This window comes from Rhipicephalus microplus, chromosome 6, assembly GCF_043290135.1.
Source record: "Rhipicephalus microplus isolate Deutch F79 chromosome 6, USDA_Rmic, whole genome shotgun sequence".
Taxonomy (NCBI): domain Eukaryota; kingdom Metazoa; phylum Arthropoda; class Arachnida; order Ixodida; family Ixodidae; genus Rhipicephalus; species Rhipicephalus microplus.
The window spans coordinates 173,193,589-173,337,767 of NC_134705.1; the positions used below are offsets into that span (position 1 = coordinate 173,193,589).

The 144,179-nt window shown below is 45.1% G+C and overlaps 4 protein-coding genes and 1 long non-coding RNA gene across 9 annotated transcripts; 1 reads left to right on the forward strand and 4 right to left on the reverse strand.

Moving 5' to 3' along the window:
- Positions 1 to 1,805: 1,805 nt before the first annotated feature.
- Positions 1,806 to 9,883, reverse strand: LOC142765660 (uncharacterized). The gene is made up of 2 exons (XM_075867022.1): positions 8,586 to 9,883; positions 1,806 to 3,707 (listed from the first exon to the last, which is right to left on the reverse strand). Exons 1-2 carry the CDS (start codon positions 8,830 to 8,832, stop codon positions 3,358 to 3,360), a joined length of 597 nt encoding a protein of 198 aa, XP_075723137.1. The 5' UTR covers positions 8,833 to 9,883; the 3' UTR covers positions 1,806 to 3,357.
- Positions 9,884 to 15,242: 5,359 nt separating this feature from the next.
- Positions 15,243 to 38,061, reverse strand: LOC142765661 (uncharacterized). Of its 5 annotated transcripts, XR_012884353.1 has the most exons (5): positions 37,131 to 38,061; positions 32,429 to 34,848; positions 20,322 to 22,592; positions 17,345 to 17,448; positions 15,243 to 15,375 (listed from the first exon to the last, which is right to left on the reverse strand). XR_012884353.1 is itself a non-coding variant. In XM_075867024.1 (3 exons), the coding sequence occupies exons 1-3, from the start codon at positions 32,385 to 32,387 to the stop codon at positions 17,414 to 17,416; spliced, it is 567 nt and encodes a 188-aa protein (XP_075723139.1). In that variant the 5' UTR covers positions 32,388 to 32,405; the 3' UTR covers positions 16,644 to 17,413. The 5 variants fall into 5 exon arrangements, 2 of the variants coding, with proteins under 2 accessions (XP_075723139.1, XP_075723138.1); XR_012884352.1 differs by having other exon boundaries at positions 32,429 to 38,061; XR_012884351.1 differs by lacking the exons at positions 32,429 to 34,848; positions 37,131 to 38,061 and adding an exon at positions 32,082 to 32,405 and having other exon boundaries at positions 20,322 to 20,547.
- A 7,814-nt stretch (positions 38,062 to 45,875) lies between these two features.
- Positions 45,876 to 92,128, reverse strand: Nup133 (nuclear pore complex protein Nup133). Its single transcript, XM_037434126.2, has 31 exons — positions 91,870 to 92,128; positions 91,626 to 91,756; positions 91,410 to 91,516; positions 90,652 to 90,861; positions 89,030 to 89,101; positions 87,726 to 87,836; positions 85,765 to 85,881; positions 83,682 to 83,741; positions 83,357 to 83,418; positions 83,161 to 83,228; positions 81,901 to 81,992; positions 81,220 to 81,322; positions 80,620 to 80,682; positions 79,902 to 79,989; positions 78,341 to 78,395; positions 75,505 to 75,576; positions 71,585 to 71,857; positions 69,806 to 69,912; positions 69,022 to 69,121; positions 68,134 to 68,253; positions 66,944 to 67,066; positions 65,572 to 65,776; positions 65,078 to 65,211; positions 56,040 to 56,079; positions 54,894 to 55,072; positions 52,746 to 52,821; positions 51,735 to 51,796; positions 51,228 to 51,284; positions 50,266 to 50,405; positions 48,364 to 48,449; positions 45,876 to 46,283 (listed from the first exon to the last, which is right to left on the reverse strand). Exons 1-31 carry the CDS (start codon positions 91,992 to 91,994, stop codon positions 46,144 to 46,146), a joined length of 3,378 nt encoding a protein of 1,125 aa, XP_037290023.2. The 5' UTR covers positions 91,995 to 92,128; the 3' UTR covers positions 45,876 to 46,143.
- Positions 92,129 to 92,393: 265 nt separating this feature from the next.
- LOC119184978 (protein ZNRD2) lies at positions 92,394 to 96,944 on the forward strand. The gene is made up of 3 exons (XM_037434127.2): positions 92,394 to 92,882; positions 92,974 to 93,061; positions 96,396 to 96,944. Exons 1-3 carry the CDS (start codon positions 92,733 to 92,735, stop codon positions 96,887 to 96,889), a joined length of 732 nt encoding a protein of 243 aa, XP_037290024.2. The 5' UTR covers positions 92,394 to 92,732; the 3' UTR covers positions 96,890 to 96,944.
- A 2,347-nt stretch (positions 96,945 to 99,291) lies between these two features.
- LOC142765662 (uncharacterized) lies at positions 99,292 to 101,947 on the reverse strand. Its single transcript, XR_012884354.1, has 3 exons — positions 101,816 to 101,947; positions 100,839 to 100,960; positions 99,292 to 99,421 (listed from the first exon to the last, which is right to left on the reverse strand). It is a non-coding gene; the product is annotated as an uncharacterized LOC142765662 (long non-coding RNA).
- Positions 101,948 to 144,179: the final 42,232 nt, after the last annotated feature.

Sequence of the window (144,179 nt, forward strand, 5' to 3'; positions counted from 1 at the left end):
ATACGTGCCCGAACAATCCGCTTCCTCAGGACTTTTTTCAGATATCACAAATTAGTGTTGTGCTGCACATGTACACGTCAAAAGCGAAACACATTTAAGAAGCTTGCAAGGCCAGGTGCTGCCCGAGCACTGTTCATCTAGTGTAGTCACAGATTGAAACGAAACATCAAAACATAGCAAGTTGTATTATAAACGGCTTGAAATAACTACGTGATGTTGCTATAAATCCATCCACCAAAGGTGATCATGGCTCTGATACAAAACTTCAAGAGAATAATACACTGATGTGACCTAAAGTGAAGCAAGTGAAAAGAATAGAACAAGCATTAGATGCAGCTTTAACTGGTGTGCTTTCTCTGGCAAGCACTTTACATCTGTGAAAAAGGAACCATGTCACTTTCACACAATCTGCTCTGTTAAGCACAATATATCTGGTCAGAATCCTTAAAAAAATGGTTAGATTTTCGAGCCTGCCTTTACCATACACTGTCTGCACTACTTACTATGATCACAACGTAAAAATACAAGCCGAACATTGCACCATGCCGCACTAGCAATCCAACTTAATGGATGTTACACACACAAGCTTTTTGTTTAGTGTTTTTGACATTCCCGTCTGTTGGAAGCCATTTAGCCATGTAAAAATTGAACACCACCGATATTGAACGCTTTAAGCAATGTTGAATGTGGTTGATGGATTTAGCTCTGCTTGGAGTGCTTACTTGCATCTTCAGAGCACAGGCTTGTCCAGTGAGAAGGTCCTGTTATGAAGAAAGGCAGCAGATGGTTACCAAGAACATCCGGATGAATAGCACAAGATGGGAAGCATGAAGGGGAAAAGCCAACAGAAAGATTGAGCAGCAAAATTTGAAAGCTACGACAGGGTAGGCAGGAGATCATAGGTCGGAGGCCTTCGTTTTGCAGTGGAAGTAAGCTCGGCTAAAAATTGGGATGTTAACAACTTTATGTTTCATGATTGGCTAGTACAAAAAAATTCACGTGATCACTCATGCATTCACCTAAGATAACCCACAACATTAAGCCCTGCTTCTTCATTTTCTTCTCATTATATTGTATTGATCTCCATTACTCTTCTATGATTGAAAGCCTACTTGTGCACCTACAGTAGTGTTGCATTGCTTGCGGGGTAGGCCCGCTTTAGAACAAGAGGCGATGTCACGTAATATGACAAGATAGCGATGTCAATTTTTTTGCAATATATGACATGATGACGATGTCACATGACATATCATTAGACAACTGTTGATGCCTGTGAAGTGGGAAAAACGTCACCAACCAGAGCATCACAATAGTCAATGCCAACATTGAAGTTAAAAACAAACCGAGAGTGTCCATAAAATTGCTACCACAGTAAAAGATTCGCATCAACCTGTCTGATCACCATGTGGTTCCGTTCGTGGTCCCTCAACACATAAAATGACTGGTCTTGTTTTTCATAAAAGAGGTTTTACACACACTATACCTTCTATTCCTGTAGACAGTTGGGTGCAGTAAACTAAAATTTGAATTATGCTCCATTCTCATCCAGCCACCCAGCTCTGTATTTTCATAGACTGCAACGAACAAACTCGCCCTTGGGCTTCAAGGAAATCGCTCGTAATAACATAAAAAAGGCAATTACGACGAGGATATATTATATAAAAATAAAAAGAAGTCAATTTCATACACACAGTGCCCATGCAAGACGAGTGATGCTGTTCCGCAGCAACACTTTTATCTCGACAAAGCCCATGGTAGGTCAAATGGTGCAGCAGAGATTAAAATATTGTCAAAATGAGTCTCTGTGTGGTCAAATGTTCAGACTTTATTGCTTAAGAACAATTTCTCTCATGGCCCAGCAAAAGCATCATGACCAAAGTGGGGTTAGTCAATGGGGAGAAAGAAAGCTAGCGGCATTACAGTATACCTACAAAAAATTTTAGTACAGGAAATAGGTACAAGAAATCGCAATCTAAGCCAATGAGAAACCATCAAGTATATTAGAGCCACCAGTAATTTCATCAAAATGCTAATGACTTGATTTACTTGGAGTGCAAGCAGTGAAATACAGAAGATGCATAGTAGAAAAAAAGAATTTATTTGGGCTAGGGAAAAATATTACAAAACAAAGTATCAAGCCGATATGCAGGTTCTCAATTCAAACTCTCAAATTCAAAATTCATACATTATGTACACTTACACAGCTGGTGACGTACTTTGTGGTATTGTGGTGCTTTCTCTTCTCTTCTGTTCAAGCGAGTGGTTTAGACAATGCTTTTAGAGCCGACAGTGCACAGTTGTGGTCACTCATAACATTCAATAATAGTTTTTGCTGAGCTTAAAATGTGGAACATTTGACTGGTCAGCAAAGAACACTATACAGACGCACTAAAATATACCGATTCTCAATGCATTTTACTTCACGTATAATGGTGTTCTGGCAACAATATCCTGAAATCTCAAAAAGCACCCCCCTTTTTTCAGGGAGATTCAAAATAAGCTCCAATGAGCAAGAAATCGCTGCCCCTACGCCATTTCACAGCTTCGTTCAGTCTCTTTATTCAAACAATGAGAGTGAAATAAAAACAGTGAATGCATGAATATACAGTAAAGAATTTCGAAAGAGTTGACCGTTGCGAGAGTTGGTGTTATGACATGTGCACCTGTCCTCGTCTCTTTTTTCTTGCGTGTCCTTTCTAGTTGCACTCTCACGATGGTTTCTATAGTAAACTGTTTTATTAGAAACATGAGTGCACATTTTTTTTATTCGGAGCAGGTCTTGCACCACCATCTTGAATTTCGATCCACAACAGAGCAGCCACCTCTCACCCTCTACTAAATCTCGGTCATCTCGCGTTTTAGCGAGGGGGAGGGGCACTTGTTTGGCATTTCGCAGTAACGATGCCCTTGCTTTCGCCGAGAATGTCCATACGATTGTTATCGCCATCAAAGTTTCAAGCATCGTTTTCTCCAAAAAAAGATCCAATGCAATCGCCATGTATCGTAAGCAATCACATATACAAATATAATGCTGAAGATGCCAACGAGTAGCATCACTACAGGCTTCACACCACATCAACTGCTTAAAGAGTGAATGGTTTGAGGCCTTCCACCCAATATGAAGTGCTCAACCATAACTCTTCATCCTGAACATCATTCGCCACAGTAACAAGAAAGTATGCAGCTAGGTAAGTGTACGTAGCACTTTAGAGTTGCCTAGTGGGAGCTCTGCTTTTTACAAAATGTTATGATTTATACTGTAACAAGAACCTTGCAGTAGGTGACCTGAGGGAGTTGTTTACAACAGGTTCTATGAAGAACCCTCGTCTAGCTCATGCTGCGACAGACCTGCATGTGCTACACAGGCCTGGGGTTTTTTCTTCTAGACTTCAATGGTGTTAAAGCATCTGAGCGTATTGAAGAGCTTTGATGTGGCAACTCGTCTCTGTGGACGTGCATGTGCATCTTCAATTCGGACTTTTTGGAGAAGATCTGGGGGCACAGCTGATGCTTATGACCAGTGTGAATCGGCAGGTGATTGTTCAATGTGCCCAGTTGGGAGAAGCTTTTGGAGCAATGGTGACATTTATATGGCCGGTCACCCGTGTGGATGCGCAAATGAGCGGTCAACGCGTTTCTTTGTTTAAAGCTTTGTGAGCAATGGCGGCATTTGAACGGCCGCTCGCCTGTGTGAACCCTGATGTGTTGTGTCAGATCTGAGCGTATATCGGTCTCATAGTTGCAGTAGTTACACTGATGACGGCGTGCCCGATGAGACTTCGTGGCATCTGTAGTTGCTTGGTGGACGACAGACCCCGAGGCTGCACAAAAAAAAAAAAAAAGGAAGTTGCTCAAGTTTCACTTTTCCTTACAAAATAATATGAATTCAGTTCTACAATTTGATGCAGCAATGCCACTCTGAGCATACCGGTCATGCGGAAGCAGAAAAATGTGGATTAATTTAGAACCATGCTAGGTTAAGATCTCCTCCTAAATGCAAGCACACACATGTTTTCACATTTCACTTACACTGCGATCCAACCACGATAGCTATGAAACACTAAAGAAACGAAAGCAAACTAGTGTTGAGTGACACTTCCTCAATAAAGAAAGGTTTGATAAGAACCTCAGAAGCAAGAAATAGCTGGTCAACCTTTTACATTCGTTCGACATCTAAATGCGTTTGCTGAAAGATATGTTAGGGAAGCATAGGTGTACTGTTAATGAGATGATGCATTGGACATAATGACTTGCATCTCGCTGTCTTGCGGCAGCAACTTAATATCGCTTGACATGTTTTCACAGATGTAACTTTGCCTCAAAAGACAGCATATTATTATACACAATACTATGAACATAATGTAGGACAACAAAAAAAGTGCGCCTCCTCCTTCAGCACTAAAGCCGAAAGTGCGGGCATTTATGGCTACAATAAAAAGATGAAAAAGTTACAAAAAGGCAGAATTGAAAAATTATGAACCAGATTTAAAGACCATTTATAAGCGATTGTTTCTTCTTTTGCCATTGCAATAACAAATAATGCTTCTACAAATAAGCTTTAAAGAGCACACAACTCAGTTCATTTGGATCTCTTCACTTAAAAATGCACCAGCAAATGGACAAGATATAACACGTAAGCATAATAGAAACAGACAAAACCACACAGTTTGGAAGAAAAGCACCCAAGGTATAACTTATAAGGATGCAAAATAGCTGCAAGATACAGCCAATAGCAAACACTAAGGTGACATATACGTCAATGAAAGATAGACAGCAGGAGCTCATGTGTGAAGTTCATCATCCTCCGGTGTTCTTAAAGTGCTCCAATATTTGGTGACACAGACCTAAATGAAGAAAAATGAATGAGAACATTGCCAACAGTAAATAATCAACAGAGCTTCTCCGAATATATGATGTACATTTTCAAATTGCATTCCAACCCGAGCTGGCAATGTTGCTTCAACTGGTTTGTGTCTTAACCATGAATATATATATTGCAAGCTTTAACTGTACAAATCTCTGCAAAATAAAATTTTCACCTACATCATACGTGTCCGAACAATCCACTTCCTCAGGACTTTTTGTTCATAAATCACAAATTATTGTTGTGCTGCACATCTACATGAAAGCGAAACACAGGTTAGAAGGCAAGGTGCTGCCTGAGCTTTGTTTATCTACAGTAGTCACAGATTGAAATGAAACAGCAAAACATAGCAAGTTGTATTGGAAACTGCTCGAAATAACCACATGATATTGCTACAAATCCAGCCACCAAAGGTAGTCATGGCTCTGATACAAGACTTCAAGAGAAGAATACATAGATGTGACCTAAATTTAAGCCACTAAAGACAATAGAACAAGCATTAGATGCAGCTTTAACTGGTGTGCTTCCTCTAGCGAGAACTGTACGTCTGTTAAAAAAGGAACCATGTCACTTTCACACAATCTGCTTTGTTAAGCACAATACATCTGGTCAGTATCCTTAAAAATTGGTTCGATTCTCGAACCTGCCTTTACCATACACTGTCTGCACTACTCACTATGCGTTATCACGAGGTAAAAATGCGAGTCCAACGTTGCACCACGCCCCACTAGCAATCTAATTTGACGGATGTGATGCACACACACTTTTTTTTACTGTTTTATGACATTCCCGTCTGTTAGAAGCCATGTAGCCAAGAAAATATTGAGCCCCACCGATGTTGAACACTTTAACCAATGTTGAATGTGCTAGATGGATTTAGATCTGCTTCGATTGCTTACTTGCATCTTCAGAGCACAGGCTTGTCCAGTGGGAAGGTCACGTTATGAGGAAAGACAGAATGGTTACCTAGATCATCCGGATGAATGGCACAAGATGGGAAGCTTGAAGGGGAAAAGGCAACAGAAAGATTGAGCAGCAAAATTAAAAAACTATGACAGGGTAGGCAGGGGATCATAGGTCGGAGGCCTTCGTTCTGCAGTGGAAGTAAGCTCGGCTAAAAATTGGGATGTTAACAACTTTATGTTTCAGGATTGGCTAGTACGAAAACTTCACATGATAACTCAAGCGTTCCCCTAAGATAACTCAAATGTTAAAGCCTAATTCTTCAATTTCTTCTCAATATATTGCATTGATCTCCATTCCTCTTCTATTAATGAAAGCCTACTTGTGCACCTACAGTTGTGTTGCATTGCTTGCAAGGTAGGCCCGCTTTAGAACAAGAGGCGATGTCACGTAATATAACAAGATAGCGACGTCACAACTTTTTCGCAATGTGTGACATGATGACGATGTCACATGACATATCATTAGACAACTGTTGATGCCTGTGAAGTGGGAAAAACGTCACCAACCAGAGCATCACAATAGTCAATGCCAACATTGAAGTTGAAAACACACCGAGAGTTTCCATAAAATTGCTACCACAGTAAAAGATTCGCATCAACCTGTCTGATCACCACGTGTTTCTGTTCGTGGTCTCTCAAGACATAAAATGACTGGTCTTGTTTTTCATAAGAGATTTTACATATACCATACCTTCTATTCCTGTAGACAGTTGGGTGCAGTAAACTCAAATTTGAATTATGCTCCATTCTCATCCAGCCACCCAGCTGTGTATGTTCATAGACTGCAACGAACAAGCTCGCCCTTGAGCTTCAAGGAAATCGCTTGTAATAACATAAAAAAGGCAATTTACGACGAGGATATATTATAAAAAAAAAGAAGTCAATTTCATACACGCAGTGCCCTTGCTACTTCATAAATATGTAAGGCGAGTGATGCTGTGCCGCAGCAACACTTTTACCCCGACAAAGCCCATGGTAGGTCAAATGGTGCAGCAGAGATTAAAATACTGACAAAATGAGTCTCTGTGTGGTCAAATGTTCTGATTTTATTGCTTAAGAACAATTTATCTTATGGCCCAGCAAAAGCATCACGACCAAAGTGGGGTTAATCAATGGGGAGAAACAAAACTAGTGGCATTACAGTATACCTACAACAAAAATTTTTAGTACAGGAAATAGGTACGTGACATCGCTATCTAAGCCAATGACAAACGATCAAGTATATTAAAGCCACCACTAATTTCATTAAAATGCTAATGACTTGATTTACTTGGAGTGCAAGCAGTGAAATACAGAAGATGCATAGCAGAAAAAAGGAATTTATTTGGGCTAGGGAAAAATATTACAAAACAAAGTATCAAGCCCATATGCAGGTTCTCGATTCAAACTCTCAAAATTCATACATGATGTACACTTACACAGCTGGTGATGTACTTTGTGATATTGTAGTGATTTCTCTTCTGTTCAAGCGAGTGGTTTAGACAATGCTTTTAGAGCCGACAGTGCACAGTTGTGGTCACTCATAACATTCAATAATAGTTTTTGCTGAGCTTAAAACGTGGAACATTTCACTGGCCAGCAAAGAACACTATACAGAAGCATAAAAATATACTAATTCTCAATGCATTTTACTTCATGTACAAGGATGTTATGGCAACAATACACTAAAATCCCAAAAAGCACCCCCCTCTTTTCAGGGAGATTCACAATATGCGCCAATGAGCAAGCAAGCACTGCCCCTCCGCCATTTTCACTGCTTCCTTCAGTCTTTTCATACAGACAATGAGGGTGAAATAAAAACAGTGAATGCGTGAATATACAGTACATAATTTTGAAAGAGTTGACCATTGAGAGAGTTGGTGTTTTGACATGTGCGTCTGTCCTCGTCTGTTATTTCTTGTGCGTCCTTTCTAGTTGCACTCTTACGATGGTTTCCACACAGTAAACTGTTTTATTAGAAACATGAGTGCGCATTTTTTTCTCCGGAGCAGCTCTTGCACCACCATCTTGAATTTTGATCCACAACAGAGCAGCCCCCCCTCACCATCTACCAAATCTCGATCATCTCGCGGCTTAGCGAGGGCTGGGGCACTTGTTTGGCATTTCGCAGTAACGATGCCATTGCTTTCACCGAGAATGTCTATACGATTGTTATCGCAATCAAAGTTTCAAGCATCGTTTCCTCCAAAAAAAAGATACAATGCAATCCCCATGTATCGTAAGCAATCACATATACAAATATAATGCTGAAGATGCCGACGAGTAGCATCACTACAGGCTTCACACTACATCAACTGCTTAAAGAGTGAATGGTTTGAGGCCTTCAACCCAATATGAAGGGCTCAGCTGTAATTCTTTATCCTCAACATCATCTGCCACAGGAACAGCAAAGTATGCAGCTATGTAAGTATATGTAGCGCATTAGAGTTGCCTAGTGGGAGCTCTGCTTCTTTACAAAATGTTAAGATTTATTCTGTAACAGGAACCTTGCAGTTGGTGACCTGAGGGAGTTGTTTACAACAGGTTCTATGGAGAACCCTCGTCTAGCTCATGCTGCGATAGACCTGCATGTGCTACACAGACCTGGGGTTTTTTTCTTCTAGACTTCAATGCTGTTAAAGCATCTGAACGTAATGACGAGCTTTGATGTGGCAACTCGTCTCAGTGGACGTGCATGTGCACCTTCAGTTCAGACTTTTTGGGGAAGATCTGAGGGCATAGCTGACACTTATAACCAGTGTGAATAGGCAGGTGATTGTTCAATGTGCCCAGTTGGGAGAAGCTTTTGGAGCAATAACGACACTTATATGGCCGGTCACCCGTGTGGATGCGTAAATGAGCGGTCAACGCGTTTCTTTGTTTAAAGCTTTGTGAGCAATGGCGGCATTTGAACGGTCGCTCGCCCGTGTGAACACGCAGGTGGTCCTTCAACGCGCGCTTTTGTTTAAAGCTCTGAGGGCATAAATAGCACTGAAACGGCCGCTCGTCTGTGTGAACCTTCATGTGTTGTGTAATATCCAAGCATGTATCGGTCTCATAGTTGCAGTAGTTACACTTATAACGGCGTGCCCGATGAGGCTTCCCGGCATCTGTAGATGCTTGGTGGACGATAGACCCCCAAGCTGCACAAAGAAAATAAGTGATGTTGCTCAAGTATCACTTTTCCTTTAAAAAAAAAAAGGAATAGAATTCTACAATTTCATGCAGCAATGCCACTCTGAGCATACAGATCATGCCAAATAGAGAAATGTGGATTAATTTAGAACCATGCTAGGTTCTTTTAGATGTCCTCCTAAATGCAAGCGCACACGTGTTTTCACATTTCACCCACACTGCGATCCAATCACGATAGCTGTAGCTATGAAACACTAAAGAAACGAAATCAATTTAGTGTTGAGTGACACTTCCTCAAGAAAAAAAGGCTTGATAAGAACATCAGAAGCAAGGTACTGCTGGTCAACCTTTTACATATTCGTTCGACATCTAAATGTGATTGCTGAAAGATATGTTAGGGAAGCATAGGCATACTGTTATTGAGATAATGCATTAGACTTAATCACCTGCATTTCACTATCTTGCAGCAGCAACACAATACCGATTGAGTTGTTTTCACAGATGTAATTTTGCCTCAAAAGACAGCATATCATTATGTACAATATTATGAATATAAAGAAGGGCCACAAAAAAAGTGCTTCTCATTCTTTCAGCACTGAAGTCGAAAGTGCGGGCATTTATGGCTACATTAAAAAGATGAAAAAATTACAAAAAGGCAGAATTGAAAAATTATGAACCAGATTCAAAGACCATTTCTTAATGATGGTTTTTTTTTCTTTTAAGCCATTGTAATAACAACAAATAATGCTTCTACACATAAACTTTAATGAGCACAACTCAGTTCATTTGGATACCCTCAATTAAAAATGCACCAGTAAATGGACAAGATATAATACGTAAGCATAACAAAAATAGACAAACCCACACTGCTTGGTAGAAAACCACCAAAGGTATAAGTTATAAAGATGCAAAATAGCTGCAAGATACAGCCAATAGCAAACAGTAAGGTGACATTTATATCAATGAAAGGTAGACAGCAGGACTTCATGTGTGACGTTCTTCATCCCCCAGTGTTCTTAAAGTGCTCCAGTTTTTGGTGACACAGACCTAAATGAAAAAAAAAAACAAAAATGAATGAGAACATTGCCAACAGTAGATAAGCGACACAGGTTCACCGAATATATGAAACACATTTTCAAATTGCATTCCAAGCCCGAGCTGGCAATGTTGCTTCAACTGGTTTGTGTCTTAACCACGAAAATTTATATTGCAAGCTTTTACTGTACAAGCCTCTGAAACATCAAATTTTCACCTATATCATACGTGCCCGAACAATCCGCTTCCTAAGGACTTTATTCAGATATCACAAATTAGTGTTGTGCTGCACATGTACACGTCAAAAGCGAAACACATTTAAGAAGCTTGCAAGGCCAGGTGCTGCCCGAGCACTGTTCATCTAGAGTAGTAACAGATTGAAACGAAACATCAAAACATAGCGAGTTGTATTATAAATGGCTTGAAATAACTGCGTGATGTTGCTATAAATTCATCCACCAAAGGCGATCATGGCTCTGATACAAAACTTCAAGAGAATAATACACTGATGTGACCTAAATTGAAGCAAGTGAAAACAATAGAACAAGCATTAGATGCAGCTTTAACTGGTGTGCTTTCTCCGGCAAGCACTTTACATCTGTAAAGAAGGAACCATGTCACTTTCATATTATGTGCTTTGTTAAGCACAATATATCTGGTCAGAATCCTTAAAAAATGGTTAGATTTTCGAGCCTGCCTTTACCATACACTGTCTGCACTACTCACTATGATCACGACGTAAAAATACGAGCCGAACATTGCACCATGCCGCACTAGCAATCCAACTTGATGGATGTTACACACACACGCTTTTTGTTTAGTGTTTTTGACATTCCCGTCTGTTGGAAGCCATTTAGCCAAGTAAAAATTGAACACCACTGACATTGAACGCTTTAACCAATGCTGAATGTGGTTGATGGATTTAGCTCTGCTTGGAGTGCTTACTTGCATCTTCAAAGCACAGGCTTGTCCAGTGAGAAGGTCCTGTTATGAGGAAAGGCAGCAGATGGTTACCTAGAACATTCGGATGAATAGCACAAGATGGGAAGCATGAAGGGGAAAAGTCAACAGAAAGACTGAGCAGCAAAATTTGAAAACTACGACAGGGTAGGCAGGAGATCATAGGTCGGAGGCCTTTCGTTTTGCAGTGGAAGTAAACTCGGCTAAAAATTGGGATGTTAACAACTTTATGTTTCATGATTGGCTAGTACGAAAAAATTCACATGATCACTCATGCATTCACCTAAGATAACCCACAACATTAAGCCCTGCTTCTTCATTTTCTTCTAATTATATTGTATTGATCTCCATTACCCTTCTATGATTGAAAGCCTACTTGTGCACCTACAGTTGTGTTGCATTGCTTGCGGGGTAGGCCCGCTTTAGAACAAGAGGCGATGTCACGTAATATGACAAGGTAGCGACGTCACAACTTTTTCGCAATATGTGACATGATGACGATGTCACATGACATATCATTAGACAACTGTTGATGCCCGTGAAGTGGGAAAAACGTCACCAACCAGAGCATCACAATAGTCAGTGCCAACATTGAAGTTAAAAACACATCGAGAGTGTCCATAAAATTGCTACCACAGTTAAAGATATTCAATTCAGTTTATTCCGACATCACAGGAGACATTACAAAAGTCACAACAGTGATGCTGTGGGGCGAAAGCAAAAAGCCATTAAGGCTTGACGAAGGCTTTCGCACCATTTGACAACATAGCAACAGCAACAGCAGCATGAGATCATCAGTTATTATACAATATCAAAACATGTACTTCAAGGTCATGCCGATTTGCATTTTATTAACACGTTGAAAAACATTTACAGAACGGAGCAGTATAAATGGTTTATTGTAAGAAACTGTTTAAGGTTAGTGGCAGTAAGTAGCTCATCATCTGGCGACCATAGTTAGTACGTGTGTAAGGAATTTTCCAGTCATCGGTAGCTCGTGTGCTATAGGGGCAGGTATAGGGTGTCAAACGCGCTAAATCAGTAAGAAAAGAGTCGTGATTCTTTAAGGAAGTACGATATCGCTTCATTAAAATTGTATTGTATATCTCAGGCATTGGTTGTAAATTAAGGGCTTCGAAAATGGGTTTGGAATGTTCATCGCGAGGAACACCTGTAATTATGCGCACAGCCTTTTTCTGTAATCTATATATTCGGCCTAAGTTCTTTTCCGATGTGGTGCCCCATACTAGATAGCAATAGCTTAATGTAGATAAAAATAGCGAATTATATAGTAAGAGTTTAATTTTTTGTGGCAAGAGAAAACGTAAGCGCGATAAGATACCTACAGTACGAGAAAGTTTAGCATGGACAAACTCAGCCTGATCCTTCCATAGCATGTTTTCGTGGAAAAAAACTCCCAGAGTTTTCACTATCGGTTCAATCCTTATAGATTCTGAGCCAATCACTAATGATAAATCGCAGTTTACGGGCTTATTTATTGGACGAAAGAGCACAGATTTTGTTTTTGAGGTGTTTATAATTAGCGAATTTCTTATGCTCCAAATGTGCAGCAGTTTCAAGACACTATTTGCTTTGTCAACTAGTTTATGCAAATCGCAGTCTTTAAAAAATAAGCTGGTATCATCTGCATAAATAATAAATGTTGTATTGTTATCGATGTTTGTCAATACGCATCAACCTGTCTGATCACCACGTGTTTCTGTTTGTGGTCTCACAACACATAAAATGACTGGTCTTGTTTTTCATATGAGATTTTACATATACCATACCTTCTATTCCTGTAGACAGTTGGGTGCAGTAAACTAAAATTTGAATTATGCTCCATTCTCATCCAGCCACCCCGCTCTGTATTTTCATAGACTGCAACGAACAAGCTCGCCCTTGTGCTTCAAGGAAATCGCTCGTAATAACATCAAAAAGGCAATTACGACGAGGATATATTATATAAAAATAAAAAGAAGTCAATTTCATACACACAGTGCCCATGCAAGACGAGTGATGCTGTGCCCCAGCAACACTTTTACCCCGACAAAGCCCATGGTAGGTCAAATGGTGCAGCAGAGATTAAAATATTGTCAAAATGAGCCTCTGTGTGGTCAAATGATCAGACTTTATTGCTTAAGAACAATTTCTCTCATGGCCCAGCAAAAGCATCATGACCAAAGTGGGGTTAGTCAATGGGGAGAAAGAAAGCTAGCGGCATTACAGTATACCTACAAAACATTTTAGTACAGGAAATAGGTACAAGAAATCGCAATCTAAGCCAATGAGAAACGATCAAGTATATTAAAGCCACCAGTAATTTCATCAAAATGCTAATGACTTGATTTACTTGGAGTGCAAGCAGTGAAATACAGAAGATTTGATTGATATGTGGGGTTTAACGTCCCAAAACCACTATATGATTATGAGAGACGCCGTAGTGGAGGGCTCCGGAAATTTAGACCACCTGGGGTTTTTTAACGTGCACCCAAATCTGAGCACACGGGCCTACAACATTTCCGCCTCCATCGGAAATGCAGCCGCCGCAGCCGGGATTCGAACCCGCGCCCTGCGGGTCAGCAGCCGAGTATGAAATACAGAAGATGCATAGTAGAAAAAAAAAAAAGAATTTATTTGGGCTAGGGAAAAAATATTACAAAACAAAGTATCAAGCCGATATGCAGGTTCTCAATTCAAACTCAAAATTCACACATTATGTACACTTACACAGCTGGTGACGTACTTTGTGGTATTGTGGTGCTTTCTCTTCTCTTCTGTTCAAGCGAGTTGTTTAGACAATGCTTTTACAGCCGACAGTGCAAAGTTGTGGTCACTCATAACATTCAATATTGGTTTTTGCTGAGCTTAAAACGTGGAACATTTCACTGGTCAGCAAAGAACACTATACAGAAGCACTAAAATATACTGATTCTCAATGCATTTTACTTCATGTACAATGATGTTATGGCAACAATACACTAAAATTCCAAAAAGCACCCCCCTCTTTTCAGGGAGATTCACAATATGCGCCAATGAGCAAGCAAGCACTGCCCCTCCGCCATTTTCACTGCTTCCTTCAGTCTTGTCATTCAAACAATGAGGGTGAAGTTATAACAGTGAATGCGTGAATATACAGTACATAATTTTGAAAGAGTTGACCGCTGTGAGAGTTGGTATTGTGACATGTGCACCTGTCCTCGTCTCTTTTTTCTTGCGTGTCCTTTCTAGTTGCATTCTCACGATGGTTTCTACACAGTAAACTGTTTTATTAGAAACATGAGTGCGCATTTTTTTTATTCGGAGCAGGTCTTGCACCACCATCTTGAATTTTGATCCACAACAGAGCAGCCGCCTCTCACCCTCTACTAAATCTCGATCATCTAGCGGTTTAGCGAGGGGGGGGGCACTTGTTTGGCATTTCGCAGTAACGATGCCCTGGCTTTCGCCGAGAATGTCCAAACGATTGTTATCGCCATCAAAGTTTCAAGCATCGTTTTCTCCAAAAAAAGATCCAATGCAATCGCTATGTATCGTAAGCAATCACATATACAAATATAATGCTGAAGATGCCAACGAGTAGCATCACTACAGGCTTCACACAACAACAACTGCTTAAAGAGTGAATGGTTTGAGGCCTTCAACCCAATATGAAGTGCTCAACCATAACTCTTCATCCTGAACATCATCCGCCACAGCAACAACAAAGTATGCAGGTATATAAGTGTACGTAGCACTTTAGAGTTGCCTAGTGGGAGCTCTGCTTTTTACAAAATGTTATGATTTATTCTGTAGCAGGAACCTTGAAATAAGTGACTTGAGGGAGTTGTTTACAACAGGTTCTATGAAGAACCCTCGTCTAGCTCATGCTGCGACAGACCTGCATGTGCTACACAGGCCTGGGATTTTTTCTTCTAGACTTCAATGATGTTAAAGCATCTGAGCGTAATGAAGAGCTTTGATGTGGCAACTCGTCTCTGTGGACGTGCATGTGCATCTTCAATTCGGACTTTTTGGAGAAGATCTGGGGGCACAGCTGACACTTATGACCAGTGTGAATCGGCAGGTGATTGCTCAATGTGCCCATTTGGGAGAAGCTTTTGGAGCAATGGTGACACTTATATGGCCGGTCACCCGTGTGGATGCGCAAATGAGTGGTCAACGCCTGTCTTTTTTTAAAGCTTTGTGAGCACTGGCGGCATTTGAACGGTCTCTCGCCCGTGTGAACACGCAAGTGATCATTCAACGTGGGCTTTTGTTTGAAGCTCTGAGGGCAGAAATGGCACTTAAACGGCCGCTCGCCTGTGTGAACCCTGATGTGTTGTGTCAGATGCGAGCGTATATCGGTCTCATAGTTGCAGTAGTTACACTGATGACGGCGTGCCCGTTGAGACTTCGCGGCATCTGTAGTTGCTTGGTGGACGACAGACCCCGAAGCTGCACAAAAAAAAAAAAAAAAAAAAAAAAAAAAAAAAAAAAAAGAGAGAAGTTGCTCAAGTATCACTTTTCCTTACAAAATAAAATGAAGTCAGTTCTACAATTTGATGCAGCAATGCCACTCTGAGCATACCGGTCATGCCGAAGCAGAAAAACGTGGATTAATTTAGAACCATGCTAGGTTAAGATCTCCTCCTAAATGCAAGCACACACATGTTTTCACATTTCACTTACACTGCGATCCAACCACGATAGCTATGAAACACTAAAGAAACGAAAGCAAACTAAAGTTGAGTGACATTTCCTCAATAAAGAAAGGCTTGATAAGAATCTCAGAAGCAAGGTATAGCTGGTCAACCTTTACATTCGTTCGACATCTAAATGCGATTGCTGAAAGATATGTTAGGGAAGAATAGGCATACTGTTGCTGAGATGATGCATTAGACATAATCCCTTGCATTTCACTGTCTTCAGGCAGCAACTTAATATCGCTTGACATGTTTTCACAGATGTAATGTTGCCTCAAAAGACAGCATATTATTATGTACAATACTATGAACATAATGTAGGACAACAAAAAAAAGTGCGCCTCGTCCTTCAGCACTAAAGCCGAAAGTGCGGGCATTTATGGCTACAATAAAAAGATGAAAAAATTACAAAAAGGCAGAATTGAAAAATTATGAACCAGATTTAAAGACCATTTATAAACGATTGTTTTTTTCTTTTGCCATTGCAATAACAAATAATGCTTCTACAAATAAGCTTTAAAGAGCACACAACTCAGTTCATTTTGATATCTTCAATTAAATATGCACCACCAAATGGACAAGATATAACACGTAAGCATAACAGAAACCAGACAAAACCACACAGTTTGGAAGAAAAGCACCCAAGGTATAACATATAAAGATGCAAAATAGCTGCAAGATACAGCCAATAGCAAACAGTAAGGTGACATTTATATCAATGAAAGGTAGACAGCAGGAGTTCATGTGTGATGTTCATCATCCTCCGGTGTTTTTAAAGTGCTCCAATATTTGGTGACACAGACCTAAATGAAGAAAAATAAATGAGAACATTGCCAACAGTAAATAATCAACAGAGCTTCTCCGAATATATGACGTACATTTTCAAATTGCATTCCAACCCGAGCTGGCAATGTTGCTTCAACTGGTTTGTGCCTTATCATGAATATATATATTGCAAGCTTTAACTGTACAAATCTCTGCAATATAAAATTTTCACCTACATCATACGTGCCCGAACAATCCACTTCCTCAGGACTTTTTGTTCATAAATCACAAATTATTGTTGTGCTGCATATCTACATGAAAGCGAAACACAGGTTAGAAGGCGAGGTGCTGCCCGAGCACTGTTCACCTACAGTAGTCACAGATTGAATCGAAACATCCAAACATAGCAAGTTGTATTGAAAACTGCTCGAAATAACCACATGATGTTGCTACAAATCCAGCCACCAAAGGTAGTCATGGCTCTGATACAAGACTTCAAGAGAATAATACATAGATGTGACCTAAATTTAAGCCGCTAAAGGCAATAGAACAAGCATTTAATGCAGCTTTAACTGATGTGCTTCCTCCAGCAAGAACTGTACATCTGTTAAAAAAGGAATCATGTCACTTTCACACAATCTGCTTTGTTAAGCACAATACATCTGGTCAGTATCCTTAAAAATTGGTTCGATTCTCGAGCCTGCCTTTACCATACACTGTCTGCACTACTCACTATGCCTTATCACGAGGTAAAAATGCGAGTCGAACGTTGCACCACGCCCCACTAGCAATCTAATTTGACGGATGTGATGCACACACACTTTTTTTTACTGTTTTTTGACATTCCCGTCTGTTAGAGGCCATGTAGCATAGAAATAATTGAGCGCCACCGATGTTGAACACTTTAACCAATGTTGAATGTGCTAGATGGATTGAGCTCTGCTTCGATTGCTTACTTGCATCTTCAGAGCCCAGGCTTGTCCAGTGGGAAGGTCACGTTATGAGGAAAGACAGCAGATGGTTACCTAGATCATCCGGATGAATGGCACAGGATGGGAAGCTTGAAGGGGAAAAGGCAACAGAAAGATTGAGCAGCAAAATTAAAAAACTACGACAGAATAGGCAGGAGGTCATAGGTCGGAGGCCTTCGTTCTGCAGTGGAAGTAAGCTCGGCTAAAAATTGGGATGTTAACAACTTTATGTTTCAGGATTGGCTGGTACGAAAACTTCACACGATAACTCATGCGTTCACCTAAGATAACTCAAATGTTAAAGCCTAATTCTTCAATTTCTTCTCAATATATTGCATTGATCTCCATTCCTCTTCTATTAATGAAAGCCTACTTCTGCACCTACAGTTGTGTTGCATTGCTTGCAAGGTAGGCCCGCTTTAGAACAAGAGGCGATGTCACGTAATATGACAAGATAGCGACGTCACAACTTTTTCCTAATATGTGACATGATGACGATGTCACATGATATGGCATTAGGCAGCTGTTGATGCCTGTGAAGTGGGCAAAAAGTCACCGACCAGAGAACCACAGTAATCAACGCGAACGTTGATTTTAAAAACACATCGAGAGTGTCCATAAAATTGCTACCACAGTAAAAGATTCGCATCAACCTGTCTGATCACCACGTGGTTCCGTTCGTGGTCCCTCAACACATGAAACGACTGGTCTTGTTTTTCATAAAAGAGGTTTTACACATACTATACCTTTTATTCCTGTAGACAATTCGGTGCAGTAAACTCAAATTTGAATTATTCTCAGTTTTCATCTAGCCACCCAGCTCTGTATTTTCATGGACTGCAACGAACAAGCTCGCCCTTGTGCTTCAAAGAAATGGCTCGTAATAACAAAAAGGAAGCCAATTTACGAGGAGAATATATTATAAAAAAAAGAGAGGTCAATTTCATGCACGCAGTGCCCTTGCTAATTTATAAACATGTAAGACGAGTGATGCTGTGCTGCAGCAACACTTTTACCCCGAGAAAGCTTACGGTAGGACAAATGGTGCTGCAGAGATTAAAATGTTGTCTAAATGAGTCTTTGTGTGGTCAAATGTTCACATTTTATTGCTTAAGAACAAGTCCTCTTATGGCCCAGCAAAAGCATCATGACCAAAGCGGTGTTAATCAATGGGGAGAAAGAAAGCTAGCGGCATTACAGTATACCTACAACAAAAATCTTTAGTGCAGGAAATATGTTAGTGAAATTGCAGTCTAAGGGAATAACAAATGATCAAGTATATTAAAGCTACCACTATATTCATTAAAATGCTAATGACTTCATTTACTCGGAGTGCAAGCAGTGAAATACAGAAGATGCATAGTAGAAAAAAAGGAATTTATTTGGACTAGGAAAAAATTATTACAAAACAAAGTATCAAGCCGACTTGCAGGTTCTCGATTCAAACTCTCAAAATTAATACAAAATATACACCTACACAGCTGGTGACGTACTTTGTGGTATTGTGGTGCTTTCTCTTCTCTTCTGTTCAAGCGAGTGGTTTAGACAATGCTTTTAGAGCCGACAGTGCAAAGTTGTGATCACTCATACCATTCAATATTAGTTTTTGCTGAGCTTAAAACGTGGAACATTTCACTGGTCAGCAAAGAACACTATATAGAAGCACTGAAATATACTGAAACATTCTCAATGCATTTTACTTCATGTATAATATGTTCTGGCAACAATATCCTAAAATCCCCAAAAGCGCCCCTCTCTGTTCAGGGTGATTAAAATTATTCGCCAATGAGCAAGCAAGCGCTAAGGCTCCGCCATTTTGACTGCTTCGTTCAGTCTTGTCACTCAAAAAATGAGGGTGAAATTATAACAGTGAATGCGTGAATATACGGTACATAATTTTGAAAGAGTTGACCGCTATGAGAGTTCGTGTTTTGACATGTGCGCCTGTCCTCATCTGTTCTTTCTAGTTGCACTCTCATGATGATTTCTACACAGTGAACTGTTTTATTAGAAGCATGAGTGCGAATTTTTTTATTTGGGGCAGCTCTTACACAACCGTCTTGAATTTTGATCCCCAACCGAGCAGGGCCCCCCTCCCTCTACTCCCTCCTCTACCAAATCTTCTATGAACATCATTCGGCTTAGCGGAGTGCACTTGTTTGGCATTTCACAGTAATGACGCCTTGCTTTTGCCGAGAGTGTGCATATGATTGCTGTCGCAATCAAAGTTTCAAGCATTGTTTTCTACAAAAGAGATCCATTGCAAGAGCAATGTATCGTAGGGAATTGCGTTTACAGATATAATGCTGAAGATGCGAAAAAGTAGCATCACTACAGGCTTCACACCACATCAACTGCTTAAAGAGTGAATGGTTTGAGGCCTTCAACAGAATATAAAGGGCTCAGCCATAATTTTTTATCCTCAACATTATCCACCACAGCAACAGTGTAGTATGTAGCTACGTAAGTGTATGTAGCACTTTAGAGTTGCCTAGTGGGTGCTCTCCTTCTTTACAAAATGTTATGATTTATACTGTAACAGGAACCTTGAAATAGGTGACTTGAGGGAGTTGTTTACAACAGGTTCTATGAAAACCCTCGTCTAGCTCATGCTGCGACAGAGCTGCATGTGCTACACAGGCCTGTGGTTTTTTTCTTCTAGACTTCAACGCTGTTCAAACATCTGGGGGTAATGAAGAGCTTTGATGCGGCAACTCGCCTTCGTGAACGTGCATGTGCATCTTCAGTTCGGACTTTTTGGAGAAGATCTGAGGGCACAACTGACATTTATAACCAGTGTGGATGCGCAGGTGATTGTTCAATGTGCCTATTTGGGAGAAGCTTTGGGAGCAATGGTGACACTTATATGGCCGGTCACCCGTATGGGTGCGCTAGTGAACCGTCAACGCGTGACTTCTTTTGAAGCTTTGGGAGCACTGGTGGCATTTGAATGGCCGCTCACCTGTGTGAACACGCAGGTGATCGTTCAGTGGGGGCTTTTGTTTGAAGCTCTGAGGGCAGAAATGGTACTGAAACGGCCGCTTGACTGTGTGGACCCTGATGTGTTGTGTCAGATGTGAGAACTTGTCACTCGTATAGTCGCAGTAGCTACACTGGTGACGACGTTTCTGTTGAGACTTCTCAGCATCCACAGTTGCTGCACAGACGAGAAACCCCACAGCTGCACACTAACAAAAAAAAAAAACGAGACGAGTTACTTTTCCTTAAAAAAAAAACTAATTAAAATTTATGGTTTCTGGATCAATTTAGAACCATATCAGGTTTTAAAGTTCTCTTCTTAAAGGGACAAGATAAGCAAAAATGTTGAAAAAAATCTTTTTTTCTTTTCATGTTATTTTTGATCTGCAGCTTTTTCTGAATCAGAATAAGTCATTTGTTTGTCTTAGTACAATTTTTTTTCTAAAATTGACATATTTTAAATCTTGTAGGGTGGCTTGCCAGGACCCCATTTTAATGTATCAAGAGATTCCTTGAAGTTCAAGCATCATAGATTTATAGAGAAGTTAATTTGCAAGATGGTGTGCATTTGGCACATTCAGAAAAGAATGGGGCCAGAACTGCAAAAACGAAAGATCACACAGGCATTAAGCTTTTGGTTGGGAAATCTATTTCTGGTTGACGACGTCAGAGTAGTGTCATCATTGTCAAGCACCAAAACTATTATTGTTGGGCCGTTAAAATAGAGCCAGCTTGGAGTACATGCGAAAAGATGTCCGGTTCACATATTTTCACATGGCATCAAAGTATACCAATCAATCCCCCGGCCTTCGCTCAAAAGACACTGAAACTTGGTGTAAATTCAACAAAGCACACTTAAACGGTGAACCATTTGTTCATTAAGAACACCTTCTAGCATCTGTTATTGAGGCTGTTAAGCTAAAATATCTGGAACTAGCTTATTCAGAACTACTTGCTAAATGCCTCCATGGGAAAACTCAAAACCATAATGAGTTGTGATTGTCTTGTAAAAGCACACTAAAAAAAACGTTATTCTAGGGCATTAAGCACTGCAAATATACACTCTTAATGCTGTGTTCACTTGTATTGATGAAAATGTAGTCCGTGTGAATGTTCTGAACTATTTTGAAATTTCGCCAGGGCACTTCACAGTGCAGGGCTTACTCACCCTCTACAATACTGTGCTGACAGCGCTGCATAGCACGCAATCAATGAGGCTCGCCAGGCAAGATGTATCAACACAAAAAGAAAAAATAATATTGGTGACGAGTGTCTGGCTGGTGCCTATTGAACAGGTTTATCAATTTGCTGTTGTCTCGTTGTACTTTTTAAATAATGAAGATTTTCAACTTGAAATGCGATTATCTCAAAACATGCTTTTTTTTGTACTTGTGTTTCTTTTTCTCAGCAACCACAGTATATAGAATAATAAATTTTGGCCAGTATCTAGGTAACATGATAGGGAACAAGCTGAAGCTGAATTATTGTTGTGCGAGGAAGTTCTCATCTGCAACATGACATCTAATAGCGATTATCAAGTGGTAATTAGGTGCACTAATTAAAGAATTATCAAAAACTTAGCATTACAACTTTCAGTGCTAAATCTGCTTCAAAAAGAAGAAGCATGGCTCATGAACACAATGATAGTAAAATAATTACTGTGGCTTTTACGGTCATGGAGAAAAGGTACATAAACTTCGGCCTTAAATGCAAGCACATGCGTGTTTTGTGCTTCACGCCCGTTGTGATGCAGGAACAGTTGCCATAGTTACGGAATACAAAAGAAATAAAATCAGACTAATGTTTACTGACGAAACATCTTGATAAAAAAACTTGATCGTAACTTCTGAAACAGGATACATTGTAAAGCTGGTCAACCTGTTCGGCATACATATGTGTTAGTTAAAGTCGTATAAATTAAATACAGGCATAATGTCAACAAAACTATGCATTTAACATAGTCACTCACATTCTACAGCCTTGCTACAATTTTTTAACTTTTTTCGATACACATATAGACATGCTAAGATGAAAGCTAGTCTTAACAATGTGAAGTAGAACAACAGATGCAGTACACGGGGTTTCTTCGGCACTAAGGTTAAAAATGCAACGTGATGCCTATGTTTCAGGAAATAAAATATGACCAAGTGAAGAATAAAACAAGAAGGCAGTATTTTAAATACAACAAGCTAATAAAAGATTGCTTTCAGTTTTAGATTGCTTGTGATATATGAATTTTCAAGTGAAATCTACTCTTTATTTATTTATTTATAGAATACTGCAGACAAAAAGTCCAAGCAGGGTGAGCATACATGAAACACACTAAATAACAGAATGAAACAAGGTTGCAAAGCGTTTTTTACACGATTTCTTTGCTATAAGACAGAGGGGTTATGGCTTTAAAAAAAAGTAACAGTTGAACAACAAGGTGATAATACCATTCAAGGAAGTCATGGAAGAAGAGTATTTACACAAATGGTCAAGGGCGTTGAGGAAATGCTTCGGTTAGTTTATTCCAATCATCTATTGTTTGTGGGAAGAAGGAGTACCGAAAAGTATCAGTCCTTGCGAAGATTGGCGTTAGGGAATGAGGATAGTGGTGTCGAGTGGGTCTGCTTAACAACGGGGATACGTATACTGCGGTGTCTAAGGGTAGCCTGTGGTTCACTATGTCTGAAAGAAACTGTAGCCGACTTTTTGTTCTTCGAATTTGTAATAGTTCTATACCATTTGCTGTTAGTAATGCAGTGGGGGAGTCGGTTGACATAAATTTACTATATATATATCGTACTGCTTTTCTTTGAATTCTTTCTAGGTTTTGGACGTTAATTTTTGTGTGGGGATCCCAAACTATGGAGGCGTACTCAAGTTTAGGCCTAATTAGGGAAAAGTAAGAGAGGAGTTTAACACTAGGCGGAGCAGTCTTGAGCTTGTGGCGGAGAAGGCATAATTTACGGAAAGCGGCAGAGCAGATGTTATTTATGTGCAAATTCCAGGATAAGGTACTTGTTAACGTTAAGCCTAAGTATTTATAGGAGGCTACTTTAAGTAAAGGTGCTTCAGCTAAATTGTATGTGTAGTTTAATGGGACTTTTTTGCGCGTTATGGGGACATACACACATTTGTTTGCATTAAGAAGCATTCCCCATTGCTCACACCATTTTGATACATTGCATAAGTTAGTATTAAGATCACATTGGTCACTAATGCAGGTTACATCTCTAAACAAAACACAATCATCAGCAAATAAACGAATTTGTACCGGGGTGCTAATTACATTGACAATGTCATTAATGTAGACCAAAAACAGAAGGGGGCCTAGTACACTCCCCTGCGGAACGCCAGAAGTCACAGGAAGGCAGCCTGATTGTTTTTCTCCTACCTGAACATATTGGTTGCGATTGAGTAGATAAGCTGAGATCCAGGAGATAAATAATTCTGGTATACCAACTAACCGAAGCTTTATAATTAGTTTATCGTGTGGAACTGTGTCGAATGCTTTGCTGTAGTCTAAGAATATTACATCAATTTGGCCGTTAGCATCAAGACAAGCTGCAAAGGTATGAACGATAGTAACCAATTGTGTTGTAGTGGAAAATCCTTTTCGAAACCCATGTTGATGATTTGTTAAAAGTGAGCGTTCTTCTAAGAATTCATTTAATTTATGAGCTATTATGTGTTCGATAAGCTTACAGCATGATGATGTTAAGGAGATTGGTCGATAATTTTGCAGTAATAGGCGGTCACCTTTCTTGAATATAGGAACTATTCGTGCCGACTTCCAGTTATCTGGCAATTCCGCTGACAACAGAGAGACTCGAAAAATGACGAGTAAGTATTTTGCAACAGACTCTGCAAAGCGACGCAGAAATATGTTGGGGATATTGTCGGGACCGCAAGAAGTCTTAGTCTTTAGGTTCAACAACATAGCAACGACACCAGAATAAGAAATAAAGTTTACATTCGCAGCATTGTCGGCATTTATGACAGATGGGGAAGCACTAGGAGTAGAAAATACACTATGAAAATACTCATTGAGGTGTTGAGCAATGGCAGCTTGATCAGATACCATTGAACCATTGACAAAAACCTGTGATATGGGTTTCTTTTTTTCGCTAATATAGTTCCAGAACTTCTTTGGATCATTCTTTATGAAGTTTGCGAGTGACGTAGTGAAGTAGTATTCCTTCGAGGTGTGTACAGCATGTGCAAGCTTATCTAGAGCGTCAGCTATAATTTTGGGGTCAGCATGCTTTTTCTTTAATCTTTTAACTTTACGCTTGAGATGAATGATGCTTCTCGTCACCCAGGGCGTATGTTTATGCACCTTTTTACGTTTAGACGGTATAAATTTATCGATACAGTAGAAGCATATGCGTTTAAATTGGTCCCACAATATACAAACATCGGTAGCTACAAAATCTATCAGACAGGTTTCTAGGTGCTCGATAATGCAAGCATCATTGGTATGTGTATAGTCTTTCACACAATGAAAGGACAAGTTGGCAGTTGCCGAAAGCGGTTCAAGAGGGATAGAAACTGACACAAGGTAGTGATCAGACAGCCCTTGCCCAATTACTACGGTATGTGTACTGAAGTCACGGGGAATAAATACCAGATCTAAGATAGACCTAGCAGTACCCTGATAATGCGTTGGTTCATGAACCAGTTGTACCAAATTATGTGCGAGCATGATGTCAAACACTGCATTTACATTGCTGATATTGGCTGTAAAGGTTTCAAAACGCTCCCAATCTACTCCGGGGAGATTGAAATCGCCAATAAAAAGAACTTTGTTGCCATGTATTTAGACATGCGTTCCTTTAGTTTTAATAGATATTCAAGAGTTGAGTCCGGCGGTCTATATAATGCACATACGATGAATGAGTGGTCCAACAAAGTTACTTTAATACAGATACATTCAAGCTCCGGTACATCATCCAACAAGACAGCATCAAATTTTTGTTGGATCAGGACGGCCACATTACCTCCCCTTGCTTGCCTGTCCTTACGAAAAGCCGTATAGGAAGGTGGAAAAATGTCGCCATCATTCACCTGTTCATGTAACCACGTCTCAGTTATAACAGTAATGTGAGGATCGTACTGCAGTAATAGGATTTCGAGGGGTTCGGTTTTATTCATAACACTGCGGGCATTCAAATTAAGTAGACGAAGTTGCTTGTGCGCATGCACATTACGTCAGGTTTTAGACTGTTGGGGTGCGGTGTTCTTGTAGCCGGTCATTTTTACTCGCTTATTTTGCACCTCATCCCAAAAATACATATCCTTATCGATCTTTAGTTTATCGTGTATCAGGTTGATTCTTTTCCCTTGTTCTATCTCGGCCTTTGCGCTGTGCCAGAGCAGACTGCGTTTTTTTAGCGTTGATTTTGAGTAATCATTCTTAACAAAGATATCTGAGCCCTTCAGTTTGCTTGCGTTTTTCATTATCTCTTTCTTTTCTGTAAAGTCTTGCAGATACACTATTACAGGCCGCTTTCCTACGTGCTTACCCAGTCGATGAATACGCCCTACAGATTCAGATTTAACTTGAAGTTTTTCTTGAGAGAGAGAGAGAATAAACTTTATTGAAGAATTAAAATTACGTGACTAATCCCGGGTGGAGCCCTCTTGTAGAGCCCCACTGGCCACAGCGGCTCGCCGGGCCTGGTCTAGGGTCACCAGTTGGCTCCCCAGTGCCAGCTCGGAAAGCCGTGCCTCCCAAGACCACGTTGTGAGTGTTTGTAGTGAGCGCACCAACCTAGATACTGCATTGGCTGGCCGCTCGGTACATTGGTAGGTTATGTGTGTAAGTGTGGCTGTGTGGTTACTACACCATGGGCATACCCCTGTTGTGTATATCTGTGGAAAAATTGCGTGTAGTTTTGATATGTGGGGGTATGTGTTCGTTTGGAGGCGGCGCCAATACCGGGCTTGTTGGCTGCTTAAGTTCGAATGTGGAGGGGCGTGCGTGCGTCTTGTAAGGCGTTGGTTTTCCAATATCTGCCTGCTTGTTACACTTTGCTCTTCATGATGCCCTGTGAGGTGTCCTGAGGAGAGTCCTGCGTCTCGGCCAGTAAGTCCGCGAGCTACGCAGTTTGCCTCCTCGTTCCCCCCCGGGCCGTCATGCCCTGGGCACCAAGTGACGCCATGCGCCTCCATCAACATGGACCCCAAAATATCAGTGACGCACCTTGGAAGTGTGCCTCTAAGGTATAAGCGACATGCAGCTTGTGAGTCTGTCAAAATATACGCTGAGCGCCCCCTTCTTTCGGCTTCTCTGATTGCCAAGGCTATGGCTGCTGCCTCTGTGGTGGCACTTGATCTGGTGCGTAGGGACGCGCAGGCCACGACTTTGCTTTGGTTAGTCACTGCCAATGCATATGCTTGTTTTCTGGAGCCTTGTGGTGGCGCGGGATAAAGACTGACGTCGGTAAAGTAAGCGTCTGGATCGCTACTTCTCTGCAGGAGTTTTCGTGCTCGCGCTTGACGGCGCTTTTTGTTGTAGAGCGGGTGCATGTTTTTTGGAACTGCTTCCATGATTATTTGATCACGTATTTGCTTGGGTACAATGACTGTCTCATCGCCACAATATTGAGGGGTGAGAGGGTATCCCAGCCTCTGTAGCAGTGTTCTTCCCTGGAGCGCAGTAGTGAGTCGTTCTCGCTGTGCGATTAGCGTGGCGGCGGCCAATTCTTCATACGTATTATGCATGCCGAGTCCCATGAGTTTTTCTGTGCTTGTGCTGTTCGGAAGTCGCAATGCTGCTTTGTACGCAATTCTGATGAGTCTGTCAATCTGCTCTATTTCGGGCTTGCGTGTTGATTGAAAGGGAAGAGCGAACGTGACTCGGCTGAGAACGAAGGCATGTACAAGGCGTACCGTGTCGGCCTCTGTCATCCCATCATTACTTCGCGCAATTCTAGCTATAAGGGATGCAATACTCTTTACGGTGTGTTTGAGTTTGCCTATTGCAGTCTTTACACTGTTGTTTTCTTGCACGTGCATGCCTAATATTCGAGCTACTGGGGTCCTGTTGATGATCTGTCCGGCAATTTCTAGCTGCAGCGCGGGTGCACGGTTGGACCGAGTGCGTGGGGGTCTTATTTTCAAATATTCCGATTTGCTAGGTGCGCACGACATGCCTGCAGCAGTGAGGTAGCCTTGAATCATGTCTATAGCGGTTTGCAGTACATCTTGTCGTTCTCCATATTAGCTCTTTGTTGCCCATAGCGTAATATCGTCCGCGTAAAAGGCACAGCCCAGGTTTGGTACAGTCTCCAGCTGGAGGACTAGTTTCCGGAGGCCGATATTGAATAAAAATGGAGACAAGATGGAGCCCTGAGGTGTGCCTTTCAGTGGGAGGTCGTATGGTGATGATTTGGTACCAGCTATGCCAATCTGCGCCTTGCGATTTCCAAGAAAATCAGAGGCATAGTTGAATATGCGTTGTCCGCATCCTATGGCTGCAAGACCGTCTAGTATGGTAGAGTGCGCAATATTATCAAATGCTTTTTCGATGTCGAGTGCAACGAGTAGATTGTTGAGACTACCTGGCGCTGGGTTAAGCATTTCCTCTTTGAGCAGTAAGAAGATATCCTGGGTAGACACTTCTCGCCTAAATCCGTACATAGATGTTGGTAGAAGCCCCCGTTCCTCTGTGTATTGGTCAAGGCGAGTGAGTATAACTTTTTCGAAGAGCTTGCCAATGCATGACGTTAAAGAAATTGGTCGTAGCTGATCAAGGCTTCGCCGTTTGCCTGGTTTAGGTATGAGTACAACCTGTGCCAGTGTCCATTCTGCAGGTATCTTTCCACTCGGTGTCCAGACTTCCTGATTAAAGTGGTCTGTGATGGCTTGTAATGCTTCATCGCTGAGGTTCCGTACCATGGCATTTGTAATGCCATCCAATCCGGGCGCTGTATTTCTTTTGAAGCTTTGAGCCGCTGCATAAACCTCCGCAAAGGTTATGGGGGCGTCGAGCTCAGTGTTGGGTTCTCCATTGTATTCTTGACTGGGTGTTGGGCTAACGTTTCGCTTGCGTTCTCCTGTGTAGCGTTGTTTCAGCTCTTCTATTAACTGATCCGGATCACCTTGAAATTCCCCAGCTAGCCGTTGAAGGGTAGCGTTTGTTTCGGTTCTTGTTGCAGAGGGATCCAAAAGACTCCGTAGGATGTTCCACGTCTTTTTCGTGCTTAATGTGCCTTTTAAGGAATCGCAGAAGGTGCGCCAGTTGTTGTAAAGTTCCTTTGAGTATGCGTTTACTTCCTCCGTGATTTTCGCTATACAGAGTCTGAGTTTCTTATTTAGCTTTTGTTGGCGCCACCGTTTCGTGAGGTCTCGACGAGCTTCCCAAAGATGCGTCAAGTGGGTGTCAATGGCAGGTGCGTCGGTAGTTGTTTGATATATCTTGGTGTTCTTGTCATAGAGACCCTTAATGTACGGTGTCCATTGGGCTATAGTTGTTGGCTTGGGCCCGTCTACTTCCTGTTGCTCTCTATATTTAGTCCAGTTAGTCAGTCTGGCTTTTCCGAGCGGGCGTCGCAGTCGAGCTGTTTCATATGTTATTTGCACAATATTGTGATCGCTGCCCAGATTGTCGTCCAGCACACTCCAGCGCATGGTCGCGGCATTGTTGGTTACGGTAAGGTCGGGAGTGGTGTCCCTGTTGACACTGTTTCCTATACGAGTCGGTATGCCCGGTGTCGTGAGGAGTGTGTAGTCGTAGCGCTGTATCGCTTCTAAAAGTCGCGTACCTTTGGGTCTGTCTGCGCTATAACCCCATGTGGTGTGCCAAGCATTGAAGTCCCCAGTGATGATCAAGCGGTCGCGTGGTTGAAGCTTGTTGTTCAAATAGTGGAAGATATTGCTGAATTCTGCTTTTCTGTCTTGTGGGGGACTGTATATGTTACATATAACCTGCCTCGGGCGTCCTTTCTTCGCTGGCCAGAGCGTTACGATAAGGTGTTGCGTCTCTTCGTTCGGTGCCATTATGCATGTAGCTGCCAATTCTTTCCGGACGAGTGTCGCAATCTTAGGTGTATTTGGATCCATGTACAGTTTGTAGCCAGAAACTGTTTTAAGCCTGGCTCCCACCTCTTGCAAGCAGATTACGTCAGGAGGAACCAGCACCGCCTTTATGTATAGAGTGAGTGTAGCGTGCTTGTTGTGCAGAGAACGACAGTTACAGGACCATATAGTGAGATTCTCGTTTGCTATGCGTCGGTTAATTGCCATGATGCGAGGAGGTGGGTGTGCTTTCAGCGTCCGAGGTAAGCATGCTTTTGGCGTCGGACTCCTGGGACCGCGGTTGGTTCTGCTTACATCGACGCTTCGTTTCTTTGTCGAGGCTTTCATGAACGTATCGCTTCAGGTCATGAAATTCGACAAAGAACTGTTTCATTTGGGCTTCTGTTTGCTGCAGTATGTGCTGTTGCATTAGCTGCAGTTGTTGTTGTAAAGTGAGGTTTGTCGCTGTTTGTTCTGTTCCTATATTGGCTACAGGATCTCGTGGTGGTGTCGATTGCGGTTGGATGTGCCCATTGTCCCGTAGCTTTTCGCTTGGGTGGCTAGTTAGATTTTGAGAGGCCTGGACTGTAGTTTTCGGGGTGGCTCCCATTAATTGGGCAAGCTGTTTTTCGAGCCACATTATTTTGTTCTCGTATTTGTCAAGGCGTTGCTTAAGCTGTTTGTTTTCAGCGATTACTGCTTGATAGTGTACGTTTTGTGTGATGGGGGGAGTACATGCAGACTTGGGAGCCACGGCTTCCGCCCAGCTTACCGGAAGTGATGATGCCTGTTGGGTGCATCCTTGATCCCCGCCGTTGCCTTTGGCTCCCCCTCCTGGAGGACTGCGGTGGAGGTTCTGCGGAGTCGGTGCTGGCGCGCTCTTCTTGGATGGCGAGTGCGGCTTTCTGCCCGGGGACCGTGAATGCGACCGGGAACTGTGCTTGTCATCGGCTGACTTGTAGGCGTTTTCTTCCTCTTCGGAGGAGAACCAGCGGAGATTCTTGGTCCTCGGTGGGTCGTTGCTAGTGCCCTGTTGAAGCTTATCACTGTGGCCTGCTTGTACTTGCGGCTGTTTAGGCTTCGGCGGCTTAAGTCTTTTTTTGCAAGTTGGATCTCCTGTGGGGTGAGCCTCCCCGCACGAGGCGCAACTAATAGAACACGGACCATCCGTTGGATTAGTCAGTCCGCACAGCCGGCAAATGGGGCGATTCGGATGCGGGCAAACGTCCGCGCGGTGTCCTTTTTCTCGGCAGACCTTGCAGACTTGAATCGTAGGTCGGAAGGGGTAGCAGCGGAGTTCACCCCCGTAATAGTAGACGGTACGAGGTAGCGTTGGACCGAAAAATGTAATGGCTGCGCTTTTCGTTGTGCCTATCATTCTGGCAGTGATGATCTCCACACCGTGCGTTCTGACACGTAGGTGCGCCATGAGAGTTTCGGTTGAGGTGTTCATCGGTACGCCGTGAATCACCCCTCTCAGAGTATCGTCTCCATTTGCGGCGTAGGCACGGACAGCGTGAGCCCTGCCGTTAAGCACAAGGGCGCGTATCAGACGCACTTTGTCCGCCACTTCCTCATATTTGGTCGACAGAATCGCTATGTTTGACCCTGGGTTGATTCTAAGGATGAAATGGTCATCTCTGATGCCAGCTTGGCATGCCTCGATGATTGCTTGCGCAAGCGTAGGAGTCAGAATGTTTCTCAGCGGGAGGCCCTGGTTTGGACGAATGACGATCTTGTAATCGTCCTTCGGCAACGGCGGTAGCTTTGGCAATTTCTTGAATGTTGGCGTGCCTGTCTTAACTTGGTCCTGGAGCCCTGCGCTGCCGCGCCTCCGCTCCAGTGCCTCTTGCTTGCGTTTTTTGGTCGATTTCGCTGCCTGCCAGCTAGCGTCCTCTTCTGCATGCGATTGAGCGCCGATAGCGTCTCGGCTCACCGTATCGTGGTCGCCCTGGAGTTGATCCATTTGGTCGTCTGCTGTACCATCCTGGTCTAGGAGGTGGTATTGTTGGTCGGTCGCCGCGTTGAGAGCCATAGCTGGATGAAGCTCCGACGTGGGCGTCCCCAGCGTCGATGCAGCTGCCGGCGGCTCCCCAGGTCAGCGTTTGGTGAGCGTCCTATGGGTGACGAGCTTTCTGAAGTCCTTTAGCACCTCCAAGTGGCAAGAAATCCTCTTGAGTGGTGCCCAGGCGTTCCTCGGAACTTCTTGAAGCTGATAGTAACGTTTTCGAGTCTGAAGTTTTTCTTGAAAGAGACCCTTCACGACCTTGTCCTTTAGTTCCTCTCCTGATTCTGCTGAGGTCTCAGGTATTCCATGAATAATTACATTTGAACGTCTGCTGTGGTCTTCAAGGTCTGTTAGCTTTTTAGTTTGAAAAGACATTTCGTGTTCAAATGATTTCAATGTGACATGCAATTGATGGGTGTTTTCATGCTGTGCTGAGCGCTCAGTCGCTATATTTTCGACAGTACGCCTAAAGTCAAGCATCTGTTCTTTCAGCTCAGAAAATAGTGTTTTAATTTCAAGTAGTTCCTTTCGCATTTCTGTCTGACCGTCAAGTAGTTGCTCGTACAGTTCCTTCTGGGTGGGCCCAGGGTTTTCCTCGACATCACCGCAAATTAGTAGTTTGCAAACGACAAAACAGTCATACGCAATCACAATACAACGCCGTGGGCACGGCAGAACCACTAAGCTTCGACAATCACTACGTATTGAACAAGAACGAGGACTAACCTGCACCAAGCAGAGAAGCGTTCCGTTTAGCGACATGGCAGCTTTGGGTCCACCGTGCCCACAGAAGACGAAATCGTGCCGGTGCTCTTTTATAGCGGCGCCAAATGATGACGTCACGCTGAGATGCTTGAATGGAAAGGCCAGTAGAACTGCGTCGTCGGGTGACGACAGCGTTGAAAACTGGGGGCCTTTGCTGATGAGCTGGCTCGTGTCGTCGCAAGACTCATAAAGTGGCTGCGCGCATTCAAAAGCAACGAAGCCAAGAAAAACCTGCACCAAGCAGAGAAGCGTTCCGTTTAGCGACATGGCAGCTTTGGGTCCACCGTGCCCACCCGAAGAGCACCAACATTCTCTCGAAGAGCACCAACATGGTCAGTGAACATGCTGAGATGCAACATAGAGAGAACAAATACATGGGCACTACAGAAAATGATCATTATATGTGAAACAGAAAGCACACAACAAATCTGTTGAAAAGTTGCAAGGTAATTCAGAAATAGAACAATGCACAAAAAGCAACACAACATATTCGATGAAAAAAAGATAGCGGCAATTCATGACATAATGTTCTCCGTCCAACAGTGTAGTGTCCTCAGAACTCTTTCATACTTGGCGATGTTCACCTAGAGAAAGAAAGTGGGGAACAAAATATGACAAAGCAGTGCTATCAAGATAAAAAAAAATATTGCTATTGTATGAAACTCATTTCTTAATTGATTTTTGCATTCTGAGCTAGCCGTAGCATTAAAATCAGTTTGCAATCTGACCCCTAAGCATCAGCTCTTATATAAACATTCAGTTATGTGCCAATGTGACATGAAAGAAAACTGGAAAAAACAAGTACTTATTTATTTACTTACTTCAACACCTTCCATATCAAAAGGTGTAATAGAAGGGAACAGTAGTTATTACAGTGCGTTTCTGTTAGCGGTTACCTCAAGTGATAATCTAATGCAGAAACCCATTCTTTAGCCGCCTTCGGCATGAAATTGGAAAAAAGTTCGTACAGCAAAAATGAACTTCAAGTTAATGATAGTGATTTGTACAACCGAATAAGATGACTCATTAACAAGTGCATTTTTTAGGTATGGATTATAAAAAGTTTACAAAAAAATTGAAGGACACTCTTTCAATTTCGAAATGTTTTCGGCGATAGGTGGTGCCCATTGAAATGGGGTCGATCAGATGAGAACAATGTGCGAGTGTCTCTTTTCTTGCATGAATGGGTGAATTGCGGCCTGGCCACAAGGGAGATGCCTGCAAGTGTGTGAACCATACGACTAACCCGACTGCTGCAACGAGACGTCGACAAAATTTCTGCTTTGAAATTTGCTCCTACAAAGCAGGTTTAGTCTGCAGCATGAGAACATTCATGAAATGCACCTTTCGTAAGGTGTGTGCGTATAGATGCCTGAAATATATGAATACATGCACAGCTACTGTAAGAATGGGATAGCGAAACTGTTATGAACGACAGTGATAATTCATGTTCGAGTCATTGCTGGCTTATCCACCAGCATAACAGCATTTTTGGAGACAATCCTTGACAGCATAGTGAAGCTGCTAGAACATGCTGGCACATGCTATACTATAATTCAGTTTTGTCTGAAACAATATTGTGGCATAATCTTTAAGTAGACCCTACTACACCAACAAAACTTCTATTTTCTTCAAAGCTCTCTTAAAACACATCTTCTATGGCCTCAAGCCTTGTCTCAAATTTTTATTCTGTATGCAAAAAAAAGTTTTCTTTAAAACTTATGTACTGTACCGCATAAACTGGGCAATGCACTATAAAAAATTGATGGTGCCACATAATATGTTGCAACATATTATGGTGCGACATCTACTGCTACATATGTATTGCACCATACAAACTGTGCAACACACTTTGGAGAATCAATGTATGATGCAACATACTGTGGTGGAACATTCACTGACACTTACTGCAGAGGTGGTTGTTCATCTGTGTCAAAGTGCTTCAACAGTTCAAATCCAGTGCATCAACTGAGTTACTAGGATTTCTTTCTGCCAGCCTGAAAAATGTCTACCTATGCAAAAGGTGGGTATGGGTCCATCAAACCTTCATGCACTTGTGTCTGTGGAGCTGCAAAACATAAAAAACCCACAGTCTGCAGGCACCCGACAAAGTCAGGGTTTGTAAAAAAAAAAAATCGACAGCTTTCAAAGACTTCCAGGGAACCAACAAAGGAGTTTCAGACACACGAAAAAATATTTCAAAATGTAGAAAATGACACCACCATCTTTGACTGTGCACAAACGCATCTGTTACAGCTCACGAACCTAAAGCAGTCAATTTTTCAATATCGATATAATGGAGTAAAACTTTCAGTGGCACTTTCACCTCAAAAGCGGATGCGCACAATCTTGCATGAATGGTTGCACACTTCTGAATGACGTCGTGAGCGGACGGCCACTGAGCTTGCCCTTGAAGAAAGTGCCCGAGTGCTTGTGCGAGACCATTTCTTACGTCACAGCAGTGACCGGTTGCAGTGCTTTGGTCATCGAGGTGGGGCTTCTCCCCAATTTTTTAATTTGCACTCAACTATAAATAAGTATACAAAGTTTTCACAGTACCTTCTCGGCTCTCTTTTTGCTCATTGCAGGCTTCAATGCAGTGCACAGCTCTTCACAGGTGTTAACATCCCTTTTGCTGTCCTGATGTCCTTAACCATTTCACAATGCTGCATTTCATTCTTGCCAGGATATGAACGTATGACTGTAGTTGTTTACTGCAGTGCTGGTTCTGTAGGCACATTGGTGACAGTGCAATGCCCAGCGTGGAAAAGGAAAGAGTTAGAAGGGAGCATTATGCAATGCAATAGAAAGAAAGAAAAGAAAGCACTATGTGAGGCATGCAGAAATGTCGCTTAGCTTGCCCCTGTTTTTCCTGATAGTTAAAAGGCTCTCAAATTTTCCTTTCTCTTGCAGTTCAGTACATTCACCAAGAATAGAAAGGCGCTCAAGCTCACACGCTCATCAAATTACAATTAGTGCACCTAAGTAGTTCTTGAAGTTGGCAAGACACTCGTCAGGCTTGGAGGCTGATTTAGCAACGGTTGAGCGAAGACACGTTTCCAACTAGATGGTCAACAGGTTCTTTCACAAAACTTCCTGCTAATAAGATGCTGTTTGCATTCAATCTTAAAGGCAAATACATGCTTAGCGCTCACATTTTGCAGTGTTGACTAGTCACTCAGCAGCATGTTCAATCACCTCTTCATTCCCAGTGACCCTGTCTGAGGCCTCTGCTTTGAGCAAGCGTACCTCATTTTGAAGCAAATATTTTTTCGCCGTAAACTTCAATTTCTCACATGGAGAAATTCTGTGGCACCCCAAGTGGGGCATCTGTGACACACAGTGTGCGTGTCATTGTTGTATCTAAGCATTTTTTTTTTTCGTCCTTGCAAAGTTTTCTATGGTTTACTTTTATCGGGTTTGTGTGACAGCACCACTGAAGGGTCTCCAGTGAAGTTGTAAACTATTTTTATGCGTAATCTTAGCTGTAAATTACAGTTAATAGCTGTCTAACTTAAATTTATTTAGGAAAAATAATTAAATTTTGCCAATTTTTTTATATTTCATCCAAAATATTTTTTTCCCATTTTCTTGTATGGTCGGGAGCAAAATAAGCTTGAAATAAACTGATGTTGAATTTTCTTTTTGAGACTGATGAGAATAAAACTTTCGCAAAGGGTATATAGTTACCGGGGTCTACTGTTCACTATGAGCAAGCAGACTATTCTTGTGGAAGCTGATGGCACTGAGCCCTTCATGAATCTTGCAAGATTTCTCACAAGATGTCCTAGATCTCTTTAAGAAAAAATGGTTTGTCCAGTTAATATTCCATCACAGACAGCTTCACAATCATTGCGATGCCAAATACAATCTTCACTTTGGCCAACATCAGCGTGCTTTCGCAGAAGTCACAGAGCTGTGTGAATGACACAAGCTTTGGAAAGTTTATCTCATTATTTTTTGCACATTCCACATAGTTTTTCACCCCCCCCCCCCCCCCCACACACAGTGCAGCAACACGTTCAATCGCAGTACAATTGTTGACGTAGAGCAGCAAAGTAGAGAGGAACTGTCATGCAGCTGGTCACAATACAGGGATGCCATTGCCGAACAATTGCTATGTTTTTCAAACTTGCTCATTGGGCATAGGTGCGATGCTCAGCAATGACGAAAATGCCCCAGCGATCTAACTCCAAGAATATTTTCTTAAAGCTATTCCCCAGCATGCGATGACAATTTCTTGGTAGTGTGGTCACCTGTCCGACATTGAAGGCTATCGACCTACGAAAGATAAATGAACCTCGGAAATCTCCCACATTTTATACTTTATTATTACTGAGAATGTGTAGCTGCGAGCTAGCATTCCAAGCTTCCCAAAAAGTAAGCTAGCCGCGTAGCTGATGGTGGTGACTAGTGCTTTTGGCACCATGTGTGTGTGCTCACACCTTTTCCCCCCAATGTGGGTGGTGGGCCCTCACACCGTTTGGGCATGTGTGTGCTGTCAAGTCTAAACCACTGGTTGACAGTGACAGACTGATCAGACCGATCCATTTTAGAGGTGTTGGATTCAACAAGAAATGACCGTATGAAAGAAAATAAACCAACGAGTTTTGAGTGCTTTCCAGGATCTCAATTAGTAATGAGTGAGAACTAAACCAAAGTTGTTTTGCGAGTGTCTATTCTTGGGGTTGCCGAACTTTCTCGCTTTAATAATTTTGTATCATGCCAGTAGACACTACAAAAATAAATAAAATAGCTTCATTTACAACATATATATTTGAACTTCAGCTCGCATCAGTGACTAAGCTTATGCTTGTTAAAGAGATGACAAAGTGTATTGCAAGAGAACACTTCTAGCCAAAAAAAAGTAGGAAATAGAATATTGCTGTTAAATTCCCAGCCCGCTGTGTCAACCCTCCCTCTACACCTCCACTACCTGCCAGCGTGTCCCGAATTTCGCTGGTAGAATGGTCAACGTGATTGTAGGAATAATTAATGGTGCGATGTTACCATTTGCAGGGTCCATCACATCCCCACATCGGCCACAGACTCGCACGGCTTGCACAGCCTCCTCAAACTGATGGAGTTTGCGCGATGCGTTGCTTGTGAGCTCCGCATGGTGCTATGCTTTGTAAGTCGCTGTCACGTCTTCAACGCGGCCCCGCCGCGGTGGTCTAGTGGCCAAGGTACTCGGCTGCTGACCCGCAGGTCGCGGGTTCAAATCCCGGCTGCTGCGGCTGCATTTCCGATGGAGGCGGAAATGTTGTAGGCCCGTGTACGCAGATTTGGGTGCACGTTAGAGAACCCCGGGTGGTCGAAATTTCCGGAGCCCTCCACTACGGCGTCTCTCATAATCATACGGTGGTTTTGGGACGTTAAACCCCAAATATCAACGTCTTCAACGCGTCTTGCGCTGCTCATGCGACTTTTCCCACACGGCGTGCGCCCTGCCCGATGCGAGTTTGACGTTTCCCAGGGGGGGATGCTTGCCTATTCCAGGATAACTCGAGCGTTTCGAGCTGTCGCCACAGAGTGACATAGCATTCCGACGGTAGCGCTTTGCGACAGCGTCGCTGTATCCACCGTGAGCGACGCTAGCGTTAGCAGGTGCTCATTGGAAACTTCCGACGGAGCAGGTGCTGTTCGGAAACTTCCGACAAGAATGGTCGCTTTTCTGCCTGCAGCGTTCTCCCATACTTGTCACAACTATCCACGATCCTGGAAATCCACCGGGTACCCGCGCTGAAGTTCCGGGCAAACCGGCAAACGCGGCTTGGGCTAGTTGAAAGTCTGGAGGCCCTTGGGAGCGCCAGGAAGCAGGTTTCGCAGGTTCGCGCGGAACTCTTTTCTTTCGTTGCGGTGGCCACAATCACTCTTGTACAATCAGCGGCACTCACTCGTCCGTCCGTTAATCAAATCGCGACAAGCCCGCGCACACCTTGTGGACACGAACCAACGCCTCCTAGATTTCCCGTGCCTGCCGGATTATCGACGGTCACTTGGGATGCGGCGGTTGTCGAAACTACGGTAGTGGCGCCACTCAAGTAGGAATGTCTTCAAATAAGTTTTTACGTTTTTAGAGGTTATATACAAAAAAATAACGTAGGAAAGTTTTTAAAAGGCGTAAACTTAATTAAAGTTAACCATACGTAAGTGACGCCGTCATTAAACTAGCAACTATTTAATACAAGGCATCTAAATTAGTAGCAAACGCCAAAATTGCCGACCTTAAAGACCGAGTACAAAGACCCTTATTCCTACGTAGGCAGCGCCGTCATAGACAACCGTCGTTTCGCGTTTATTCGGCAGGCACGGGAGATCTAGGAGGCGTCGCACGAACACGCTTTCGGGGCATGACGATAGTTATAACGCGAGAACGAAACGACAACACAGAGACAAGAAGGACACGAAAGACACGAGCGCTAACTTCCAACTGAGTTTATTGCGCAGAGCACGAAAATATATAGAGGAGACAGTAACCATGTGATAAAACCTTATGGCACAAAGAGCAGAACACGAGTAAGAGAAAAACAAAAACAAACAACACAAAAACAAAAGCACTGAAAAACAGCAAAGAAAAATCTAGAAGAGAACGAAACAGAAAGGTAAAGATAATATAACTGCCTGCCCGCACCGAAACCTTCGAGGAACCTCGTCGAAGGAGGTGTTTAGGAGGTGTTGGTTACTGTCTCCTCCATATATTTTCGTGCTCTGCGCAATAAACTCAGTTGGGAGTTAGCGCTCGTGTCTTTCGTGTCCTTCTTGTCTATGTGTCGCCGTTTTGTTCTTGCGCTATAACTATCGTCATGCCATACCAACTAGCCCAAGCTGCCACACTTCTAAGTTACGCTTTCAGGGATTGCGTATCATGTGACCGCACCAACTGCACGTCACCATAGGTGTTCTGTGACGTCACTTTTTCGCGTGTGTCTCCTTCGGTGCGCGTTAAAACAAACACGGCGCATACAATGGCACTCTGGGCACACTCGATCGTGCTGATACTTTAATGTTCCCCCTTCATCGTCATCATCATCAACAGCCTGACTACGTCCACTGCAGGACAAAGACCTCTCCCATGTTCCGCCAGTTAACTCGGTCCTGTGCTTGCTGCTGCTAATTTATACCCGCAAACTTCGTAATCTCATCTGCCCACCTAACCTACTGTCTCCCCCTAACCTGCTTCCCTTCTCTGGGAATCCAGTTAGTTACCCTTAATGACCAGCGGTTATCCTGTATACGTGCTACATGCCCGGCCCATGTCCATTTGTTCTTCTTTATTTCAGCTATGATATACTTAATCCCCGTTTGTTCCCTAATCCACTCTGCTCTCTTCTTGTCTCTTAAGGTTACACCTACTATTTTTCTTTCCATTGCTCGCTGCGTCGTCCTCAATTTAAGCTGAACCCTCTTTGTAAGTATTCACGTTTCTGCTCCGTAGCCAAGTACCGGCAAGATACAGCTGTTATATACCTTCCTCTTGAGGGATAGTGGCAATCTACCTGTCATAATTTGAGAGTGCTTGCCGAATGTGCTCCACCCCATTCTTATTCTTCTAGTTACTTCAATCTCGTGGTTCGGCTCTGAGGTTAATTACCTGCCATAAGTAGACATATTCTTTTACAACTTCAAGTGCACTATTACCTATCTCGAAGCGCTGCTCCTTTTCGAGGTTGTTGTACATTACTTTCGTTTTCTGCAGATTAATTTTCAAGACTCACCTTTCTGCTCTCCTTGTCTAACTCCGTAATCATGAGTTGCAATTCGTCTCCTGAGTCACTCAGCAATGCAATGTCATCGGCGAAGCGCAAGTTACTAAGGTATTCTCCATTAACTCTTATCCCTAACTGTTCCCATTCTAGGCTTCTGAAAACGTCCTGTAAGCACGCGGTAAATAGCATTGGGGAGAGTGTGTCCCCCTGCCTTACACCCTTCTTGATTGGCATTCTGTTGCTTTCTTTATGAAGCACTATGGTAGCAGTTGATCCCCTGTAGATTTCTTCCAGAATGTTTACATATACTTCATCTACGCCCTGATTCCGCAGTGTCTGCATGACAGCTGATATTTCTACTGAATCAAACGCCTTCTCGTAATCTATGAAGGCTATGTATAGTAGTTGGTTATACTCTGAGCATTTCTCTATTACCTGATTGATAGTATGAATGTGGTAAATTGTTGAGTAGCCTGTTCGAAATCCTGCTTGTTCCTTTGGTTGATTGAATTCTAATGTTTTCTTTACTCTGTTAGCAATTACCTTTGTAAATAGCTTGTATACTACAGAGAGCAAGCTAATCGGCCTGTAATTCTTCAAGTCCTTGACATCTCCTTTCTTATGTATTAAGATGATGTTAGCGTTCTTCCAAGACTCCGGTACTCTTCCCGTCAGGAGACACCTCGTAAACAGGGTGGCTAGTTTTTCTAACACAATCTGTCCTCCATCTTTTAGCAGATCTGATGTTACCTGATCCTCACCAGCAGCTCTGCCTCGTTGCATGCTCTCCAAAGCTTTTCTGACTTCTTCTATCATTACTGGTGGGGTGTCATCTGGGTTACTGCTAGTTCTTATAGTATTAGGGTCGTGATTGTCTCGGCTACTGTACAGATCTCTGTAAAACTCCTCCGCTATTTTAACTATCCTATCCATATTGGTAGTTATTTTGCCTTCTTTGTCCCTTAGTGCATACATCCGACTTTTGCCTATCCCAAGTTTCCTCTTCACTGCTTTGACGCTTCCTCCGTTTTTCAGAGCGTGTTCAATTCTCTCCACATTATACCTTCTTACATCGGATACCTTATGCTTATTAATCAACTTCGAAAGCTCTGCCAGTTCTATTTTGTCTGTTGTACTTGAGACTTTCATCATTTGACGCTTCTTAATTAGGCTCTTCGTTTCCTTGGAAAGCTTGCCAGTGTCCTGTCTAACTACCTTGCCTCCAACTTCCACTGCACCCTCCGTAATGATACTCGTCAGATTATCATTCATTGCATCTACGCTAAAGTTGGTTTCCTCACTAAGAGCGGAGTACCTGTTCTGCAGCGACACTCTGAATTCCTGAACTTTCCCTCTGAGTGCTAGCTCATTGATTGGCTTCTTGCGTATTAGTTTCTGTCGTTCCTTCTTCAAGTCTAGGCGAATTCGAGACCGTACCATTCTATGGTCACTGCATCGTACCTTGCCAACCACTTCCACATCCTGCACGATTCCTGGGTGTGCACTCATTATAAAGTCTATTTCGTTCTTATTTTTGCCATTAGGGCTCCTCCATGTCCACTTGCGGTTTTCTCGTTTTTGGTAGAAGGTATTCAAAATCCGTAAATTGTTGCGTTCTGCGAATTCTACTAGTAGCTCTCCTCTGGCGTTTCTAGTACCGATGCCGTAATCTCCTACTGCCTGGTCCCCAGCCTGCTTCTTCCCTACCTGTGCATTAAAGTCGCCCATCACTATAGTATACTGTGTTTTTACCTTACTCATTGCCGATTCCACATCTTCATAGAAGCTGTCAACTGAAGCGTCATCATGACTGGATGTAGGTGCGTAAGCCTGTACTACCTTTATCTTGTATCTTTTATTCAGTTTAATTACGATTTACCACCCTTTCATTAATGCTATAGTATTCCTCTATGTTGCCAGCTATGTTTCTGTGAATTAGGAACCCCCCTCTTCTGTCTGCCAAGCCCCGATAGCAAAGGACGTGCCCATTCTGTGGCACCGTATAGGCCTCATCTGTCCTCCTAACATCACTGAGCCTTATTATATCCCATTTAACACCCTCTAGCTCCTCCAATAGTACAGCTAGACTTCCCTCACAAGATAAGGTTCTAGCGTTAAATGTTGCCAAGTTCAGGTTCCAATGGCAGGCTGTCCGAATCCAGAGATTCTTAGCACCCTCTGCTGCGTTGCAGATCTGACCGCCACCGTGGTCAGTTGCTTCGCAGCTGCTGGGGACTGAGGGCCCTGAGTTATTTGACGTATGCATGTGGGAGGTAGTTGCCAGATACTGCACCAGGGTGGCCAATCCTTCTCTAATGAGGGAGTGCGTTCCCGGCGGTGGTTACCGGTGAGGCCGCACCCCAGGCCTCTTAATGCAGTTCCATCAACACGCGGATTTTTTTTTTTAATCCGGTTGGGAACTGCGCGGCACAGGGATTTGAACCACGGACCTCTTGCATGCGAGGCGGATGCTCTAACCACTACGCCATCGCCGCACCCCTTCCCCTTATCACCCGGTAATTTCACTCAAGCTTTCGCGAAAACGGTAGAACGTGGTCTACAACTTAAAAGCGCAGTCACCAAGCATCGCCGCGAATCGCTTCGCTTTATACTTTACTAGATGGTAAAGTTGCGCCAAAATTTACTTCGCGTAAGCGGAGTATCATCCTGTAATGCACAACAGGCCATACGTCTCACACAGAGCTGCAGTTACTAACGGCACTTACCACACCCTCAAATTGTGTCAACTTTTTCACCCAGGTTTCTGCTTGCCCTACTGAGCAACTCATTCCTTCCCTTGACTTCTTAATTCGGAAGTTCTTTGTTCTTGTCATACTAATTCGTGCGGTGTACATATATGTATACTTGTGCATAACTTTAATGATAATATTGACACATGCTTGATTTGTGTATGACCTATGCAGCTGCTTCTGGGCTTACTTTTACAGTTTCTTAGCTTCTGAAAGTGCAAAAAAAAAATGCAACAATCACCAGCCTGATTTGTGAATGACCCACGTAGCTGTTCCTGGACTTTTCACCGTTTCTCAGCTTCTGATAACAACAACAAAAAAATACAACAATTTGGCTGACGAACACAAGACAAGCACTTTCCTGAGTGATTTTGTGGTATTGTGTTTTTATGTTATAGATGGAGAAGCTATGGATCAGTACCGACTTTATTATGTACAATGGCCTGAATTTCCCTAGTTCACTCACCGTTTCGTTTTTCTTTTCTTTCAGGTGACACTTGCCAAATGCAATGTGGTAGGATGGCAGCAAGGTGTCAACAACCACCACCTGTGTGAAACTGGCACTAAAACAGACCAGCGAAGCTGTGGGCTGCTGTCATTGGTTCTGCATTGCAATGTCATGCCATCTTTGACTGGTTGTTTCGGAGTGTCCTCCTGAGAGAGATAGAGAGGGTGATAAAAGGAAAAAGATGCAACCCCTCTCTCTCACGAGTGCACTCCGAAACGACCAGTGAAATATGGCATCAGACATCAAAAGTTATCGCAATCATCACCTTGATGCTTACTCGTCAGGGTACGCACAACATGTGAATTCGGAAGTATCAAGAAAAATCGTTAAGCTTATCCGCAGAGCAGTAGTGACCTCTGGGGGGAGCTGCTTTGTCGTCGCGGCCCAGTATAGGAATAGCAACAAATACGCAGTGGTCTCGGTCGATCAAGCTGATTCGGTCATTACCACGGCATCGATCGAATGTTGCTCCTTGAGTGCTGCCGAGCAGGCGGCCATCACCATCATTGTCCTCAACGAGATGCGAGCGATCGTATTCAGTGACTTTCGGGCAGTCATCCGCGCCTTCGCTGTCGGAGCAATCATCAAAGAATCACACCATATTCTCAATGAAAAGGACATCTCTATAAACATATTAATGTGGTTTCCTCATCACATGGGCCATTTTGAAGGAGGTCCCATCAACATTAAGCAGCTAGCCACTCCCAGGTGCGAGGTATGATGTTTCGCACCAACAGATGGTTTCCCCAGCCAACGATCTAGGATGATTGAGGTAAGCTCAGCACATACAATGAGATTACACAGCACTTCTACCTAAACAGGAGGGTCTCTCCCGCCTAACAGAAAACTATGCAGAGCCTAGACATTGATGCATAGTCTCTTACAGACGAATTCATATCAAAATCTGGCCTAACATTAAAAAATTTACCAAGATACTTATACTAGCAGCTCGTGCCATTGTTGTGGCGAAAAAGCTAATTTAGAGCATGTGCTCTGGTGATGACGAGGTTCACTTGATCACTGGGCAGTGATCAAGTGAACCTCCATCAAGTGGCGCTCCGTCATCAGAAGCCCCAACAAGGAAGATCAGCTTTGTGCCCTTCAGAGAGCCTACGATGCAGCGGTCAGGCTTAGCCTATCAGTCCCCATGTGGGAGAAGCCCACTGCATGCCGATTGTGTCTATCAGAACCATAAATAAGGTTCCACCATTCATCTATTCACCAGGGTGAAGTCTACAGGAAACATTGATATTTTACATCCAGGATGTCTCTTTTTTTTTCTCATAGATAATGAAAATCTCCAGCTGACCAGGGGAAGTAAAATGATTGGGGCTTTACATCCCAAAAGCATATGAAGATGACTGATGACATTGTGGAGGGCTTTGGAAATTTCGACCATTTGGTGTTCTTCAACTAGCTTCTGAATCTAGGTGCACAAGCCTCGAGCATTTCGCCGCCAATTAAATGCAGCCACCGTGGCCAGAATATAGATCCCGGGGCTTTCCAATCAGCAGCTGATCACCATAACCACTTGACCGTGGAGGGTCCTTTCCCAACTAAGAACGACCGCACGTCATATATAGCGAGCACTTGTTGTTGCACCAACCAGAAAATTATTGTGATATATATGGAAGACCTCTGTCAAAAGGCACAGAGATTTTCCATATATCGAAAGATATGCAAGAATGTTCAGAATAGACATTGCAATTTATATTAATAATGATGCTGAGTAACAAAAAAAAGTGCAAGCACCGTTTCAATTGACAGTTAATGTTTGTGAGCCAAATCACCGGTGGTTAATTGATGCACCAGGCCACACTGATAACGAGCTGCTCTATGCTGAGGAAGAAATCGCAAGCATAAACAGCCATCTTTTAATGACAATTTAAACACATCCCTTGAGCATAAGAGCCACCTAAACTTTTCCTACACCTAAATGTTTTTTTTTGTTCTGCTCAAGGTCTGCGTTATGGATTGCTTTAAACATTGCACAATTTCCAATTAATTTGAAAGTGGGTTTTGATTCATCAGGTTTAATTATTAGAAAATAGTCAACTGACTGACTAAAGTTTTTGTTTCATGACTTTACACAGGTTCTTTACTATTCAGAAACACAAGTAACACACCAAATATGTCGAAGAAAACAGAGTACGTATACAAATCTACAAAAAGTACATGTCTGAAACCGTAATAATATCTGCAAAAGAAATCATGGCAAGGAGATCAAAAGAAGATTTTTATTCTTCCTGTGTTCTTGTGTCTAAAAAAGCTATATTTTCAATTGCATAACTTTTGTTTTTGACTACTTTTCTAATCAACACGTGCACCCAGCAAGTTTTCTCTAGGAAAAGCGATTTTGCTGCAAAGAAAAGGTAATTTTTATGCAAAGAAAACGTGCATGTGAAGCATGCGGCTTTCGCGCCGCACGTGAAACATGCGGCGTGAAAGCCACTCATTGGCTGTAAAGAGATAAGCCAGGCGCGTGTCAATATTGAAGAAGCCCAATCGCTTCCTTTTGTTTTCTTGCCTTGGCTTTATGACAACCCACATAAAATAACTAGAACTGCTGTTATCTCCAGAGAATCTAGCACTTTAAGGGGAGTACAGTAACCTTACGTTAAATTACAGCAAGGGTGCATTTAATGAAAAAGGGCATCAAACACTACCTAAAATGTTATCCACACTTTCAGGACGGTTGGATACCAACAGTTGAGCCAATTAAACTTCAGAAGCAAGGGCTTGCACATGTGTAATACAATGCGATGTTTTCGTAAATAAAACATCCATATTTCACTAAAAAGTAATATAATTTAATTCCATAGTTACAATTTACAGTTCTGATGAGCGCTGACCACTGCATTCATGATAAGAAACAGAACGAACAGAACAATAGTTTTTATTTCGCGTGAACTCCATTTCGTGAAGTATAAACGATGATATAAAAAGTGGTAAGAGGCAGCAAAGAGCGATGGTGTTAAAAAAACAACGGTCCGGTATGAATAGTGTTTTTTCTTTACAATGAGGCCAGCATTGCCACCTAGGAAATCCTAATTGATCTAACACGCTGCTACTCGTTGCATATGTTCGTAGCCAGCACCAAGCATGAAAGAGAAGGTGGGGTTGGTTCCCAGGTCTTGCAACTCCGGCATCTCCAGCAGCTCGTCCAGAGAAGGCAAGAACTCGGCCAAGTTAGAACCTTTGATCCAGCGGCAACGAGAAAAGCATCACAATGTGGACGCACAAAAGAAGTGCTGTTAGTTGCAGCGTTGTAGTATATATACACACAAACAGACCATACTCATCATTTTGTTTTAAGTAACATTAAACACTGGTTTAATGAACTCAAATAAAACAAGTTGTACTTATTTAGGCATAATTTAAAGCTGTCAGTACAACAGCCGATCACAACCCAAGAAAAAATTCACTGCAAATGTCATCAAAAGACAATAGTCTTCTGCCGGTCTACCACTTGTGCATAGCATCGCATTTTCAGCGCAGCCAAAGAAACACTAGGGTCTTGAGAATTATGTATCTATGTATTTTCTAGTAAAGGAACACACCACCTAATACTTGTGTATTCATGCTGCGCCTCAGATGTGCATGTTTGCTTTTCGAACGACAATGTTCACAAGTATGAATGCCGCCACCAGTTCGAGATAACTGGGCATTCAGCAAGTGCTTGAACTTTGGCCAGCAGGCTGAATAATGCGACAGACAGACAGACAGACCAAAATGTCTGCATTCAAGTATGCCAAGAAAGACTATCATCTTTAAAAGTGTTATCTCTGCCCACAGCCATTACCACCCCTCGTACAGAGAATTTGCGCAGATGCCCTTGTCCAATAGCGCTTACTCATTTTCGTCCGCTTCTCCTGTGTTTCAGATTGCTGACTTTCCCATACAGACCCGCGTTTGTGTTGCTTGTTCTCGATAAAAAATTTCAACGTCTTGGTAAATTTTGTTAGAGAGATTCTAACATCGCTGCTTAGCCAAACATGATGTTTCGGGTCATAACGACAAACCTTTGACACCTAAGACAGCGTAGTACAGTCCAACCCACTAATAATGATCCCAGATATAACGACATGCCGGTTATAACCACCATAATTTGGCGCACTTACGACTTTACAAAGCCACCCTTTGAGACTATACAGCGAACATTTTTCAAAGCGTTCTACTTTTACAACGAACGCTTTCAACACGGTTGTGGTCAAAAATATGGTGCACACGATGCAAAAAACATGTCAAAACAGGTGTTCTAAAGCATGTACTAAACGTGCGCTTAGGTGTGCCCCGCTGCAGTTTTCTTGCGACGAAGATATCGTAGACCGCGGCGAGGACCAAACGCAGTTTTCGGACATTGCGAGCGAGGTCGTTCACTTTCCAGACGTTTCTTCACTAACAGAATGGAAGCGAGGAAAAAAAAAAAGAACGAGAAGAAATAGTAGGCAGCACGAAGAGTTGCGGTCAGCCTTCGCACGGCAAACTTTCTGACGCCGTTCTTGGCATCTACGACAGCCGACGATCGACCAACAATGCCTTCGAACGCAAAAAGACACAAATGCAAAAAGCGATAACTTTCATCGCATAAAAGTTCACGGCGATGCTTAACTCGCCGATACCGCAATGTGCCGCAAAAGGTCTTGCACCTTTCTTTAACAGCAAAGATCGGTCGCTTGGCGATAATGACTTCTGCACGATTGTGGCTGTGCCTTAAGGAGGCCTTCTAACACTTCTCACGACTTCATAGTTTTACATGTTTTTCTAGCTGGTTGCGTACACTAACGGTTGCGTACACTGACGAAGGAGTGATTGGTTGATCTCCCCGATATCACCCCTTGGTTGCCCATATGGTTAAAGATGTGTTGTAACATAATTAATCTATTTTGCCGGCAGCTCATGGAAACTCGTAGATGCCGGTTAAAATGAAAAGTAACTGTGCAAACGTCCCGAATAAAATGCACCAATGGTACTGCGCATGTGAAGCGTACACGTTCGTTGCTTTTCGTGAAGCTGAAGCTGTGCATTCGACCGCATTAGATAGCAGATGCACTTGGATGCAGCTCCTGCGCATGCTTGCATTTTTACAGGGTGTCTCACGTAACTTAAGCTTTCTCTAAGAGAATTCTAGACGTGCTTTTATATTCTCATGTCATAGGAATACGCTTATGAATCCTTTGCAACATTTTGGGCGTGCATGTGCGTCTGGCATATTTTTCGTCAGATTTTTTTCTTTCCCCACTGAAGACAGAAAAGCATGACCAGAGCTTTCTTACCCTTGGAAAAATACAGCTCTGCTATTCTGAAGAAAAGTAGATCTGGCATGATGCTCACAGGATCGTCGGTGTTCAAGTCTTCCCATCTGAAACACAAGATGCACTAAGTTTCGGCGCTAAACGAGGGCTCCGGATATTACATTTGACTTTCAGCACAAAAACATCTCTATTATCAAAAGCCCTCACTGGTACTTTTTTTTTTTTTTGCAGGACACTGCTCATTATGTGAATTTTAGAAGGCGAGGTAAAAAAACAGCGAAAATGTGAACACGTACGCTAGAAAAGCTGACAAGAGGTGGCCAGTTGCTATGCAGTCTTCTGTGACAGTGCTTTACAAAGTTCAAACCACCCTGAATAATAATAATAATAATAATAATAATATCTGGGGTTTTATGCACCAAAACCACTTTGTGAACATTATTCATGCCAAAGTGGTGTACTCCAGAAATTTCGACCATCTGATGTTCTTTAACGCGCACTTACATTGCACTGTGCACAAGGCTCTCTAGCATTTTACCTCCACGAAAATGTGACTGCCAAGGCAGGGATCGAACTGGCAACCGCCAGGTCATCAGACGAGTAACCGTAACCGCCACAACACCGCACCGGAATTTCAAGCCATTCCGAAGCACGATTTGTCAACTCGAGCAGAGCTTAGAAGTAAGCCACTAGAAGGCTTTTGAAACAGCGCAATGAAGACGCGGACGAAGGGATAAAGAAGGACACATTACAGTGTTGCGGCACGTCCTTTTCCCTTCGTCCGCGTCGTAGTTGCACTCTTTCGGAAATGTTCAGGTACTGTCAGCAACTAGCCCAGCTTTGAGTTCAAGACACTTGCATTGTCCACTAGAATTTCGCTGATGCATGAACTGAGCTGTTCAAGTCTACTAGTAAATCAACGGCACTTGTGCATCTTGCGAGGCATCCAACACAAGCTAAATTCTCAGCAGCAGGTGTTGGCCAGTTTCACTGTTCCCAACCCCGCATGCGAAGCAGCCACAATGTTTTTCAACGTTGAACGCAAAACTACCACTTTGCGACACAGCTACCTCGTTTGGAAGCACAACTTACTTTTGACACTTCTGCGCACTATTGCCGAGAAAGAGACTGCAAGCACCCAGCAAATGGCAAATTAGACATTATTGCTTCTTTACGTTTTATATCGTATCACTTTTAGTTTAAGTATTTTAATACACACGATAGCCTTGGTGAAGGCAGTACCATGTTTCGAGGTGTTGGACGTGGGGCATTTCGACAGGAATTTCAATGTATTTTTCACTGCTTTAGGGATGCTTGCTGCCAGCAGGTAACTAAACAAGTAGTTTGAGTGGGTCGTTGAATTGGGTTAATGAAAAAATATAGCACGACTAGCTATCCGATAACTGGGGTAATAATTTAGTTGTAATTACAATGATTTGACAGAAAGACAACACGGACGCAAGCGGAAAGTTAAATACAAATACAGTAGATTCTCAGTAAACGGAACCTGAAGAGACCGGGAAAATATTCCATTTAGCAGTTCTGTTTATTGAGAGGTGAACATGGGTGCAGAATGCAAGCTCGAAACCAAGCTTTGCAGAGGCAATAGTTCCATTTAACAGATTTCCGTTTACTGAGAGTCTACTGTACCGACCTTCGTGGTTCCTTGACTTCTCTTTTACGTCCATGTTTGCACGCCATCTCTTTTAATTATGATGCTCTCTGTTGCTCTGCGATTAATCCCCGTAATATACACTATAATTTATTCCACCATTTTTACCTGCTTTGAGTTTAGTCTCCAGAGTCTTGGCGTCAATTTATGAGAATTCTGCCTACCTATAGACAGTTGATTATAACACAGTCGCAAAGGGTTGGTACTGCCAACAGTAGTGCCGATGCACATGGTACAAAGCGCCCGCTTACTGGTTCCTAAGGATGGCGGCACACCAGATGCGCATGCGCAATGTCTGGGCCCTCGTCTGGTCCGCGATGAAGCTGAGCAGCTCGAGTGCCTTGGCGAAGTCGTACTCGTCAGCATTCGTGTTGTCCTGGCTGATGTACATCTGGGTGAGAGAAAAGAGGCACGTCTGACTCTGCCGATGACAGATATCACGAACACAATTTGCGAAACGCCTCGACCTAAAACCAGGGATAGAATACTGTCACGTGGTTGCGATGGTGAGAAAGGCTGCAGCAAGACTGGGAAATAGAGAACGTTTTATTTGGGCGGACCTGTGCCCAGGAAATAAAAAGTCAAACCACAAGCATGCCGCACACTGAGAGCCGCTATCATGCCGCACACTGATAGCGGTGAAAACAGTAGACGGCCATTCAAAAATCTCCCTATAGGTGGAACGCGTCACCTTCTATACATCAGTCATCAAACGCTACAACATAATCGCTGGTGCTCGCCTACGGTCTTGAACAAACTTGACCACTTGTGTTGTGTGCGGATAATCTCAAACAATCGCGAGGTTTCCCAAACATTGCGCTGCAATCTGCGCAGAGTGTTGCTTATGGTTTTTATGGGTGAAACCCAAACACATCAATACAAGGTGATAAATGCACATGGCAATATTGCTTTACAGTGGCACAGCAGATAATAGTCAATGCTGTATGTTCACAAAAAAGCTGTTCCAACACAAAAGCTGTTCCAACAACAGTGCAACAAAACTGATACGATCGGACCCATTTATATTGAACCCACAACGTATATAACAAGTTATTGCGCACGTCAAACAGTAGTAAAATTCCTCTGAATATATTTTCGACGGGTGAAATAGTTTGCATTTTGAATTGACCACATGTCGATCTCTTCTATGCTTCCCCTTTTAGGTTTGATTGACAATGACACTAGTGCCAATCGATAATATCCAAAAACCCACCTCTATCAGCTCCTCGGGTCCGAGCGCTTGCATGTTCCTCGGGTCTAAGCAGTACGCCTGCAAGTGACATAAATGCGATTGAAGTAAAAGCTAGATTAACACAAAGAAATTCAAAGGCATGTATCGTAACGTCTATGATGGTTAGTCTTTGACAGCTTATAATTTGCCCCGTAATTTGCTCATGCACATCAGTCGGCTTCCTTTTACAAACGAAGTGAAAAGAACACACTCAAGAAGCTTCCAAGCAACTTGAATGACCTACGTTATTCTGTTCAGGAGATCTAACAGACAATTATGCCAAAGAAAGTATAGGGGATGTCATTAGAAGTAATGGTAATGTAAATGTGAAGAAAAAAAATGGATGAAAAGATAATTTGCCATGGGCAAGCACCGAACCTTCTAGGTCATTATGAATATTTTTCCAAGTTTTTTTTTTTTTGAACAGGAGTATACTACATTCACAACTGCTAATATGAACATGGTGACACCAGTGACTGTACAGCTCACCTCCTTCACGGCCGCCGGAAGTGATTCCTGGTACATGATCAGTTCATGCTCTTTATTGATGCCTGCAGCAAGAAAAAGAAGTAAAGGGGGTGGTTTAGGTGTTCTTTGAGGGGGCGCTAAAGAACACAGTCACATTGTTACAATAGTAAATAGAGAATGTGGCATCCAAAAGCACAAAGCATAAACTTTGTAGAATGAACTCATGCCCAGCAAAACAAGCAGCACCCACGGAACCACAACAATGGCAAGCCCAGTCATTGAAGTCTGGTCTACTGATCGGATAGGTCATGTTAGATCAGACACCGTAAATTATAGCATGATCGCTAGTGTCCACATACATCCTAAGGTGCACTCCATGATCTCCGTTGTACAGGCTATCCAAACGAAACAACGAAAAACATTAGCAAATTGCATCGGAACTGTACCACGGCTGCGCTCCGATGGAGTCTTGGTGCAGTCCTGACATGAGCCTGGCTGATTTTTCCCTGTCCCCAAATCTGACGAGAAGTCTAAAAGGTCACCATTTTGATGCTGTTCCCACTATCCAACAGGCTGTGTCTCAGGAGGAGCTCACTGCACCCGACTTTCAGCGAGCCTTTGCAGTGTGGTAATGCATTGTAATCGGTGTACTATTTAGAAGAGGAAACTATATAGAAGAAATTTATCAATATGCACTGATTGGGTCAGTAAGTTCTTTTTACCGGACCCAGTCTCATTACATTATGGACAGAATGAATATTTACACATTACCCATTATGATACCTCGTGCTGCCAAGATAACATGGCACTAGCTCTGTTGCACCATAAACTGCGAAAGCTTGGAGCTGTGAAAGAACAATGCTACTCGCTTTCCACACAAATAATATTCCAAATATAGGAAACGGGCCCCAAAACTACGATTCGGACACAGGAAATGCTGCAGTATATCCATATATACTTGCACGTAGCTAGCTTTCCTGCACAGCACTTGGCAAAGAAGATCCATGCGTATGTGCACAAATTTTCACTCACTCTTAATGAGGTCGGCGCGGGACTCGGGTGGGCCGCCACTGGCTAGGGCAGCTAGCTTGCTGAGGCTTAACAGTGCCTAGAGAAGACAAAAAAATGTAATAAAATGAAAGGAAAGCACACTATAAACCATCAAGCAGTCCACAACCAGTGAGCATCGAAAGATCCCCAGGATGAGAAAAACACTGTTACCCGCTCAGTGATGCAAAAAAAAGCCACACAAGTTTATTAAGAAAAAATCAGGGGGAGGGGGGGGGAAGCTGTTGCCTTATTGGGAAAACAGGGTTAAGCAAAGCCTGGCATGGGCATACCTGACGCACTACTTTTCTTTCTTTCCATTGCATTGCGTGACGCTCTCTCCAAATTGTTTCTGTCCCGTATGCCAAGAGCTGGATTCTTCATCTATCTGCTTAGCATCATGTAGGTTGCTGCAGGCAGCAATGACGGCCATGCATTCATATCCAGACAACGTCCAAATCTACGATGTCACAGCAAGTTGGAGCTGGAATTTCAAGGTGGTGTTACCGCCCGCGTTTTTTATTTTTTGAATTTTTTGGCTTGCCAAGTGCCTTCTCAGAGCACGAGTGACACTTTGGGTATTGCCAAAACTTGATTTACCGAGGTGAGAAAATGGTTTTCCTCTTTAGTGTCGATTTAATAAACACATAAAGCTAAGCATTATGTGGCAATCACTGCACTTCAACACCATTCAAATGTATTTGCCATGAATGGGAATTTAACCCACGTTCTTTAGTGGTTGTGCTACCTACAAGGGTAGGCTTTTTCATCATCTTCTTTTGGGCCATGTATGTCCTCATGCGAACCATTGACTCTTTAGCGTCCCTTTAATGAACATATGAACAGATATAGTGTTAGGATTACATCTTTATAATTAAATGTCTGATATAACACACTTATTTTCCTGTAACATGCACCTTTGTCATGATGAGGTTTGAGTGTATTGCACAACGCGTTCAAATGTATTTGTCGTGACTGGGAACTGAACCCCCGACCTTAGCCATTACCGTAATTACATGAATCTAATGCGCACCTTTTTTCCGGTTAAGCGAGTTCATAAATCGCATGCGAGTTAGAATTAAGTCCGAAAAAAAAAAAAAATGAATACGGTCATTCTATTGCCATTGGCATTTCCAAAATCCCCCTACGTGCGTCGGCATGTCGCGTCAGCCATTTCTGCCTATGTGTTTCCCATGTGCGGCCCTTTGTACGTGTGCTGAGGAGTTTGTCATCTTGTAGTGCATTAGCAGCGACGGCATGGAAGGGCAGACTCCAAAAACTCGAGTGCACCATGATGCCGCTTTTAAAAGAAAGTCATCGCGTGTGCAAAAACGGACGGAAATCGGGCTGCATCGCGATCGTTCGGAGTTCCCGAAACGTGCGTGCGGGACTGGCGGAAACAAAAGCAGAAGATTGTCGACAGAAAAGCTTCACGCAAAGGCTTCAGTGGGCGACAGCAGGGTCGGTTTTCGCAAATTGAAGAGCTGCTCGGCGAGTATGTGCTTGAGCAGCGAGGGGCACAGCAGCCCGTGACGACAGAACTGCTCCAAGTGCAGGCTATGCAGTTAGCCTTAGAAAGAGAGCTAATGCGGAACCAGTTCAAAGCGAGCAGGTGCTGGCTAACTAACTTCATGAAGAGGAAAGGCTTTTCCCTCCAAAAGCGAACGGGCATGCGCCAAAACTTGCCGGAGGAGTACGAAGAAAAGCTTCACAGTTTTCAGAGGTTCGTCCTAAACTTGCGGCGCAACAACGGCTACCTGCTTGGGCAAATTGGGAATGCCGATCAGACGTCTCTTTACTTCAACATGCCTGGCACCACAACTTTCGAGAAGAAGGGGGCGAAGCAAGTTCGCGTGCTGACATCGAGCCACGAAAAAACTAGAGTGACGGCAATGGTCTGTTGCACGTCAGATGGGCACAAGGTTCCCCTGTACCTCATATTTAAATGGAAGACGCTCCCGAAAAGAGTCGTTTCCCCGAGTGGTGTGATCGTGTGAGCCAACGAGGAAAATTGGTGCGCGTTGCAATCGATGTCTTTTTTTTTTCGTCGTCGAAACCGGGTGCGCGTTACAATCGAGGGCGCGGTAGAATCGAGTAAATACGGTACGCCACCGCAGTGCGTCCTCTGCTCACCTTCTTCCGGGCCAAGTATTTGTCCTCCCGCAAGCCCAGACTGTGCAGCGTGTTTGCCGCCTGGCCCCTCTTGCCGAGCTGGATGGCATGCAGCCAGCTGAGCGAGTCGTGCCCCTCCAGGAAACGCTCGAGGTTGCGGTACTGGGACGCCGGCTGACGCAGCAGCTCTCCACGTCGTCCTGTATGAGTCACCTAGTCCCGTTAAACCGTCCCGATTATACGGGGTTTCTAAGCTGCATCTAAATTTTCGCATGAACTGAATCCTCAACATTGTACTTGGCAATGGAATAACATGAATACTGAGACAATGAGGCAGTTGGTAACAAGCATGTAAAAAAAGTCTTAAAAATTTCTATAGTGTCCTACTTGTAAATATAGGCAGCTGCCACTTGTAAAAACAGTACTTTTTTTTTGGTAGTAGTTTAAAAATAATTCAAATTGTTAAAATTGGTGAAAAGATTTAAGCTTTATCCCTACAGGCACATTAGGTTGTTGAAAAAGTTTAAACTTTATCTCTACACGCATTCCTAAATTAAATGTAGGCATAAAACAATAGGCATAAAACAATAGGCATAAAACGGAACAGCTTAATATAGTCTTAGCAATCAGACTTGCCCTTCCACTTATTTAAGAGCCCTGTGCATGTAAACAATACTTGTGCTCTTTCTCCTTGATGCTCAGTTTGTGTTATTAATGCTAAAATTACAAATATACTAGAATGTTAACGTTTTACATGAGGTGGTAATCAAACAATGCAGCTCCAAGTGATGTTAGTTGGTCAGCATGGCTGCTCAGCTAGAAATGGCATAATATACAGTCACATTAAAAGTAAACCACGATGATTTGATAAGCATGTGTTACGCGTCCAGCAGACCATGCAAAATACTCCAGTAAACAGGTTTACATACGGAGTATCCAACTTCCTTTAGCATGTGTAATCTGAACTTTGTTTTGAGCAGTGCTGTCCCAGGCATCAAATACCCAGGCTCAAACTGCCGGATAGGAATTTCGGCCACCAAGTAGTCTTTCAACGCTCGATTTATAAAAGAGAGATGTGGAGAAAGGAGAGCAAGAAAGAGTGGGAGGGTCACTTATTCCACACGCATGCGGTGTTGCAAGGAATGAAGACGACCACGCGCCACTAACCTGAATCAAGCTGCCACTTGAACACAAACTCTGGAAATCCCTGCAAAGAAATAAAGGCAGAAATGAGACACAAATAACAACCGACCAGTAGCCAACCATCGAAACAAAATCATGAACTATGCGACTCATTCAGTGCCTTACGTGAACCAAGAAAAGTAAGTTTTCGTTCAGCACAGCTTATAAAAACATTGGATACAAAAAGCCCACATTAATGCGAAGAGTACAGTTGATTCCCTTCATAAGAGGCACTGATGCAAGAGACAGTTGGATATAAGAGACACCTCTGTGCGTACATTGAAACGGGGGTTGACAAGAGAATACATGCGTGGTACCCTGCTTATAGAGACACAAATTACTCCTCAGCGCATGTCTCGTACTATAAGGGAGTTCAACTGTATATGCATAGATGGTAGACACTCATTAAATAGAACTGGAAGGAACAGGAAAAATATGTTCCATTTAACAGAAGTTCTGTTTACTGAGGAGCGCAGAATACAAGTACGAAACCGATCATTAATAGGCAGTTGTTTCATTTAAAAATGTTAGTTTACTGAGAGTCTACTATATATATATATATATATATATATATATATTGAAAAAGGGTTTATTGACGACTGTTGCGACGGTGGTCCTACGAAGAAACACAATAGTGCAAGAGCAACGGTCAAGCAGATGCCGGCGATGATCAGCACGAGCCGAGCGAGCGAAGCCCAGCACCCAGTACCCAAGCGGTGGCGATGTTGCTTGCCAACGACGCTCTTTCTTCTTCACAATTTGCCCCCGCCGAAAAAGAGCCATCCTGGCGACCTAAGAGTCTGGAGGCAGAGGGCTATAATATGGCTTAAGGCGGGCGACGTGGACGATGTCACGTCCACGCCGGCGCATGTCGTCAGATGGGGAAAGTGGCTCGATGAGAAAATTCACCGGCGAGGTTTGCTCCAAAACGCGGTATGGGCCCTCGTACTTTGGAACGAGTTTTGAGGAAATGCCGGGGGTTTGGTAAGGAACAGCCAGCCATACAAGTGATCCCGGGGAATAGCTGGGGCTTTGGGAAGAGTCGACGTTGTTTTCTTTCTGGCGCTGTTGTTCTCGAGACGTAAAGGTGCGTGCGAGTTCACGGCACTCTTCCGCATTTCGGGCAGCTTCGGACACAGATGGGCATTCGGATGCGTCAGGATGGTATGGAAGGAGAGTATCGATGGTGTGGGATGGTTCGCGTCCATAAAGAAGAAAGAAAGGTGAAAATCCAGTGGTAGACTGTGCCGCGGTGTTATATGCGAACGTAATGAATGGAAGAATGCGATCCCAGTTAGTATGATCGGATGTCACATACATGGCGAGCATATCGCCAAGGGTGTGGTTAAATCTTTCCGTGAGCCCGTTAGTCTGCGGGTGGTATGCCGTGGTCTTGCGATGAACAACATGGCATTCAGAAAGCAGAGACGTGACGACTTCTGATAGGAAGGCTCGACCTCGATCGCTTAGTAGTTCTCGAGGTGCACCATGTCGTAATATGAAGCGATGAAGGATGAAGGATGCTACGTCCCGCGCAGTGGCACTTGGAAGGGCGGCGGTCTCAGCGTAGCGTGTTAAATGGTCCACAGCGACTATAATCCACCGATTTTTATCTGATGTTGTCGGTAGAGGGCCATAGAGATCAATTCCGATTCGATCGAAAGGTTTGGCAGGGCACGGAAGCGGTTGAAGCGGACCGGACGAGTGGAAAGGCGGTGATTTGCGACGTTGACAGTCAGGACAGCCCATAACGAATTTTCGAACGAAATTATACATTCCGCGCCAGTAGAAGCGATGGCGAATGCGTTCGTAAGTTTTGAAAACTCCGGCATGACCACATTGGGGATCGTCGTGAAAGGAGGCGCAGATTTGTGATCGCAAGCTGCGCGGGACAACCAAGAGCCACTTACGACCTTCGGGGGCGTAGTTGCGTCGGTGTATTAGCCGATCACGAATGGCGAAATGAGCAGCTTGACGTCGGAGAGATCGTGGTACCGCAGTGGTTGACGATCCAGAAAGACAGTTAAAAAGAGAAGCGATCCACGGGTCCTTGTGTTGTTCACTGGTAAAGGAGTCGAGGTCGAGAGATGCGATGGAGATACCAGTGGTTCCGCTGGCCGAGTCGGGAGGTAAAGGCGAACGCGACAGGGCGTCGGCGTCAGAATGCTTGCGTCCGCTGCGATAGATGACACGAATGTCGTACTCCTGGATTTGCAGTGCCCACCGAGCTAGGCGGCCAGAAGGGTCTTTCAATGTGGCGAGCCAACAAAGTGCATGGTGGTCCGTTACCAGGTCGAATGGGCGACCGTACAAATAAGGGCGGAACTTGCGAAGCGCCCACACTAGCGCCAAGCACTCTTTTTCAGTGACGCTGTAATTGGCCTCAGCTTTAGTAAGTGTGCGACTCGCATAAGCGACGACGTATTCGGAGTAGCCCGGCTTGCGTTGGGCGAGGACGGCGCCTAGACCAACCCCACTAGCGTCTGTGTGAACTTCCGTTGCAGCTGTTGGGTCGAAATGCCGAAGAATTGGAGGAGATGTTAGCAGACTACGGAGCGTGGCAAACGCGACGTCGCAGTCAGAAGACCAGGATGAAAGGTCTGCATCACCGCGTAGGAGGTTGGTCAGTGGTGACATGATCGATGCAAAATTTCGCACGAAGCGCCGGAAGTACGAACATAGTCCGACAAAACTGCGTAATTCTTTCAGTGTAGTAGGTTTCGGGAACTCAGCGACTGCTCGCAGTTTTGCAGGGTCGGGTCGAACACCATGCTTGGAGACGATGTGCCCTAAGATGGACAGCTCTCGCGCGGCGAAGCGGCACTTTTTAAGGTTCAGTTGGAGCCCAGCGTTGGTTAAACACGTCAGAACCAGTTGGAGCCGAAGCAGATGCGTAGGAAAATCGGGAGAGAAAACGACAATGTCGTCGAGGTAGCATAGACACACAGACCACTTCAGTCCACGCAGTGTGTTGTCCATGAGCCGTTCAAACGTGGCAGGAGCATTAGAAAGACCAAATGGCATTACGTTAAATTCGTACAGGCCATCTGGTGTAATGAACGCAGTTTTCTGGCGATCAGCTTCTGCCATAGGAACCTGCCAGTATCCAGATCGCAAGTCTAAGGAGGAGAAGAATTCGGCTCCTTGTAGGCTGTCAAGGGCGTCGTCGATGCGCGGCAATTGATAGACGTCATTCCGCGTCACCTTGTTTAATCGCCGGTAGTCGATGCAAAATCGAATCGATCCATCTTTTTTTCGAACTAGAACGACAGGAGATGCCCAAGGACTGTGCGATGGTCGAATAACGCGACGGCGTAGCATCTCTTCGACCTGGTCGTTGATGACGTGACGTTCTGCAGCAGAGACACGGTACGGTCTTTGACGCAATGGCTGGTGCGAACCGGTGTCAATGTAGTGGTGCACTGCGGAAGTCCGACCCAATTGCGGCTGAGAAACGTCGAATGAATTCGCGAAGTGCTGGAGGAGATTAAGAAGCTCGGCGCGTTCATGGGCACTTAAGGTGTCGGCGATGGAACTCGAGAAGGTGTCACTCGATGAGCACTCCAGTGGGGAAAGGGCATGAAGTTCGGTCGAGGCGCTACTGCACGATTCGTCTGGCATGCTAAGGAATAAAGAGGAATCGAGGTACTCCACTCGACCGAGACATTCGCCGGCAAGTAGCGTAAGCGGTGCAGAAAGGGGGTTGTGAACAAAAATATTGCTTCGGCCCGCAGTGACGTCGAGTGTAGTGAAAGGCAAGGAAACGGCTCTGCGGCTCATGAAACTGTCGGAAGGTGTAAACATTACTGTAGCATCGTTATAGTCATCGCAGCAAACCGGGACAACGGCAATAGAGGCTGGCGGAATTTCAGTGTCCTCACGCACGACAAGTTTTGGCGACCGCTCAAGGGTGTCGTGCAAAGGTTCGTCACACAGGTGCAAAAATTGAACTTCGGCGCGTGTGCAGTCGATGATGGCATGATGATTTGACAGAAAGTCCCGCCCGAGGATAACGTCATGCGAGCACACCGAAAGGACGATGAACTCGACAACGTACATAAAGCCTTGGATAAATATGCGGGCCGTACAGGTGCCAAGAGGTCGAACTTGTTGTGCGCTAGCTGTACGAAGCGATAGTCCAGAGAGCGGCGTGGTCACTTTGCGTAGGGAGCGGCAGAGCTGGGCGGCTATAACAGAAACGGCAGCACCTGTGTCAACGAGGGCAAAGGTAGAAACACCATCGACAGATATAGCGACGACGTTAGCGGGTGAAGTGCGAGGACTTGAGCATTTCGACGACGGCGCAGTTCTTGCCTCTGGAACTGCGGCGTTCAGTTTTCCCGGTTGGAGGAAGCGGGTCTAGGACGCATTGGGGACAGTGATCGCCTGCGAGGAGATGGGGAGCGGGGAGAGTGAGTTTGAGGCTGGTGTGACCGAGACTCAGGAAAGTTAGTGTATCCATACTGCGGTGAGGGATAGGGAGCAGGTATGTGCATGGGCTGTGGGTCATACGGTAACGGCCAAGTAGCGTCGTGGAGTGGTTGGAAGCGACGGCGACAATATCGTGCCACGTGTCCTGGAGTACCGCAGGCGTAGCAGATCGGTCGATTGTCAGGAGTGCGCCAGGAATTGCTGACTCGTGGTGCGGCCCAAGGTGTCGAAAATGGGGCGGAGTGGGGAGCGACTGAAGACATGGGTGGCAAATGCTGCTGGCGGGGTCTGCTACGTACCACCTGGGCATACGTGAGAGGCGCGGCCACGGGCTGCATAGCCGGCGCATGGGCAACAGGCATGGCCACAGGCTGCTGGTGGGCAGCGACGGGAACAGCCTGAGCTACCTCTTCGGCAATAACGTCGCGGAGTGGTGAGGGCAGACGAGAGGACGGCGGCTGCTGCGTGAAGGGAATCAACGACAGTTGCCGAGCTACTTCTTCACGCACAAAGTCTTTAATCTCTTGCAGGGTTGGTGAGTGGTCGGGAACAGAAGTGAGACTGGAGAGCGAGTCGGCGTGTGAGGAAAATGGCCGAGTCAGGGTGCGCTGCTTGTTCAACTCGTCGAAACTTTGACACAAAGTGACAAGTTCCGCAACGGTGGCAGGATTACGGGCCAGGAGCAGCTGATATGCACCGTCATTTATCCCTTTGAGGATGTGTTGAATCTTCTCCGACTCAGGCATGGTGGTGTTCACACGGTTGCAAAGACCAATAATGTCTTCGATGTAGCTGGTGAAAGATTCCGTTGGCTTTTGTGCGCGAGTCCGCAAGCGTTGTTCGGCTCTGGACTTGCGGACTGCGGGTCGGTCAAAAACGTCAGCAAACAAGGTTTTAAAGATGGACCACGTCGTGATGTCGTTTTTGTGGTTGTTATACCACATTTCGGCCACGTCAGTGAGGTAAAAGATGACGTAAGTCAATTTGTCCGCGTCATCCCACTTGTTGTTTGCGCTCACCAGTTCATAGTTAGCGAACCAGTCTTCCACGTCGGTCTCATCAGCTCCGCTAAAGACCTTGGGCTCTCGCAAACGAAGAACGCCGGGGTTGCTGGGGGATGGAGTGGAAGAGCCAGGTTGCGCGTTGTTGGTAGCCATGATGGGAGGTAGCGTTCGGTTGCGCAGCTCCAGGTTCAGGCGACGGCGAATGGCAGCACCCAGGTTAAGGCGACGGGGAATGTCAGCACCTTCCACCAATTGAAAAAGGGTTTATTGACGACTGTTGCGACGGTGGTCCTACGAAGAAACACGATAGTGCAAGAGCAACGGTCAAGCAGATGCCGGCGATGATCAGCACGAGCCGAGCGAGCGAAGCCCAGCACCCAGTACCCAAGCGGTGGCGATGTTGCTTGCCAACAACGCTCTTTCTTCTTCACAACACACAACACACAACACACACACACACACACACACACACACACACACACACACACACACACACAGTTAGACCTGCTTATAGAGAGCCGATATAACAAATTTTTCTATTCCCCGCCGTTACTCCATAGAAGCACATGGATTTGCGACCTCTATGTAACGAAGTAACAATGGGAGACAACCTTGATAAAATGAATTTTCCCTACAAACAATCTAGAAATTTTACTCCGAATTTTGGCACGAACATGCATCTTCTGCAACAGCGCCGCCGATGTGGCGCGCACTGTGCACCAGGCGAGAGCGATCGCTCGTTATTGGGCGCAGGTGGGCGAGAGTGAGGCGGGCCGCACTCCGCGAGCGGGCGTGTGCAAGTGTGTGCCCCCTTCCCCCGCCCCCTCTAAATTAAAATAAGGAGACTACCTTTGCGTGTTGACAGTGCCACGCTTTTAGTTAGCGCTATATACGTGGGGCCGCACTGCACATGAAGAGCGCTTTACCGAATAGTTTTTCGCGGTGTCCTTGTCGTTCGCTCTTTGTTTTCGGCGCTGTGCGCGCGTGAATTGTTTCACTGCGTGCGCATGGTGCAGCCCCCGACGACGTTCAGCTTTGCTTTTTTTTAAAGATGACAGTCTTTCTTGGAGACCTCCGACGAAAAAATTTTGGTCTGTCAGTCTGTACATTTGTCTGTTTGTCCACATTTGACGTTTCTGGGTATTTTAAACAGCACCACCTGATACTCCGAACGGCTGACCCCATCTGCAGCGCCCACCAATGTTGCTCAAGATTCAGCGTTCATACTTGGTGATTGTCAATTAAAAAGCAATTATTGCGCATATCTGAGGCACCATAACAACACGTATATATTCTGTATGTGCGTCTTTTACTAGAAAAGGCATACATAAGTAATTCTAAGGATCGTAGCATTTATCCCGCTGCGCTGACCATGCAACCCTTGCACGAAAAGGCGAGTGTTTTCAACGCTTTGCTAAGACGACACAGTGGTGGCACCTACCCGTCGCTTTGCATTCTACACCTTATCACCTCTGAGACAGGCGTGCACGCCCTCTCAGACCTACACGCTTCGTTTTCCATGAAAACTTCCAGATAGCGCTCATGTCTCACATGTGACGTGACTTGATGCGCTCGTTCGCGTCCGCTGCACGCTCGAGCCACTCTAACACAGCGCCTCCAGAACACCATACACCGATTTTTTTGCGCAGAACATCAAATAAATGTTTTGTTCACTCTCTGCACACGCAAGACTATCGTTTTTCGATGACATTTGCAGATTAACATGCTATGGGGCCAATTTTATTTATTATTGCCATAGCAATTATATAGACAGTCACAGCTGGTTTTTTTCCCTCGCTGCCACCATTCACCGTATACATATACAATTTATATAAATGAAAACTCAAGAAAGAAAAAAAAGCCCCCCATGCACGGCGCCCAGTTCGTCGCGATGCGCCGACGCGCGTTTATCTCCCACGCGTACTTTGCCCTGCGGATCGGAGAGGGGGGGTTAGATGCTTGTGCGTGCGCGTTTTATCCTTCGGTGAAGAGAATCGCGCGCCTTTGACTTTGACCGGAACGATTGTGTTTAGTTGCCGGGCGCACAAAGACCATTTTGCTAGCAGGACAAGCGCCGTTTGCGAAAAGAGTGCGCTTTTCAAGCACAGCAAAGTAACAACTGGGGCACATTGTTGGTTCGCACTCATATCTGTACCTGTGATTACATTTCGTGCCTTGTTTTTGTTTAAACAGCACGTTAAGTGTTGAGTGGTAAACGTTGTTAGTTCGCTCTCTTCCTGTGTATGCTGTTTTCGAGCGTGATTTGTGCGGGAGCAGCATGCTGCCCGTTTCGATCTGCTTGCTGTTCTCAGCGTTAATTGCAAGTTGTTGCTATCGCATTGTTTTGCCCTTGCGGCGGAACTGTGACTTTTCTTAAGTTCGTACAACCATGTCGTCACCACTGAGGGGATGTCAGATTAGGCGCTGATGGAAACTCTCCGAGACCTCTGACCACGGATATTCGAAGGTCGACTCATCACGCGCTTCCGTATTGCGCCGCGAGTACGCAAGCTGGTAGCTTTCGCGATAAGCCGATTAGTTCCGGCAACAACACGACGGTGCATTGAATGGGATGCAATGAACGTGATACCAAAATATTGTAATGTGATTAGAAGTAAGACTGGGGGCCTTACTTTTGCATTCGATATCGCGGAACTCCTACAAAACGATGGTGTGAGCAAATACGGCCTCTCCAGGGAGAAGTGCTCTTTCCACAGTCCCTTTGCGTTGAAACCGCACTGATACTCCCCGAGATAGCAAACGTGCCAGCGATTGCGACCACCCTTAAAATCCAAGTTCATTATTACTACTCGAGCGATTCCCCTCCCCACTCCACGCTTGAACGAGCTTCATGCTCGTTCAAGATGGGTGGTTTATATTCTGTTTGAACATTCGACGGCAGTTCTAACGCGCGAGAGATGTTATCTTAAGCACTTTCCAGGCGATGGGGATGGGCTGACTTATTTGATCCCTGCTTCAGCAGCGCTTGCGCGCTTTTACCCGCTCGTGAAAGTTACGATGCTTGGGGGCATGTTATCAATTTGGACTTAATACGGAGAAAATGGCGGCGACGGCAAAAACCTAATGAGAGCGTCCATATAATTTTATCGCAATAATAACGCAGTTTTTTTACTGTAAAATTAGTTTTCTGGGTTAGCTCTGCCTTCAATCCCAGTTTTGTTTAATTAGCGCGTTCATTTTCCGAATTTTTATACCGAGCCTGCATATAACAAATCCTCTTTATAACAAGTTTTTTCGAAAATTCATCAATATCCTTATATCCAGGTTTAACTGTATGTGTGTGTATGTATATATATATATATATATATATATATATATATATATATATATATATATATATATATATATATATATATATATATATCTGGTCATGTGGTTGTGACAGTGAAGAAGGCAGCAGTCAGGCTGTTAAAGATGAAACTCTTCATTGTGTGGACTTGCGCCCTGGAAATGGAAAATCCAATTGCAATTTGTCCCGTCGATTTGGTGAGCTATACGATCTACAGAAATAAGGCAATATGCACGTGTGGCAATATAAGCATAAGAAGGCAAGACGACCCTCCACACCTGGTCAGCAAACTGGATCATGTAGTTCTGCAGCTTTTCCTTGTTCTTGGTGGTCTCGCAGATTTCGACCAGTGACGTGAAATCGTAGTACTTCTCGGCCAGGGCTGCCGCTCTCTCGTACTGGTTGGCCTTGACTGCAACAGAGGTTGACAGACCATATTTTGTTCGTACCACCAATGCTAAATGGCGTATACTATAAACAGCTCGTTGTTAGCATGCTAGAGGATGAATGTGCGGTGGCCGACCTGCTAAATGCATAATGCCACGGGCCAAGAAGTTGCAGGCTTGGGTCCCCATTCCCACTCGAACTGAAGATTTTTTTTTTTCATTATTTTTTTATCTGCATCTACATACCTTGAACTTTCGCTCATGGACAATGCTGATTTTTTGCAACAAATGACAACACCGCCATGGCCGGCACTGGAATGCTCATACAAAGATAATAGCGTGTATGGAATTATGACGGGACACTGAGAAATATACAATATACTCACTGAGAGGTGCGATGAGGTTCTTCCTGTCCTGCTGGTACTGCAGCTCCAGCGCCTCGTAGGCACCCGGGTCATGGCTGAGCGAGTCCAACTGGACCTTGTAGCCGTTGAGCACGAGGTCTGCCAAGTCGCACAGCTGCTGGTACACCCTTCCGCGATCAAAGGCCTCATCGACAACGGGGACTGCACGTGCGACTGTTACTTGGTGCTGCAAGTGATGCGCGAAATTGAGAACGATGGGCATGATGTCACATTGTTGCTGTGGCACTAATTACATACAGTCAAACCTCAGTATAGTGAATACAGTTGAAACTCAGGGTAACAAAACATGATCTTACAAATTTCTCGAACCAAGAAATTTACATCCCCGGCAAATATCCATAGAGTTCAGAGTTGTCATTGACACGAATTAACAAATGAATTTGGCTACCTAACCCAATCTAATAAAATTTTTCCTGAAAAAGTTCAATAAAAAGCCAAGATTTTCTTCAATTTTAGACACAGACGGGTTTTTCCTCGCGCATGCCCTGATGTGCCATCGCATTGAAGTTTATTTTGATGATTATGCACTTTGCACCCATGCCCGAGACAACTTAACAGCAGGTAGCTTTCTCGTGCGCCGGATAGTGTTAGGTGCAGCCATGGTTGCTTTGGCTGCGTAATATTTTGTTAAAAAAATGGCAGGACAGAAAAGACGAAAGCTTGCGATGAAAAAATCCATAAACAGGGGTGGTGAGCTCAAGTGCACACTCGTTTATGATTCTTTTTTATGTTTTTGTCCCAGATTGCATTGATTCTCTAAAAAATTTTTCGCTCAGACTCCACGCATGTCTTTGCATATCAGCCATGTACTTAATTTTTATAGATTACAAGCTACGTAGGATGCAGTAGATGCCTTCAAAATCCACGACGTCACGGTCTTTGATGAAAAAAATTTCAAGGTGGCGTCTCCACTTGCATTTTCTTTTTGCAATTTTTCTCGCTTTTCGAGCATCGTCTTGCACTTGGAGTAGAATTTTCTGGATTGTGAAATTGTACTTTACCAGCATGCAAAATATCTCCTTTTTAGTGTCCCTTTAACGAGCGTTGACATCGCATGTTGCATGGGCCCTTACCATAAAATATAGACGAGAGAACAAAAAAGAAGCTTCTCCACAATGTGTACTCGTACCACATGATAGCATAACAGCCTTACGGTTGCTCAGCACGATTCAAGACAAACCCCGTGACGAGTTTTATTTCTTTACGGTGTAACAGCTGTAGAGGCTGGTGACAGATATAGTCTAGTTTAGTACGTATAGCAGAAGCCCCGGTAGTAGAGAGTGGCATTGACCTCATAAGCAGCGTTACGAGAAAGCATTGACAGCGCACAAACCTGCTTGCAGAGGACGTCTCGTAGTACCGACGTCCACGGCCGAAACTCCAGAGATATCTCCCGTGCTGCCTCGTATAGGAGCTGCTCCTTCTCCCTGAATACGCACACCTCTTGCAAGACTTTCTGAAACGAGCAGATCAGTATGACGAGAATAAGTTTTTTTTTTCAACAATAGAGCAATACATGACAGTTCTGATACCATATAACCTGCTCTCTCTATTGTAATGCTAAAAAAAAAAGAAAGAAAGAGATCATTTCATTTCGGTGATTTGGTAGCACCACACAAACAGAGATTACGAAAATGACTCTGTTAGAGTTGCGTTACCAGATCATCGAATAGTAACTGCACCAACTCACCCAAACGTCTATGCTTTCGAATGAAATGCAAAGTGGCATAAACTACGTGGTAAAAAAAAGCACACTGAAAAGACTACAAATATTCACACACACAAAACCAGCACTGCCGACAGGCCAAAGGTGAGGGCACCAAAAATAACTTTGCCCTGCCTGCTCAGGCAATGAGCAGCATTGTCGTAATGAAGCAGAAATTCAAGAGGGAATTCCAGCAGAACCTATACCCTCGTGCTATTGCTAAACATATCTCATTTCAGTGTCTGTAAAACATTATAACACGCAAACAACTTGAATCTCTGTCGCAAAACCGAGAAGCTATAAACAAGTAGACAATTTCACAACTTGCAGAATAATTATGCACTCAAACCTTATTACAACGGAGATGAACCTTACACAAAAATCAGTTTGCTATAGCCGAAAATTCGTTATAAAATTGTATTCCTAACATTATGCTAGACTATTCCTTGTTTACTTCATTTTAACTGATATTTCGTTATATCCACGTTCGTTGTGCCGATATATTGGAGGGAAACAGCACGAAAGACGAAAATCCCGGCAAAGATGGACACATATAATGGCGCCGACTTACAACAAAAGTTTATTCATCCAAACACGCACTATATACCTGCGCAGTCCTTCTTTGCCTGGTCCTTTGTCTTTTGCGCCGTTTTTCACCAATATGTCGTACCAACATGCCCAAGCAGCTGCGTTGTATCGAGGTTTGAGTGTTCATGAAGAAAAGACTCCTCATTGTGTTATCAATAAACGAACACACGCAGGCGCATCACACGAAAGAAAGACGCGAGCGTGCAGCAAACTGCGATGAGGTCACTCACCACAATTATTGCATTCACTTCGGTAATCAGCGCAAGCTCATCGTTGGGAGATATTCCCTTGTTCAGCTTAGCCTCTTCCTCTTCGAATAGGGCAGGAAAAATTTTGTCAAGCTCAGAAACCTGCGAAAAGACGAAAAGGTTAAAAAAAAAAAAAAAAAAAACAGGTGCAGCTCCGTTTCGGAGCAGGAGTGTCGTAACAGTGTTTCTTATCATTGTCACTAGCGCATTTAGCAGCACATTACGGGTTGTAAACAGAAATTACTCTGCGAATGCGAGAAAAGGAAGAACATGCAAGATCATGCACGTGAGAAGTGCTACGGTAGACCCTTGCTAAACAGAACCTGAAGGAACCATGAAAATGTGGTCTGTTTAACAAGAGTTCCATTTACTGAGACTTGAACATGGGCGTAGAATATGAGTACGAAACCAATCTTATAAGAAGCACTCGCTCCATTTAAGTAGCAGTTTCATTTAGATTTTCATTCACTGAGAGTCTACTTTACCTTGAAGTGATAATAATAATAATAAAAAAAAGAATGAAGCACATTATTTTTGCGGCCTAATGCATCTACATCTTCAAGCTTTTCATAGCATTTTTTTTTTTTGCATTAATGCGACATTTCCCTGCTGCAATCATAAGCCAGCTAGTCCCTTAACATGTTGATATCAATGGACCCTACTTCTGCAAAGGGATGTCGCGGCAGTTTTAAATATAAACTTAGAAAACCGTAGTATGATTAGTTTTAAGTGTCATTCAACATCCATGCCGACAATCTCGCAGTCCTTTGTCAGCCCATGAGTGGTAACGTTCAACTGCAAACAGCCTGGCCACTGTTGGAATGTCTGCCCAGCAACACGGAGCTACAGCAGTGGGACAAAGCTCTTCACCTGTTGATAGAAATGGTCGACTGCGGTCAGACGTGTAGACAGAGACAGCCTACGTGCACTGATTACACGCTTGATGCCAGCATCAATCATGCCACCGAACCTGCAAAAAAAAAAAAGAATGAAGGTGAGCAAAGAAAGTGATACGATGACCATTTAATAGTTTCTGGGATGTTTCTGTGCGAAAAGAATGGAATTATGCTACAATATGTGCCCCAATAGCAGAATACCACAATTGTACTGTTACTTAAGGTCAAAATAATTCACAGGTGACACGAAAAGAAACAGGTTCTGAAGGTCTTGAACAAACACATAAAACTCATCGATCAAAGAATGTCCCCGAAACAGACATTTCGACAAGCCCTCTCGTTAAAATGCGCGGCGGCACAGCTTGCCGTACACATGCACAGTACGTACTTGTCCACTTTGCGCAACTATGAATTATGGCGCAAAAAGCACTTTGAAGACTGTGGTAGCAGTAGGCGGAGAACTTACAATGGCCAACACCACACATACAGCCATTTATTTTTCTCCTGGTTTGGCTGAGGTGTCCACCTAAAAGGATGGCTAGCTAGCGAATGAGAAGGCAATGCAAACGGAACACTTTTCATTCTTAAATGCAAAACTTAAGCATCATCAAACTTATTTTTATAAATTAATTTCCATGACCTGAACAAATTTGTGCTTCGGTCACACTTGTGGTCGTGATACCCATGTCAAAAAATATCCTTCGGCCACTACATTGTCATGATTGATCAGTTGAAGTGTGTCACAGCATGTTACTCACTGGGATTGCAGTGAACGCAGCTGCATGGCAGCGACCAGCTTTTCCGCCTGCTCCTGCAGCAGCAAGTTGGTGGCCATGGGTGATCCCCGCACAGTGACTGCATAAAGCTACGCGTTGAATGAAAAGTGAATTAGTACTACAATGCCACTTGTCTTGGCATCTACATCTCATTATGCTCGAGCTACGACATTTACTCATAATTCACAGCTCAGCCTCTTCTACGTCCGTGTACAGTCATGACCAATATGAAAGGGAACACCGAAACTGCCAAACACAGACATGTTTATAACACTAAATTTTCAAGCCGTAGCATATTCGCTACAAATTGACACGTCACATTCATATCCGTGCATAAAGAGTAACTGATGATTAAACATGAATTTGATGTTCTCTTTGTACGGCTGACGATTGTACCTCACTTACATTTTTAAACATGAAACTATACAGTTCAACCCCTTTTGTTAGAGACACTAGTGTAACAGACAATAGAGTGCCTACATTAAAAAAGGGTTTGATCATAAAATGAGAAAATGGTAAAGACTTCTCACACAGGAGGCAAAAAACTGTTCCCAGGTGCGTGTCTTTTATGAGTGTCGCAATTGTGTAAGATCAGTCCTTGGGTGAATCTCTGTTAATGAAATTATGATCTCGGCTTTCGCCTCACATCACATCTTTCTCAGTTTTATATAATTTGAAACAAATGTCCTTGCTCTCAATGACCAACAGACTCGGTAATGAACAAATGAATGAGTAGGCATAATGATTCAAAGCTAAAACAAACTGCCAACTGCGCAAGAAGCCACACAGGAAAACTAATACTGTACACTACTTAATGAGGAACCTCAATAATACTTTTGACTAAAGTAAGGCTCTTCTTCCCTATGAATTAACATGCGGTTCATGTTTGGTGTAAGAGAATAAAGAAAAGGAAGGCTTCACAACAAATTACCACCCCATTTTCAACTAAAACCTAAGGTAAGTGTGGATGAAAACCAAATGGTATAAGCCCACATGCTAGAAATGCTTAAATGTCAATAAAGTGTAATTCCTAGGAATGGGCAAGTAGTGTTTGAGGTAAATAGTGATTTGGTCTAATAAGTTCTAATGAAAAAGTTTGAGAAGTATATATTACACATGACAAAGAAAAAAGGGCACATTTCTCATAACCGAATATACTTGCACAATGTTTTATTGGGCTAGTGGGCCTGTGACTTTTCTTGGTTTGAAGCAATGTGAAAGCAACATTGAACAGTATCAGGACTTAAGGAGTAGGAGGGTGCAAGTTATTTGCCATAAATTATGTTATTTTAAAATTTGTTCTACACAGGGCATATAAGCCCATATAATCCCCTTTTAAACTAAAAAAAGAAAGAAAAAGTAATTAAGGTGCAGATAGAATTGTAACCTTGAAATGTGAGTAACCTTGAGGGTAACTTTCAAGCAGAGGTAACCTTGAAATGTTACTTAGTAGCAGTGCTGATTTCTCCTCAATGGTTTTACTGCACAGCAGCACCACTCGCTACAGCGAAACTACAATTTCGAGGGGTGGGGGCGCATTACAGTAAAATATATGTGCATTCGTTCGTTTCAAGTACCTTAGAAACTTTAAGTTAGTTTCAAAGCGAATTCAAAGACTGTAACATTCGTTCGAATATAATTGAAATGCTTGAATATTCACCAATGTCTAGTAATTACATTCATGGTACATATGTGTTTCCAGACAGTGTTTTAATGACTCCGACAAGACAGTCGGGGTAGTGCAACTTGTTTGATACTCACCCGCTGCCAGAGGCCCACGCCCTTGAGGAAATTGAGGAGTAGCTGGTGGGCACGCAGCTTGTCTTCCAGCTGGTGGTGGATGAGGAGTGACATAGAGGACGACCCGAGTCCTCCTGGTGCGTGTTGGTGCGCCCACCGCGGATCCATAGCCGGCACATCGTCGACAAGTCGGTAGCCCAAGCGCGAGACGCACGTGTCCAATGCAGAATCCGGCTCGCTAGACGGCTCCGTACGGCCAAGGAACGCTTCGTCGATGATCGCCTCACTCCTCAGCTACAATTACACACAATATTAGGCTTGTGCGAATATTCGAACAAATAGTTCAGTATTCGAATTCGCTTCGATTCGAATTTCAATTATCGAATATTTTCGAAGTATTCGCAATGAACGAATAGGTGTATATTAATCTGCATGTTACCACCTGTAAAGGTAGTTTCACTGCAATGTAGGAATGCTAAACTGTGAAAACACCTATCCGTGTGAAACTCGCTTTGCCGCGAAGCCTCCCATCAAATTTAAAGAGGCTCTGCAATACTAATCAAACATGGTCAGAAAACACTGCCGATCGGTAGTCGAGGCTACCGAGAATACGCAAGCAAATATTATAGCGCAGCACGCGGCCTGTAATTCACAATAAATTTTTCAAAGCTAAAAGTTGCTTTCTTCCCTTGGCAAATGACACTACAAGCTCAAAAATCACTTGTCACAGCCATTGGCTGATTTGAGCATGGCGTGCTCGTCGTTACAAGGGCCGCCGCAGGAGACCGCCGCTTGTCCATGAGTACGTGCGCGATCACACTGAAAAGCCGCGAATTCCAAGAAAAAAAAAAAAGAGGTGCTCAAGGTCACGAGGTGTGTGTGATGTATTTTCTTTCGCCGTGACATTCCCCCCTGCTAAACTTCCAGCTATTTCGTCGGGATGAGGAGAGAATGCAATTGTAGCGTGCGGCAAATTTTTGGAACTCCGCTCGTACTGGACTAATTCTAGAAACTTTGCGGTGGTAAATTTGCGAGGCAGCAAGCATGTTTACTGGCTCCATGGCTACTTGAAAAAGTGTTGCAGGGCCCCTTTAAAGGAACATGTTACCCTCAAATCAATTGTTCCATTTATTAAGCGTGTTATGACGACTTATAAGATCCAGGTATAATAAATATTAAAACGTTAAGTATCTTACAGGTTATAACTCGCATCCTACCGAAACTACTACTCAAGGTTGTTTAGACTTCTTTTGAATAAAAAAAAAAAAAGGTCATTTGCATAGAGCCCCTGTTTCACTTCAAAAGAAATATTGTGTAGGTTAGTTAGGTCATAAAAAATATTCTTTTTTTTCATATGTCATATATACTATTCGAATTTGATTCTAAATTATTCGATCAGTATCACTATTCACTCCGAATTCGCTTCGAACCTAAAAATCCCTATTCGCACAAGCCTACACAATATAATTTACTTATAGGTAAGCTGGCACAATTAAAAAAAAATAATGAGTACATTTGCATTGAGAACTGTTCATAATTCACGAGTGTGCTTCCATGTGCTGCCCTGCTCACCTGACTAATGGAGGCACCTGCCGTGCGTCATAGAGAGATGAGGTCCTCCTTACTAGTGATTTAGTTAGTCTATTCGGTGCCTTTATATCGAGAGCTGATATTACATTTTCCGTGTCATAGTGCAAGCAAAGCGCACTTGAACACACTGTTTGCAAAAGTGAGTAGCTGCAATTAGTTGGGTTAATGTATTGCAGTAAAGCTTGCTTTACAATTATGAAAAGGGTCTCTTGACAAGCTACATATGCTGACAACATATTTACGCAAGTGCCAACTCCTTTCAATTCACTATCAATAAACAGACACTGCTTGAATAAAATAACTGCCTCGAATGCGGTTGGTTTTGTATTTGGCTGTTAAACCCATGTTAAAGGGGTACTGACGCAAAAGCTTTGGCTTTGCGTTTTCGTGCTGCAGTGTGTCGCTGGGGGGTCTCTTAGTCATGACACGGACACATAGTTTGCTGCAGCACATGACAGATAATCAATTACAGGCCCCTTATTATCAACTAGTTTCAGTTTCGATTTGAGAGAGCTCCAAGAACTAGAAGCCATAGGGTGCAACTATCGCCATGTAACGTGCGCAGCTGTCGACGACGTCAGCACACATAACCGTGACGCACTTCCGCACGGTCCACGTCAAGAATTACCTTCGGATAGAAAACGAGACAGCAGTGTTTCCAAACACAAAATTTTCAAAGCGTGCGCCATGGTCACGCACTCGCAACCGGCCGCCGAGAAGTGTTGACTGTGGGAACAAATGCGGAAAAAGAAAAATGGTGGCTATGAGGTCATCATAACTTGTCTTCTTCACTGCAGCGTGGTGAAGGGAAGGAATTAGGGGTCCCCAAACAGTCCCCTTCGAGGGTGTCAATGGCATGATGAAGTCGCGAGCTCACGCAAACTTCAAAATTAATTTAAAATACCTTCCAAGCTCGACCCGTTGCTGATATTTTGCAGATAATTTACAAATGCTCACGGAAATTCGACCCCGCAGGCTATCTCAGCCATAAATTTTGGGTCAGTACCCCTTTAATCTTTGTTGGTAGACAAAATTCTAGCTAAAATCAACACATTTTTGCTATCCTTTCAGGCTCCGTTTAAAGATTTTAATATAATTATAAAATACAAAAACAAACTTTATATAAAAGCAGTAACAGGGAAACTTGAATGCCACATTTATAGAAGTTTGTGCTGCATATGTGATGATGCAAAAAAATGTAAAGCACACAGCAAGTCATGGATTGATTGGTGTGTGGGGTTTAACGTCCCCCTGCCCTACACCCTTTTTGATTGGTATTCTGTTGCTTTCTTTATGAAGCACTATGGTAGCAGGTAGATCCCCTGTAGATTTCTTTAACGTGCACCCAAATCTGAGCACACGGGCCTACAGCTTTTTCGCCTCCATTGAAGTAAGTAAGTAAGTAGGTAGGTAAGTAAGTAATGGGGTGAGGACAAATTTGTACGTGGCAGATGTAAACACATCAGCACATGCATCCCATACTGTTACACAAAAATAGACAATGTTCTTAACGTTTATGTAACGCATACACAAGGCTGCTTGGATAAACCACAGAGCACAGTTTAAATGTCGACATTTCACAGTGCGATGTCCTCCAGTGATCCACTCACAGTGTGTCAAGACACACAAGTACAGTAAACTTCAACAATTCAAACGAATTTCCAGCTTTCGGTAGGCCCCCTATGTTCTTGGTGCATTTTAAAGCAGCGTAATTCAAACTACTCTACCGCACAAATTCGGTTAATTTGTACCTTTAGCATGTCCGTGCCTGAAAACATCTGCTTCCGTCGTCGCTTCTATCTGAATATTTGCTTGCACATTTATGTCACTAGCAGGTGTAAATACAGCTGACTGCGTGTCTACGAAATGGTCAAGGCAGCCAATCTCTGCACACTAACAGTAGCGTGCTGATTGAAAAAGAAAAAAAAAATGAAACTGAAATGATTTGACCATAATCTATCACATATTGAACACTGAAGTAACTTCTGTCGCCATACACTGGTGTCATGCAAAAAAGTGCAATACGTGTATAATTTAGAAGGGGCTGCTAACTGTCATGAGACACAGCCCAGCTTGTCCCTTAATTACACACATGCGCTTACACTGTAGAATATTGAGTACCAGTATGACTGGTGAAATCTGAAGATTTAAATGACAACTACATAAAGTTGTCTATGACATCTGCTACGGTCCAAATAAGCAACAAACGTGACAACACGAGTCAGTATGTCTCATTAACATACTATTTATGACAACTTCTGATAATTCAAACCGAATTCTGGGGTTCCCTCAAATTTGAAATATTAAAAGCCTACAGTAGTAATATACCAGGGATGCACCATAATGCTTACCAGTTCACTCTTGCAAAATAGTACAAATGCTGAACGGAGCTTGTTGAAGTTGCTTTCGTCAACACTTGTTTCCTAGAAATTATAAAACGAGTGTGAGCTATACAAGAGAGAAGCACCAGACCACAAGTTTCTTTTGTGAAAGTACCCAGAAACCTGAATTCAGTATATTCAGCATTATCTGGTGGGCACGTTACATTAAACAACAGTGAGAGAACACCATATACAATCATGTAGAAGCTCAGAGGGGGAAAAAATTGTCTGTTGATAGGCCACGATACCCATGCGGGTAACCATTATCCTGCATCTTCATATTCAACATGAACAATACAGCTATAGAACAGTACTACAAGAATCTTCAATGCTTCAAGGTTGACTTCCCAGAAAAAAAGTCTGAGCACGAGCTTGCCATTACATTACTGGTGCTCTTGTTCTGCGTGACCAGAGGTCACAAGACTGGAGTCTACTCGCCATGCATGTTAACTTGCACATTACATCAATGCTCGAACAGCCACACAGATGTACTTAAAGGGGCCCTGCAACACACTTTGAGCATGGTCAGGAAATGCTGCCGATCGGTAGTTGAGGCTCCCAAGAACACACAAGCCAAAGATTATAGCGATGCAGGCAGATTGGGATTCACAGCTATTTCTGCGCCAACTCACCCAGTCAGCAGTAGTTGTCTCAAAGACAGCTAAACATCTCTCCCTCTCCTCCCTACAAATCATATCATACTGCGAGGATTCTGATTTTGATATTGATTGATATGTGGGGTTTAACGTCCCAAACTGGTACAGTGCAGTCCACTTATAACGATACCACATATAACGATATATCGGTTATAACGATGGGTCGACTTAACAGTCTCATTTTATGCATTGGGGCTATGGGGAAAAAAACCATATATAACGATATGTTATCCACCGCATATCGGATACAACGATGAAAAGTTTGCCGAGGACGGCATGTTTCATTCAGAATAATCGTAACATTTAGATTGATAAGTTCCTCTGATACGAACTATGCCGAGACAAGACGAAAAGTTAGCGTAGGCGAGTACGTATCTGCCGCCACTGCAGCACAGCGCCGGCAGCGCGTCCCGGCCGTTCAAAAAGCCGAGGAGAGCATCGCGAGTTGGCGCGACGCGCTACAGATGGCGCCAGCTTTGTCACGTCTTGCGCCTCGCCGCGCGTCGACCGCGGAGAGGCTGAGAGAATTTAAAAAAAAAATGCGAAAAGCAAAGCGCCGCGCTTCGCGGCTCCCCGCCTTCTACAACGGCAAGCCGGCAAGCTACTCGTAGCTTGCCGAACGAAAGCGGGAAAGAGGGAGAAAATAAAAAAAGCGAAAAGCAAAGCGGCGCGGCGGCATCGGGGCGGGGCCTCGTTCCGGCTGTGTACCTCTGGCTGTGCTTTCTTCCTCCCACTGCTCCCACCCCGCCGTCGGTCAGTCTCTCTTCCTCAGCGAACCCGTGATGCGTTCTTCGGAGTAAGAAATAAAGTCTTGTTTTTGACATCCTACTATCTACAATATTTATTAATTGGTGAAAATAGCGAAATGAAGCCTGGAGCTACAAAAGGTACGTCCGGCGACGATTTTTTGGCGGCAGTCCAGATATAACGATCACCGGTTATAACGATCATATTTTTAGGTTTTCTCGATATCGTTATAAGTGGACTGCACTGTACTCCATTTGTGTGACAACCTCAATTTCGGAAGTATTTTTTCCCATTATGTAGGCAGCGCATTATTAGAGTTTTCCTGTTCAGACAGGAAATATTAATCAAGCTAAGACATGCAACACTGCGATGAGAACTATAGGGTGACATTAATACTTCTCTATTTTTCGATCACATCTGCTAAACATCTCTCCCTCTCCTCTCTACAAGTCATATCATACTGTGAGGATTCCGATTTTGATATTGATTGATATGTGGGGTTTAATGTCCCAAAACCACCATATGATTATGAGAGACGCCGTAGTGGAGGGCTCCGGAAATTTCAACCACCTGGGGTTTTTTAACGTGCACCCAAATCTGAGCACACTGGCCTACAACATTTCCGCCTCCATCGGAAATGCAGTCGCCGCAGCCAGGATTCGAACCCGCGACTTGCGGGTCAGCAGCCGAGTACCTTAGTCACTAGACCACCGCGGCAGGGCTACTGCGAGGATTTTATCGATAATGATAAGGGTATGCGGTGCCCCCATGACGAGGTGGCAACAGTGGACATTGGACCTGTGTGTGAGAGGAGTGAGAACATCCATCGGTATTGATGGGAGGGTATGCGGCACCGCCTGGACGAGGTGGCAACAGCTGACATTGGACCTGTGCGTGTAGTGTGTGCGCGGACGGTGTTGTGCTGGGACGTATGGAGTAGCGAGAACTAGGGAGTGAGGCCTAATAAACATGACAATACTATACCCGAAGTCACCGTTATTGACTGATTTGAGCATTTTAAGCCGCATAGTTACAGTGGTCGCCACAAGATGCCGCCATGTGCCCATGCACGATCACTCCAAATGTAAGTTTAGTATTTGAAGAAAATAAGGAAAAGAAAGCCCTCCAGGTCATGACAAGCTGACGAAGGGCTGCATATTTTTGCCCACTTGGCATCCTCCTCCCTGCGTAGCTTTCAGTGTGCTGGCTGGTACAAGAAGAGAGAAAGAGCTGGAAGCGTGTGAAAAATTTCTCCAACTCTGCTCATTTTTGATGGATTCTAAAGAATTTTTTCAGCATGCAATTTGTGAAGCAACACATGCTAATAGTGAGACTACTTCATCATAACTAAAAAAGTGTTGCAGGCCCTCTTTAAAATAAAAATGCAGACTAGCGGCGCTCACCTCCACATTAGTTTCGGGAGATCCGTGGTCTTGAAGCAAGAGTTCCACCGCACGACTGTAAAATAAAATCAAATAATATATTACAAAACTATCTTCACTCAAAGGTAAATTGCTTGCCAACTGCCATTATGCAATGTCCCATACTAGATAACGAAATAGGTGACAGGCATTAGAAACTACACTTAAACCTCGATTTAACCAACCCAGATATAACAAATTATCGGTTATAACAAATCAATTGAAGAATAGGTATGTCAAAGATACAGTGCTGCAAATACATGTTTGTAACAAATTTTCGAATATAATGAAGTATTTTCGAGGCAGGTATGACTTTCTTATAATGAGGTTTGAGTGTATATTATTGTGTCACAAAGTTGAACAGCCCTTTCTAAACTGCACTCCAGCTACCATCTTACTGCTGTAGGTAAGCAATAAAGTCAGCCAACTTGTGCCCAACAGAACATCCAGTATTGAGACATGGTACATACTCTCGGATATCGCCGCTGTGCCCACACACGCCGAACTCATCGGCCAAGTGCCAATGCAACCGAGATGAACATTTTTAAAAAGATCACAAACTATTCTTTGGGCTCGTTGAGAAAACGCAGGCTGTAGAAAGCAGACACTATTACGAACAACTCAACCAAACCTGGCAGTCGTGCGTAGCAAGGACCGCACAGAAAAAGAATACAAAGCTACCTTTTCCTCAAGTGCACTTTCATCGTACAAAAGCCTGTCTTCACTCTCTTTGATGGGTGGGATGCCCGATGTTCGACGCGAAACAACAGACAGCATGCCACTGGCCAATAACTGACATCAATCAAAAGCAGCATTTGAATCACATGCACTTCTTTCCAGGTTGCCGCCACACTCACAACCACGAATCGCAGCGGTAGAGATCGACCGCGTTTCATTACATGTGCTTAAGGGCATGAGGTATGCTCACATGACTTCTCTCCCCCGTGTCATCCCGAACTGTAAAGCATCCAGCGTGTTTGTATGGACAAGAGAAAGCAGAAAGCGCCTGAAGCGAGCAAGAAATCACTGCAACTCTGCTCGTTCTGGAGAGATTCGAAACGACAGTCTAGCGTGACGCTTTGATATAGAGGCCCTTCGGTGACTACTAAAAAGACTGGTTTAAAATCTTCCCAATCCGCCCCCAAAAGAGGTTTGCGTACTGCCACGTGTGGTTCTTTTTTTCTACTTGAAGTTGGACGTGTGACTGCTGCCTTGCGCAAACTGCCCCAGAACGGCTGGCAACCATCTAGATACTCTTAGAAACTTGCGATGAAATTACGCGCACAACGTGAACATTAGAGTTAATTCTGGCACTTACGCGGTTGCTAGCGTTAACGCTAAAATCTTCGATCGCACATGTATAAATGCCGACGCGCTTCACAGATTATTGACGGCCGAAGCTCTGTTCCCCGATCTCAGAGCACAGCGTGTACTGCTTGCTGCAGTTTTCAGTTTCCGTTTCCCATTCAAAAGTCTGACCAAATAAACAGTTCCATCTTGGACTGCCTTCGCCAACATCACGACTACGTCACAATACACTCACCTTGCATCCTGTGCAGGCGCATGGACAGAACGAACGCAGACGATGCCGTGGACATGTGAAAAGAACAATGGCGTTCCTTCGTAGGAGCCTGCAAACAGACGAAACAAACAACAGACATCACTGTATCACTGCTTAAATTACATTGTGAATCCATTTGTCTGTCAAAGTATTTAACTCGAGCAATAGTCACAACATGCCCCAAGATGAAGGATTGTGTACGAGCAAGAAGAGGTGCACATTCAATCTTCAGGGCACAACTTAGTGAAATGTCTTAAGAACAATAACGATCGATGGAGTTTCACATCCCAAAACCATAATATGATTATGACGGACGCTGCTGTGCAGGACTCTTGAAATTTCGATGATCTGAAGTTCTTTAACTAGCATCTAAACGTAAGTATGCAAGCTTCTAGCATTTCTGCCTCCATTAAATCCCAGCTGCCGCAGCTGGGATTCGATCCCACGACCAGGAGGGCCGTTGAGGGTAGCAACACATAAGATGTCTCCTCTTTGCATGATTGTGCATGTTCTTGTTTGTTTGTGTATGTGTGCTTGTATAAAATGCACGTACACATGTGAAAAGTAAAATGTGGGGGCAGAGGAGCGAGTTGCACCCTCTGAAGTAATCCCCTGTCTATGCCACTGCTGCCCTTAGCCTGTTCTGTAGTAAATATCCAGATTTAAAGATAGCAAGCAGTATTTTCTTAGGCTGGCTCACCAGCTCCGAGAAGCTTGTCTTTCTTGAATTCTATTACATCAGGGTCATCCACATTGCTGCCGGCTGAAAAAAAAAAAAAAAAGAACACATGCACTGCTGAGTGAATGCACAATGCCGTCATAACTTAGCACCTTTGCATATTCTTAATTATCAATCAATCGATCAATACCAATACCAAAAATACAAAAAATAGCCCGACAAGCAATGTGACAAGTTGAGTGCAAAGAGTCATTTAAAGCGCGTTGAAGGCATTCACCCATACATAAACAGATAAGCTGAGGCCAACGGGCAACAAGCTTAAGGGGAGATGTGTGTCTTAAAAAGAGTTAAAGGGAGACGCGAGTCTTAATGTGAACTGCTTGATAGGATTACAAAATACATAAAGCACTTTGCAGAAACATCTAGTAAAATAAACGGAACATTTAAATTAAGGGTACAGTCTTTGCACTACGCTATCATTTTGCATAAGCACATAGAGTCTAAGCACACAAAATTTTATAAGAAATAACGCTCCATGTAGAAAGCCTCATACATCGCTTGAATGTTAGGAAGGCACAATTGTGCAACCGGGACCATCTCAGCCAACAAGTGCATACTCACGGGTGACGCAGTAAACCTTGGTGGTGCCGTAAACAAAGCTGGTACGACGATTTACTGAAGGAAGGACAAACTTGTAGTTGAGCAAAGATTCCTCGTTCCTCTCCTAGAAGAAAGATGGCGTGATGTCGCTTGCTTAACAAAAAACCAGCACTCAAAGGAGCTTTTAACTACACAAAAAGCCCCACACAACAAATAAAACCAATAAAATCAGTTTATGGTCAGACTGTATGCCCTCCAAGCTGTACATTTAAGATCAAAGTTCAATTTTTTACAAATATGCCTCAAACGGCCACTGTTGGTACATTTGTGTGACAACCTGAATTTCGGAAGTATTTTTTCCCATTATGTAGGCAGCGCATTATTAGAGTTTTTCCTGTTCAGACAGAAAATATTAATCAAGCAAAGACATGCAACACTGCGATGAGAACTATAGGGTGACAATAACACTTATCTATTTTTCATTTTTTTTTTTTTGCTGACAAAGCTTCCTTTCAGAGTTAAAATTTTCCTTTCATACGGTAGAAGGCCAATACACCGGATGAGGCTGAAAGAATCGTTTGCTTTAGTGACCTAATTATCGCGAGGGGGAAATAACTTGAGTTTTTCATTACCTGTACAAGTTTAAGAATTAGATGCAATTAAAACAAAAGAAGAAGAAAACGAAGAAAGAAACAAACTAACCGTGTACTGCTCTGAGAAACGAAGCACCGTGAAATCCGTAAAGCACACTGGGATGTCATTGGGCGAGCCTATATTACGGACGTCCACAGTTCCTGGAAAAAAGAAGAAAAAATAATGCGCAAGAATTTCAGCATGCACAAGCACATGCTCAAGTATACGTAAGCAACAGATACAAAACGCGAATCCTCTGAAAAAAAAAAAAAAGTGTATCTATAAAAACAAATAAGTGATGTCTATGCAATGGCACTTTAGGCAAACTAGCCATCTTACAGCTGTCAGCACAGGACGATAAACACATTTGAGGACGTATAATCTAGGTTTATTGTCATGTTACCATTACACAAGTGTCTACCGTCCTTGAAATTTCAAGTAGCACAAGATGTCCATAGGTCGGCAGAAAAAAGTGGAACTGACTCGGACTCATTCAAGAAACATATATTGCGCTTGTGACTCACTCGGACTCAAACTCACCACAATATGACTGACGTGGACTCGTGACTTGATCCGAGCCTGAGTTAGTTCGAGTGAGCCGACTCGAGAGTGAGTTCGCTGAGCTACGATGTGAAGTACCACAAAGCATACGAAAGCTTAAAAGTTTTTCTTCTTTCTTGAATGACGTTGTGGTCACTTATAAACACTGCATAGAGAAACTGGTGCAACTACGTGCTAAGGGCGTGAAGAGTGACGAAGTGGTGGGGCTGGTGGTGTTGCCCCCTTTTTTCCCTCACTTTGCTTTCCCGCCGCGCGCTATACTGCACTAGTGCACTATACAAAACTGTGCCACATTTCGCTCTTTCACCTCCTTCTTTGCCACGTCGTCCTTTCTCTCTTACTATTTTTTCCTATCTTTTTTTTCCTTTTTTTCTCTTTCTCTATTTCTAACTTTTTCTCCCTTTTCCATTTATTTATCTCTATTTCTATGTTTCTCTCAATCTATCTGTACTATTTCCCTTTCCTCCTATTTTTTTGTCTCTCTATTAGTCTTTCTTTCTTTTTATTTCTGTAGTTGTTCTCTCACTCATCAGAGTTACTGTATTCCTGCTGGGCAAATTGGCACGTGTTCTGGGAGTGAAGTAGATGAAAAGGAAGACGAAAGAAGTGCATGCCGGTTCGTAGTGACGATAGTTTTCGAATTCAGTAGACATGTCACGCCCAGCTTAAACAGCTCTGCTGCTCTTAAAAAAGAAAAGAAAAAAAAAAGCTTTCTAAGGCTATCAGGTGAGATTCACGGGCTGGCACATACTAAGAGTCGAGGCTCACCAATGGCATAGTGGAGCTGTTGAGAAACCTGGGGGTTGAGGGCAGCCATCAATACAGCTACTCCGTTCCTGCAAGATATAGGACGGAAATGCCACAACCCGCATACTAACAGAAAGAATGAAGGCCGGGAACATGACAACTCGCAAAGGTAATCAACGTGAGCGGGAGTACAGATAGTTGCTACGACGGCACATACGCTGACAACTGCATGTCAATGCACCAGGCCCTCAGGTGCCTCGGGAAGGTGTTCCCGTGTTCCTGTGATCAAAAACGAAGGAGAGGATGTCCAATTTAACACATGCACGAAATGTCACGACAGCATTGTATGAACGAAAAACCCATATAAGAAGTGAACACAAAATTACATGCAAAACAAACGTTTATGCTTCGATTGTCATCGAGTAAAGAGAAACTGCTTTACTGATCAGGGAGCTCCACATGACATATTTAGGATACCTTTGGTCAAGCACTTCTGGCTTACTGTCTGACATAGAGCACACCGTGCTCTACGTTGGACTTACCCACAGCGCTTCATGGAACTGTTCTTTCATAGAGCGATCCAGGTCGCACTCGCCACACAACTGAAAAGAAATGAGATAAGCATACCAGTGAATGAGGAGGCATATAAACACGCAATTTGACAAACACTGCTCAATGAGAGGCTGAATGTAAGGCAGCACCTCCTTAATATGTTTCCGTTTTACAAATATCCCAGTGCCAATGTTATCAAACGAATCAGCGTTGTGTTTCAGCTGATATGAATGGTACATATTGCCAGACAGCACCTCTTTTCCCGCACTTTTTTTAGCCAACGTATGAATGACATTCTACGGTACGTTTGTGGTTGGTTGTCGATCATGAAAGTGAAGCTGCATCGTACAGCGCAACAAGGTGCTAACGAAGAAACATGATCGGATCGTGTTCACTTATATATTGTCTAAATGTGTTGCCAATCATGTTGCAGTTATGCAATGCAACCTTACATTTCAGAAAACCAATCCCTTGCACATAAAAGCAAACATATACATATACAGTGAAAGCTTGTTAATTTGAACTCGAAGGGGTCTAGAAAACTGTTAAAACTGGAGTGCAGGTGCTAAAATCAATGAACAACCTGCCACACTGCACGGGCAGTTATCGCACACTGGGCGCTACTACACATGTGTGGCAGATATCTCGTAAATTAAGTTCACGGAGCTCTAACAGTGTACAGAATTAATCGATCGGTCAGTGATGAACCAGGAACAAGCACTGACATGCATTCATGTCAAAATAGTAAATGAAGTGAATTATGCCAAAACAGGTTTATCTGTATGACAGGGTTATTGCAATCACAATAAAGAAATCATTTGCATTGACTTGCATTTATTTTTTCGTGACACCATCAGCATCATTTGCAGCTTGTACAAGAGCTCCAGCACAGCTTCAAAGTTGATATTTGCTCAGAAATTCTGCTATTTTGTTTTTTGGAACCTCTAGAAAATGTGGTTTGGTTTGCAACACAATGTGATCACACTGGACTAACTCCTGCGAGGAGCGGTGAAAATGAAGGGTGCTTAATTTAAATGAACCGTTGTGCATGCAGACTCTTCAAATTATCAGTAGTTTTCTACCAAAGAAGTACGCAGGGCTTCGCCGGAACCAGGACAGCAGTTAGAATTAACTGTAAGTTTGAATTAACGAGCTCTTACTTGACCACATGACTACTCACTAGACATCGGCAAACATTCGAGCACTTCAAATATCCAAACAAATTGTGCAGTATTCAAATTTGCTTAGACACAAATTTAAATCCTCTGAAATTTTGAATTATTCGAAACGAACGAATGAGCATATACATTTTACTGCAAGTAGCCTTCTTAAAAGGTGGTTTTGCTGCATCATGGTACTGCTATGCCGTGAAACCACCTATCGAAAGAAAATGCGTACTGTTGCAAAATCATGCTCGAAGGTTAAATGTGCATAATTACCTGCGCCTTGATTAATTTCTTCTTTAGTCTAAAAGCATGCTATAGCGTCTGATTAGTGCTAGGTACAATTTTAAAACGTAACGTATTTCATTTGAATGCTAGATCTTTTTAGATCTTGCTACTGTTCAAAGTTGCTTTGCTTTGAATAAAAAAAAAAGTATAGTTTGCACAAACGTAGTTCTAATTCTTGAAATCTTGTGCAAATTGGGTGAGGACAAAATGAATTATCTTTATCATATTGGTTGAATACTCATTATAGGGTGATTGCAGCCCGCTCAGAACAGATAATGAGAAAAGTAAGAAGAAACAGGAGGTGACTTAGAACACACTTTCATTCCACATGTATATGTGTACACATCCAGGAAAGCTCCAAAGCACACTTCAAAGAACAAACAGCGAGGCCGAAATGCGTGCAGAAAATAAAGTCTACACAACACCCATCGGCAAGTACAACATGCTCAGGACACACTCGGAAAGGTAAATTCCGGTTGCGAGTCGGCGCTTCCTTGTCTGGTTCCCTTTTGTCAAAACTCACTCAGTTTTGATTACAGTATTCGATTAAAAATCATTCAACCAAATACCTATTCGCATCGAAACTCGAATTCACGCAACGCACATGCCCACTAGCGTTCACCTTTTCAGGTCCTGCTTCTTCGAGAAACCACTTCTGGAGGGTGTTACGCAGCAGCACGTACACATACTTCTCGTCCTCCTCTTCCGTGGGCTCCACGAGCACTTTGACAAGGTGTCGCTGGAAAAACAGACACACGCGGCACAGCTCGAAGCACGACTTGCAGGATTTTTGATGAAATTGTAGCTTCTTGACACCGAATCAAAAACAATTCCTTCCCCGACAATAAATGACCGTTTACCAAAGCCGAAAGCTTCTCTCTTGCAGCAAGATGTTTGGCGGGCCAGAAAATGTGTAAAAGAAGAAATATAAGCAGCGCCGCTTTCTTGAGGTTTTCTCGCAGTCTTGCAGTGATGTGTGGCAGCTTGGGCTAGTTGGTATGGCATGACGATAGTTATAGTGCGAGAACAGAACGACGACACAGAGACAAGAAGGACACGAAGGACACGAGCGCTCACGTCCTTCGTGTCCATCTTGTCTCTGTGTCGTCATTCTGTTCTCGCGCTATAACTATCGTCATGCAGTGATGTCGCAAATTCTGACGGTACTTACCAGGACCCGCACATCAATTCTACATTGGTGAAACTTTGAATACATGCTATTCAACACACAAGTTTGGGCCAGCTGAACTTGCCAGTCTTTAAGCGCAATGTGACAATCACAGAAGGAAGAGGCGCATAATCTAGTGTCCACCATGTTTATGTATCCCTTCCTTCTGTGTATGTTTCTTTGCACTCAAGATGCACAAGTTAAATACATACATATGTGTCATTCTGTGGCAGTCACACACACTTCAGGAAACCTTATCGAGTCAACGCGGCCAAAGTATTAAGGAAGTCATCGAATTCCTCAGATTGAAATCCCCGACACTGACAATGGGCTGCAGGAATTTTAGGCAGATCGCTCGGAATCTTACAACATGCATCGAAACGCCCTTTTCCCCCAACGTTCAATTACAAAATGTCACTGCGCTAGATATGCCGAGCAGGTGCGTCAACGATTTTGGTGACGTGGACAACCAGGAGGACATTGTGGAATACCAAAAGCACCTGAAATTGATCTTGTCCTTGCAGAAACATGAAAGTAATGCCATACTTCTATTAAGAACTTCTTCAAGCCACGAATCGATGAATGATTTCAGATGCAGGATAGCACCCAACGCATCTCTTATATTATTCCGCAGCATTTTCTTCCAATTTGAAGCACACATCCAGATTATACATTTCCTGAATACATCATTATTTCATCTAGATATTGTGAAAAATCTATTATAGAAGTTCTACTGTATACCTTCATTTCTGTAAACATTCTGTGCTACGGGTAAGGTACCTTTCAAACACAGGGGCAGAGCAAACCACCGAGAAACACAAGCAAAGGCCAAGAGTTTCAACCCCACCAAAGAAAAGGGTGATCTTCCATCAAGTAAGTCCCCCCTCAAATTTTGTTTTTTTTTTTTTTTTGCTACCAGTATGCAATTCCAACCGACCTGAGATGCAGTACTTTACTACGCTGTATAGATACTACGCAAATAAAATACTCGGACGGAAAACTGGGCGTGCCGGTATAGCATAATCCGAGGTAAAAGGCACATAAACAACCTTTGGGCAAATCAGTTCTGCAAAATCCCACAAGGCGGCATAATGGCTATAAAAGGGAGACAAAGCCATCTGTTTGTAAGCGCGGAGCCACGAGAGAACCTGTACGAATTTTTCAGAAAGAAAGCTTTTTAAGTTGCCAAAGAAATTCGTCCTGGTCTCTGTGGCTTTGTGCTAAATACCAGCAGTTGTCAGTTTTGCTTTCTAAGACAACTTATCTGTGTCATTTTTGCCTTTTCAGCCTAAAGTACTCTAATAAATTGTGACAACAACCACTTTAGGAAGAGGGACGCTTCACAACTAGCTCGAAAGCAAGAGCGGGCCTTAGAAGAGAATCTGTCTCCGTCAGAGGAGCACACAAAGACTCACCGCTTCGGACGACTGAGATGGCATGGCTCCAAAAATGAACGAGGACACCCGTCGACCGATGCCAGCCAGGAGGCCCTGAGGTGCCTTGAGAGGCTTGATCAGCAGTGCCGTCTGTGAGGTAAAATTTGCAATGTATCGCAGGGGCAGTGAAAACAAATTTTCAGACAACCAATACAACAGGCACACAAAGACAAAAAATGTTTATTTTTTTCGCCTTTCTCTAATGTGCTCCTTGACCATGAACACATTTCAACGTGCCCAAGTTTCATTACCCACTCCACAAAGCTATTTCAATCAATCAATCAATCCAAAGAAAAACCTGGCCATGACATGCTGAACTTAAGTGGAACAATTAAAATGAAATCACTAAGAAAGAAATATTACAACCATTAACAATACAAGCTGGTGCAGTTGGGCTGCTAAACAGAACTTGGTTGCAAGAAATAGTACCAGTTGCCAAATATATTTGTGAAATTTTCAGTTAGATTACTAGATATGTGGGGTTTAACGTCCCCAAACCACCATATGATTATGAGAGACGCCGTAGTAGAGGACTCTGGAAATTTGGACCACCTGGGGTTCTTTAACGTGCACCCAAATCTGAGCACACGGGCCTACAACATTACCACCTCTATCGGAAATTAAATTTTCAGTTAAGCTATTAAGTAATAGTTTTCTGAATATGATTACACATACACTCATCCATGTCTACTGTGTCTTTCTCTCTCTCTCCATATAACAGTGGGCATAGGTGAATATCTGAGCCCTTCAAGCATAACAGTTTCGGAAGTGAACAATTAGACATACCTGAACACATGTAACTACTCCGTAAATGTGTTTTCACTGCAGAGTGGGACTGCTATGCCGCGAAGCCACATTTTAAAGCTAAATGTGCAGACTTCTTTTACATAATTATTTTTTTAAGTTTAAAAGCATATTGCATGTGCCAAGCATCAGAAACATTAAAACATAACGCATTTTACCACACATGACTTGCAGCCTACTGCTATTAAAATCCTGCTGCAATTCAAGGCTGCTTCCATGACACCTGTAACCAACTTTCGCACATGCCAAGTTCTAATTCTTAAAAATGCTGTTTAAGCTAGCTGGGTCATGAGAAAAATGCTTATTATTCTTTATATTATATTACGTATTTTACTTGATTAAAAATTATTCGACCAAGTGACTATTTGCGTCAAACCTCGAATTTACTATTTGACGATCCCACAGAAGTCACAGAATGTTGCATGAGCACATTTTTTTCAACCACAATCTACCATAAGCTATGCAGCCAAATGACTCACCTGTCCGTCAACTGTGGATGGTGTGACGAGCATCAGAGAGCTAGTGGTGGTGGCCAAAATGCAGCCCATGGGCTGTCATGGGAACAAAATGACAGTCAATTAAGCATCTATACTGTTATATTACACAAATTGATGCCCTGTTTCGGTCTTGTCTAGAGTGCTAAATATTTATTTACATTCAACACTACTGTTGTGCATCAACGAGATCCGCAGCATTACTAGCGCTTGTCTGCAATGAACCTGTGCACAGACACTGTGGTACCATCAGTGCTTCCTTTGGTTCATCCATATCCTTTGTAAACATTGAATCACTATCTTTCAACAACTTTGAAAACTTTTTTTTCGAACAGCATTTGATTGTTATAAAACCTGATGTGACATTCACAAAATCATACAACAAGCTTTAGTTCATAAACATAATAAAAAATTCTGAAGAGTCAATACTACAGTAGAATCCAGATATATATCTTTGTAATTCGATGTGTGGCATATGTACCATTAGAAACACACTTGCAGTGGCATTGGTTGGTCTAGTGCTTTATATAGGCACTGAAATTTGCTGTGAACTTTTTCAAGGTTTCCTTGTCCAAGTCACACTGCTTGTCTGTTTTAATCTACATACACATTTTCTTCTATTTCAATATAACATTCTATTCAGTGCGCATTATATGTAGGCAAGATGAAATTAGTTGGGATGATATAAATTGCTCGTTGATGTAACTTTCTTGTCATGCTATTGATATCTGTAACGCAGAATGTAACACAGTAACTTCTGCGTTCTTTCTGAATTTCTTATTACTATGACTTTGTAAGCAGAATAGGTTGCGAACTGCTGCCTGTGTAGCTAAGGCCAATGGGCTCTTCAATAAGGTAAACTCAAATTGCAATGTAGGCCAAGGAAAACCTTTCAGCACGGGCATTCCAAGGGGACATTACATCTGTTCAGGAAGACAACAAAGTTGGAATGAAGTAATGTGTGTTGTTGGGCTAGTTGGTTATTAGATTTTGAAGACGTGTTTAAACCGCACGAAGAAGACAGAAAATTAAACACATAGAACGATCACACACCTGCGCTTTGTGGGCGATCCTTCCATGCGGCAAACGTGTCGTCTTCTTCACTCAGTTTAAAAATGTCATCAAAAGTCGACATACTCACTTTGTCTGCGTACCATCATCTCGCCAAGCTATGCACCGTGTTTTGTACTAGAGGGATTTTATGAACAGAAACACGTGCCACACACAAATTGTCTGAAGCACCTATAGTCCAATACTTATTGAAAAGTCTAAGAAAGGTATCGCCCAGATGACTGAAAGGTGACTGTCAATTGCCTTTGTGATGAAAGAAATAGTCCCGTCCATGAGTCGGAAGGGAATGTCAGTGGCCACATGACTCGCAATGTCAGTGTAGAATGTGAGGCTATTAGTGCAGCTCATATTCACCTGCCACTGTGGAGAAAATGCTACTGCCTTCTCGATTTGTAACCAGCTATATGACTGTATGTGCTACCTCTACAGCACACTCTGCTTCAATTTGTCGGCTCCAAGCTTTCACGGTGGATGTCGATACTGCTTTGTTAAAATGGACAACCAACGAGACAATGATTGTTGCTGGGCCCACCCACCTGTGAATTTGTGAGCGAGTAACACTCCTCTCCCTGAAGATCTGCCAGAGCATCGGTCGAGGAACCCTCGTGGGCGATGTTAGGCCAGTAGCGAAGAATGCCTGCCGGAGCCACCGCCAGCGCAGCTGGAGCCAGGTCGTCCCTCAGCAGCACACAGACCAGGTCGGCACGATGTGCCAGGTCGCTCGGTGGAAGCGTCAGCATGCGGCACTGTCAACATGGCGCAGCGCGTTTCTGTCAGGCACGTTGCACGAGTTTTCGAATAGCCCATGCAAAGCTTTGCGTGCACTATCTGCTGCGGTCACTGCCACAGTGCATGTGTCTTAACGTTAACCGCCGTTAGCATTTGCGGTCCACCCGCAGAAAATCCGAAACGGTGTGCGGCCCGCAAAGACCCTTTGCAATGACTCTAGCGCAAAGCCTCTTTGCAATGACAGAGCATGAAACGTCAACACTGTGGCTAAGGTCTAAATGGTCGTGGCCAACAAGTTGTAACACTAATTCGAAACAAATGATGTGTTCACGACGTCATGCGAAAGCTACCATTAGAATGTTACGATTATCACATGACCCTTCAACGATGTTGACCAACTCGTCATTTCTCCAAAGCCAAGAGCTTTCAGCCAACGTAACCGCCATGGCTAGTATGCTGTCTAAGGGCCACCTCTGGGTCATTATGGCAGTGTAAACAAATAAGCCTTTGTGCAACAGGCAAATTAAACTACAAAACGACAGGTTGAAATGCACAGAATACTTACACTCCTGTTGCGCGATCCTTGCTTGTACTGCCACACAAACAACTTCCGCCCACAGACGAGCCATGCCCAACCGCAGCTCGAAATGCGGGCACTGATATCTGTACCAGCTGCGATAAATGTAGAAGACAAATAAATAAATTGGCGAACGCGTTTCGAAAACCACAAGCAACCGAATACGCAGAAAATGAGCGATCGTGCTACGTAGCCTGTGCTTACGTTCAGCTTCGACAAGAGCTTCGCTGACAAGTACTGGCAAAATGGTCCCGAACTGCTCGACTACATGGTCTGCCGTTTCCTCGAGCACTTGGGACTGGTGCAGGGAGCTGTCTTGACACAGCGACAGCATGCTTCGATACATGAGCGAAAAGAAACACACATCAGTCACGTTTCCTCTTGTTCATGGGGAGAAGACTCGAACAAACAAGCGAAATAACACGTAAACGAAACCAAAGGTAATCACCCAGGCGCGCATGGCGAGCGGCCGTAGGCCAGCGGCGTTCCAACACTACGCCGGCTTCTCGACATCGAGTGCGAGGTTGAGAGGAAGGAGCCACCGGGGGTGCCCGAACGACGAGGTGTGTACATGTTTTTTTAGCGTAACAGTTTTAACAGTCGCGTCGGTACAGTGGTCAAGTCAGAACGAACGGCAGGCTCGCAATTGAGACACCGGTCTCGCGACGGTCACATCGAAAACAAGCGGCAACGACCGGCAAATCCCACGTGATATGCCAATCCCCTATTTCGACGGGAAGCGTGAAATTAACGAAAGCTTTTTGCTGCTGTCGTTTTTGATGTGAACTTTTCCACCAACAAAAGCATGAACGTTAAAATTATTAACGATAGAAGCGCAGGTGAAGATTGTTGTTTACCGCCTTTGAAAAGGCTAATTTTACGTTGAACCATTGCTGCGTAGACATTATAGACGTATGCTACAGAGTGAATAACATAAATCGTTGTCAGGGCGACGTTGTAACTTGAGTTGCCGCCGACACCTATCAGGGGAGGAATCGGCGCTCGTGATGCAATCGCGAAAACATGTCGCGATCGCATTGCCTCGCGTGCATTGCTAGCTATGCTGCTTGGTTCGATTGCCGATTGTGAAAATTCGTAACTTCGCGAATCTCCGCGCTTGCTGTGACACATAACGTCGTTGACGGATTGTCCCGCCCCGTAGTGCTATTCTAGACCAGTGATCGACGTTGATCAAAGCCTATATTCGCCCCACCCGCGTTGCTGTGTGGGACATTCGCACCGAGAAAAAAGACGTCCTCTCCCAGGTAATCAAGAGCGTCGATTCTTTCACGCAGACTTCACGGGCCGAAAATGGAGGACTACGAGTGGAAACCGCCGTCTGAAGCTGAGCTGAAGGTCCTCGAAGCTAGGCGAGAACGTATGGACAAGATCAGCGGCATCATGGGCGACTACCTTCTGAAGGGGTACAAGATGCTCAGCGAAGTTTGCGATGTCTGCAGCGTGAGTAGTGTGTCGCTCTACGCGTTTTAATCGCTCTCCCGAATGTGCCAGCGTCCTTTCGCAGTACAGCGCTGTTTTTGTGTCACTGCAGACCATACTTTTGGAGGACCGGCAGCGCAACGCCTACTGCATCGCCTGCTCAGAGGTGGACACCATGGAGAACGTCAAAGACAACCCGGGTAGGTTGAATTTTGTAGCTCAGAGGTTTTGTAGCTCGTGGTATGCGTGGTATCACGACAATTTGGTTTTCGAAAGTTGCACTTCGAACGTCGACCGTGTCCTGTCTGCACTTTGAATTCGATGCGGTAGTTCAAAGTTTGCGCTTAGTTCGTTATAACCGATAATTCGCGATATTGATGCTCTTTTATGGTTTAATTGGCCACGCTTCATATCGGTGACATTTATTTGTACAGCAAAACAAAAAATGCGAATGCCGCTATGATATCATCTGTAACGAAGAAGTATTTGGTTTGCATGAGGCTCAAAACTGGGAAGTAGCACAAAAAGTAAAATAATTATTGAAAGACAATTCGCCTCTCTATTATTTTAAAAAAATGCGGTTTTGACACTGAAGCTTTTGTTGAAAATGTGGTCACGTCCTTCTCCAAATAAATGTGAATGCAGGCCTGTTTTGTCAAACGAACCTTGTTCTGTTGTTATTCTGCCTTCGCATCTTTCGGTCTTCTTAGTCTGAAGTGCCACAAGGAGTCTGGCGAGGATCACCTCATTCGTGTTGGCTTTGAAGCATCAAATAATCCATTTTTGTATCGTGAGATTCACATTTGCACAAGCTTGCCAGCACTCGCCCCCATGTCATACAAGCATATGCGTCTGTTGCTCACCATCCCACGGTTGGAGAATTTTCCAACCTGTCTGTACGATTCACCAGCGACAGCAGGGGGAGGGGGGTGAAGATTGACAGGGTGTTATTTTTAATCCTGGCGATGCCATGCCGCCGATTTCCCGCAGGGTAGCGAAATAGCTATTTGAGATAGTTGGTAATGATTCATTTTAGATGCAAAAGGTGTGGCACAGTACAAAATAGAGAAGAGAATGACTACACAGGTGCACACTTGTATATGCAGGCTTATTAAAAAGGCAACACATATATAGGATGTTTGCAAGCGAGCCATCCGATTAAGGTGCTTGCAGCATACGCTGCTGTCTCTGTGGTCCGTGGTGGTGCAGATGTTCTCTGGTGTGGCGCTTTATCGGCTCTGTTAAAACGACGGGAGGCTGTGTGCATGACGCTGCAATGTGTGTAGATAGAATGTGGTTGAGTGCTTATGCGGAGGCTACCAAGATGGACGCACTGACGCTTGCGACAGCTCGGGCCGCCGTGCGACCTGCCTGTGTTTTACAAATTTACCGCATGGTACAGTGTCTCTCGCCTAAAAAACAGTTACTATCCCCATTTTAAAGAAGAAGCATGAAGATGCATGCATATAAACGAAAAAAGTAAAAAAAAAAACTGCTGGGAAGGGGTGATGAAAATTAAGAAGGTTAGTGCAGCATGTTGATCAAATAAGAGCACTGTTTCTTTGATAGGGCTATAGACAGGTGACTGACCCATCATCCTCCGCATCTCTTAATGTGCAGAGCTTCGAATTATTTGCGGGTGGTTTTTTTTCTGGTGCCTAGGTAGAACTGTTGCATCAACGAAGAAAGGATAGCAGCCACAGATGGTGCAATGCTGCGTTAAGTGGGCATCGTCCCCTGTTATACTCCTGTAAACGAATGATTATTCAACTCTTCGGACGCCACTTATTAAAAACTGTCAATGCGTCAAATTGAGCCAGTGTTATTTCAAAGCACTTGATATGGTATTGCAGCAAAAATAATGTCATAATACATTAATTTATGTGTTATAGAGATCATTCCTAATTGCCTTGTAATTTAATATCTAGTGATTCTGAAACCATTCATGCTGCGCTGCGATCACACAACTCCTTTTACATTGTAAGCAGTGCAGAATTGAGCAGGGCTGGATAATAATATACATACCCTAATTTTGAGGACTGGTGTGCATGAAAGCCTCAGGCTACAAGACTACGCCCGGGAAAGTTATCGACTCCATGATCCAGCTTCAATTCTTTTCCGCTGGGCTGCACCACATGATGATTTTTGTTACTTTGAAGTACGATTTAAAAAGCAAATGCTACTCACAACGTGACAAAAAAAAATGCTGTAATCTGACTATATTTCATGTTCTTTTCATTTCTACTAGGATCTAATCACACCTTCTGGCTAGTTGTCAGTCCCATTAAGCATTGGCCAGTTTGGCCCACGTAAACACAACCGCATGACAGTGCTTTTCTGCATGGTGGGGGCCCTCCTAAGCAACTATGTACTTCTTTCTGCTGAGCACCGGGCCGGAAGTACGCTTGTACCTGCTTAACTGATGGCTGGCTGTTGCGATTCTCTGCCTCACTCAGCAGCAGTGAATGCTCAACTATTTCACCAAGGCTGTGGTGGGTTAAAGTGTGCCCAGGAGCCTTTTACAGAACCTTAAGTTGAGTATCCAAGAACGATTGAGCACCAAGTCTTCCTTTGTCACTTAAAGGGGCCCTGCAACACTTTTTGAGCATGGTCAGAAAACGCTGCCGATCGGTAGTGGAGGCTCTCGACAACACGCGAGCCGAGTATTATAGCACAGTACGCGGCCTGGAATTCACAATAAATTATCAAGCTAAAAATTGCTTTCTTTTCTCTCGGCAAATCACGTTATATGCCCACAAATCACACGTCAACAACCAATCTATCAGCCTTTGGCTGATTTGAACATGGCGCGCCCGCTCATTACAGAGATCGTTGCGGGAGGCTACTACGTGTCCACGCGTGCGCGTGCGATCACACTAAAAAAGTTGCGCATTCGGAAAAAAAAAATAATGCTCAAGGTCGCAATGCCTGCGTAATGTTTTTCTGTGGCCCTTCTATTCCTCCCTGCTTAGCTTCCAGTGCTTTCGTGGGGATGAGAGAAGAAAGAATGGAATCGCAGCATGCGACAAACCTTCGTAACTCCACTCGCTCTGGGCGAATTCTTAAAATTTTTGCGGTGTTGAATTCATGAGGCAATAAGCTCTTCCAGTGAATTCATTCCATGTTCACTTGAAAAAGTGTTTCAGGGCCCCTTAAAGAATGGGTTTCCATTTAGTACTGGGAATCAATCCAAGTGCCTAGTGCATTTAATGCAGACGCCCAGCCATGTAGCCACTGCTGCAGATACAAATGGCTTATTTATAATTTCCTGACCTTAATGTAGTTTCTTCATATTGTGTGGCAAAGCATTGTATTCTTTAAGTGGTCACTTTCCATTATAATATGGGTTGCAGTGCAAGGACGAAAGTGCTGGAAGAAAAGCGAACGGAAGGCAAAGAGGGACAAGACGCTTTCCGTTCGCTTTTCTTCCAGGACTTTCGTGCTTGCACTGCAACCCTTATTATAATAGAATTCAACAAAGTAGCCCAAATAGCCGTTCTTCTTCAATGTGCACTTTCTTTATGCACCTTGCAGTTCTCTCGGATGTCGCAGCGCAGCGCCTTGTCGAGGATCGCCAAGCAACCTCAGAGTTGACCGCCCCTTCCCAGAGCGTTTCAGAAGATATGCACCGCAACCAAGCACCGCAACTCATCCCACGCCGAGCCACAACAGTCATCGCGAGCAGCGCCTCCGTTCCCATGGCTCCTGCTACTGTCGTAAGCATGTCGCCGTGCATCTTGGCATCGCGAGACCCAGGGATGTGCGGAAGCCAGCAGCAAATGGTGAAGAATGCCTCGATGGCTCCCGACTCGACACAGCGAGACCAGGAAGTCGTGGCTGCCATGCAAGCCGTTCAGGGAAAGATGGTCTGGGCTACACGGGAACTGAAAATGTGTTCCAGCGTCGAGCTGTCCATCCAGATGTGCAACCTCATCAAGACGTGTGCGGAGGCCATCACAGCCTTGAATGACATGAGGTCTGCTGACGCAGGTTCGGACTGCTCTGCCAGGCAAAACAGGTGTGAATGAAAAAAAGGATTGCAAGAGAGTTTGGTTGTCTGAATAAATATGCATGGAAATGTTACTGTACAATTAAGCAGGTGCAGGTAACCTGCCTAACTGGAAGGTGCTGACAAAGGCATGCGCAGGGTTCCACGTTGAGGCGGGAAGCTGGTCTTATCGCTGATCGCCCCCTTGTTGATCGTGTCAGAAAGAAAAACAAGTTTTGCAATGGATGCAAACATGAAGGTGAAGCGATGACGAGCTTTTTACAATGGCCTGCCTTTGGTCCCCGAATTTCACGGGGCTAATGTGGGAAGTGAACAGTTCTTTAAATGCGATATAGGTGTTATCGGCTGCCATTATGCTCAAGAACCTGTGTAGCAATATTCTCGCGCATTAAAGACATGCAGGTCTGATTCAGTAAAGCTTTGGGGCAGGTTTAGCACTCCCCCTTTCATGCACATGTTCACCACTGTAGCTTGCTGCTTCATCATTGCTACAAACGTTGCTGGATGGAAAGCTTGCATTGCGACAAAGGCCTTCTCCACCCCCATCCCCCTTCTTTTAACAGCAAAGCTGTTTTAAGTTTGAAAAATTCTCCTTAGTTGCAAGCAAATTCTCATCATGAACTGGCACACGCTCTCTACGTCTTATCCTGTAACCTTGCACTCTGCTTCACTACCAGAACACGTGCGACGATTTGTAAAGCACTTGGGTGTACATAGTAACACCTTCTTCCCCACTAAACACTTAGGTGTAGTTGGGGAGAGGGGTTAATTCCCTTTCTGCCCCAAAATTTTAAAATTTTGATTGCGTATATATACATGCGCGTATAGAAACCAAACGAACAAACATATGTAAAGTACGGTTGAACCCCCCTCCTCTCCCGGAAAAATTTCTGGCTACGTCTTTGGTACGCCATTTGTCAAAATAACTCTGATGGGCTAGAAAACAAGTACAGAGCGAGAGAGATCTTCCTGGTGGTGACGTTGCCATGACAGCATCATCACCCAGCAAATAAAGGTGCAGTTTCTGCGAGTGCCGCCAAACTTAGCTCCAGCTTAAAGGGGCACTCACCAGGCTCCATACCAAATTTTAGTTAGACCATGGGAGTTGTTGGGTGTCCGATGAAGAAGATTTTGACACAAAAATTTTTTTGAATTGGTTCATTACGAGCTGAAAAACTATTTTTTTGAAGTGGCACGAAACGAGGATGAGAGGAGGCGAGCTCGAAACCCTTGCTGCTCTTCTGCGTAGCCTTCGCAAGCCAAATCTCTTCCCTACCCTCTCCGGCATCTGACCAAGAAGTCACGCGTGCATGCTGTGCCCAAACAAGCCCAACCCCCGTGCACACGAGCAGCTTTTTTTTTTTTTTTTTTTGACCAGTGTTGTTTAGGGTCTACTGCCTGTTTCTACGTGATGGTTTGGAAACGCTGGCTTAGACACGGTAGAATGGAAGAGCACAATGAGTGCACGAACGCGTAGGTGCGTTCGACGGCTCTCGCCTGCTCGATGCGCTGATCGCGGGGGCACAAATGCATGCGAAACGCCGGCACACTAGCCCCGCATCTCGTTTCAATTCACGGGAAAAAATAATAAATAATAACAATAAACTCTCACGTTTCCTAGTTGCATCTTGTTATTTATCTGGAGATTTAATAATCTCTTCAAGCAACAAATACATAAACTATGCATGCTCTGTTAAATAATTTTCGCCCTATCACGTGCCGCTATTGGCAACATCAGAGCATAGTCGTCTATGTAGAGGACCAACTTCACTGCATTGCTTTGTACATAGGGCCATTCATACGCGCACGTCATGCCCTCATACTCTGGGCGCGTGCCCGCAAAAGGAAGGGAGAGCAGCGTTCATCTTGAAATTTGACCCTATTCCGCGGCGCGTAGCGTTGCATATTTTGGCAGACGTGATCATGAACGCCTCATCTACGCATTGCGCTTGTCAGCTCGAAATTGTCAAACCTGGTGAGTGGCCCTTTAAGCCGCTGTACTGAAAATCCCACTGCACCACTTTGATCCTTCATGGTCAATTGAAATAGCTCACAAGCCATTGTTATATCCGAAACAAAGCCACAAATGCGTTCAAAGCCACAGGCACTACGACTGGGCAAATCCATGTGTTACCCTAATCCCTGGCGGTTTAATGAATGAACCACCAGTTTCCCCTATAAGCATAGTAGGAAATGCTATACATAGTACTTGCCACTCACAGTAGCGGTGCTCTGTAAGGACTGGTTGCATTCAATGTTTTTTATATGCTTTATGCAGTACAGTGCAATACTTTAGCATAGAAATTCCAAGGAAATGTTACAAGTGTTTGGTAGGCAATAATTTTATATATATCAAGGTTTACACCTGTGCTAACATGCCAAAGCACTTCATTTCAGGGCGTCAGACTTTACAGGACCTCTGTCAGTCTTGCGTTATGTTCCTGGGTTCACCAATGCGTCCTCGCTGACGTGACCTGCCGAGACGTCAGGGTTGCGTTGGACCCGGACTCTCTTGGGCAGCATGGAACGTCTCTGGGTTGAGGAAGCAATCCTGTTAAGTTGGGAAAACGAAAAACAAACAGATTTACTGGCACATTGTCAAACTATTTACAACATAAATCGGTTAGAGTTCAGCAAGCCTTGAACGCGATAAATGGACCATTAACGCATGGTTCAGAGCAACGTCTTGCACTTCACATCGCCTTTTCAAGCCCTTAGTCGGGCTCCTCCTCCTGGATTGAAAAGCGACACCACCCACCATGGCATCAGCCAATAATACACACAGTCGCCGAAGAGTCGTTGCGAGCGGTCAGTGTCACTCAAGGGAGGGATCCATCATGGGGGCAAGGGGCAGACGGGTAGCTTACTGCCGTCTCTCTCCAGAAGAGCAGCAAAGGGTTGAGAGATTTGATTGCTCTTGTCAAGACCTACAAGGCTGGTCGGCTACCCAAACAAGCCATTGAGGAGGTTGACAGCATAAGTATTGGCTCACTGTTCATAGAAGAATGACACTTTATTATCCCTTTGTGGTTCTTCCCGCAGCTTGGCGCTTGTTTTAGAGAAAGGAACAGGGTTGCCAAGTTGTGAGAACGCATCTCAGGTGCGCTTTTTATGGACAGCGTGTCGTTAACGACTGAGAGTCGCCGCACTTGTTTTTTGTGCCTTTTTTTACGGTAATTTGTAGCTTTGCATCTGGTAATCATGAAATTTAATCATAAAAGCGAGCATCATTAATTCACAAGAATTTTGCATCAGTTCAAAACACTAGCCTAAATACCATAAGAAACTAGCACCCCACAGTAGGGGTGCACCTGAAACTATGTGTGCTCAAGCTTCGGTGATGCTGACCGCACTGTTTTCAAATTGTGGGCGGTAAAGAATAAAACAATGTGGGGACTTTGACAAAACCACCTTGAGCTCAGCGCGACAACAAAGCGAGAGGGGTGACATAATATAGCCCTTGCGTGGTGCCAGTAGGGGTATTGTGCATGCCCCGCAAATTTTCTCAAACATCGACAATAGATCTCTCCCTGTTTGCAAACAGTGTGACGTCACTGCGAGCACCTCACCCACCATCCCCACTCTCGGAGCAAGTGCTGGTTGGCAAGAAAGTTCCGCCACCGATGGGATCTTTCTGCATAGCAGCACTGTGAGTGTCTGGTGCTGGTACTTGAAAGTGGTAGTTCAATGGCCTGCACATTAATGGACTGCAGGAGCCGTAACATTTGCGCCACTGTGCAGCCTGAGAATAGTATTGCTGCTGCCAACAAAAACATTCCCTGCTGGCTTGTCACCAATCAGCCGTTGGCTCTGCCATGGCGCGACATTGCCACAGTTATTCCAGTTGTTCTTGACTACAAGCATTGAGCCCACAACAGAAAATATGCAGACATATTATGTATGGCAGCGTGCCACGGTAAGCAGTTGCCTCAAGCAGCTCTAAAAAACCAGAAACTTCCATTCCTCACGAAAGGGTGGGACAGCATGTTCATTTTCAGGATGGCTCTCCAAGGCCAGGCGGGGTAGTACGGCAGCTGCAATTGTTGGGTCCTCGTCATTTTGAGATGCCAGTCCACCAGGTTCCGTACACCTACCGCATGTAGCAACATTTGCAATAGTTATAATTTCATAAAAGAATACATGGAACACTCTTACATTTACTGTGTTCAAGTGTTGCCATTCTTGATATCGTAGGCTATAGCACTTTTATGTCCAAAGAGGGATAACTGTGCACTGTCGCATCTTTCTCCATCAAGAACAAGAAAACATGAAGAACAAGAAAACACGCACACGCAAAACTGGTGCTGAACTACCACTGGTCCTGCGTGCGTGAGTTTTCTTGTGCCTTTGTATTTCGTGCTATTTAATTCTGCACGTGTTCCTCCAACTTGCTGAAACCAAAGCACTGTTCTCTATATGTTCTATCATCAGCTGCATTAAAAAGTGCAGTCACATAATGCCAATGCATTGTTTGCTTATAGTTTACCTTCCAGACGAGTTCCTGGATTCAAGAGATGGCCTGTATGTTACATCACCAACAAATTCGGGGAACTTGCTTTCCGTTTCTTCCACATGTGGCATGGGTGTAAAGTAGCGAGCATTTTCAAAAAATTTTGGCAGCATGGGCGAAGCAGGTATATCTGCAAGCTTAGGTGCTCTTGCGATGGTGTTGTCTGTGGAAGTTTCAGTGTGCCTACTTTTTGGCAGCAGCATATGGACGGTGAAGTGCACCTGCGTGGGTGTTCTATGCTACTACATTAGTACTTCACTGTTGCATATATAGTTTGTTTTCATGAAGAGCTGAGGGTGCTTTTCTGATAGGGAAAACTTTCTTCCAGAGTCTATTAACAAACACTTCAAATAAACAGAAACAAACACATCATGTGAACACAGGAAAGCAAACCTTACAGCACTCATGTCACTTTGACAAAGCAGTCGTACTTACCAACCCTATTCAGTAGATTTCATGATGTCTGCAAACCTACTGTGCATTGTTCTCACCCTGTTTGTGTTTCAATTGACTACTATAAAGGAGGGCTCTCTTCATCATACTGACTGCATCTGCATGTAGATGGCACAGCCTGCAAAGAATGCACAAGGTCTATTCAAATAGATTGCAAAAATTATGATTTACAAGCTATTGCTAGCAGTTTAGAAGCTATTGCTAGCAACATCAGCATGGCGAGTTATGCATGGATGAAGGAAAAATATTCCTTCCTCGATGAAGTTATGGGTTCTGCGATTGGAGCGCGACTATGTTTAGAGGAAACAAACAATAATAATGAAAAGCCCAGTTTTATTGAAAGGCGAAGCAATCACCACATTTTACAAATGATATTTCTTTTCCTCAACAGTATCGTGTAGGTGTAATTAGCAAAGAATTTATGACAGTTTTCAATATTACAAAAAATTGTTTTTCTAGCATCCTCTGTCCACGCCGTCATTTCTCAGTGCAGCCCATGCACTACATGGAATGGCACGCTCACAAGATTTGTCTGCGATGACACACCACCTCACATGTTTTAGTGTTCCGCACTTGCTAGTGTTCTTTGTTGTGCGCGAGGTTGCGAGGTGTGTTTTATCATTGGTGAACACCCCGAGTGCGATGTTCCACGAACAGCAGTAAGATGCGAATAACATGTAGCACAGAGTTCTTGAATCGGGACCTGCGCAAACGACGTGCCGTGCAAGGATGAAGTTGCATCAGACGTGTGCCTGGCGATCCATGTCTTCTAGATAAGAAACAAGGGCAATGGTTCGGAATGCTGTGCTTGCTAGACTTTTATGCATCAGTATTCCTTCAGTCCGGTTTCCTTCTTGAACATGGAGTGCCTACCATTATTCGTGTTATCGGTGAGCAGATCACCAAGCTATCTATCGTGCTACAATTCGCATATGTAAAGGTAAATTATTTAAGCATAATGCAAAACATAGCGCATGTGTTGTCCACAGACTTCTTGTGTTATTACCATTGTGTGCAGTATAATAAATTTGAGTTACTGTGACCTTTGAATGAAACAGAAATGTCAATTTCGGCGTGACTAGGAGTCATTCCTTCCAGCTATAACTGAAGAACACAAGCATTGTTCATGCTAAAGAATCTGCGTACATGCGAAGCAAATAAGCAGCACTGCAGATATGACAGGTACGCTGTTAGTTGCTTTAATCCATCTGCAGAAGATGCTATGAACGCCAAAAAATAGTTCCAAGAATAAGTTGCCTTGAAAGACCGAGGCAAACTGAACAATAGTACACTAATTGATTGATTGATATGTTGGGTTTAATGTCCCAAAACCACTATATAATTATGAGATACGTCGTAGTGAAGAGCTGCGGAAAGTTTGACCAGCTGGGTTTCTTTAACGTGCACCTAAATCTTATCAAAATGCAGCCGCCACAGCCGGGATTCGATACTGCGACCTGCGTACAATCGAAGATTACTATCTAGTCATGGGTTGGTGTTTGATTAGCTGGCGTTGACTTGAAACGTAACGTGGAGGACTCGCCAGCGACCGCCTTAGTACGAGTTCTTAGACATCAGGGGCTCATGAAAAGTAATTTGAGATCTAATTTCACGCTAGTGACAACAACATAATGTCTCTTGTTTACCAGCTATTGCGTCACATCTGCTTTATTTTTTGTTTCAACGAAAGTGTTCCCTCCTCATAGAGATGGTGCGAATCTTATGTGTAGCTGATCAGCCTCCATTTTCTGAATGTTTGTGCTTCTATAGAACCTTCGCTACCAGTTGTATCTACCTTGGAATGCACTCTTGTGAGACACTTTAATTGCTAGTGTCATACTGTAGTATGCGCTATGTTGATTAATGGAAACAGCAGCCTTTATTACATACGACAGAAATGCGGCAGTACATGAACTTTGCGTCCTCGTGAAATACACCACATCTTAAAAGCATTACCTTTTTATTTCTGCTTGTTTACTGTTCAGTGTAAAAGTCGTTCATTTGTGTTAAAACTTATGTGTTAAAACAAACAACAACAATAAACAAGCAGTGCAGACCAGTGTTGCCAGATTGGAAGAGGGCTCTGACACCAAGTCTAACCAAAGACTTCAAAACGGTGGTTATGAAGTCATTTTTGCTTTCTTTTGGCGTTTTCCATGGAGGGCTTTGCCAGTCTTTCATGGAGGACTATGCCTAAACTCAGCTGGTTTCATAGCAGAGTTTAGGACAATTTCATTAATTCGCAGTTATTACTAGAGGCCACTTTTCTGTAATCTCAAAGTGACGACAGGTTATTCTCATGGAGGAGTTTAATTATATTATTTGACTTAACTGTCCAACTACGATATTTAAAAAATTAAATTAACTTAATTTTCTGAATTACTGTTCTCAATGATGTCCTCAACCCTCTTGAGTTGCCTGTCGCTACAGAAAAAGCACCGATGAAGACAGTGAGCAAATGGCGCCTTTTGCTGAATTTTAAAGAATATTGAACACATTTATTGAAACACCTTGTATGTACTACTTCTATTCACCTTTTCATAAACGCCTCCCTGGGTGCTGCCATAGCCCTCCTTGGGCTGTGCAAATTGGTGCGTCCCCTCGAAAATGCACTGGCAACGCTGCGTCATTAGCCTTTGTACTCCCGCGCACATCCCATCATGGTGGTGTTTTTTTTCTTCCTGTGAAAAGGTGTATAGACCTACCATATATCACACATTGCGCATATGCGTATATAAAAAAGTCGTATCCCGGCAGCGGCGGCTGCATTTCCGATGGAGGCGGAAATGTTGTAGGCCCGTGTGCTCAGATTTGGGTGCACGTTAAAGAACCCCAGGTGGTCGAAATTTCCGAAGCCCTCCACTTCAGCGTCTCTCATAATTATATGGTCGTTTTGGGACGTTAAACACCACATATCAATCAATCAATCATCGTATATAAAAAAGGCGCAGTTTTGCCGCAAAGACGAAGCGATGAACGTGATAGCAACAAATAAGAAGGTCACGCGCAGAAGGGAAAGCAGATCGAAACGTGCCCCGCGTTTCTCACGCACAAATGACGCACGAAACGTACTCACAGGTACAGATGCACGCGAATAAGGGTCTCAGTTGTTGCTTCGCTGTGTCTGAAAAGAGCGCGCTTTTCGCAGAGACTGTAATGATTGCAGTGACCTTCGTGCACCCGGTAACTACAACAGAATCGTTCCAGGTAAATCCCGAAGCCAGCCAAGACGTACGATCCTTCCCACCGCGAGATGTGGGCGCGCGAGGGAGTGCCGCCCCCCTCCTCTAAGCGGGGCAAAGTACGCGTGAAAGATGAGAGCACGCGCCGCCGCGCGATGTGTGAACGCAGTGCAGCGGAAGGAGTAGAGATATTTTGTCTAAGAAAAAAAAGGAAGAAGAAACGACGACCGGGAAGAGAGTGTAGGTGGTGCACCATCAAAAATGCTAGACCAGTATACGCCCGTTTCGAGTCCCAGGCAAGGAAACAAACACTGAAGACGGATCCCTGAAGAGATATGGGAAGAACATGGTGGGGTTGGCGGAGTATCTCGAGTTCGTGTCTGTGCGTGCGGGGGAAGTGGGGATAGAGCTTCTTGATGCGGTAATTAAGACTACTCGTCGTGCGCTGCCCGGTGCAGTGAGTGGGTGCTGGAAGTCCTTCGTAACGGAGCCAAATATTTCGGCCTATACTCCGAGCACCTGTTACGCGCGTCAGCCGCATCCTCGCGTGGCGTTCCGTTCGACCCATTCACCACAAGCGGCATTCACCAAATAGTAAATGCATGTGGGGTTGGTCTCCCTCTCGGCTCTGGCACATCTATACAGTCAACGATAGTTATAGCGCGAAAACAAAACGACGACACATAGACAAGGAGGACTCGAAAGACACATGCCCCGCCCGCATTTCTCACGCACAAATGACGCGCGAAACGTACTCGCAGGTACAGATGCACGCGAATAAGAGTCTCAATTGTTACTTCGCTGTGTCTGAAAAGCGCGCGCTTTCCGCAAACGGAGACTGCAATGGTTGCAGTGACCTTTGCGCGCCCGCTAACTACAACAGAATCGTTCCGATGAAAGCCAAATGCCAGGCAAGACGTACGATCCTCCCGTTCATGTGTATGTCTTTGTGTGGTCGTTTTGTTCTCGCGCTATAACTATCGTCATGCCATACCAACTAGCCCAAGCTGCCACACTTCTAAATATACAGTCGAATGCATTTCGCGCTCCACGCGTGGCGGTGTTCGTTGCTGCGCCGCTAATTTCTTCGAGGACGCCGGGTGTTCGCGCCCGCAGTTAAGGCGTCCGTGAAGGCATGCATCGCTAATCCTCGCGCCGAGCGTGAGAAAGTGCGTGCCAATCGTTGAGGGCCGCAGAGCGTGCGAAACGCATTTCAACTCCACCCCCGTTCCCACTCGCCGTCTTCCTCGACTGCGCTGTGCCGAGAGTTTGTGCCCCCAGGCCAGATTACTTACATTTCCACGCATGCGGAAGGGGGAAGGCATTGCCATCGCAATGCGCGCCCTCAAGCCCTGGGCCCAAGTTTTGGCGTGGAACTTGCACTCGGCTCGAAGCGAAATGCGCCAGTGCGCGAAGTTGGGCTATACAGTAGGTGGTCTAGAGTCTCGGCTTATCTGGCACTCTTGGAGTGGCCGCGCTGTATTTGCATTTAAGGCGGGAACTTAGTGAGAAGAGCTGCATTAGCAGTTTGTGCCCCGTTTCCACAATCACCCCTTTTTCTTGCACAAAAGATAAGCCTTGACATAGCTTCATAAAAAAAAAGTAATAATGACGCAGGAGCTAAGGACTGCATGAGACTCTTCCGCCTTGGAATGCCAGCTCGCAGTAGTACGTGTCATAGGTTTTGGAAGGCGTTGGTTCGAAACTTTTCATGCTTTATACAGGACCAGATCACATTGAAATGTCAAAAACTGAAATCAATGTTTTCTTTTTTTAACTTTTAGAGAGCCAGGACGATACAGGTATAGGGAAAAGTCACCTAAATCACGATGACATGAAACACTGACGGAGAGGGCCAGCACTACGTATTGAGCGGCTCGTAATGGTATCTCGTGGCATGAGCTCGGGAATATTGATTGATTTGTGGGGTTTAACGTCCCAAAAGCACTATATGATTATGGGATACGCCGTAGTGGAGGGCTCCGGAAATTTCGAGCACCTGGGGTTCTTTAAAGTGCACCTTTGGCAAATCTGAGCACACGGGCCTAAAACATTTCCGCCTCCATCGGAAATGCAGCCGCCGCAGCCGAGATTCGATCCCGCGACCTGCGGGTCAGCAGCCGAGTATACCTTAGCCACTACACCATCGCGGCGGGGCAGCTCGGGAAGATTACAAGGCGTCATCATTGGATTCATTGCTCGATGTTGGCTTTCGGGTGTGACTCCACTCTGCCTTTCACAGCGCGGAGCCACTACTTTTCAACGCGTTTGAACAACCTCTGACCGCGCGCTGTTATTGTTCTCGGCTTTAATTAACCCGGTGCAACTCACCACGAAGTATCAGCCATGAAACTATATGGGCGCCTCGTTATATAGAAGAATTTGTTTGTGACCTATGTTTACCAATAGATAGTTTTGACTGTACGGACCCTCGTACCACACACTGCACTGTCTTCTTCATTACGTGGCCATCACTTGCGAACTCTTGCTAGTCCGTCTATACTCGTGGACAACTTTTCTCGGCAATGAAGGGAAAGCTACAGATATGGTGGCTAGCATACTACAGGGGCAGACGTTCCGCACATCTACTGATACACTACGCGATGTAGCCCGGCATCGCGATTATATAAACATCGATTCAGACGCCGCTTGGCGTTCGCGGTACACGTAAGAAGAGCGACTTTCTCGCGCGTTCAAAAGCGCAATGTGATAACGATTAAATTAAAACAAATACGACTATCTTACTGGTGTGAGCTGCATCCTGTGTCAAAGAGCAACATGCATGAAATGAAAGTGTCTTTCATATCTCACGTCGAAAGTAAGGACACGGTTGTATAGGACTACATTAACTCGCCGTATAGAATACGTGCAATTTGGCTACGTAGCCTTCTGCGCGTTGCCAGTAAAATGGGTTGCTTACGATCGAAGTACCCTGGCTGTGTCAAAGGATATCGCCATGTCTGACTTTTTATTGTGCATAAATCCACGCTCGCTGGAAACTGCTATACGCTGCGACATAGCAGCTATACTCTTGTTTGAAGATACTCGCAGAGCAGGGGCGCGATGGTTGCCTCCCGTTTTTCCGAACTTGTGGTTATAGTGCTTATATAGAACAGCATCTGCTAATCACACTCGCGCTTATTAATACATTTTTCTAGGCTCTTGAGAGCTTGAACTTGATATGAAAAATTTCGTGGCAGTATACAAAACCATTTAGCTCAGTGTACCTTATCCTGCACACTTCAAAAGGGGTGAAATACGGAATGCGGAAACACCCGGGAGTGATAACCGCATCGGTGCAAAACGCCCGAGCAGGTACCTTAATTCTGCACGTTGAAATAGGGTTTCGCAATTAAATTGTTTCGCCCACCACCCGCCCTTGTACGGGAACGTAAGACCCGAAAATAGAAATTTAAAAGTTGACTTCAGCTTCGAAGCGGAAGTTGGCCGCATTTGTCGGTACCGCCTCGATCACAAATCTCTCAATAGGTACGCGGCGTCACCCCGAAATACGTTTTCGTCAGGGTGACGCGGGCGGCCAGTTGGGCATCTCCACTTTTGGCTCAAAACAATCGCTCCCCCCCCCCCCCCCATTGTGCAGGTGCCTTTTCCATGTTCTCGTCGTCATCCTTTTCGGGTGGTTCGCCGAGAACAATGCGGCGGGAGAGGGTAGCTTTTCGGCGGCACTCGCTCGAACTCTAGAGACACGCAGCTCCCTCCTCCTCCCCTCCCTCTCCTCGAGCCAGCGTATTGGAATGCTCGTGCTCCGCCTACGTAGAGAACAAAACGCGCGCATACAGGGGTGCCGTGCATAATGGAGCGTACGTGGTATCCAGGGGTGAAGCAAATCTCGGCGCATCCTTCACTGTATAGTGTAATACGGTGCAGTGCACTCGAAAGGCTGCTACGATTGCATGCATCCACACGCGGAGGCTTATTGTCACTCGTACATGAAAGAATTTCCACCTGTACAGAGGCAAACGTACGCGTGTTAACCTTGTTTCGAATTAACAAATGCTGTACAACTTGTGCACCAGTGACGATAACTTTCCGGAGTTCGCAAGGTTGTGTCTGGCAAACAGTGGAGAAGGAAACGCAGGATATGTAACGGTAGATATCATTCCTCACATTGAAACAAGCAAGGAGTTTAGAATTCGCGTATTCGGGTGAATAGTGCATACACGTTAAATCGATCACACTGAGGAACATGAGCTGATTTCTCGAATACTGCATCATTAAGCGCGTCTGTCGATTATAGCCTTGGCAAGTGATAGTGTGAACACTTCGAAAACTGTGCGGCTGAAGTGTTCCCCTTCGTTTGGTAAACAGATCTGTGTGACTGCCCGTGGTTCATCTAGCCGTGCGGGGTGAGAATGAAAACGAAAACGTTTTGTGCTATGACTCAATTACCAAAGTAAAGGGAGTTCGTTGTACGAACTGATCACACAGTGTCAGTCACTGTGCTTCAATGGGAATTTCGACCTATCCAGCTCACCATAGCACGCTAAAGCTAGCAAAAACCTGCTCTAGAAAAGAAGAAATAAATGCACGTGGGTCCTCACAAGGTTATAAACTATAGGCCCAGAAGTAGGCTGGCCTACAAGTAGCGCACCAAATTTGCAATGCCCATGAGTTAGTTTCGGTGGGCACAAATATCTCTTAGCACCCACTGACTTGAGTGCGAATGCTAACTTCGTTGAAGACACTGTCTATTGTTCTAAGCAGGGATTCACCGAAGAGCTCCATATGCTTATTGACAATGTACCGAGTCATTCATTAGAGCTATAGCCGCGCAGTTCAGCTTTCGTTCATTCAAGAAACCAAATTTCCACCGAGGAGAAAAGAATTGTTGTGCTTCACTGTTAGGCTTTTCTAAAATGCAGTGAAGCGCCATAAAGAGAGCTTTCACGCACCGCGGTGAAGCTAATGTGTGAGGGGAGCCATGGTCGCATTGCAAGAAAAGGGGGGAGGGGGTGAAACGCGAAGAACAGTTCGTAAGCTTAGATTTATGCGCACGTTTAAGAACCCCGGGTGCTCGAAATTAACGGGGAGTACTCCACTAAGGCGTGCCTTATTATGGTATCCTCGTTCAGGAGTGTAAATCCCCCCGAAGAGATTATTATTATTATTATTATTATTATTATTATTATTATTATTATTATTATTATTATTATTATTATTATTATTATTATTATTATTATTATTATTATTACGCTAATGCGCAAGATTAAGGAAGTCCGCGGAACAGATCACACGTTCCGGATTGAATTGTGGGGGCTGAGCGAGTGATCGCGTTAATGATGATGTGTCCCACAGCAATGCTTAACTGGTGTGTTATTCTGGACCCCGTCAAATTCCGCCATGTTGTCACATTCCGCCACTGGTTGATGCTGATTGGCCCGTTGGACAGCTACGACCTGGTCGCTGTGACACGTTCAAACTCACTCAGCCAGTCGTCAACATCTTCATGCTGCTCTCCGTGAAAGGGGCTAGGCATAAGCGGGTTCTGGACGGTGCAGTAGATCGGCGTGGAAGGTGTCGGAGCTTGCACGGGATCTTGTGTCGCAGTCATAGTCGCTGCGTCAGTAGTTGGTGTCTCAGGCGGTAGGCCTCGTTGGCGGTGGCTTACTCTGTGAACAGAAGTGTCCACGGGTGCAGGGCTTGCGTTCCGGCTGCTGGGCGGGGCCTTGGCCATCGGGTGGATCGTGAGATGCTGTACCCAGCACTTCCACCAGTCTTGTCATGTTTTTCACGACAAACTTGATATAATGGGCTTGTTGATAGCCAAACAGCAGCTTAGATAGATCGTCTTTGTCCTCTTTTACTCATGGAAATCACCCAAGCACACCATGTGGCAATATTAGGGAGTTTTCACATAGCATAAGCAAGCTTTTCGTTAGGTATCGTGTCACTGCGCATGCGTCGTACGCTAACCGCTGTGGGCTCTTGTTGACGAACGCTAACTTAGCATACGATACGGTACGGCTACCTAATATCATGACCAGTGGCACAGTGCAAATAATTCCGCTGTGTCAACTAATTACCGGCTGCACGTTCTGGTATGTAAGTCGCGTTCACGCTTCTCTCATCACCAGACCAGTGACGATGCGATGCACTCGTCGCTGAGTATGGGAGGCGTTGTGGGTTCGAATACAGGAAAACGGTTGCGTCGTGCCGTAGCCCGATCGTGACCCACCGTTGATGGAGTCGGTGTGAGCGCCCACGCTGTCCTGCGAAGTGGCGGTTGATTGGTCCGGGGCCAGAGGAGCGATCCCGTGCCTGCCCGAGGGCTGCTCGCTCGAATGTGCCAGCTACTCGAGCCTGCAAAGTGTCCGACCGTTGTGTCGACTGCAGCAACGATCGGTGCAGTCTGGTCTCTGGTCGGACACAACCGGGGTCGCTGCACCCCTGCGGAAATCTTCGCTTCAGCACTCGCTTCCCCGCGTTGCTCGGCGACGGGACCTGCAGGGGGCCAGCCTCCACACCACTCCTGCTTCTTTCGGCGCCAATTTTTACGTTCATTCGCCGTAACAGTCCGTCAATCAATACTCAAGACGCAATCACGGGGCATGACTACTTTCCACTCATAAAATGTTTTTTTTTCTTATTCCAAGACTGGTCTACTGTTGGGAGTCTACTCTTCGCGGTAAGCGACAGGCGAAGCAGTGGCCCGGAATGTTGATTACCATGCTCTGGCATACCGGTTCACAGCACAAAATAAGCCAACATCACCTTTTTCTTTTTTAAATAGTCACACGATTTCGTGCGTCGGCGGCGATGTCCACAGACGAGATGCGCATGCTTTCACCTCGCGTATCGTGACGCATGCTAGGATCTCGTGCCAACTGTTTGAGTTGGCCTTGGACAATTAAAGTAATGCGCATTTGCCGGTTCAAATGCGTGGCCTGCACATGTGTACCGCAGCGACACAAGACTAACATCCTAGGTACAGAAGCGCCGATAGCTTGGGAGGAGAGTTGCTATCAAGAACAAAGGCACGGGCTGTGTTAATTATGGTGACACATCAGTATATTTGTTCAATAGATAGCTCGGCCTGTTTGATTCGATGTTTGGTTAGCATCGAGTGAAACGTCAAACTCGCTATATCCTGTTTGTCTCCTTAGTTCTTGAAATAGAGAAAAATAAAGTTTTTATTTATTTATTTATTTATTTATTTATTTATTTATTTATTTATTTATTTATTTATTTATTTATTTATTTATTTATTTATTAGCAACGCCGTGGCGACACGCATGCGCTTATAGGGGATATACTTTTTTCTGGTGTGTTCCCCAAATAAAGTCAGTTGATGTTTAGGCGCTCGCCCTGTGCGATGTGTTCTTCTATTCACGGTAATTATTTATTTTCCACCTTTGAGCTAAACATTTGTCAGTTTTGGAAACTATCACGCAATAAGGTCTGCGCATCCCGAATTTCAGCGATATAAGTTGGAATATAAAGGGGGGGGGGGCGATTTTTTTAAAGAAAAGAAGAGAAACGTGAGCCCCGTAACTGTCTCTCGGGGGGAGGACACCTCAACAGTAGCTCACGAGGGATGGGCGTGGAGAAGGGAATAAAAGGATAAGATTAAAAGGTAGAGAGATAGAGAGAGAGGAAGGAGAGAGCGAGGTGGTGGGACAAGGAGCGACGGAAGTAAGGAGAAGACAGGAAAGAAGGACACGGTTGCAGAAGTCCGAGGACGGGGCACCACTGACGAAGGCACTGCGCCGTGTCGCCTGTAGGCAGACAGAAATTAGGTGCCTTCTTCCTTTTCCTCATGAATCACTAACAACAACCACTGACGAAAGCTCTTCGGCAAGAGGTGGCGTAGGACCAACCCCGTCGGCCAGAGCTACGCTGTCGTCGGAGATCGCGAGGGCACAACTGGCCTGCACGGAATCAAGAGAGCGAGTTCTGGAATATAAAACTATGCTCGTCCTCTAGGCAAGTGTAGTATTGCGTACGCTTCGGGTTATTATAAACGAAGTAAGAACAATACTGCAGCAAGTACTAACAGCGCAACGAAGTTCTTTTTTCAGGTTGTGAAGCTTCCGCGCGCCTTGTCCGGAGGTAAAGTCCCTGCAGCAAAGCGAGGCGTGACATTTCGAGAAGTCGTTCATTCCGTCCCCTGCGTCAACGGATCCCCTTTTCTTTCTTGGAAGGCTATGTTTCTACAAAGGCGGGGGTTTATTCTCTTGGGAGGTGGCACAATGGCTGAAGAATGCGTTCGCGACGTAGTGCGGTCCTTCCGAGATGGTTGGCCAGAAGACAGGTTGTGCGCGGATATGGGGAGTGTAGTTTCAACAGGAGTCTCCCTTACACACACACACACACACACACACACACACACACACACACACACACACACACACACACACACACACACACACACACACACACACACACACACACACACACACACACACACACACACACACACACACACACACACACACACACACACACACACACACACTTATATAATCCTTTATAAGAATGCGAGGTTGGCACCGCCTACTCCCCAACCCTATTCTTCCCCCTGAGGCGTAGGAAATCGGGAAGAAAGGCGCCGAAATGGGAGCCGCTTTGTTTCGCCTGATGGCCCACCCGTTCCCGAAAGAAAACGTCCCCCGCTGTGCTAGCGCGTACCTTTGTTCACGTTTCTACATATAGAGTATATATACGTATATATTTGTGCTGTCCCCGTCGGCTGGTGCGCTTTGTGCCGAACATCAATAGTGGTGCGTGTGTGTGTGATGACGGTCGGGACCCGACAGTGCGATCTCACGTGAACGCGAGAAGAACGTATATATCCTATGGAGTTATGGTCGCAATATATAGACCCAGCAACCACCTTCTCCCGTCTATAGAACCGCCACGGCAACACAAAAGCATCGGCCCGTAGAGGAGCGCCTTTCTTGGTGTATCACGTACCCCTTTCTTCACGTTTGTCAAAAACGAAACCACTCGCTGAGGGAATCGACTTTTGGCTTTTTTTTGTGTGTGTAGTATTCGCATAGGGGACGGCTTTTGTAGTCTGCATCGCGTCAGCTCACCTCTGTTTCAAAGAAATGATCGCTTTACTCATCCTTCTGTGAAGCCTTTGTGCGAACACTTTTTATGGAAATCGTAAATTAACTATACTACCTTGCGACAGTGCTTTGTTCGACCGGTCGTGTGTGCGCGAAGCGCCAAGTCGTGGAGTCCCCGACTGTAATAGAGGCAGATATTATCAGCTTCTAGAAGGAAAGAAAATAAGACGACGCAAACCACCATAAAAGAATGGGCGAAAGGAAAGGGCGTCATGCTTCTCGCTCCTCGCCTTAATGCCCGAAGACATTCCCAGGAAGGACGAGCGAGTAATAGGTACGGGCTTGCCATTGTCCATACTATGCTGAATGCGCCGGTTCTCGCCCGAGCTCTATAGGTATGGGGTGTGTAAATGAATATTATCTGGGGTTTTATATCCGAAAACCGCGACATGATTATGACAGACTCCGTAATAGAGGGCTCCGAAAATCGCGACCACCTGGTGTCGTTGCACTGACATCGCATAGTTCGCGGGCCTCTGCCATTTCGCTTCCATCGAAATTCGACCGCCGCAGCCGGAATCGGAGCCGTGACTTTCCGGTTGGAAGCCGTGCAGCATAAGCGCAGCTCACATTCACTATTACTTGCGAACTTCAGAATATGTGGCTCAGTGATCTTCAGAATTTTGTATGTCTACCGTTCGCGCTTATTTACACAACCTAACTCTAACCATTTGCGATGGCCCCGGAACACCAGTACATCACTTATAGTCAGAAAAGTGCGAGTGGAGACCGTTTTGTGAAAATTATGGGGCTCGTTTGACCACGTGTGTCGATGTCCCAGGTTGTATCGTCCCGGGGTCGTGACTTGGTATGCCCAGGACAGTCCTGTATTCACCTTTTCACAAACGCCTCCCTGGGCGCCGCCATAGCCCTCCTTGGGCTGTGTAAATTGGCGCGTCTCCTCGAAAATGCACTGGCAAAGCTGCGCCCTTAGTCTTTGTACTCCCGCGCACAGCCCATCATGGCGGTGTTTTTTTTCCTTCCTGTGAAAAGGTGTATAGATAACGGGTGGTGGGGGATAGCCTCTCTCCAAATTAAGTTGCAGGTGTGCGTTTTACGCATAGTACTTATAATAAATATAAGTGCTTTTCGAGGCGTTCAACAAGCCCCCCCCCCCTTTTTTTTTTCCCTAAAAAAACCCTGCCTACGAGCTCGAGTCCAGGATGAAATTATTTGGACGAACTTGTGGCCGGTAAACGGAAACTCTGACGCACGGCACTGATAGCAACGAAACATGCGTCGGCCGTCGATGAGCTAATCGTTGGGACGCGCCATCTTTCGTAGAACACGCATTGAACTTTCCAGCATCATCACTGATGGTCGCGTAAGCTCTGAACTGAGCTTGATTCTTCGCGTTCTGCGCGCAATCTTAACGAAACCATCTACCGCAATAGTGAAGCTTATCGAACACTGGAAGCGCGGTCAGCGCCGAGCATTGCTGACAGTCTTCGTATTGGCGTACCACGGCCGTACACCGAATAACTCAGAATTGAAACAAGGAATGCCCGTGTCGATATTGAGCGCGTACTGCACGTTTCCGATTTAAAATTGGGTAATCGCGGCCGAATTCGGTGCCCTTCGCAGTCGAAACGAATTCATCGCAGTCAGGACACGCTCGCCCCCAGGCAACGCAGGGAGCTCTATCGCTATACTTTCTCCCATCGTTCGTAGAGAGCATGTCGAAAGATGAATCGCCCTATATAGCGTAGACACATTTTGCGTTGCCGCGCCTCAGGGTAGAAGGAAAAATGATGAGTGCAGTGGCGATATATTCTGTGGCGTCGTGGCTCTGCGTGGTATATCCGCCTGTATAATAGACGGATAGATGAATTAATGGGTCGCGGAAGCGCTCCCTGTGGGCGTTCACCCGCTCTAACCAACCTTCCACCTTGGTGAGCATAGAGTGATGAACGGAAGGATGCGGCTCGCACGTAATTGTTCCCAAGCTTGAAGGGTAGGAACACGTCAGTCTCAGTAGCAGCGAAGGTGATCTGCCGTTATTCGGGTGGTTTATGAACGCGAAGCATGTTTTTGAGAAAGTCAATCAAAGTGTCAGAAACAAACAATCTTTCTGATGGTTATTTCTTTTGTTCTGCAGAAAAGAAATAAAATTGTGATCTAAAGCAGTACATGCGAGTAGTCCAATAAAATATACGTTGGACCATACATTGAAAAAAAGTACATAAAAGTATGTGGGAGGCAGGGACGTAGCCAGGGGGTGGGGCAGGGGGCTTCAGATGAAGCGTTGTGATTTGCTGAGAATATAGGGTTCTACAAAACCTTCAAAAGGTGCCCCCCGCCCCCCTACTCGAAAAAAAATTTCTGGCCCCCAATAAGGCCTACCGTAAGCACTCATATGGTACCAGTACTTCAGTAAGTTAGCGCCATCTATTCCCGGCTGCTGTGATGATGAATCTTCGTTCAACTTGATTTAACTTCTACTCTTGATTTAACTGTCGAAAGTACAGGGTGCACCAGCTAAATCTAACCAGTTTAAAAATGAGCTGACAAGCGTACCCTATGACGACGCGATGAAATACACGATTCTGACTATACTGTGTAATTAGTCGCGCTATTTCTTTAGATGCGAAGCATCTCTTCGACACAGGCCGAGTAGCGAGAGCACGCGACGGACGCGAATCACATCGGCTCCGGCTCAGGTTCAATTTCAAGAAGAATTTCTTCCTGGCGACCTGTTGCAACAATAGGAACTTGTTCCTAGCATCACCACTGTCAAGCCTATACCGGAATTCAACCTGTGAGTGCGCTTTTAAACGTTTTAACGCTTTCGAAAGTTCTTGAAGAGGTCCACCTCGCTAACCCTAACAAGCCGGAGACGCGGCTTGGACAGAACGCCGCCCCGCTCTACAGCGGATGGCGAGCGTCTCTGGGAGCGTCGCAGTCGACGAGAAGCACTCATTGCCCTCTCGCTCCACGGACCACATGATGGATACGCAGACCAGTCAAGACACCGATACGCAGGTGAGCAATGAGCACAACGCAAATCCATGGATCACTGTTACCAAGAGAGCGAACAAACGCCGACAGCGGCAACCCCATACCGTACCGACTCAACAGCTGCCCAGCACGCCGCCTGAGCCCGCTCTACGGCAGAGCCGGCCTAAGACGCGTCTACCAGGACTCCCACCGCTCTCTGCCGAGGACTACAAGCTAGCAATCCGTCCCCATGGTGGATTAAATCTTAGCAAGGTTAGCCCCAAGACATTACTTCTCGCCGTAGTTCATGCAGCAAATATACGCAGTGAGAAGCCTGATATCAAGCTTCGAGTTGACGAAAATCAAAATGTGCTAACAATAATCATCTCATCTGAACACATCGCCATGGCCCTTGGACAAATCACCAAAATTACAGTGCACGCAGCAACCTACGACATCACCTCTTATGGTATTGCGCCTGATAATTCGTGCAAAGGGGTGGTCAACAGAATAGGCCATGAAATCACACCAGACGACTTCCTGACAGAAGTTGAAGTACCGGGCTACGAGGTCGTTACGTGCAGACGCCTCGGCAACACCGGAGCAATGGTGCTCACATTTTGTGGCAAGCGAGTCCCTTTATTTGTGAACGCGTACGGACAGGCTCTCCGCTGCTACCTCTACAAACGGACTATTCCCCACTGTAGAAAGTGCAACAAAACTGGACACCGTGAGGATGTGTGCCCACAGCTTCCTGACACACCGAAATGTCGAGTGTGCGGGAATTCACTATCACCCAACAACCACGAGTGCCGCCCTTCTTGCATGCTTTGTGGTGGCGACCACCCGACGGCTGCCAAACCATGCCCAAAGCGGTTTTTGCCACCTGTCAACCGACCCAAACCACCCCGGTCAGGTACTCCCACCAAGAAGGCCCAGTCACCATCTCCCAGCCCCGGACAGCAGAGCAGTGCGTCCGGGAGTGCAGCCAGGTGAAGGAGCCATTCCAGGGATAAGTCGGGGCCCAAGCGAGGAAACTCGTCATCGCGGAGTGGTTTCGCTGGCCAGCCGGGATCTCAAGGCTGGCACACGGACGGGACAACGCATCATCATGGCCAGCAAAGTGGTTGCCACAAGAAAGCACAAACGGTAAGCTGGGCAGGGCAGTTCCCTCCTCTCCCTCCCTCTCCACACCAGTCACACTCCCTCACACAAACATCAACGCAGGAAAGAACACCACAACCAACGCCACCTAGACTACCACAACCCATGTCAGTAGACACTCAGCTTCACCCTGACATGTCGTCAACTATATGTATACGGCACGATCCGACTATTGCACACGAGAGGCGTTGAACGAAATGGCTACTTCTTTAAGGAACGAATTCGCAACTATGATGCAGGTAGAAATGCAGAAAATGAAGGATAGCATTATGGCTGAAATAACAGCTCCACTCCAATTGTTGATCCAGCAGGCCCTGCAACCTGCTGTCCAGCAGATTGTAACGGATGTTAAACAGCAGATATCGGCTGCACTTGGCCAACTTGATATTTCGCCATCTGCACCAAAACGCACCACGTCTCCGACACGTGAAACACAGCGACCGCATCCTCACATACGCCCCTCCCGTTTCCTATCACGTACCGTCCCGAAAAACCGTCCCAACAGCCGCAGCTGCTGCAGTCCCGCTTCCCACCACCCTCCACCAAGATTTAGCCCAGTCCGAAATGTCTCCGTGTACTACCGAGGCCCCGCTATTGCATGATCATGGCGAGAAACCGTAGGTCAACGCGTGACACCCCTCAACTCCTACGTGTGTGGCAGGGGAATTGCAGGGGGTATCGTAGGAAACGCGGAGCTTTAATGCAATTCATTGCGACGCAGCAGATTACTCCCGATGTCATAGCGTTACAAGAAGTACAATGTACCCCTACGCTTCCGGGTTACACCACATACGCGGACGTAACGAACAATACACCACATCGCACAGCTACATTAGTTTCTAAGCATGTCACTGTCATAGAACACACCCTTCAAAGCACCTCCATCTCACACGTACTTCTCGAATTAGTCCCGTACTCTCGTTCCAGTAGCAGCCTGTACGCGCTTAAGGTTTACAGTGCACCTAACGCCAGGAACGATGACTTCGGTCATCTATTTGCACAAATATGCAAGTTGGGTAAACACATAGTTATTGTAGGAGATTTCAATGCCCCCAATCCAGCTTGGGGCTACGCAACAGAAACGCCTAAAGGCCGACGACTCGCACAGGTTCTCGCGATTCATCGCATGACCCTGCTGACAGAACCTGATCAACCCACTCGCCTAGGTAATAGTGTGAGAAGGGACACATGCCCCGACCTCACGATAGTCAAGGGCGTTAGTCACCATTCCTGGTGCAACCTCATGGTGAATCTAGGCAGTGATCACCATATACTAACTACAGAGCTCCAAGTAGCAGCCTCGCGTGCCCCAGAGCGCATCATAAAACTAACGAATTGGGATGCATTTAGGCGTAATCGTACAACTACCCATCAGGACTCTCCTTCCCTAGAGGCTTGGATATTACAACTTCACTCCGATTTTCAAAGAGCTACCAAATTCATCGCTGCGACGACAGAAACGCCGGATGTGGACCGGAATCTGCTACATCTCTGGGATGCCCACAGAGGCTTGACACGGCGGTGGCGGCGACAGAAACATAACCGAAAACTTCGTCTCCGAATCGCCAAACTAGCTACTGAGGCACAGGACTATGCGAACATCCTCACTAGCAACAATTGGCATAACTTCTGTGATCGACTCATCGGCTCACTAAGTACACCTCGAACGTGGCGTATACTCCGTGCTCTTTTAAATCCCACGCAGACAAAATCACACACTGCTAACGCAATCCGCACCATTCTCCACAAATCAGGGCTCGACGATAACACTCCGCTGCACACCTTAAAGCAACACTATGTATCCACGGGCCCCCGTCCCGCCTACCGTGATTATCCACACGTACACGATACGCCTCTAGATGAGGACATTACAGAAGCAGAGGTTAGGGCAGTTTTGCAAAGCATTAAGCGCAACACAGAACCCGGTACAGACGGGATTACGTACACACTTCTGCGTAATTTAGATGACCAGTCCATCGAATATTTAACCGCTTTTTACAACGAACATTGGAAAAACGGCACGCTACCACAGGAATGGCGACACGCAGAAGTCATACTTATTCCAAAGCCTGGCAAGCCGCTATCCCTCCAGAATCTTCGCCCTATATCCTTAACTTCATGTGTAGCTAAACTCTTTGAACGCGTTGTTCTCTCTCGACTACAACCATTTCTCGAAGACAATCATTTTTTTCCTGATACACCATTCGGATACCGTCCTAGTATCTCTACACAGGACGTATTATTACAGCTTAAGGAGGACGTGTTAGATAGCCCCACTTCAAATCAGGTCCGAGCTATTCTGGCCCTGGATCTGAAGGGTGCTTTTGACAACGTCTCCCACGACCTTATTCTTGACAATCTCGCTTCATCTCAGTGTGGCTCACGTATCTACAATTACGTCGGGTCCTTCCTTTCTGACCGCACGGACACTATTGGGATTGGAGACCTCCGTTCTGACGTCATTCGTCTCGCAGGCAGAGGAACACCACAGGGCTCGGTTCTCTCGCCCACTTTGTTCAACGTGGCTATGGCTAAACTCCCTTCCCTATTACAACAGGTTTCCAACATCCAGCATGCCATCTATGCAGATGACATTACAATTTGGGCAACCAAAGGATCAGACGGAACCATTCAGGACGCCCTACAGGAAGCTATGTCTGTGGTACAAGACTATGCTGCTGCCGGCAGCCTTACGTGCTCAGTGGATAAGTCGGAGTTGTTATTGGTATACAAGCGGCGCCGCAAAACCGCTGATTCTCCTGACATTTCGCTGTTTCTTGATGGCCATCCTATCCCTCTGGTACCACGAATTCGCATTTTAGGCCTCTACCTTCAGTCCGACGGCAAGGCCTCGCACACTACACACCTTCTGGCTCAGCAGACAACTCAAATTACACACATGATCCAACGCATCACCAATCGCAGGAGAGGCCTCTGTGAGAAGGATGTCCTCCGCATAGTACAAGCACTCATAGTTAGTCGGCTCACCTATCATCTTCCCTTTCACAATCTCACTCTAGCTCAAATAAAAAAGATGGACATCCTTCTACGGACAGCTGTGAAGGCGGCTATCGGCTTGCCTCCACACGCATCTACACAACGTCTCCTTCAATTAGGAGTCCACAACACCATAACCGAACTCATCGAGGCTCAGCACAACAGTCAGCTCCAACGGCTCAGGCAGACCCGTCAGGGCTGCGCCATCCTGTCTCGTCTTGGCTACCCGATTCTTCAAAAAGCCGCACAAGTACCGCGACATAAACTTGCTTCTACTGTCCGCGCACTCATCAAAGTGCCTCCGATTCCACGCAATATGAATCCCTCCCGCCACGCCGGTCGTCGACGTGCCCGAGTTCAGGCTATGACACGCGTCTTTGGTGATGGTACATCAGACTTACAAGTACTTTACACTGATGCAGCACGCTACTCAGAGAAGTTAGTCATGTGTTTAGCCGTGACAAATGACGCAGACGCCCTTGTGGCGTCTGCCACACTTCGCACTACAGACAGTGGTCTGGCAGAGGAGGGAGCTCTCGCTCTGGCAATTGTTCACGCTACGACACTGCCACATGACTCCCCTGTCACTATTGTAACAGATTCACAAGCTGCTTGCCGTGCTTTCGCTCAAGGACTTGTGGCTGCACATACACACAATATCCTCTCTTCTGTCTCACCGTCCGCATTACGTCCTGTGCGTATCGTCTGGACTCCTGGACACGCCTCTCTCCGTGGTAATGAACGCGTTCATGCGGTTGCCCGAGAGCTGACCGGCCGGGCTCCATTGGAAGAGCTGTCCAATCCAGACGACGCATCGACAGAACCACTAAACTACAACGCTATGCTGCAGTACTATCGACCGAGCCGTTATACGTATCCTCCCCCTCATCCTTCACTTAACAGAGCAGATGCTGTCGCTTGGCGGCAACTACAGACCAATTCATTTCCTTGCCTTTATATGCTAAATCGCTTTCATCCGACTCTCTACCCCTCCTTCTGCCCCTTCTGTGGATCCGTACCGACGGTGTACCACTCCACGTGGGAATGCTCTGCCCCACAGGGCGTGCCTCCCATTCCCAATCCCACCCCTTCCTCTTGGGAGTCTGCACTGCTCAGCTTACGCCGGCAGGAACAGCAGCAGCTGGTCCAGCGGGCTCGCAGGGTCGCGCAAGGCAATGGAGCCCTGGACTGAGGGCCCCACCCAAAGAAGGCTCAGTGTGCATTTGTTATTAATAAATGTTTATTCTCTCTCTCTCTTCGACTCACGTGTACGTGTAACGGCGTGCGTACGTGCGAACTCGCCGCGACGCGTTCCCATCACCACAGGTGTTGGAGTGGTGCCAAGTAGGTCATGTCGCAGCTGCGCGTTGACGTCGCTCTCTCTCTCCCCCGCAGCAGCAGCCAGCTCCTCTGTCCACTCGCAACGCACTTCTCTCTCGCTTCACCTTCTCTACCACCCGCAACGCTCTAAAGCACGTCGAATGAAAACACTCTTGCGGCTCGTTTATCTGCGCTGAAACTTACATGAAGCCCAACCCGGCTTCCGGGTCTGCGTTTCAAACAAACGTTTACTCAACTAAACGATACACCGAGTTTCGCTTCAAACCTTTCTTCCAGCACCCGCGTCGGCACCCATTTTAACCGGGTCAACGCTGTGCGCACCACTGCTGCTTCGCAACCCATCATGGTTCCCTTCGGGGAGATGGTCCATAATTTTTCGTGTGCTGCGTATATGCTTAATTATATGCAACATGAAATTAACAGCTCTTATAATTGTGAAGTCGAGCAAAGGAGTTTCAATGAGAAGGTTTTAGATCGGAATACGCAACGTCCAATTAGGCCGTTTCTCAATTTCAGTGAAGTAGTGGTGATTTCAAGAGTATATTGAAAGTTGGGCTAGTTGGTACGGCTGCTTATTGTAAACGAAAATAATTTTTGGGACATGCGTAAATATTCTTTTTATTTAGCGGGCAGGGAAAGTGACGGCTTGGTTCTACAGCGGTCGCGGGTAGAAAGCTATGTATCAAGTTGCCAATGTTGGCCGCACGGCTTAGTGCATTCTCCATAGGCGTGCCGCATTGCGTATTACTCAACTCCGCGAGGCTTCAAGTCCAGCGCTTGTGAAATGAATTTTTCGAGCACCATCTTTGGCTAAAACATGTTGGCGGATTAATAGGTTATATCTTCCGTGACACTAGGGTCAGTAAGCACGACTGGACTAAAGTGACAAGGACGCAGCACAATCTTTAGCGTGCCTGTTACACGTCCCCGTCTGTCAGTGGCGTGGCCAGGGGATAACACAGCAGCCCTCTCCCCTGCATCCCGAAATTTCTTTTCTTTTCACCATTGCATGCAGAGCGAAAAATGATCATTTTCAAAAGGTGCCCCCCCCGCCCCCCCTGAAAAAAAATTCTGCCTTCACCCCTGCCGTCTGTACGCGATGAGAACGCTGTTTAGCCGTACAGGGTTCATCCCTTGTAAGTTAGCGAATGCGGTACCTGGCAGCTGAGCATCAGGAAGAGGGCTCGACTCCTTCCTCTTCATCCCGTCGGTATTTATCGGCACGTTGGCAGTCAGCCTCGTGTACCTAATCAATTCTGACAGCCGATCACGCAGTTTCACAGGATGAAGAACAGCTGATGTGGTTGGTGCATCTTCAAAACATCGGAAAAAACGACATGGACAAAAGAAGCGCGGTGGTTGGTCCCAGTATCTTTTTTTTTTGACCGTGTCGTTATTGCGCTGTTTTTAAGATCTTCACATTCGCAGGATGAGGGCCAGCCCTTATTTTTTGCCCCGTCTCTCTTTCTCTGTTTGTGACCTGCTAGTACGGGTCACAGAACTGCTCGTATACATGCGGTCATTAGTGGTGCTACGGAAACTTCTTTTGTTCATCCATCTCGTAAGAAATAAATACCAATTGTACGGAGCACAGCAACAGCGCGATCGCGGCAGTATAGACTGCGTTTGCTATAGTGTGTTCGGGTATGTTTGTTAGCGGTGTAGACCCTGTGTCACCATTCTCTACCACCATTCTCTTTTTCATTAGCGGAGCGGAGTGCTTAGACCGCTCTTTATTCTTTTCGTGCTAGCAGTTAGTGCGTGGTGCTAGTCGTAGGTATCGATTGACTTCGCTTTTGCTGATTGAGGCACCGCTGCGTGACGACAACGAGGTTAGCCCGACGAAACGGCTCAGTGATGAGAGAAGAGTGCGTCCAGAGCCATACGGGCAGCGGTTGCCATGGTTATAGGCGTTGCGAACAAAAGAAGGCGCACACACGCACACACACACACACACGCACACACACACACACACACACCCCCCACAGAGAGAGAGAGAGAGAGAGAGAGAGAGAGAGAGAGAGAGAGAGACTCGAATTTTTTCGCTTTCTGAACGCTCATCTGCCTATAGGCAAAGGCTTACACGTCGTTAATCGCATTGGCCCTTCAGACGAGCTTGATTGCAAGTGCAACCTGGTGGCATAAGCATTTATCTGGCCCTGGTCGTTTTGCTCTTCGAGTTGTAGGCTGTACAATGTGTCCATCTCTGTTGAGAGAAAGCAGCGTGGACCGAGTACGTTGCGTTAACCGTTAATCAGACCGACGATTGCTATTGTGGACTCGAGAAGGCGTAGTGCGTTCGTTCGTTTGTTTCGCCTCGTCGCACTTGGTTAACAAACCATATATGATAGCCTCAATTGCACACCCCACGTGGGTTTTTATTCTTTCTTTCTCTGTTTCTTTCACTCTTTCTTTCTCTGTTTCTTTCTCTCGTTCTTTCTTTTTTTCTATCTTTTTTCTCCCTCTCTTTCTCTCTTTCTCCGTCTCTTTCACTCTTTCTTTCTCTCATTTTTTCTTTTCTCTTTCTCTCTTCCTGTCTCTCTTTCTCTCTTCCTGTCTCTCTTTCTCTCTTTTTCTCTCTCTTTCTTTCTGTCTCTTCTTTTTTTCTCTTTCTTTCTTTCTTTATATCTCTCTTTCACTCTTTCCTTCTTTCTTTATTTCCCCTTTTCTTTCTTTCTTCCTTTCTATCTATCTATCCGGCCCGGGGCGCTGTTTTTCCATGGTGGTGAAAATGCTGTAGGCCCGTGTGCTTAGATTTAACTGCACGTCAAGGAACCCCAGGTGGTCGAAAATTCGGGAACCTTCCACTACGACGTCCCTCGTAACCATATCGCGGTTTGGTACGTAAAACACTAACAATTAGTGTATAATTATCTTTTGTAATTAATTTTTTGTTTGCATCCGTCACTTAAACGTTCGAACGTCTTTCGAAGTGCTGTGATGACAGCTTACAAACAATGGTTGCATGTGAGCCGTGCATGCGCCAGTAAAAAAAAAAATAGCGGTGGGCACAAATAGCGTACGAAGTCAAGAGAACCCTAAAAGAAAAGTCAGAGTCGAGTTAACCGCGGGAGCTTGGAAATGTTCACTGTATTTTCGTCGAGAGACTAAAATAAAGCCAAGTTTTTTCTAACTATATTTCGTAAGGGTACGCGCTTGATCACGTAAAGTTTCCTATAAATACGCTATAGAGGTAACTCTGGCGCCTGTGTCTATGGGAGCTGCAACGCACAGCGATTGATCGAGCATGGTAATGATGGGTAGTACGCAAATGTGTCTAATCTTCGTACTTTCAGCTCCGTCTGGCTTCCCATGGGTTGGAGCTGCCTTTGTTAAGAGACGACAGTCGGGAAGTGTTCAGCAGTCGCGCTTCACCACCTCTACCTTTTAGGCTCACGAATTCGAATCGGCTCACGAAGTTCACAACCGTCCGTTCTTTTATTAGAAACAAAACCAAAAACACAGCAATAAACAAATTCACAAGTTTGTTCGAAGCCCGCCAGCGCGAAAACTATAGGAAGTTTGTGTACTACCAATTATTCCTACGGTCCCTGAACGATCGCAGTGCCAGAGTCCCTTCTAGATAATTTTATGATACTCTGTGGGCTTGAGCCGCTTGATCCATCCGCCCAGAGCCCGCCACCTTGCCATCCTCCCCAAAGGAGAGAGTCTAGAGAGGTTAATGGAGCTTGTTATGGCCGCTCATGGGAGCTAATCCTGTCGCTGGCTGTGGTCGCTCAAGGGACCGATAGCTAGGGTAGCCCGGTCTCTCGCGCGAAAGCTTCGGCGGACCACTTCTTGCACCAAGGAAATGAGAGACAAAACAAAGAACCTAAGTGGCTTTGCATTTGTGTTTTTGTGTATTACTATGAAAGCCAAGCCACTGCCCGTACAGTCGGGACCTTTTAGCTCATTTTTGTTTGCTTGTTCGCTCTCTCTTTCTCTCTCTGCCGCAATGCAGAGGGTGTTTAAGCTCCAAAGAACTCTATTCATACCGTCTTGCAAATGTTACATTGCAACGCAATATTGAGCAGGAAGTCCCAAAGGTCCAGTCTTCAAGGACCTCTTCGGTAGTAATTCAAAATGGAAAAACAAATTGGGTTAAAGCAACAAACACGTAAGTGCGCTACTTGTGATACGTATAGGTGAGGGGAAGGGGCTCGCTATGCTTCGTCGTCCGAAAGTCATTGTGGAGAAATGAAAAACAGAGCAGTTGAGAGAGGGAGAGGGAATTCAAGAAAGATTGAACCTGACGATACTTGTCAGAGCTGGGAGCTCCTTGGTCGTTTGGTGTGAAAAAAAACGAAGATTGGAGGATGGAGCGAGCATGACGGTGGTGCGCGGACCGGTCGGGCGTGCACGCTTAATTAGGCCGGCACCTCTTCTGCCTCTGTTCATTCCCAACGGGTTGTCGTGTGTTCTCCCCTCCCCAAGCCTCGTCTCATCTCGTGCTTCTCAAAGGATTGCGACTAGCTAGCGCTCTTCTGCGGTCCCTCCAGGGGACTTCCTCTCTCTCTTCTTTGAAACCTGCGGCTAACTATAACTTTCTCTTGGTCTCTGGCGTATCTCTATAAGTGTTCACACACACACACACACACACACACACACACACACACACACACACACACACACACACACACACACACACACACACACACACACACACACACACACACACACACACACACAGAGGGAGAGAGAGATCATTTGCGGTCTCTCAAGTGACTCTCCACCATCTCCTTATTCTTCCTCCTCCTCCTTTTTTTTTGATTAGGAAGCGCCGTCGTTCGCGTTATTAGAACGATGAAAACGGCACCCAAGGGATTTTTAGGGCCGGCCTGGGTTTCGAAAGCTCACCCGTTGTCTGTACAATCCCCAACGTATCGCAACTATGCTACCTGATACTATATTGTTAATACTTCGGTTTCCTACTTTTCTTACTACTTTTGCTACTCTCTTTCCTGCTTTAGTTGTCATATTTTATACCGTGTGCGCTTTTGCGATACCTTTATGAAGGACAGGCAGCTGGGGAAGCACTGAGAAGTCGGTGCTGTCTTTTTTTTTTGCGAGCAGCCTTTTTCTTACTTTTTTCCAACTTTCTATAATAAGGGGGTGCTTAATTTTCTGACTCATCTCAACGTGGTTTTAAAAGAGGCCTTCTTTAACTATATATAGGCATTCATGCATCCCAGATGTCCAGGCAATAATAGTGTGGATACAATTTTGAGTATATCCCAAAAGCAACATTGGTCGACTTGATAACTGGTCGACTTGTACATGAAAGCCTGCAAAATTTATGAAAGGTATGCAATTTTTCTTCTTGATTTTAATACTCCTCAAAAAGCTTTGTGGTGGGCGAATATTTCCAAACAGTGCGGGCTCCCTGCGAATCGAATTAAACATTCCGAGTTTCTAAACTCGCCCCAGAGTTCGGTGCAAACGTTCAAGTTCTTAGTTGCAGTGAAGGGTTACAAGGTGGAAGAACAAGGCATTGATTTTGCGGAAGCAAATGCCCCCGTTTCCCTCTCCTTTGGGCAGACCGAGAACCTGGAATGCTTCGGCATTCAAACAGGACAGGGAGCGGCGTTATCTACGCGAACGGAACGCCGAAACCAAATCCGTGATAAGTGCTCGATGTTATGTCCTCGAATGTAAGAAAATTCCGGGAAACCTTAAGATTCGCCTTTAGGAATTGTACGCGATATAGCGGTATCCGCACACACGCACGCACACCTACACCATCGGCCAGTAGCGTAGCCAGGAGGTGGCACACAGAGTTTGGCTCCCCCCCACCCCGTACCCCTTCCCGAAATTCGTTATTGTCATGGCATACACAGATTGATATGTGGGGTTTAACGTCCAAAAACCACTATATGATTATGAGAGACGCCGTAGTGGAGGGCTCCCGAAATTTAGACCACCTGTGGTTCTTTAACGTCTACCCAAACCTGAGCATACGGGCCCACAACATTTCCGCCTCCATCGCAAATGCAGCCGCCGCAGCCGGGATTCGAACCCGCGCCCTGCGGGTCAGCAGCCGAGTACCTTAGCCACTAGACCACCACGGCGGTGCCATGGCATACACAGCGAAAAATGACCATATTGAGGGGGTGCTACCACACAAATCAAGATGGTGCCCCCCCCCCCCCTACCGAAAAAAAATCAGCGCACACGTCTGTGATTAACTTCCCAATCGCTAAGCTTATGTTCGCTTCTGCATGGAAAGCTAAACTCTGCCGCAATGAAAGCCAAAATGCAAAAGTGCTCTGGCTCCTATCTTTGTTTGCATCTACCTCGAATTTCCGCTCCCGACCAACGCTGCTTTTTCGCTCACTACCAAGGACGCCGACGAAACCGGCGTCGGCATTTCTGCAAAACGAACTCTGTAGCGCTATCACGAAAAAAAAATATTTGGGTGTTTTACGTGCACGCCGAAACAGCTTTATGTGACCCTGAAATGCCCAGTGCAGGAGGGTTCCGGAAGTGTTCTTTAACGCGTACCTGTACCTATATGTGCACAGTCTTCTACTACTTCGTCCTTATCGAACCGCCCCGCCACGGTGGTCCAGTGGCTAAGGTACTCGGCTGCTGACCCGCAGGTCGCGGGATCAAATCCCGGCTGTGGCGGCTGCATTTGCGATGGAGGCGGAAATGGTGTAGGCCCCCGTGTACTCAGATTTGAGTGCACGTTAAAGAACCCCAGGTGGTCGAAATTTCCGGAGCCCTCCACTACGGCGTCTCTCATAATCATATGGTGGTTTTGGGGACTTTAAACCCCACAAATCAATCAATCAATCAATCCCTATCGAACCCGCGATGTTCGGTCGGCATCCGAGCATCGTGTACCACTGTACCACCGAAAAGAATGTCGTTGCTCGATGAGAGGTGAACGTTTCTAGAAGGCAGTGCCAACGCCCCGCGGCACACACGAAAAGTGGTCGATACCTTGCATTCCTCGAAGTACGCTCGGATAACAAGCATCAAGAGCAAATTGCAACCGAAGCGAGAACCATGCAGGGGTGCGGCCGTGTTCCCGGAAGTCGTCACACTACGGCTTCCGGGCGACAAGCGATCTTTTCTACAGTTTTCCAGGAGCGCACGACGCGACAGGTGACGGATGTGCCTATGTGACAGCAAATCTTGTCGCTTGTCGCCAGAAAATCGCTTGCATGTGGTCGGAGCTTTAGATTTAGGTGCACGTAAAAGAACCCATGGAGCACTTACATTAAGGCTTTTGCAAACGCGGATGTACCCTACTTTGAAAATGTTACACATCATGTACCCTGACCTATACCCAGGAAATCCTTGTCCACATTGTGGGGAAATAGCTTCATTAGAACACATGCTCTGGCAGTGCACCAAAGTCGCTCATATATCGAACATCACCTCTGCCAGATGGGAGGCGGCAATCCGCAGCTCGTCGTTGGCAGATCAGCTCTGGGCTGTCCACCAAGCCCGCGAGGCGGCTGAGGAGCTTGGCGTCTCAGTCCCCCCACGTGGGAGCTGCCCGCAACACAGTGATCTGTGTTTTGGAGGACCAAATAAAAGTTTATCCAATCCAATCCAATGGTCGAACCGAAGGTGAAAGAACCTAAGGTGTGTGTGTGTGTGTGTGTGAGTGGTGTGCGTGCGTGTGTTGCGTGCGCACGCAAAGGTGAGTGATGGGTCAACGTGCCGAGTATACGCGTCAGTGCACTACTTCTACTGCTGCCGGCTTGTCTTCGCTGCTAAGCTGCTGCTACTATTTTCGTCACGTTCCGCCAGAGGACTCTGCGTCGCGCTTCCGTAAGAACGAGAGAAGACTCGGCCCGAGTGGCATCGGGTGTCGCTTTCCTGATAAATTCGATAAATGCTACCACCTAGTTTCCACATCGCTTCTGTGGAGGGAAAGATAATTTTCCGACAACAGTATACTCACATTCACGCCGTCAGTGCTGCGAAGCTGCTGCATTCATGTCCCTATAGCGGTGGGCGGGCTGCTTGCCAGCGTCACAACTGCTTTATTCGGCCTACTGAAGCAATGTTTGTTTAGTTGAGTTCAGCACTACGACGTGTCATCACCCGTTATAGTGCTGGTCGCGAGAAATTCACGGAAAACCATTAGGCCCAATTTTTCAAACGGCAGCTGTTTTCTTCAGCGCAAAAGCTTACTACTGGTCAGTTGGTCTAATCACGGAATGTTAACGTGGAAAACGCCTTCCAACATTTCTAATCGGAATTTTTCCGTCCGCAGCGATTATGAAGTCTTATACACACGCGACAACACGTGCTACAAACAGTGACAGCGAGAGCGGTTAGTGTTTCAGCGCGGCGGCGTACTGCGCATGCGTGCACTCGCTACGGCTCGGCTTGTACCGCTAATCACCAGGAAGGCGGTGCCGCATCTCACCGTGCGACTCCTGTTACCTCGTGAGCTGCACATAATAGCGTGGGGGAGGATGACGATTACACTCTAATTTCGAGAATACCAATCATGGCGTGCATGAGAGCATCAGACTACGTGACTATATGTACATCAAAGTGATCGACTCTTATCCAGCTTCAAGTCTCTTCCGTAAGGCGGCGCGACATACCGGTTTCTTGTTATACTTTCAAACGCGATTTAACGGTGTAAATTCTACTCACAACGCCCCGCCGAGGTGGTCTAGAGGCTAAGGTACTCGTCTGCTGACCTGCAGGTCGCGGGATGGAATACCGGCTGCGGCGGCTGAATTTTCGGTGGAGGGCGAAAATGCTGTATATAGGCCCGTGTGCTCGGGTCTGGGCGCACTTTAAAGAACACCAGGCGGTCGAAATTTCCGAAGCGCTCCCCCTACGGCACCTCTCATAATCACATGTGTAAGCGGGCTGGCAGTCGGGTGACGAACAACCTTTATTGCGTTTCAAACAAAGTATACATATAGGCAAGAACGGTGACGTTACAGGTCACATGATTTTAACGGAACGGCTGCTGACGTCAGAGTGACTCAGCCATGCTACATCTCCCTTTTCACATGGAAGCAGATAGTTATACAGGTCTTTCTGGTTGTGGTAGCGGCCGAGCTCCATGCAGGCGTAGTCCTGCGCTTCTACGTAGCTCTTGAGCGGGTCGGGTGACGTCTTTTTTACCGGCAAGGAACGCGTGTTCCATGAAAGTTCCTTCACCATAGTGAAATCCATCGATGAATCACCATCCGGGTGACCGAAACGCAGGTTCAGATTTACTTCACGAGGAAACCGGACATTCGTAATAGGGGAATCTCGGAAGGCGCGCACCGTGGAGCAAAGGAAACCCATAGCCACCGACGGTACACGTAGAAAAGCCTTGACCACGAGTTGCCGCACGGCACTCGCAGCGACCATTCCATATCTGCGCCCGAGCTTGATGCGAATGGAAGCTGGACCAGTTGTTGATGGTGAACTCGCAGCACTTTTTCCTCAAGCCACACGAAAGAGTCGGAGGAGGTGACGTGCAATGTTTGACGGGGCTGTCTGGCGACGTCTGCCACTTAGCCTTTTTTGTTTCACTCGAGTCCTCGTCGGTGTCACAACGGCGTCCACAGCAGTTGAAGCGTGTAGGCTGCTCGACGGTCGGCGCCGAAGCGGTTGTTGCGATAACGTTCTCAGCCTCGCCTATAATTTCCGCTTGGCACGAAGCGTTATCGTAGGAAAGGCGGACTTACTAGTTTTACCCCGGAGGAGTCATGGACATTGTCGTTGCTTGCAGCACTCGTGTTGCAGACCCCGCCCGGATCAAACATGACCTTCGAGACTGCTTGCGTCGCGCCAATCTCGTGGGAGGGCCAGATACTGTCCCTCGGGCGCGGATGCGTTCTTATCGCAGTCGGCCGCGTTATCACGCACTGGACGGCTCACCTGCAATACGATAGCCTTCACAGTCAAATACAGGTGCGGCACGATGTGCCTTTGAAGTTCCACTGCGTGGCGTTGCCAGGCAGCGAATGGTGCGGTAGAGGCACACCCTTTTGAGGTGACGCAACATATTTGAAACGGAGCCCCCGTCCTCGCAACCGTATTTGGCGTTCCAATCGCGTACTCCGAGCCTTTCAAGCTCCTCGGTGTTCCACGTTGTCGGCTTGAAGAGCTTCATACCAACAGTTTTCTTGTCCAATGGGCAGCGTAGGGACCACGTTAGTGTCGTCTACGAAGCCTTTGTTCAGGACGGCGAGAATAAGTGTCACGCTCATGGAAGCAAGCACGTCGACGGCCATGGCTACGCGCCCCGGAAATGGTTATGTTGGGCTTCGATAGCGAAGAGGACTGGTTGCCTACGTCGTTCGTAAACCGATTCGCAGATGAAAAGGCGTGTGGCATTTGCGGCTTGGTTCCTCCGGCAATGCACGTCTTGTCCTGCGGCCACTGGTCATGCTCCGACTGCTACCGCGAAGTCGAAGAATCCAACCGCCGCCACCGTGTAAGCGGGCTGGCAGTCGGGCGATGAACAGCGTTTACTGCGTTTGAAACAAAGTAGATATAGGCAGGAATGGTGACGTAACAGGTCACATGATTTTAACGAACTAGCTGCTGGCATCAGAGTGACTCAGCCATGCTGCAATATAATGATTTTGGGACGTTAAATCTCATCTATCTATCTATCTATCTATCTATCTATCTATCTATCTATCTATCTATCTATCTATCTATCTATCTATCTATCTATCTATCTATCTATCTATCTATCTATCTATCTATCTATCCATCTATCTATCTATCCATCTATCTATCTATCTATCTATCTATCTATCTATCTATCTATCTATCTATCTATCTATCTATCTATCTATCTATCTATTCATAACGCGAAAAGGATGCGGGAATTTGTCGCTGTATTTTACGGTCTTTCCATTTCTACCAGGATCTTATCACATGACCTAGCCTGTTCTCGGTCCCTTTAATGTTTGCAAAGCGTTTTCTCGGGCTTCAAGCATGTATGGTATTGTCTGGTACTGATCTATACGTGTATAGGTTCCGCTTCACGGGAGGGGGGGGGGGGGTGAAATTTATCCGCCACGCCACCCTCCCGATGGTGTCGATGCATGGGGCTGACCTTGCATGCACCCTCCCCTTTCCCCCTAGTCACAGTGACCGCCCTCCCGATTACGCTGTCACTGTGTGGCTTATGTGTGGATTGTCAATTATAGGGCCGACTTAGCGCCACCCTCCCCTTCTGAGGTGACTAGGGGACTTAGCGACCCTTTTTTAGTTTCGTATTTTTTCGAGCTTCATGCGTGTTTCGTATGTTTCAAAGGTGAACATATTCGACAGAGATGTCTGGCTGGGTGAAAATTCATATGAATAAAACAAACTCTCCAGCCAGTTATAGTCCAAAGTTTCGAAAGTTAAACTTTAAGAACTCTAAACTGATCCGACGTTTCGGGACCGATTCGGTCCCTTCTTCATGGGCGACTGCTCGGCCGGCTTCATGTATGGTGCCTACACGAGGAACCGCACTATCGCGGTCGCCATCGATCGTTAACCTTCGCCTTGGTGTTGTGGCCCGCGATCTTCGTCGTTCCTGTGTCCCTCCGAGGAACCCTTAAACGAGGGTTTGAGACCCTCTCCTCCTTCCAGTCCTGTCCTCCTTTTTCTGCGCTCGTGTGTTCGTTACAATTCGGGTACGCGGGGGCTGTCGTGATGTTCTTCGAGCGTTCTTAGTGTAGCACTGATGACTGCCCGGGCGTACCTTGTACACTATTTTTCCCATGGCCTCCGAGATTGGGGGGCGAGCCGCCGGCTAATTTTGGAGGCCGCGCCTTTTCAGTCGTAATATCGTGATGTAAACGAGCGGTGGCGACCTTGTATATATTAGATTGGTAAAAAATTAAATAAAGAAGTGGCAGTTTCGCCACAAGGGCGACGCAATGAATGCGATAGCAAGAATTGAAATGTTACGCTGAGAACGACTAGCAGATCGAAACATGCAGCACGCTGCTCACACACGAATGACGCACGAAAGCAACACACACACACACACACACACACACACACATGATGAAAGCAAACTAACAACGTTCATAGTTCGACGCTTAAGGCACTGTTTAAACAAAAAACGATGCACGAACCGAAATCAAATACAGATATGAGCGTGAACTAACGATTGTGTGTTTCAGTTGTTACTTCGCTGTGTTTGAAAAGCGTGCTCTTTTGGCAAATGGGGCCTACCCAGCGAGTGAACTGACCTTTGCGGCCCAGGCAACTAACGCAATCATTCCGGTGAAAGGCCAAGAGACAATTTTCCCAACCGAAGGATAAGCGCGCACGCACAAACACCTATCCCCTCCCCCGCCCCCATTCACGGGGCAAAGTAGGCGTTGGCGCATCGCCAGGAGCTGGGTGCCGAGAGCGGGTGGCTTTTTTGCTTAAGCTTTTATATATATATATATATATATATATATATATATATATATATATATATATATATATATATATATATATATATATATATATATATATATATATATAGATGAAATAGATGATCAGAGTTTCTTCCGGCTACCGTAATAAAAGTTATAAACTTCGAGAATAGTGGAATAGTGCAGTATAGGAAACAAAACAATAAAATATTTATTTAATCCTAACAGTTTCGGCTGGTGGACCAGCCTTCTTCGGAGGATCCTTTGAAGAAGGCTGGTCCACCAGCCGAAACTGTTAGGATTAAATAAATATTTTATTGTTTTGTTTCCTATACTGCACTATTCTCGAAGTTTATAACTATATATATATATATATATATATATATATATATATATATATATATATATATATATTGGTGCATGTTGGCGGCGCCGGCAGAAACCAGCCGAGACTGACAATATAATTGCGCAATAAAAAAATTGAAAATGGTATTGAGTCTAGCATTGCTTCATTTGCTTTCGTGATGGAATTTTCCCTTATTCAATGCCTCAAGGCACTCGTAAAGTAGTATTAGATGAATCAAAGCGAAGGTTTATGAAAGTTTATAAAATGTACAGAGTAGTTCATTTTTTGTTCATGCAATGCCTGTCCTTAGGAAGATAAGATTTATCGAGAAAATATACCGTTCTGATGTATTTTTCGTATTTGTGCTGCGTATAACGCCTGAACTGTCTCGGAGATAGACTCAAAATTTTTATGAATAAAAAATAGTGCCTCTTATTATGTATTCTTTATACTTTGTAGCCACAGACCTCGCCAGATCTTGTAAACTTTCTCAAAAAGAGCTCGTAAAACGTCTTTCTGCGTCGTCTCTTTTACGGGCTTTGCTCATCTCTGTTATCCCCCCCCCCCCCCCGGCCTGTTTGCCACGCACTTTTCGATTTGTTCAGCTTTTCGTCGTAGAATGAGTTCCTATTTGTTATTGTTTGTTTTTTCGTTCGTTAGGCGCGCGTTTCTCATTTCTGCGTCGCACTTCCAATCGTTGAAACTCCTTTTATTATAGTCCAGACGACATGTCGATGACTCAGCCGTCGTTTTTGCGGGACAACCGCACAGAGCTGCCAGGCCGGAGGTGTCGGGTCACGTGCTCACCGTCGTCCCCCGTACCAACCTTTTCAGTTTTAAAAATAACCCTTCGCAATGTCCTCCTTTCCCGTTTTCTCTCGATTGCCGGATGCCCGCTGCTCTGCTCAATAGCGCCTCACTGCCACCGCTTCCGCCCTCGAGCAAGGTGGTCTCGCCACAGAACACCTACCAGTTTTTGGTTTTGGGCGTATCCTGTTCGCGGAGTTCATAGGTTGGCCCGCTTCCACTCGACAATGACGCCCGCGACGTGTTATTCCGACTGCCGACGCTCCACGTTTGCTTGTCGTGAACGATGTAGCGTCTGAGCTTAACGGGTAGTGAAGCTTTTGTTTCTCGGTGTACAAGAGTAGTAACCAGTTTGTCATGTTGCCATCGTGTATGTCGCTTGCGTGAGTGCCATCGCTGTTCGCGACGCGGTGAATGGGCTTAACAAGGCGTGGGTTCGGGTCGGTTGGTACTGCATGATCAACTACTTGCACAACGTTTCTTACACAACGGATGAAAAAGACATGGACGGGCACATCCATCCTTGTCTGGTCACTGTCTAAAAGAACTCTTGCGCAAATCGATAGGAGGGGTGTATGGCAAAGGCGTTTGCTACCTACTCCCCCCCCCCCCCCCCCCACCTTTCCTTGAACATACACACACATTCACACTCCGCGATGCAGCCATGTCTGGTACGCTTACTTAGCGCCTGTTACCGCAATCGTCATCGCCCTAATATGTCCACGTCTGAAAGCATCCGGCTGTTGCGTCACGTAAAGCAGCCGGCAGGAGTCTTACAGTGGTCACTACTTTCTTCTTCCTTTCCTTCTCCTCACCCTTATTCTTAAACTAATTTGTACTGTCAATGTCTCCGTCTGTAAACAAACATTTTCTAGTATACACACAAGACCAATGTCACTTATTCGCGCATGACCAGTAACTTTCGATCAAACATGCTGTTCCCTGTCATATCGTTCACGATCGTACGCACTGCGCACGCGTCTTGCTTCGTTCCAGATTGCGGCTTCGTTCCAGATTGCGGAGTGTGTAATCGCTGTTGGCGGTCGTCCCTGTTCTTCCAGTAAGGCTTACTGAAGAAACAATCGAGATAAATATTCTCACAACCCCACTTCGTGGGGCAAAATGTGTTACCCTGTATCGGCACCACGCCATCGGACATCCACTTTCGAAGTGCACGCTTTACCCATCCATCATGGTATACGGCGACGACTCGGGCCTAGCAAAACAGGTGTTCCCCTCTCCGTGGTTCCCCTTAGTGAGAGTCTCGCCAGCCGTTACCGCTGGTTTCGCCACCAGACTTACGCGGGGCCCTCAGCGTTTCTTGCGCACCAACACTAGCTCCGGCTGTTTCAACACGGACGTTCATATCTTTAACGTCGCATCTGTGCAGGCTCTGCGTGTTCCCCGTTGCCGCTTGGCAACCAGTTCTTTTCCTCATCCCTTTGTTCTGCGCATTCCACGGCGTGCATTCCTCGGCACTGCCACGTGTCCGTGCTCTTTCTCCATTCCCTTCTATTCTCGTCACGCACACTGTTGGCTCGTAGTTCTCCTCTTCATCATCTTCTTCGCCGAGATGCCGTCCCGTTGCTTTCGGGGTCCGCCGAGCAGCGCTGACGTCGTCACTTCGTGGCGGCGCCTTTCTGTCTTCCTACCCCTCACCCTCTCTGCGCTTCTCCTCCTTGGATCATTCTTCCTCACCGCATTTCGTCTCCTTCATCTTTGTAAGGTTCACTTTTTTGTTGTTGTACTTTGCTTGTGCGCGCCTCTTTGTACCTCGCTGTTCGTTCTGTGTTGTGGCGTCAGCCCGGTGATGCAGCCCGAGGAGGTGGGACGAGACTGCTGTCGAGAAGAGACGGACGCGCATTGTCGCGAGACGTGACAGGGGAGTCGAGTTTCTTTGTCGCATCCTTTAAGTGCTTCCCTTCCGTGGTTCCGTTTTATTCTTTGTTTCATTGTTTGAACGGTTCGCACGTTCTGGAAACACGATGGCGTCAGTGACGGTGACACACCACATTCCTTTAAATGAAAGGACTTTTTTTTTTCAGAACAGCGAATTAAAAGAAGAATACAAAAGTAATCACTCTTTATGCTCGTTTTTTTGTGTTGCTTGAACTTGAACGACGCTGCGCTTGCACGGAAAGGAAATTGAGTAAGCGCAAGCGGATGTACCGTATTAACTATAGAGGGCATCCCAGTTATCACGCAGCGCAATAAAAAAAAAAAGTGGACCGGCGTTACGTAAAGGAAAGCTAGTGAACATCATTCCCAGTATACTGAAGTAGCCTCTACTAACTTTTTTCGTTAACGACTATAATGGTGGTTTTGGGACGTTTAACCCCCCACATAAATCAATCGTTAACGACTATAAACTACTTGGCCTAATTGTATTTGTAACTCAAAAAGTACTCACCTAACTATAAAAAATGTCGATGAGGCAGATGTGCACATGTCGAAATGACATCTGCCTGTGCTGCTTCCAACAACGTATTATTTACGTCATTTTTTTTTCGCGAATAAAGATAGCCCGCGAAATATGAAAAATAATACGTGGCTACGCTCGCACCGGTAAAAAGAAGCAGCGGTACAGACATAATTTTACTGAAGCAAACACTTTGCCTTTTTTTTTTCAGTTGCCATAGACGGCGTTTCGCACATTGGCAAGGTCGGGTGCCACCAAAATATGTCGCAGCTTCGCAGGGATTCTTTCCGATTGATTGTGCGTCGATATCACCATTCATATCTCACGGTCAGCTGTTCGCGGCTGGATCACCGTTTTGGTTAGAGCGATTACAGCCTGACTGTGAGATCAAGGCGGCGCGTTTCTTTGGACGGGAAGTGGCAGATAGCACGATACGTTTTTTTTTTTACTTCTTACATTTCCTTCATTGCTGCTGGCTATCTCAAAGTGAGCTTGTTTGGGGCGCTTCTTTCTGACGCGTATAGTGGTGTGGTCCCGTGTTTAATTTCGTATTTCGCGGGCTTTCTTTCAAAACAGAAAAAAAAAACGAGCTTACAATCAGTACATTGCTGAAAATAGCACAGAAAAAATGTCATTTCAACATGCGCACATCTGCACCGCTGACATTTTGATAATTTGTCGAGTACTTCTTGAGTTACAAATATGATTACGACTAATTAAGTGATTCCCACTAACGAAAACATTAGTGGCGGCTACCACAGTAAACTACGAACAAGATTCACTAGATTTGCTTCGCGTAATGCGTTCCTCCCTCTTTTTTTTATATTAAGTTGCACTGCGTGATAACTGCATATGGACGCCTTGTATAGTCTACTGTGTACCTACAGTGTCGTAAAGTTTTTCATACTAAAATATTATTACGCGCGTTGTGAGGCAGTCTTTTGCTACAAAGTGCGCTGGGGTGGTGTTGCGACCACAACGAGCTGGTGCGAGTTCGCGAATAAATAGACAAATAGAACGTAGTAGTGATTACGACTATGCTATAAATGATGATATCAATGCAGTTGATATCGCTACGTACATTCACGTGCCTTACAGCTTCCAATGTTAGGACGCTTCTCGTGGCGTGGAACCGGCAATAGAGAGTTTTAGTACTGCGTACGCTGCGGACGTGGCGGCGTTGCGTACGTAAGGACGCCACGTACTGCGTAGTGCGCATGCGCAGACCGCAACGCGCACGTATCGCGTTACGTACGCAGCTGCTACGTACGCACGCATGATATGCGTGCATACGTATGAGCTGATCGCGCCGCTCTCGAACAAGTTCGCGACAGCGCGAGACTTCAAAGCGCGCCGGCCATGCGCATCATCGAGTTAATTGCTTGTCGGGTCGTATCTTTGACTGATCGTCACTGCACCCCCCCCCCCCCCCCCCCGTTTTTTTTTATCTCCTTCGCGGTGTACTGCGGTGGAAGGGATGACGCGCACAAGATAACTCTTCTCTCGTCACTCGCGTTGGAGATAGTCGTCTCATTTTCGCGCGCTCCGAAGATGATGGTGCTCGGTTACTTTCCTAATTGCGTGCATTCTTTCGCGGCCCATCGCTTTGCGCGAATGTTGGCTCGTTTTTTCTTTTCTTTTTTTTTCGCTAAACTTTCTCTTGGTTCTGTTAACTGTTTTGCTGTGGAGAGGTTGAGGTGCCCATTGCCTCGGCTACTTCATATCGCAAAGTTCTGCAGCGAAAAATAAAATAATAATACAGAACGGTACCCAAAAATTAACAATACGAAAAAAAAACACATAATAGGACACTGAAACCAGTTCAAATATCATGCCAATACACAGTTTTCTTCACGCAGTTCACACAGTCATAACCTATACTTACACGCACACCTTACTAATCTAATGTCAGTATACACATGACCACATTTTACATAATACCCATCCCTGGCTGTCAGTAATAGGCGCTTGTCCAGTCCGATCTCCACTAAAAAGTCTGTCAGGATGATTATTGCCTTTTTCTGCAGATGCATCTCAGGCCATGGTCCAAGTAGTTTCTTTATTGTGAGGGGCCGTCCGTCCAAACTTGCTAATTTGTTCTTTAATGTTTCTCTTTCATTCGCGTACTTAACGCACTCCAAAAACTTTCTCTTGGGTTGTTAGGCGCATTTCCTATACAGCGTGACCGTTTCTCTGTGACGAGGCAGCTGCTCTACGGACAAACGCGCGCGGAATGACAATACTGGATCTGGTCCGCGAATCAGGGGACAACTAATGTATAGCTTCGATTCTCTAGGCGTTACGAGGAGGAGTCATTTTCGCAGAAACTCTGTTTACCCCTTGCTGCCGTAATAGCACTATTGGTAGCAGCGTTGCGAGTTCCACTTATAATAGGTGGAATTGGGCTTCTTTCTTTTCTTTTTGTTCACCAAGTCGCTTACAGAGCTTTCCGGCCACTTGACGCGTGTTACTTTAGCTGTGCATTGCGTTTCCCTATATATTGCGTTTGTCGTTGTTCACTAATTGTGCGTTTGTCAATTAGTTTGAGCGGTTGACCGTTGAAGTCATATATTACGTTGGCTCAATCGACAAGGAACGTTAATCATGTACCTGAAAACATGCGTTCTATCGTATACGCCCCCTATAACCTGGAGACGGTGTTAAGAAGGTGAATGCGCTTTGGTTCCTATAGTCACACGTATTTTCACTGCTCAAAACAATTAAGGTTACTTTTGTCAGCTCCCTTTTGTACTTGAATCACATCTTTTCTTATAAATAAAATGTCTTTATGAATGGAAAATTTATTATTATTATTACGCTTCTTTCGGGCTTCTCTATTGACTATTTGATTGTTAGTGCGATTATTATTATTATTATTATTATTATTATTATTATTATTATTATTATTATTATTATTATTATTATTATTATTATTATTATTATTATTATTATTATTATTATTATTTACTGAGTCGACCGAAAACCCGTATTAGGCAGTTCTATGCTTTCAGCGCGTACTACAAGAAGCTTCTGAGCATGCAAGACATAGCTAACTAATGGAAATATGACTACCCGTTGAAGGCGCTATAGGGGGTGGGGGGTGGACCGGTTTGCTAACGAGCCAGCAATCTCATCATTTTACCCCGCACAGCTGTAGAACACGCAGTTGCAAATACTGTAGCGTAACGGCACCACAGTGTTGCCGTCGCTCAGGAAACAGCGTTTACGGTGAAACTTCGCTTGGCTGTAATAAATGACCGCGTGTATCTACGGCACCTGCGCGCGTTATTTTAGGCGTCTCGTGTTGTTTTGGGTTCCTCCTCGGGTGTCGTCGTAGTTGTACACGTCGACGATTTTTCCCGAGGACCGGGCTTGGTTATATTTTTGGACGGTCCCCGTTTCGTGTTATGTCGCGGGCGGTGAGATGGCACGGAACTCGAATCTTCTTTCACGTGCGGGGCTTCGGTTGCGCGACTGCGCGTGCGCAGTGACCTAAAAATCTCCGTATTACATTGCTCGCTATTTCTTATTCTTCGAAGAGAGAGAGAGAGAGAGCGATAAAAGGAAAAACAGGGAAGCTAACCATCTTCTCGAGCTTTCAAAATTAATACACAGCGTTGAAAGGAAGACGCCGGAAAACGAAGCGACAAGATGGGATGGCTTAATTTCATGCTAAGATAATTAATCAAATGCATTTAAAGAGTAACTTTATGCGGGATCATTGTTTCGTTAAGTCGAAGTTTCGTTTAGACGGTGTACGTCAGTGCTCTCGTGACTGCTCGCCTGTAAGGAAGGAAGGAAAATAGCAGGAAAAGAATGGCATGGGAGGCTAATCAGCCTGTAACCAGCCGGTTCGCTACCCTGCGCATGGGTGGGGGCTGGGGGAGATGAAAGGTATAGACCAGAGAGGGAAGAGAGATAAACACAGTACATTCGGCAGCCCTCGCGCGCACACTCAGTCATAGTCCAGTCTTGTCTTTCGCGGTGTGTGACATTGCTGTTACAGTCGCTTGTTCAAGTCCGTTTAGCGTAGGAATTTCAACAGAGCTTTTGTCGCATTCTGTTGCAATGTCTTCTCTCGGGCACTTGACAGAATAGTGTCCACAGACATTTGGCTGTTGCCGATGCGCACAAGAACGAACGCCATGGTCCGTGTCTGGATGCAACGGACAGTCGCACAGGATGTGATGTAGCGTCTCTTCGCAACGACAGGCATCGCATGTCTTACATGCGACGCCTTGCCTGTAAGACAAGCCTGTTAGGATATCGGAATGGTCCTATATTTGCGTTGTCGCGTCCTTTATGAAAGGGAACACGCGAGCGCATTTCACGCGCTGTGCGGCGGCTGCTTACTGCGCCATCTACCCACAGCTAAAGAAAGCGTGTCTGCTTCCGGTGACATCACCCGTTTGCGAGAGCGGAGTGGGAGCGAGGCTGGCAGCACTTATCCGACAACCATCACTAGTTATTTTGTTTGCCTACAGATGACGCCAAAACCACCGGGCGTGCTTTCTTCAGCAGTTGGCTGATGGTGCTGTAGGCAGCTATACCGCAGAGCGCAAGCCACGCGCTCGTCTGTTCCCTTTCATAAAGGGCGACAGTGTACAGGATGTATGTTCACTAATACCTCGTTACATTTAACACATGTTCAGTCTAGAAAGGAGAGAGGGCAGTCGTTCAAACCATGGGCGTTGTCAGGGGGGTTGGAATTTCAAACCCTCTCTTTCCCTGAAAAATTTTTCAATTTTGCTTGCATATATATATATATATATGGCCATAGACCGCCTTCGGAATGCTGCCGCGGCTTGGCATCGATACGAAGGCGTGCGGCAGACGTCCTGGGTGGACTGGAGTGACAAGCTCATAGCTGCTTTTGGACGGAGTCACCATCACCTCTCCACGACTGCCCAGTCTTACGCGACCGCTACCGAGAATAGATCCCAGAAGGAGACCACCCTCGCGGCTTCAGCTGTATTTTGCAGCTTCCCGACAGCCAATTTAACCACCTACCCTGGGACGAACAACCCTACAGTGTTGACCCTCACTTCGAAGCGACATCTCCTGATATCACGTCAGTCTGTGGCCGAGTGTGCGGACGTCTGCCACACGCTAAGCGCCGCCTCCTTCAAAGTCACTGTCAACAAAGACCTACCAGAGAAGGTAATACTTCCGGTTAGTGACAGGTCATCTGACAATGAAGGCTCTACTGCACGTGAAACTATAGGAATAAACAGCTTGAGCATGAGTCCGACAAAGGCAGTGCTGCAAGAGCACGCGTTGCCTCTCAAGCTGCAACCTGAACTCGGCTCTCAGATGACTACAAAGACACCCCGACGCCCCTTGCCACACCGCAAGCAACGCAGGCGTCGACGCTCAGTGCAGCAGGTGACGGTGCAGCGTGGACTATTTCCAGCATTTGTAACACGGCTGCGACAGGATGCTCAAACCGACGAGATTAAACCAACGCGGCCACTTTGCAGGAGTCTGTATCTCCTGCTAGCGGCATCTTGTCCAAGTCAACAGCGTTGGCCCCATCGTGGACGACGCCTGCACCGACCATCACGTCACAGCCAGTGTCGTCCTCCGGAATCTCCTTCAACAAACTTCCATGTGAAATATCAGCTTGGCCGAGCCCGGCCACCCCGGAATAGTCAATGCCGCCCACCGGAGACATTGTCGGTAGCCCACGAGGCTCGCAGTCGGGGCCG

What these genes read in the sequence shown, in the direction of transcription:
- LOC142765660 (XM_075867022.1), bottom strand. Translation starts at nt 8,832, where the DNA reads ATGAAGGTTCACACAGACGAGCGGCCGTTTCAGTGCTATTTATGCCCT. An exon ending in CCAACTGGGCACATTGAACA is followed by an intron (nt 3,708 to 8,585) that starts ATCACCTGCCTA and finishes CAGATCTGACAC; the next exon opens with AACACATCAGGGTTCACACA.
- LOC142765661 (XM_075867023.1), bottom strand. Translation starts at nt 32,387, where the DNA reads ATGTCGCTAAACGGAACGCTTCTCTGCTTGGTGCAGGTTTTTCTTGGC. An exon ending in CGCTTCTCTGCTTGGTGCAG is followed by an intron (nt 20,548 to 32,081) that starts GTTAGTCCTCGT and finishes TTTTTTTGTTAG; the next exon opens with TGTGCAGCTGTGGGGTTTCT.
- Nup133 (XM_037434126.2), bottom strand. Translation starts at nt 91,994, where the DNA reads ATGTACACACCTCGTCGTTCGGGCACCCCCGGTGGCTCCTTCCTCTCA. An exon ending in GCGTGGGCCTCTGGCAGCGG is followed by an intron (nt 69,913 to 71,584) that starts GTGAGTATCAAA and finishes TTCAACGCGTAG; the next exon opens with CTTTATGCAGTCACTGTGCG. An exon ending in AATACTTGGCCCGGAAGAAG is followed by an intron (nt 52,822 to 54,893) that starts GTGAGCAGAGGA and finishes TGTCTTCTCTAG; the next exon opens with GCACTGTTAAGCCTCAGCAA.
- LOC119184978 (XM_037434127.2), top strand. Translation starts at nt 92,733, where the DNA reads ATGGAGGACTACGAGTGGAAACCGCCGTCTGAAGCTGAGCTGAAGGTC. An exon ending in AAGTTTGCGATGTCTGCAGC is followed by an intron (nt 92,883 to 92,973) that starts GTGAGTAGTGTG and finishes GTGTCACTGCAG; the next exon opens with ACCATACTTTTGGAGGACCG. An exon ending in GAACGTCAAAGACAACCCGG is followed by an intron (nt 93,062 to 96,395) that starts GTAGGTTGAATT and finishes TGCACCTTGCAG; the next exon opens with TTCTCTCGGATGTCGCAGCG.